The 144,179-nt window shown below is 31.5% G+C and overlaps 6 protein-coding genes and 1 long non-coding RNA gene across 19 annotated transcripts; 4 read left to right on the top strand and 3 right to left on the bottom strand.

The window, feature by feature from the left end:
- Nucleotides 1–6,448: 6,448 nt before the first annotated feature.
- LOC143059480 (uncharacterized) lies at nucleotides 6,449–15,356 on the bottom strand. The gene is made up of 4 exons (XM_076232984.1): nucleotides 15,160–15,356; nucleotides 10,589–10,737; nucleotides 10,010–10,086; nucleotides 6,449–6,767 (listed from the first exon to the last, which is right to left on the bottom strand). Exons 1-4 carry the CDS (start codon nucleotides 15,251–15,253, stop codon nucleotides 6,653–6,655), a joined length of 435 nt encoding a protein of 144 aa, XP_076089099.1. The 5' UTR covers nucleotides 15,254–15,356; the 3' UTR covers nucleotides 6,449–6,652.
- Nucleotides 15,357–15,363: 7 nt separating this feature from the next.
- On the top strand, nucleotides 15,364–27,989 carry LOC143059479 (FAST kinase domain-containing protein 1, mitochondrial-like). Its single transcript, XM_076232983.1, has 7 exons — nucleotides 15,364–15,503; nucleotides 19,977–22,294; nucleotides 22,926–23,045; nucleotides 23,813–23,944; nucleotides 24,916–24,997; nucleotides 26,668–26,782; nucleotides 27,829–27,989. The coding sequence occupies exons 2-7, from the start codon at nucleotides 20,050–20,052 to the stop codon at nucleotides 27,913–27,915; spliced, it is 2,781 nt and encodes a 926-aa protein (XP_076089098.1). The 5' UTR covers nucleotides 15,364–15,503; nucleotides 19,977–20,049; the 3' UTR covers nucleotides 27,916–27,989.
- Nucleotides 27,990–39,703: 11,714 nt separating this feature from the next.
- LOC143059694 (solute carrier family 15 member 1-like) lies at nucleotides 39,704–75,233 on the bottom strand. 7 transcript variants are annotated; one of them, XM_076233240.1, is made up of 25 exons: nucleotides 75,045–75,135; nucleotides 72,342–72,356; nucleotides 70,640–70,697; nucleotides 68,545–68,597; nucleotides 67,759–67,843; nucleotides 67,144–67,285; nucleotides 64,559–64,636; nucleotides 62,742–62,841; nucleotides 61,801–61,891; nucleotides 61,306–61,383; nucleotides 60,001–60,083; nucleotides 58,256–58,330; nucleotides 57,324–57,413; nucleotides 56,429–56,473; nucleotides 55,600–55,635; nucleotides 54,740–54,828; nucleotides 54,211–54,292; nucleotides 51,410–51,526; nucleotides 50,931–51,089; nucleotides 50,097–50,143; nucleotides 48,953–49,084; nucleotides 48,096–48,216; nucleotides 45,970–46,101; nucleotides 44,104–44,211; nucleotides 39,704–43,748 (listed from the first exon to the last, which is right to left on the bottom strand). In XM_076233240.1, the coding sequence occupies exons 1-25, from the start codon at nucleotides 75,045–75,047 to the stop codon at nucleotides 43,575–43,577; spliced, it is 2,193 nt and encodes a 730-aa protein (XP_076089355.1). In that variant the 5' UTR covers nucleotides 75,048–75,135; the 3' UTR covers nucleotides 39,704–43,574. The 7 variants fall into 7 exon arrangements, with proteins under 7 accessions (XP_076089355.1, XP_076089357.1, XP_076089356.1 ...); XM_076233242.1 differs by lacking the exon at nucleotides 72,342–72,356 and having other exon boundaries at nucleotides 75,045–75,198; XM_076233241.1 differs by lacking the exons at nucleotides 70,640–70,697; nucleotides 72,342–72,356 and having other exon boundaries at nucleotides 75,045–75,233.
- A 202-nt stretch (nucleotides 75,234–75,435) lies between these two features.
- Nucleotides 75,436–86,112, top strand: LOC143059696 (EF-hand domain-containing family member B-like). The gene is made up of 9 exons (XM_076233248.1): nucleotides 75,436–75,701; nucleotides 76,848–76,910; nucleotides 77,181–77,511; nucleotides 77,989–78,313; nucleotides 79,330–79,552; nucleotides 80,209–80,404; nucleotides 81,707–81,886; nucleotides 82,502–82,683; nucleotides 83,077–86,112. The coding sequence occupies exons 1-9, from the start codon at nucleotides 75,612–75,614 to the stop codon at nucleotides 83,254–83,256; spliced, it is 1,770 nt and encodes a 589-aa protein (XP_076089363.1). The 5' UTR covers nucleotides 75,436–75,611; the 3' UTR covers nucleotides 83,257–86,112.
- Nucleotides 86,113–91,062: 4,950 nt separating this feature from the next.
- On the bottom strand, nucleotides 91,063–103,163 carry LOC143059697 (protein phosphatase 2C-like domain-containing protein 1). Of its 7 annotated transcripts, none has more exons than XM_076233250.1 (8): nucleotides 103,056–103,163; nucleotides 99,605–99,739; nucleotides 98,301–98,321; nucleotides 97,913–97,930; nucleotides 94,226–95,422; nucleotides 93,735–93,836; nucleotides 92,398–92,621; nucleotides 91,063–91,837 (listed from the first exon to the last, which is right to left on the bottom strand). In XM_076233250.1, exons 2-8 carry the CDS (start codon nucleotides 99,735–99,737, stop codon nucleotides 91,337–91,339), a joined length of 2,196 nt encoding a protein of 731 aa, XP_076089365.1. In that variant the 5' UTR covers nucleotides 99,738–99,739; nucleotides 103,056–103,163; the 3' UTR covers nucleotides 91,063–91,336. The 7 variants fall into 7 exon arrangements, with proteins under 7 accessions (XP_076089365.1, XP_076089364.1, XP_076089368.1 ...); XM_076233249.1 differs by having other exon boundaries at nucleotides 99,605–99,742; XM_076233253.1 differs by lacking the exon at nucleotides 103,056–103,163 and adding an exon at nucleotides 103,020–103,038.
- An 11,659-nt stretch (nucleotides 103,164–114,822) lies between these two features.
- Nucleotides 114,823–132,384, top strand: LOC143058111 (peroxisome proliferator-activated receptor gamma-like). Its single transcript, XM_076231574.1, has 8 exons — nucleotides 114,823–114,982; nucleotides 124,081–124,301; nucleotides 124,844–124,954; nucleotides 125,443–125,587; nucleotides 126,321–126,508; nucleotides 128,899–129,105; nucleotides 129,916–130,114; nucleotides 132,074–132,384. The coding sequence occupies exons 1-8, from the start codon at nucleotides 114,877–114,879 to the stop codon at nucleotides 132,382–132,384; spliced, it is 1,488 nt and encodes a 495-aa protein (XP_076087689.1). The 5' UTR covers nucleotides 114,823–114,876.
- A 7,019-nt stretch (nucleotides 132,385–139,403) lies between these two features.
- LOC143059702 (uncharacterized) lies at nucleotides 139,404–140,536 on the top strand. Its single transcript, XR_012973562.1, has 2 exons — nucleotides 139,404–139,763; nucleotides 140,041–140,536. It is a non-coding gene; the product is annotated as an uncharacterized LOC143059702 (long non-coding RNA).
- Nucleotides 140,537–144,179: the final 3,643 nt, after the last annotated feature.

Below are 144,179 nucleotides of genomic sequence, written 5' to 3' on the forward strand. Positions count from 1 at the left end.
AAGTGGGTGCGAATGTAAATGAGTGCGAATGGACCCAGATTCAAACGGTCACACTGATTAGTGACAAGAAGAATTAATTTAGCAACAATAGCGACAAGAAAACAAAAAAATATGATTATCAAAATTAATATACATGATATACAATGTATTAAAAAATATGCAAATTTAGAAAGGGGAGGGGAAAGCATAAAATTGATCATGGATCTGTTTTTCTATTGTGCCTGTGTCAGTTTTCTATGATGAGCTCCATCAATTGATAACAATAACAAAACTATTGATATTTCATTTTTGGGTTATAATTAAAGGTATAATATATATTTTCTGAAAAAGAAATACATTTTGTATATGCGACTAGAGAAGTAGTTGATTTTTTCTCCAGTTTCTCCATAGAAGCAATGAGTTCTTTCATTGTAAATCTTATCTTTTTTTTTTACAAAATAATTAATAGAATTTATATTAGAGATCATCATTATTAGTCTTTAGGTTTGCACTCTGTCCTTCTGTCTTTCTCTCAGCTGTTTGTCTGCCTGTCCACCCCATCAGTCTGACAAATCAGTTTTTCAGATTTTTTTTCTTCATGCTTGAAGATATTGATTTGATATTTTGTGTATTGTTTAATCATGACAAGTTACAGGTCAAGTTTGATTTTTAAGATTTTATTTTTTCTCCTTCTTTAGTTAAAGCCCTTTCCCTAGATTTTATTGATGAAAGACTTATTAATTACTAGATTTCTGTTCAAAGGACAATAACTCCATTTTTATAAAGATTTGTAAAATTGATTGTTGTAAGATAAATTTGACATTAAAATTGATTGTTTTAAGATAAATTTGACATTTTGTTTTTTTTTTCCCTTTTCTTTAATCAATTGTTTGAAGAATTTAGTAGTAGGTGTGTTTGTTATTTTATGTTGTTTACACCATGACAAGTTAATGATCAAGTTAGAATTTCATTCTATTACAATGATATTTTAACTGGTAGGGGACTATCTACATGGTGTATTACCATGCAATACTCACAGAATGCTTGTTCATGTTATTATGGTTTTATTACTCTTTTTTCTTTTGTCTGTCTAGTTCCCTAATCAAATCATGACCAACTATGATATATTCAAGGCTCTGTTGACCATGTTGATTAAAATAATCATTGGCGGATCCAAGGGGGGGGGGGGGTCCGGGACTTGGAACCCTCTCTTTTTTTTGGCCGATCAATGCATTTGAATGGGGACATATAATTGGAACCCCCCTTTGTCCTGGGTTGGGAACCCCCCTTTTTTAAATGACTGGATCCGCCCCTGATAATTTATTATACTGTATATGGATTTTCAGCATTTTCAACAGAAATCTTAACTAAAGTGAACATCAAATACACCTGTTGAAATTTATTAGCACTATTATTTATATTATCACGATTATTGTGAAACCAGTTATAACAACAACATGTGAGTTATTGCTGCAACAATTTAATGAGATCCACCTGTCATCAGCAGAAAATCAATTAAATACAGTATATCACAAAAAAATACAAAATTAGGATGTGATAAATTACTTCACAATGTTTTTATTATTATTTTAGGGTTACAATGTTTATTGTTGGACCAATAGGATTTCTTGGTGTTGTACAGAACGTTAATGGTCAACGAAAAGAAAGAATGTACTATAAAAGAGTGTTACAACAAGAAGAAAGACAAAAAGAATTGGAAGGACAGAGATGAAGTTATGACTGACAATGTATAATATGTATTTTATGACTGGAAGTCAGTGGAAGGATGTATGAATGGAAATAATTTATTGTGAAAAAACATGACACATTTCAACTTGAATCACTTTATAGTGTATATATATATGTTATTGTATGTCTTTTATAGTATGAATAATAATAAAAGAAGTTAAACATTTACATCAAAATTTGTTTGTTTTAATTCAGGTAAATGTAGAAATTCTTTTCAGTTTACTTGCCCCAAGACTGTATAAGCTAATAATGTCACTTGGCAACTGCAATCCATGGGTCAGTTATGTGTGTAAAAAAAATCTACAATGTATTTACTGGCACTAAATTTAGAACAAAAATATCTGGTGTTTAGCTTCAAAGGATTATAATTTCAGTAAGAGCCAAATAAAACTTGAGTGCTTTGAAGGATTTCAATGTTATTTGTGTATCCACCACCAGAGAGTGACTGTCCCATATAGTATTCGAGTTTGAATATTTAAGGTCAATGCTGTCATTTTGTGAGCTCTGCTTGCAGTACCTCAGTTTGAAAAGGGAAGTAATTCCAGAAAATAATGTCTATCCTTCAGGGATATTAATTCCATTTTGAAATATTAATGCACCAAGAGATAATTTAGTTAGGTACTGTTTGTGAGTCAGTAATCCAATGACACAAACAACTTTTGACAAAGTTCCCTAGTTTGAAAAGCTTTACCTTTGTCAATTTAATTTTTGACATTGAACTCTCTAATTTAAAGAATACAATAGGTATTGTTCTTAGCAGATTTAATTCACTTGGACCTTTAAATTTCTCCTAAAAGATTTTTCACTCATGTATTAATTTACCAGAAGAAAATGATTTTCTACAAAATAGATAAAAAAAATATATGTATCTACAAAATTGCATGTGATGTTGTTTTTTTAATCTGTTCAATATACATACTGATTAATCATAAACACTTATTTTCTGAGAAAATATTTAACATTGTTCCTATTGAAATGTGTTTGTTCACTCATTGAATTTTAAACATTGTCATTTTCTAGTTATTATATGTCAAACACGTTCAGAAAACCAAATTTCAATAGAAACAATGCTGAAAATTTTATCAAAAATCAACTTCTAATCAGTGTTTATATTTAACAGATTGATAATATATTATTGATATAAAATAAATACAACATCAATAGCATGCAGTTTTGTGAGTTGATTAATACATGTATAATTGATAATTTTTATTCTGCAAGTAAATTTATAATTGATGAGTAATGGCTTTCTAAGGGTTCCAGTGAATAAAAATCCAAAGAGAACAATAGCTATTATAAAAATGAAGATGAGATGTGATTGCCAATGAGTCAATTTCTAAACAAAAGATCAAATGACATAGAAATTAACAACTTTTAAGTTACAGTATGGCCTTCAACAATGAAGAAAAAAAATTTGATCAATGGTTTGCCATCTACATCAAATTTTCAAATGACGCAAAAATAACAAGTGAAACTGAGCTACTGCTCACTGATGATACCCCCGCCGCAAGTGGATAATATTAATAGTGTAAAAATATGCAAGTGTTCGGTAAACAGGAAGTTGTCGAGTGATGAATCTGAAAACGCATCACACGGTATAGCTGACTTATATAAATCCTGAAACCAAATTTCAGAAATCCTTGTATTGTAGTTCCTGAGAAAAATGTGACGAAAATTTTCAACTTGGCTATCATGTGTAAAATCAGACAAGTGTTCGGTAAACAGGAAGTTGTCAAGTGATGAATCTGAAAACGCATCACACGGTATGGCTGACATATATAAATGTTGATACCAAATTACAGAAAGGGTGGATGTGTAGTTCCTGAGAAAAATGTGACGAAAGTTTCATGGGACGGACTGACTGACTGACTGACTGACGGACGGACTGACGGACGGACTGACAGACAGAGGTAAAACAGTATACCCCCCCTTTTTTAAAGCGGGGGTATAAAAATTTTAAATGCCTTATAAACCAAGCATATAGCTACCATTTATATAGAAATGTTGTTCTTTTAAAAAGGGAAGTAATTTTCCAACATTATTGTATTTTCTTAATATTTTCCTGCATGGGTTAAATCAAACAAGTTATCAATGAAATTCGAAAAAAAAAACCTTACATAACAAAAAACTTGAGTATGAACAAGTGGTTATTATTAATCTAGTCACAACATCTGGAAAACATAATTTTGCTGCAAGGGAGCACCTGCTTTTCTTTTCCATTATTGAATTTATGTTGAAAATGTGGTAAATGAAGGTTTTACTATAATTTTCATTGAGGTCGAGGTCAGATGAACCCTGCTCGATAGACATGTACAAGTTACAATTATACTATACATGAAATATATTTAACCTAATGTTTTTTGGTATCAGAGAAAGGTTCTTAATTACGAAAATTGAAAATTAACCAAAAAAAACATGAAAAAAAGGTCGTGGTAAGATGAACCATGCCAGACAACATGAACACCATGCAATCGCTCAATACATCTAATGTATTTTACTTATTGCTTACAGTATCTGAAAACTTTAAATTGACAAATGAACCATTAAAATGAGGTTGTGGTCAGTTGAAACCTGCAAGATGGACATGTACATTTCTTACACCAAATATAGTTGACCCCTTGCTTTTTGGTTGCACTTATAAATACGATAAAATTCCACCATAGGAATTACTTATATGGCTAAAACTATGAAGCTTCACAAATTTATTATATCTTGGAATGAATAGTTCATATACACAACTGTTTTATTAGCCAAGTACAAAACATTAAGATATGTGGCGTAATTTTCAATATTTATATGCCTTGAACTTCTAGGAGTTTAAAACTATGCTGATATTCTGTACTACCCCTCTCTTTACTTTCAGTCTTCCTGAGAATGTCTGCTGTCCAACAGTGTTTATAATGGTCAAATTCCCAAGTCTCTATGGGTGGAACAAAGAGATCATATCTGGGAAAAAATAATATCTATGAATATTCATCATCTCACATAAAAAGCTGTGGTTGGGTAAATCGGTTGTATTTACAAGGTGTAACCTATAGTATTTGATAAACAGACAAAACCATGAAAAATTAGTGTTGACCAATGAATCATAAAAAAGAAATAAAGGTCTGATGAATCCTGCGAGACCATTGTACAGCACTAAAATCATTCCATACACCATATATAGTTTACATGTGCTCATAGCATCTGAGATACAGACTTGGCCATGTGTAACCAGAGAGGATAATTCTAATCACTGTCTCCACTGGGACCCCTCTGTTACAAGGCAGCATTTTTACTGACTGAGCTAAAGAAGTACTCCCTTAGCTCAACTGCTGACAGCTGATTAAGTATCTACTAATGAAGGAAAGCAACTGGCCACACTTTCTTCCCTCTAAGAGTTGTCATACCATTATGACTCTGGCACACATACCCTAACTAAAAGTCCTCTTAAACAGTGGCGGATGCAGGAATTTTCGAAAGGGGGGGTGCTAGCCCAGGGCAAAGGGGGGGTGCAGGGGGGGTGCAAACATATGTCCCGATTCAAATGCATTGATCGGCCAAAATAAAGGGGGGGTGCGGACCCCCGGAACCCCCCCTCTGGATCCGCCACTGTCTTAAACCACCATAGTTTTTTAGATTGACACCAAATATAACCAGAGAGTATTATTCTACATACAAAATCATTTTAACCCAAACCTGTGATCTCTGTGTTACAAGGCAGCACTTTGTGACTGGGCTAAAGAAGTAAAGGGAAGCAATCCTGTCACCCATGAAATGAGATTGAGTTCAGATGGACATGTAGAAATTCACATGACAAAAAAGAACAATCATTTTTCAAGTAGTTTCTAAACCAGGAAAATGAGGTAAAAGACAATTTGAGGGACATCTTCCAGATGGAATCTTCATAACATAAGGCATCTGCATACAAGGTATGAAGCATCCAGATTTTCTACATTCTAAAATATAAAACTTTAAACAAATAGTTAAATGCCAATGCTGCCAGATTGTTATCCTTGTATCTCACATTCTGCAACTTTCTTGGTAGGCAAGACAAAAACCATGTTACAAAATTTAAAATGAAAAAATTGTAGATTGTCAAAGGGAGATAATTTATGTTTTCATAAGGTATATAGTATACAAAAACAGGATACAATTAAAATGTCAAAATGATGTCTTTCCTTTTGATAATGTAAAATAAAAAGTAACCAACTGGTCAGAAAAATTATAAATCAGCTAAGAATAAGAGAAATTTTCATATAAGGTGTCAAAACTTTATATATTCTGTCATAACATATTGTTTATGGTTATTTTATCAATTTATGAGTTATTTGATTTAAGTTCTACAATGGTCAAAATATGATTATGATGTCAAATTTTATTGCTTTCCTCTGAATTTCCTATTGTGATATCAGGAAAAAAGGCTACCATGCCTGGCCCTAAAGATGTTACATTGAAAGAAGATAGCTTTCTGCAGATCATTGAAAAAGAAGTATTAAGATGGTTTGCACATTAGGGAAACAGATTCAATCACCAAATCTCTTCAATACGATATTACTCCGCTCTTGACTTTAAAATTTAAAAAATCTAAAGCAACCTGAGCCTCATCTTTTGAATTTGAAAACTGAACTGTTTCAGGTAGAGATGAAGTGGTAGAGTCTATTTGTATAAATAACATCACAGTCATCACAGTACAAAGAGGTATTTTGTTATGACATCATTAGGTATTAGCAGAAACCCAAACAGCCAAATGTTTTATTCTTTCTTTTATCAATTTATTTCTTCAAACAAAGATAAAAACATATCCGTACCACAAACAATCACAATATTTTGCATTTTTATACAAAAATCCACAAACTTTCAAATCTTTATAGAAGTACACAATTTAATGTTATAATGTATTGGTATATAATGATAAATTAAATATATTATATTGAATTGCTGTTTAAGTCAAATTTTCTTTTGTTTCTGTATCTGCATGTAGTTTACTTTTGCCAACATAAAATGTCCACTGTTTTGAATTATCAGCTCTTCTGAAGTCCAAACTATCAACTTCCCAACTGAAAAGATAAAATAAGTCAACTCATTAAAATATTTTTGTATTTTTGAAATTTTAGTTATGCTAAATAACCTACTCCATAGAAATCTAGAAAATCTATTATAAATTTATATATTTTTACCACAAAATATTTAAAGGGGCACTGCACAAATGTAATATAAAGAATTGAAATATATTAAAATTCTCATTTCCTGCATATTCGTGCATTAATGAGACAAGTTGTTCAGTCAAAATTGGAAAAACATTGTCATTTAAAGGGCAATAACTTCAAGAAGGAATCATTTAATGATTTCCACAATGTTAATCTCGTCTTGCTGATCATTTTTACTGTCCGCAGTTTCTCCCTATCTATTTTAGTTTTCAAGAGATAGGCAACAAATTTTTTTAAATGGAAAAAATTGTCATTTTGGGATAATAACTTTTCTTATTGCGAACCAAATGATACCGGTACCTTTCCACAGATTTACCTGCAAGTTAGCTGTCGATTTAAACTTTTGTAAGTTCTATTGTTCCATCTAACAAATACAATAGCTCTTGTTCTCTGTTTAGTTTATTCAATGGGACCTTTAAATTTCTTCCAAAAGAAATCGATCACTCACTGATTAATTTACCTGAACAAAAAATTGAACTGTCAATAATGAAAATACATGTACAAATAAGGAATCACAGAACTGCATGTGATGTTGTATTTATTCAATATCAATATTTAATTTGTTTAATATAAACACTGATAAAACATTAAAAGTTGATTTCTGATCAAATTTCAATATTTAACTTATTAAAATTTGCTTTTTTGGTGTGTTCACAAATAAAAACATGATGTTTAAATTAAGGTCTTCATAAATGTATTCATTATAACTGAACGACCACAAAAAACACGCAAATTATTTGAAATAGTAGTAAAAAAAATTAGGAAAATAAACTTTTTAAAATTGAATTAGTGTTTATATTGAAACGATTGAAAATATATTATTGTTATAGAATACTAGAGGCTCTAAAGAGCCTGTGTCGCTCACCTTGGTCTATGTGAATATTAAACAAAGGAAGCAGATGGATTCATGACAAAATTGTGTTTTGGTGATGGTGATATGTTTGTACATCTTACTTTACTGAACATTCCTGCTGCTTACAATTATCACTATCTATAATGAACTTGGCCCAGTAGTTTCTGTGGAAAATGTTACCGGTAGTAAAAATTTACAAATTTTATGAAAATTGTTTAAAATTGACTATAAAGGACAATTACTCCTTAGGGGGTCAATTGACCATTTTGGTCATGCTGACTTATTTGTAAATCTTACTTTGCTGAACATTATTGCTGTTTACAGTTTATCTCTATCTATAATAATATTCAAGATAATAACCAAAAACAGCAAAATTTCCTTAAAATTACCAATTCAGGAACAGCAACCCAACAACGGGTTCTCTGATTCATCTGAAAATTTCAGGGCAGATAGATCTTGACCTGATAAACAAGTTTACCCCCGTGTCAGATTTGCTCTAAATGCTTTGGTTTTTGAGATATAAGTAAAAAACTGTGTTTAACCTCTATGTTCTATTTTTAGCCATGGTGGCCATCTTGGTTGGTCTGGGGGGTCATGCCACACATTTTTTAAACTAAATACCCCAAAGATGATTGTAGCCAAGTTTGGATTAATTTGGCCCAGCAGTTTCAGAGGAGATTATTTTTGTAAATGATATATAAAATTTACGAAAAATGGTTAAAAATTGACTTAAAAGGGCAATAACTCCTAAAGGGGTCAACTGACCATTTTGGTTATGTTGACTTATTTGTTAATCTTACTTTGCTTAACATTATTGCTGTTTACAGTTTATCTCTATCTATAATAATATTCAAGATAATAACCAAAAACAGCAAAATTTCCCTAAAATTACCAATTCAGTGGCAGCAACCCAACAACGGGTTGTCCAATTCATAGGAAAATTTCAGGGCAGATAGATCTTGACCTGATAAACAATTTTACCCCATGTCAGATTTGCTCTAAATGCTTTAGTTTTTGAGTTATAAGCCAAAAACTGCATTTTACCCCTATGTTCTATTTTTAGCCATGGCGGTCATCTTGGTTTGTTTGGCGGGTCACGCCACACATTTTTTAAACTAGATACCCCAATGATGATTGTGGCCAAGTTTGGTTTGATTTGGCTCAGTAGTTTCAGAGGAGAAGATTTTTGTAAAAGTTAACGACGACTGTATCACATGCAGTTTAAGGGAGTTTAAACATGTATTTCAATCAACAAACAAGATATTTTTTTGGTCAGGCAAATTAATCAATGAGTGATAGATTTCTCCTAGAAGAAATTTAAAGGTCCCAAGTGAATAAACTACATAGAGAACAATAGCTATTGTATTGTTTCAATGGGACAGGTAAACTTGCAAAAGTTTAAATACCTTGGTCAAGAGCAGACGACTCTGTGGTAAACTTTCATTTGGTTTCGCAATAAAAGTCATCTAACAGTTTTGGTGTAAATAGACAGTAGGTAGATGTCAACATTCTGAACATTTCTGCTTCATCACATTTTTTCTATAAATAGTGTTGATAAAACATGCATTTTACCTGTTTGTTCCACAGGCACTTGTCTCAGAAAAAAATTTCCCATATACCTTAATATAACACAAGGTACTTAACTGGCATTTTAGAAAAATGTCAGGTGGTAACGAAGTTCTGTTATATGCCGCTTTATAGGCTGTCAACCCCACTAAAACTTGTTATATCGTAAATCTAAATTGATTTATCTTTACAATGGTGTATAACATGCCTACATTTGTTGTCGGAATCATCCATGGTAATCCTGTAGCAACAACAGTAGGCGTGTTATACACCATTGTGAAGATAAATCAATTTAGATTTACGGCACAACAAGTTTTAGTGTGACAGCCGACACACTGCATTTTTAATGGAATTTCGTCACCGTATGACATTTTTCAAAATCGCGAGTTGGGTACCTTGTGTTATATAAAGGTATATAGGGGGAAAAAAATTCTGAGACGAGTGCCTGTGGTTTGTTCAGTTTATGCCTTGTCCTGCTAAGCTGGTTGCCAAGCCGGGTCATCTGACACATTTTATAAACTAGATACCCATATTGGCCTTGTATGGTTTAATTTAGCCCATAAGTTACAGAGGAGAAGAATTTGTAAAATCTAAGGGACCACAGAAGATGTAGGCAAAGCTGAAACAGTAGCAGAGTGTATTTACCCTGGTACCAAGTAATAATTACACTTACTCATCATCTATTGTTGGTCTGCTACATTTTGTTAATAGGATGCCATTCTTTTTCGTACCATGAAGTGGAATTGAGAGCTGAAAAAAAGAAAAATAGAGATGAGAAAATGAAATAACAATAATATTTGTAGTCATTTTTTGTTTTTGCAAAGGTGCTATATATATAGTTTTCAGAATAATAACATAACTCTTACAACATGTACAGGTAAATTTTTGATGGTTGCAGTCATTTCTGCATTTTGAGAAAGATCTTGAAAATCTTATCATTTTTGCTGTAAAAGTTCTGCCCATCTATCATATTTTGACTCAAAAACATAAAAATTAGTTAAATTTCATCATTTACAGATAATAACTCTTATGTACCTTTGCGTTCTATCTTTAGACACTGCCTCCAAATTGGTTGATTGGCAGGAATAAGAAACACAAACTTTATACTAGATTCCCCTAAAGATCATTCATCCCATGTTTGATTGAAGTTGTCATGGTGGTTTCAGAGGAGTACAATTGTTGAAAACTTAATTTCACTTGTTGCTGCATGGATTTATACATATGTATCATTGTCTTGTCAAAATTTACTTACCTGAGCAGAAAAATCATCCACTTGTGTATATGGGTCATTAAGTTCCACTGTGTCAGCTGTGATGGGATCTCCTAACAAATCAACAACAGGCTGGTATCCTTGCAGAAGATTTACAGACTTTTTAAAATGTTCTGAATTTACCATAAATACTGTAATTATAAAATATATTTTGTGAAAATTCTTCTTCAAAGTAGCAACCATCTGATTTGTAGAGATGGAAAAGAATATCAGGATTCTGAATTAATATTGTATTCATTGCAATTTTATACCGCTACACTGACAACAACACTTAAGTAAACTGCATCTTTGCAATTTTAGGAATATTTTATTTTCTTGGGTGGTACAACCTAGAATTCTATTCTATACAAGACATAAATACAAATGAACATTTTAAGGAACATGTATGTAAAACAGATCGAAGACTGTTAATTTTTGTGTCATTTGGTCTCTTGTGGAGAGTAATTTGTCTCATTGGCAATCATACCACATCTTCTTTTTTATACTAAGCATTGAAAATTAATAGAAAAATCCTAATTTTTCTAATGTTGACAATGTTTTAATATGTTTACCCTTGAGTCTAGTCTAAAATAATTCTGTAAATTCAGAAATTATTGCATGCATTTATTATTGCGATTTTGTCATTTCAGACTTAAATTTGATTTAATTTTTACGATTTTGAGAAAAGTCCTGTTTAATTCATATACAAAATATTTCAAAATGCAAGTTTAAATTATTACTTTTACAACTCGGTTGCATTTTTCGCAATATTAAAAACCTCGATATAATTTCTGAATTTACAGTAATTATAATTTGCCAATTTTATTTGAAATTTTATTGGCCAAGTATAAAAATTGTTTATACAATTTTTCAAAATAAAATAAGCCCCAGAAATGGAACAATTAACATGATAACAAAACATGATGATAAAAAAGAATATCTTTTCGTGTGAGGATTAAATAAAAGGTAACAATTAACCGTGTAGGTCTCATCACGATTCACGATTGATTTTTTTTGTCAATCAGGATTCACAGAAAATAAATTTTCATGATCACGGATCACGAAAATATTAATAACTAGAGGCTCTCAAGAGCCTGTGTCGCTCACCTTGGCCTATGTGCATATTAACAATAGACACAGATAAATTCATGACAAAATTGTGTTTTGGTGATGGTGATGTGTTTGTAGATCTTTCTTTACTGAACATTCTTGTTGCTACAATTATCTCTATCTATAATGAACTTGGCCCAGTAATTACAGTGGAAAATATTTTCTAAAAATTTACAAAAATTTACAAAAATTTACAAAAATTTATGAAAATTGTCAACAATTGACTATAAAGGGTAATAACTCCTTAAGGGGTCAATTGACAATTTTGGTCATGTTGACTTATTTGTAAATCTTACTTTGCTGAACATTATTGCTGTTTACAGTTTATTTTTATCTATAATAATATTGAAGATGATAACCAAAAACAGCAAAATTTCCTTAAAATTACCAATTCAGGGGCAGCAACCCAACAACAGGTTGTCCGATTCGTCTGAAAATTTCAGGGCAGATAGATCTTGACCTGATAAACAATTTTACCCCCATGTCAGATTTGCTCTAAATGCTTTGGTTTTTGAGTTGTAAGCCAAAAACTGCATTTTACCCCTATGTTCTATTTTTAGCCATGGTGGCCATCTTGGTTGGTTGGCCGGGTCACCGGACACATTTTTAAACTAGATACCCCAAAGATGATTGTGGCCAAGTTTGGATTAATTTGGCCCAGTAGTTACAGAGGAGAAGATTTTTGTAATAGATTACTAAGATTTACGAAAAATGGTTAAAAATTGACTACAAAGGACAATAACTCTTAAAGGGGTCAACTGACCATTTCAGTCATGTTGACTTATTTGTAAATCTTACTTTGCTGAACATTATTGCTGTTTACAGTTTATCTCTATCTATAATAATATTGAAGATAATAACCAAAAAACAGCAAAATTTCCTTAAAATTACCAATTCAGGGGCAGCAACCCAACAACAGGTTGTTCGATTCATCTGAAAATTTCCGGGCAGATAATTCTTGACCTGATAAACAATTTACCCCTGTCAGATTTGCTATAAATGCTTTGGTTTTTGAGTTATAAGCCAAAAACTGCATTTTACCCCTATGGTCTATTTTTAGCCATGGTGGCCATCTTGGTTGGTTGGTCGGGTCACGCCACACATTTTTAAAACTAGATACCCCAATGATGATTGTGGCCAAGTTTGGTTAAATTTGACCAAGTAGTTTCAGAGGAGAAGATTTTTGTAAAAGTTAACGACGACGGACGACGACGACGGTGGCCAAGTGATGGGAAAAGAAAAAAAAAAATCTGTAGAATAAACGGATCAAGATAGCAAAATTGCGCCATCACGAAGAACGAAAAATAACCCATCAGGCCCCTCATAATTTGTGTATTTAAATATTTCTCCACATCCTTAACCAGACAATTAAATCTAAATTATTTAAAAAGCTCAGCAGGCTTCATGTTTTCAATATCAAAATCTAACTTTCTCTATCATTTGCACTATTTTCACATTTCTTGATCAGTTTGAGAAAAATATTTCTCTTCACTAGTGACAAATCTGTTCTCTGCAAAAGATTCGTCGATGTTAAGTTGTCTTGGTTTCTTCTCAGTTTTTCCTACATGTATTGTGTAACGTCATGAAAAAAGTCAACCATGCCTCACTCAGAGGTCGTCATTTAGAAAGTGCACAACTTTCTTCAAATCTTGGGAAAGGAAGGATATATATCATTGGAGAAAAGATTCCACCACTATAACTTGTGATTTGGGATATTTCTCTTGTCTCGAAAGTTAAATTTTAATTTTTTAAAAAGCTCTGAAAGCCTCACACTTTAAAAATTTAAATTTAACTGTCTAGAGTGGAGAAATATCGTATCACACTTGCTGCAGTTGTGGAATATATATATAAAAGTCTAAAAAGGATTCTACACGTACCACTACAGATATGTCTCCGGTGAAGAAATAGCATAACACTGGAAGATCATGTATATTACAATTACTTGATGTCATGGAAGACTGGTCATTATATATGGATAATAATATATCCTGGGACACATTATATCTCGATTTTGCCAAAGCTTTCGATAAAGTGCCACATAAAAGATTACTAAAGAAACTGTATTCATACGGTATTCGTGGATCTATATTAGAATGGATAACTGACTTTTTAACTGGACGTCGACAACAAGTTGCGGTGAAAGGGGAAAAATCTGAATGGCAAAATGTAATTAGTGGAGTGCCCCAAAGCAGTGTACTTGGACCTGTTCTTTTCATTATATTCATAAATGATTTACCAGATGTTGTGGAGTCTATAGTAAAAATTTTCGCAGACGATACTAAAATTTATGCACCTACTTCTAAGTCTGATGTCTTACAGAATGATCTAGATGCCCTCTACGATTGGTCCAAGTTATGGGACATGAAATTTAATGTGAACAAATGTAAACAAATCCATTATGGAAGAAATAATCCTGAAAATGTTTATACCATGAACAATATTGATATCATTAAAGATGAACAAGAAAAGGATCTTGGAATTATTTTTCAAAATGATCTTAAATTTTCTCAACATATATCAAGTAAAATAAATAAAGCCAATAGTATACTTGGGCTAATTAACCGAACTTTTATCTTTAAAGATCAATATACATTTTTAAGACTATACGTTGCGTTGGTACGACCACACGTGGAATATGGAAATACAATATGGTATCCGCATTTAAAGAAAGATATTAATGCTGTAGAAAAAGTGCAGATGAGAGCAACTAAATTAATTCCTGATATACGACATTTAAGCTATGAAGACAGATTAAAAGTACTTAAACTACCTTCCCTAACTCACAGAAGGCGAAGAGGTGATATGATACAAGCTTTCAAAATATTAAAAGGATTCGAAGATATATCTTATGAAAGATTTTTTACTGTCATCAGTACAAATACCCGTGGGCATAATTGGAAATTAGCAAAACCTAGATGTAACACTTCTTTTCGATTAAGACATTTCTCACAACGAATTATTAATGATTGGAATAACCTACCAGTTGAAGTTATTTCATCAAAAACTGTGGAAGCCTTTAAAATTAGTATAGACCGTCATTGGGAGTCAGTCATGTATCAGTTAAGAAATTGATGAGGACACAAATAGTTTTCTATATAACTTTTTAATTGTGTGAAATATTGCACCAAATCATGCAGGATTGATGATTGTATCAGTTTTGAAAGTGTACCAAAATAGGGTGGGCTAAAAAGGATAGGATCCTTCCATATGAGCCCCACAACGATCTTACAGGTATCTTACACTTGTTGCAGTGGTGGAAACTATAACATAGTGGTAATGTGACATCATTTGAATAGTGAATACTGAAAATTTGGTGTTTGTAGCATTAACTGGTAGAAATTACACTTCAGGACATATATTCATTTTAAAATATAAGAAACAGAATTAGCAATACAAAATTAAAAGGTTTGAGAGGTTATCATAATAAAGTCTAAAAATCTACACTTTAAAACACCGTCTAATACCTCGATACTTGTCTCGAGCTGAAATTTGAGCGTATGTGTATGCAGCACCAATCGATAGTCCTAGAGCTGCGAAATGCTTAAGATAGTTCTTCATTTTGCAATATGCGCTATTATTTAAACTTGATTAAAAGACTTCTTGTCGAAAGTACGACCTCATGACTTTCAGAATTAATCAACACTTTACACAATATTTTCAAGGGACATGCTAAAATACAGCACGCTGTATTAAATAAATCCAGAAAACGATGACGAAGACTGCAAACTGCATGAAAACTGATCATCTTTGAAAGACAATGCTGAATTTCAAGTTCAAAATTGAATCTGACTAGCAACAAAATCTAAAGGTTAACATGTTTTATCAAATAAGGCATACATGTGAAACAAGCACATGTGAATTGGAGCCAAAACATACAACATTAGTTTTTATATAACTGATTATTGATTATACCATTTATCTTATATAAGATGTCAAACATTATTTGAAAAAATACATGAATATATAAATAGTTAGATTCCTCCATTCATATGGACCTGGAGAGCATCATTCGTATAAATTTACAAAAGTTGGGTCCTACTAAAAAGCGCCAGGGAGTGCCTGGGTGAAGAAAAAGCGCCTGCGGAAAAGAAAAATTGCCCGCGGAAGAAAAAAAAAGATGCATGAGGAAGATATATAGATTTTGTATTGGCACGAGAGAACTTTGTGTCGATGAAAGTTTAAAGCACATTGTTGTTTTTTTTAATTTTATACAAGTATTTTGCAAATTCAGATAATAGACAATTGTAAGGGAGCTACCATTTGATTTTTAGGGGGGGGGAGCTAGGATGAAAAATTTTGTCCTGCATTTTTTTTTAGCTGTAATCTCTGTCCTGCCTTTTTATTTTTCACTCTGTTCGGTCCTGCCTTTTTGTTTTTAGTTTATCCTGACTTTTTTTTACCTAAATTGTCGTCCTGACTTTTTTTTTTGCAAGCGTCTCATCCTGCCTTTTTTTTTACTCAAAAGTCCTGTCCTGCCTATTTTTTCAAATTTCATCCTAGCCCCCCATAAAAATCAAATGGTAGCTCCCTAATAAAGCACAAAAACAAGTACAAATTTTTCAATTTTTAACAATAATATATATGAAAACTCTTTCGAAAGTGTTTTCTAAAACGATATCAAAATGAAAAATGCAAAAACAACTTATTTTTCACAGATAGATATTTTTGACATCAGAAATTATTTTTCTTGAACAAATTAATTTGTTTAAAAGTCAATGTGTAATAACAGAATCAAATTGGTAATTGGCAAAATGGACTTCAAGTGTGTTTAATAAAATACAAAACTTTAAAAAGTGTTCACCATCCAGTTGCAAATATTAGACCTCTACGGGCACAGCTGATTTTTTAGCTCACCTGGCCTGAAGGGCTAAGTGGTTATTACCTTGAATACTATAATAGATAGAGATAAACTGTAAACAGCAATAATGTACAGCAAAGTTAGACCTAAAAATAAGTCAACACGACCAAAATGGTCAATTGACCCCCTAAGGAGTTATTGCCCTTCATAGTCAATTTTTAACAATTTTCATAAAATTAGTAGATTTTCACTAACATTTTCCACTGAAACTACTGGGTCAAGTACATTATAGATAGAGATAATTGTAAGCAGCAAGAATGTTGAGTAAAGTAAGATCTAAAAAGCACATCATCATCACCAAACCACAATTTTGTCATGAATCCATCTGTGTCCTTTGTTGACCAAGGTGAGCGACACAGGCTCTTTAGAGCCTCTAGTTCGTGAATCTTAGCAATCTATTACAAAAATCTTCTCCTCTGAAACTACTGGGCCAAATTAATCCAAACTTGGCCACAATACTCTTTGGGGTATCTAGTTTAAAAAATGTGTTCGGTGACCCAGCCAACCAACCAAGATGGCTGCCATGGCTAAAAATAGAACATAGGGGTAAAATGCAGTTTTTGGCTTATAACTCAAAATCCAAAGCATTTAGAGCAAATCTGACATGGGGTAAAATTGTTTATCAGGTCAACACCTATCTACCCTGAAATTTTTAGATGAATCGGACAACCTGTTGTTGGGTTGCGGCCCTTGAACTGGTAATTTTAAGGAAATTTTGCAGATTTTGGTTATTATCTTGAATATTATTATAGATAAAGATAAACTGTAAACAGCAATAATGTTCAGCAAAATAAGATCTACAAATAAGTCAACATGATCAAAATTGTCAATTGACCCCTTGAGGAGTTATTGCCCTTTATAGTCGATTGTTAACAATTTTCATAAATTTTAGTAAATTTTTGTAAATTTTTAGGAAATAATTTTCACTGTAATTACTGGGCCAAGTTCATTATAGATAGAGATAATTGTAGCAACAAGAATGTTCAGTAAAGAAAGATCTACAAACACATCACCATCACCAAAACACAATTTTGTCATGAATTTATCTGTGTCCATTGTTAATATGCACATAGACCAAGGTGAACGAGCATTGAGAGCCTCTAGTTTTTAAAATAACCATGATAACGAAATATACATTTTCATGGAGAAAAATATCCTTTATGATTCTTCTATATACTCTTGTTTATATTTACTTACTTAAATGTAAAAGTGCAACAACACTATCTAACCACTTTATTTAGATATAGCATCGTAAATATCCTGTTTTATATTAAGGACAAAACAAGCAATGATTATTTTTTTTATTAAGGAAAACATGAATTATTAAAAATTGTATTTATTCTCCCCGCGCTTTTTTTCTTCCCAGGGCGCTTTTTAGTAGGACCGCAAAAATTAGTATAAAAGTCTTTGGATAATTATACCTTAACTTAATGCTTTGTTAATTGGCAATTACCTGGAACCTGTATAAATTTATAAAAAAAAAAAATGAGATAGGAAATTGGGAATATGTCAAAGAGCAAAAAATAACACAAGGCCACCAATGGGTCTTCAACACTGACAACACAGAGAAAATCCCGCATACAAAGGCAGGATTTAAACAGCCTGACCCCTTAACAAAAATGTTTACAAGTTCAGGAAAATGAAAAATTGAAATGAACCAAAATTTAAATAAATATATACAAAACTAACAAACATGACAAAGGCCAGAGGCCTCTGACTTGGGAGTTCGGTGTTCAATAATGCATTACCATAGAAGATAATTCATTTGCTAATCTGACTGACAATGACAAAGTTATATATACTTAACCCATCAACACCAACACAAGGGAATAAACTAGGATCCTTTATTAAAAAGTCAATGGAACTGAAGACAGGGGACCCTTTAATATTTACCTGAATTTCAATTTGTATATATATATTGAGTTACTTAGTTATTGTCTTCATTAGTTTTTGTTGTTGTTATATGTCACAAACTGTAAAGTTTATATGACAATAAAACTTTGAATTGAATTGATTTGAATTTAATAATGATGAAACATGTGTTGTTAGATCTTAACCCTCCTCTATACCTCAAACCAGTGTATGGAATAAACATGTGTTGTTAGATGTTAACCCTCCCCTATACCTCAAACCAGTGTATGGAATAAACATGTGTTGTTAGATCTTAACCCTCCCTATACCTCAAACCAGTGTATGGAATAAACATGTGTTGTTAGATCTTAACCCTCCCCTATACCTCAAACCAGTGTATGGAATAAACATGTGTTGTTAGATCTTAACCCTCCCCTATACCTCAAACCAGTGTATGGAATAAACATGTGTTGTTAGATCTTAACCCTCCCCTATACCTCAAACCAGTGTATGGAATAAACATGTGTTGTTAGATCTTAACCCTCCCTATACCTCAAACCAGTGTATGGAATAAACATGTGTTGTTAGATCTTAACCCTCCTCTATACCTCAAACCAGTGTATGGAATAAACATGTATTGTTAGATCTTAACCCTCCCCTATACCTCAAACCAGTGTATGGAATAAACATGTGTTGTTAGATCTTAACCCTCCTCTATACCTCAAACCAGTGTATGGAATAAACATGTATTGTTAGATCTTAACCCTCCCCTATACCTCAAACCAGTGTATGGAATAAACATGTGTTGTTAGATCTTAAACCTCCTCTATACCTCAAACCAGTGTATGGAATAAACATGTATTGTTAGATCTTAACCCTCCCCTATACCTCAAACCAGTGTATGGAATAAACGTGTTGTTAGATCTTAACCCTCCTCTATACCTCAAACCAGTGTATGGAATAAACATGTATTGTTAGATCTTAACCCTCCCCTATACCTCAAACCAGTGTATGGAATAAACATGTGTTGTTAGATCTTAACCCTCCTCTATACCTCAAACCAGTGTATGGAATAAACAAAACAACATCAATATGCACAGTAAATCTCAGTTTAAAGAAGTTGAAGTTGGATGTCAGAATATGTAACAGAAAAAAATAGGCAAAATGAGGAATCAGGATGATCGATACATAAAGTAACAAAGGACTACTAGCATTTACTAACATGACAGCTTAACTATATTGAGAAAATGAAAGCAATCTTTACCCTACACTGCTTACATGTACATTTTGTACTATGATAACTTAATGTTATGAACAGTTTTACATACATGACATATCAGATGTATTGGAAAATGCTGTAAACCAACTAATTTTCTAAGGCCATTTATTTTAACAACTTACATGATTAAAAAATATAACTGGGATTCAAATCGACAGGAAAACGTAAAATTTGGATCTTACATACTAAAAAAATGAAAATTTTCAGCTTTTCCTTCTGTTTCATATATGAAAAACAAGACCTAAGTTTGCTCCCTGACTCTGTAATGAATGGTATGCTATTTCTCTTTGCAGATGTGATCATCATGGGGTACAAAGATGCTGTAAAATTGTGCTGGTAAAAATTAAACAGGATACCTCTGTAAGAATGGCACTGAATCGATTATGTATTCCTTGGTCTAAGGTGCCTCGATGTTCGGCGATATATAACTGTTTACTTACAAATCAAACTTGTCTGCAATATCAAACATGTGAAAAATCAGGTTACAGATTTTTAACAAAATCATCTAAAGTATTCTCTAATACTAATTCAGAGAATGTTGTTGAAAATAAAATTGCTGATAACTCAAGTGTTTTAGGACGTCAGTTACTTCATCCAACTGGAATGACAGAAATTCTAGCATGTGAAAGCAGTAAAGCTCTTCTATCACTTGCTTCAAGAAAAACACAAGATTGGAATTTCAATCCCACTGACCTTGTTCCTATTTTCAGTCACCTTGAAGATATTGTTTATGAAAAAGAATTAACTCACCTGTCTTGGCTATATGGAGAAAGGAAAATTGCATTTCAACAACTTGTTTATAATAAGAGATTACAGACTGATGTAAATACTCCACTGCAGGGACCAGAGTTCACACAACTATTACATTCTCTCTCAACAAGTATAGATGACTTAGAAACAGAACATTTAACAGAAATTTTATCTGCAGTTGCTCATCTTGGAGTGCCTTTGTCAAATGTTACATGTGTTGACATTCTTAACCAAATTTTAGACAAGTCTGCATCATTTTGTTGGTCAGATTTCAGACATATTGTTCCCTTAGCAATGGAAGGTGCTTTAGGAAATAGAGAAATCATATTTAACATGCTTATTTATCCAAAATTTCATGAACTGATAAAAAATAGTGGTTTAGAAGGACAGAGTCGAGATATGCTTCTTTCTTTTCATCCTTTACTCCTTCGAGCTGCAGACAGGTATCCAGTAGATATTATAATCAAATGCATGAGAAAAATTGCATCTTTAACTTCAGAGGAAGTTTTCAATGATCATGAGGTAGCTGTAGATATGTTTGATTTGATGGTTAATTTTGCAAAGGATGATGGTCATAAGAGTCTTCATTCCTCTGATGTGATGTTTCAGCTTTTTATCAAGATCTGTTTGAGGTCTGCTGAAACAATTGTAGAAAATATTGATGACGTAGAACCATATAACTACAGAACAATCAGAAAAGGCGTTTGGATTATCAATCAGTGCATTTTCTTTTACCCAAAACAGTTAACTGACATATTTAATTTACTTGAAAGCGCATTAACCAAAAAATGTACTGAATTACTTGATAAAGAAAATTTAACTTCAGCAGAAGTCAGCTATGCAATTCCTCATGTTCAGAATTTAAGAGAATCTGTACATGGTGAGAAAATAGAACAGACTTTAAGGAAATGTTTGAAAGATGCTGATGGTTATATTATTAGCCATTTGGCGTATAATATTCATAGAGAAAATGTCAGCATGGATTTCATTTACGACCTAAACAATATTTGTTTAGAAAGGTTAACTGAAAAATATGACAAAAAAATTGTACGGTATTTAGGTTTCAGTACGAGGAATGATATAGAACCAATCAGAAATCAACTTGTATCCAAACTACTGCACATGTTCAAACACAAAACTTACAGTACCACAATGACTTGTCGACTCGGGGCTTCACTTATACTGCTTTCACCAGAGATAGACCCTCCTAAGTTTGTAATCAATGACCTTATACAAGCTATTCCAAGGGCAGAGGTCAAGGACATATTTTTCATAGCAGTATGTTTCAGAAAAATGTTTAGACAACGAAAAAAGGAGTTTTATCGATATTATGGAGATTTAATGATGGCAATAAATAAATCTGTTTCAGCCAAAATCCACCAAGATCGACAACTTGATACATTAACCCGACATATAAACATGATGATCTCTTGTGACATACCTTTGTTGAGAATGGACAATGAAGCCATTATACAATTCTCTAGAATGCTTCCTGATGTGGCCAGAAACATGACCATGCTTGAGTTTGGACATCTTCTACGGAGGATTTCAGTAACGGCCTACTATAATGAGGAGCTACTTCATATACTAGAAAACTATGTTATTAAGAACAAAGACAACATATTGATAAAACACTTGATCTATGTTCTTGGTTATATGGAGGAAACAGGATATGAAATCAAAGAGCACAATTTTGAATCTGTATGTTTGGAAATTCTGGACCGGAGTTTTGATGAATTATCTCAATATGAACAGATTGATATAGTCTTAGACCTGTGTACACTACAAATATACCCAGAGAAATACATTCATCATATATTCTCTTTGGAATTCTTTAAGCGGTTAGGCGATTTTATTAATGGTATGTACAATGTATATATTAAGAGATATTGGATACATGTTAGTTGGAAAGCCACCAACAACCAATTATATTTAGAGGTTACTGCTAGTGGTCTCTAACAGTAAGATTGAAGTGACCAGTCAACTTCAAATGGCCTAAAAAGTAAAAAGTAATAAACAATTTGCTTTTTTAGCTATAAATTTTATAAATGTTAACGCTGTCTTTATGGAAAGTGGCACTATGATATTGTCAATAAATAGGAATATTATGTTATATTATATAGGACAAGGATATTTTGTAAGTCATGACACTATAGACACTATACAAGATTCCATTTTTCAATTCTGTAATTTGATCTTGAAATAGTTTGATCCTATGTTACGAGAATCAAACAATCTTATATTCAACAACAAAAAATACAAGAAGATTTGGTATGATTAGCAATGAGACAATTCTCCACCAGAAACCAAATGGCATATATCTTAAAACTACCAGTAAGTCAGGTGACATACAATATTTTAATCGATAAATTGCCAACAGTTAAACACTTAGCATTCAATCCAGATAATTGTTCAATGGGAGAATTTATTTTCAAGAACTAAATGTTTATTTATCTTATCTGAAATAATCCCCAATTGTACTTGTATTTCAGGTCTAAAAGATGAGCAAGAAGTGTTAAGGATAAGGTTAGCCTTGGCCAATCTAAACAGAACAGTGGTTATTGATTGTCCACAGTTTAATATTCCCTGGATCATGAAAAAGTTTCCACCAGGTAAGACAGAGTTAGGAAGATTCTACCATTGCATCAATTGTGATATGATATATATATATATTGGAAGATGTGGTACATGTGGTATAAGTGTCTTCACTTGTCAGAGACAGCTAAATTTTCAAATTTCTAACGAGAAACTCTCCAAAGGTTTTCAGTATTTTAAAAATTTTAACTGTCAAGATTTGGTAGTGAAATCTGTTCTTCTAATGATTTTAAGACAATATGTTGACAAACTTAACTTTTCTTTTTCAATTTGTTTTCAATTGCCTGCAAAATGTTGTGGTCTTACTATGAACCGTCATCACGTATAGTCACCTTTTTTTGGTGAATTCATTAAAGATATTTAGAGGAAAGCAAGAAAATTAAATGTCATGATTGAATCAAATCAATGAACCATAAAAGTTACCATATCATACCTTCTTCTTTTTGGTACATGTACATAGAAATTATTTTCTTGAATTCATAAACCTGATAAAACCTTATGAACACAATTTGAATTTGTTTAAAGGATAGCAAATTAAGTAAGAGAATAGAGACAAATCGGTTATTAGTTATGTTAGGCAGGCAATTTTGTCTGTTGCTGGAAGAAAGATTTTTGATCACATGCCTACATGTTTCAAATAGGTGGCTTCAAGTTTTATCTTTCTCAAATTCATTCTATACTATAGAATTTGTCTGGAACTACTTATAATTTTCTGTAATATTTATATACTAGTTAACACTTTTTAGTAGATGTATTTATAGTATTTGCATTTCTCTCTCTCTAGAATTTAAAGTTGAAAGTACAAAGACATTTAGACGAAGAAGATTTGAAGATTTAGAATCAGTGATTCATTCAGTATTAGGGAGTGAAGTGTTTTACAACAGAGCAGATTTTTTGCCATACAACTACATTGGTGGTAAGATTCATAGTTATGTTTTTGATGCCCACTGACTCTTTTGACAGAGACATATATTGTTATCTTTGTCTGTTATTTCATCATTCCCAATTCAACAGTTATGAGATATAAGAAGAAGAGTTATTAGTGCCAATGAGACAACTCTCCATCCAAGACACAGTTTGTTAAAGTAAACCATAATAGGTACTGTCTTCAACTTATAGCCTAAGCTTTCACTGAACAGCAAACTATAAAGGGCCTAAAAATGACTAGTGTAAAACAATTTAAATAGGAAAACCAACTGTCTTATTGATATAAAAAGCAAGAAACAAAAATTAGTTATGAACCACAGCAACAGACATCAACCACTGAACAACAGGTTCCTGACTTTGGTCAGGTGCAAACAAATGCAACAAGTTTAAATGTTTTAGCAGGCGCCAACCTTCACCCTAACCTAAACCAGTAGTATAACATTACAACATAGAAAGACACACTGTAAAATATCAATTGAAATTTTTTAAGTCGATCAAAAAGAAATATTAACAAAACAAGTAAACATACAGTACAAATAAATTTGATCTATGACACAATATGATTACAATATGTAAAACAATGTATCCATAACAATGTCAGAAAGACAACTATAAATTTAAATAAAATGGCATTAAATGAAATAAAGTACACATGCACTAGCATGACATATTTTAAATTTAGGGCCAGTTTATTTACCTTTTCCTTTTAATATGTTATAAATATTTTGCCAATATTCATTTATTTCCAGCAGTAGATATGACTAGTATTTACTAATTTAGTGTTGACATTGTTGTACTTAGATTCTATAATTACATGCAAGATAAAAAAGATTATATGTTTGATTTCATATTTTTGCCTGTTTGAATAGAAAATATAACAAAAAATAAAAAATCATTTATTTATCAATTCATGCTTCATGTATCATAATCAAATAACTTTTTCAATTTCTTCCTCCAAAGATTTTGTGTTTTATTTGGATAAAGACAGAAAACCTGTGGAATACAGAAAAGGAAAATATTCAAGGGATCCATCTATACAAAGGTTTGTTAAAATATTGCAGCTTACCTGAATAAAAAACACTTTGTGAGCTATTGCCATTACTTGCTGTTTGTTGTACTATACCTTTAAGCTTACAACACTAAAGGGTCAAGTATGCTATTTTCTTCACTTGGTGTCCATTATCTTTGGTAGCCCATTATTATTTACAAAAATACTCTTCTTTGAAACTACCAGGTCAAATGAAATCACACTCGGCCACAATCATCATTGGGGTATCTAGTTTAGAAATTGTGTCTGATGACCTTGCCTGCAATCCAACATTGCCAATATGAGGTAATATGAAAGTTATCTATTATGATAAAAACCATGATAGATATTAAAAAAATCTGATTGATGAGATCTACCAACTGCCGATTTACATCAAATCTGTCAGGCAACTTCTTATTGTCCTTAAATGATGAATTTTACCAATTGTTTTCTCTTTAGTCTATTATGTTGAAAATGGTAATAGATAAAGAGAAACATTAATAGCAAAAAATGATCTACAAGGAAAGATCTTCAAATAATTTAGCATGAACATGGCTGAAATGTCTCTCCTGAAATTGGTTTCCATTCTCTATCTTATGTTTGCCTCAACCAAATGTTATAAAACTTGTACACAATGCTTATTACTACACAATAAAATTCAATTTTGAATTTGGATAGCATCACCTTCACCGTTCTAGAGGCATTGGCGGATCCAGGGAGGGGGGGGTTCCGGGGGTTGGAACCCCCCTTTTTTTTTGGCCGATCAATGCATTTGAATGGGAGCATACAGCTGGAACCCCCCCTTTTTAAAATGGCTGGATTCGCCCCTGGGAGTTTTGTCCTCTACAAATGGAAAAATTGATATTTTTTTCGTTTCTGTTCTCTAATTTAAGTTTGCCTCAACCAAATGTTATGTTATCTCAAATAAGCAAAGATGACAAGTGTTAGTGTGGGCAATATTTCATATAACACAATTTTTATCAACCTTTAATTATTACAGTCCGAGAAAACTTGGAAAGCAAAAATCATTCACAAGACAACATCTACAACTAAGTCAACAAGGGGCGAAATCATTGGTCATCTCTTGGTAAAAAAAGTAAAAATACCAAACTGCAAGTAACAGACAGTACTTAGTTATTGCCTTAAAAAGACAATTTTAGCAATAGTTGGATATTTTTTGCATACTATCTTGAAAATTTAATAGATTGATAGAGATTGAAAAATGACCAACAAGACAAGATTGAAAGATAAATTATTCATGTATGTCCAAAATTGCCTGTCAACTCCTTACAGCAGTAAATGTCCTTAAGGGGTTATTGCTCTTAAATGACACTTTTTGACTATTTTCATGTTTCTTTTGCAATTGTATTTTGGTAGAAGAACCTGTCAACTACCAAGCTTATCAGAAAATCTACAAAATAATATGTAACCATGTGCTTTTACTTTCTGGGAGACATGTACAAGGAACCTTAATTTTGATGAAATGTCTTAAATTTCAACCCCATCTATCTCTTAAAAAAGAATATTTTTATTACATATTTGAACTGGCTATGTGAAAAATAATTAGTATCAATATTGTTTTGTATGTCCTTAATATACATGTTAAGTACAGGGAGAAAGGAATTTCTTTCCAGAAAAGAAACTTTGCATTATGTAGGTAACCAAATAATGTTTTCAAATTATAGGGTAGTTGTATTATATATGGATCAAAGACATTTCTGCCTGAACAGTCGACGATTAGTTGGTTCATTTAAAGCAAAGATCCGTCATATACAGATGTCAGGATCTCATGTTGTAGAGGTAAAAAGAAATTTATCCTTACAAATTGTGACTTGGATGGAAAGTTGTCTCATTGCCACTCATACCACATCTTCTTATATCTATTTAAACAGATATAATTATTTTACTTGTGATAATAGGATGGTAAAACACCATTGACATTGACAAAATATCTAATGTTTTCTAGGGGTGAACAAGATAAAATGCTTTACATGTTTTGTAACCCTGCTATATTTTTCTTTGCTTGTCGGAAGCCAAGTTCCTAATTCACTGGTTGATATTTGTTTTTATCTGATATAAATGTTATTTATGGCCCTTTACTTGTTGGCATTATTGTCATTTGCTGTTTTTTAAAACATTTGCTTTATATACCACATCTCCTGAACGCTATATTTATAGTTGTTAATTATTGATTGATTGTATTAGGCCAAATAAAAAAGTATGTGTGGTTCCAGATACATCTGTAAAAAAGTTAGGGTAGTTAGGTAGGGATTATTTTTTATTTTATGTTTTTTTTTTTACATTGAGTCTATGGGAGCAACATTCTGACTTTAACAGTGCTTAATGAAAAATGACAATAAAATCTTTAGGGTATGCTATTTTTAAGCCGAAAAAGTAGGGACGGTAAGGTTACTGGAACCACACATATATTTTTATTTGGCCTTAAAGAGAGTTTTAACCTTAAGAGAAAAAATACTATTTGTAATACACAATGTACTTTCAATTATAGAAAATTGAAATTATATGCGCACTACCATAAAGGTTCAGACCCTGTCTTTTCACCAATCACCATAGCAAGTTTTTTAAAAAACCTTTTTCTTTGAGTGTCCTGCTTTAATTTTGTTCAGTAGCTCTTGTTTCATCTGGAAGGATAGGGGTCTGTTTAAAGGAATAATGTTATACATGTGTTTATCTGTTTCATAAGTTACATTTTCTAAACTAGTTATTTCTTGAAAGTTTAAGATAATCATGATAATCTTAGTAATTAATAACATTATTCATCAAATAGTTTAAAGGGCATTACAGGAAAGTTTTGGTGACTATATGATATGATTTGTTTTCTTCAGATTCCTGTATTTGAATGGAATTCCATGGCACTCTCATCAAAAGAATCTAAAGAAAAGTATCTTAGGACTAAAATGTTATCATTCTGAGGGGAACAAAGTTCATGCCAGACAAAACAAAGATTTTTATAAAAAAATAAATAAAAAGCATCAATTATTTTAAAGATTTTTAACTTTTTTAGTTTAGGTATCACCAGAGTTACTTCCCATTTATTGCCTGTCATCTTGCTATTGTCCATTTTCTGACATTTCAGGCACTACAGATATTAAAAAATCTACTGATAATTGTGAGTCACAATTCCCTCAAATAGCAGTTTTGTAAGAGCGTTAACATAAATGTTGGGACTGCATTTATGTTCTGACTTTGTTCTAAAACAAAAGGAGTAATACTTAAAATAAAATAAATTAACACTCATGTAATTTTGTCATCAGTATTTGTGCTAATGTCATTTTCATGCATTGATTAACACAATATACATGCTGATGACAAAAAATTACTTGAAAAGATTTGAAACCTGTTTAAAAATTCATCATTTGTGGATCAATACACATGACTCCTTACAATTCACATCTTGTTTGTTGTAAGTACTGCAATTAATTCTGGTATCATAGAATATATTTTAAAACCAACAAACTTGAGGCAAGTACATGTTGCAGGTTCAATTTCTATTGGTCAAAACATTATTTAAGAAGTTATCATCTTCTGACATCAGACTCGGACTTCTCTTTAACTGAATTTTAATGTGCGTATTGTTATGCGTTTACTTTTCTGGATTGGCTAGAGGTATAGGGGGAGGGTTGAGATCTCACAAACATGTTTAACCCTGCCGCATTTTTGCGCCTGTCCCAAGTCAGGAGCCTCTGGCCTTTGTTAGTCTTGTATTATTTTAACTTTTAGTTTCTTGTGTACAATTTGGAGTTTAGTATGGTGTTCATTATCACTGAACCAGTATATATTTGTTTAGGGGCCAGCTGAAGGACCCCTCCGGGTGCGAGAATTTCTCGTTGCATTGAAGACCTGTTGGAGACCTTCTGCTGTTGTCTGCTCTATGGTCGGGTTGTTGTCTCTTTGGCACATTCCCCATTTCCATTCCCAATTTTATCAGTATTATTCCATGTTATTGCACGAAGATGTCTAAGATCAACTAAACGATTGACCATGATCATCAACAAACAGTTATCTCCCATGTTCAGTACACACTCCACTGGTAAATAATCTTATAAATCCTAGGGGTAATGGATCAAAGGACTAATTTGAACAAAGTTTTTGACCATCATTTCAATTCACTTTTTCGTCTTGAATGTGCTACAGCTTGATTTGTTTGTGAAATATTTATTCTTCAAGGTTTATCACCAGCCCAATAGTCAGCACTTATGTGTTGACATGAACTCTCATTGCTTTGGTCATAATTATAAATTAACTGTTTACAAAACTTTCAGTGTTTGAAAAAGTAAGGCTTTTCTACCTGCCTGTTTAACTTATTTTGATTCGAGCGTCACTGGTGAGTCTTTAGTAGACAAAACATGCATCTGGTGTGAATACAAAATTTTAAACCTGGTATCTATGATAAGCTTATTTTGTTGTGGATAATCATGCCAAGTTTTCATTACTAAACTCCAATGGGTATGAAAGAAATGACATAATTTTAGTGCATATGCACAGATGGGTAATGGTTGAGGTAAACCTTCTTGTAGTGGAGAATAATCACTTAACTCTGAGAGGTTTTAATGTTAGAGAGCAGAAATAGTGTGTGATTGATACACACAAATAAGCACTGAAAGACAAGCTGTTCACTTAAGACTCCCGTGATGCTTCAGTTTTTCACTTTCACAAAAGTGTTTCGTTATTTGCCATGGTGTTGTCAATTTCTGTCAAGTTTTGAATGTCCGTTTGATATCTACTGCCTCATTTGTTTTTACATGTGTCTGAAATCTGTGCTAACAATTTAGCTGAGAAATGGATTTGAAAATATTGGGCAACCACATATACTTATGCCAGCTCACATGTGTTTAATATTGTCTAAGTCAACAGCATCAGGTTGAGAAATCATATCAAAACTTATCATAAAATAGAAATTTTACTATTGTTTGGTTAGATATTTATTTTTTTTAAACACTGAACTTAATAATTTGTTTGTATTTGGTTGAAGACTTATTATCATATAATGACCAATGTTTTCACTAAGGTCAATTTTGAGAGGCTTACTTTGACCTTGACTTTTCAAGAAGATAATTTTTTGATTCCTGTTCATAGTGTAGGCTCTTTATAACATTGGCAGGCATTATACTTGTCAATATCTTTACACTGAGTGTTGTGTTAACATGAATTTTCATTGATATGGTATTAATTATAAATTAACTGTTAACAAATAGTTATCAAAGGTACCATGATTATAATTTAGTATGCCATACGCGCGTTTCGTCTACATAAGACTCATCAGAGACGCTCATAAAAAAATATTTATAAAGCCAAACAAGTACAAAACTTTGATATTTTGAAATACTCAGGCTTTTCTACCTCAGGAATAGATTACCTCAGCTGTATTTGGCAATACTTTTAGGAATTTTTGATCCTCAATCTTCTTCAAATTCGTACTTTTTTTTGTCTTTTTAACTTTTTTAGATTCGAGCGTTTCTGATGAGTCTTTTGTAGATTAATTTGACGCTAAAAGTAGCAGAAAATGACCGTTTGACGCCTGGTGGTAAAGGGCATTACCACTCTCTTATATGACATGTCATTTGTAATGAATTTTATACTAAGAAGTGGAATTAATTTGAACGGTTTCATTAAACATGGATGAAGGATTAATAAAGCTATTCTCCGGAAATCAAATTTCACAAATATTTCATTAAGTACATCTGACCTCTACCTTTGACCTACTGAACCGAAAATCATTAGGTGTCTTCATTACCCTAATGCCTTTACCTTCATAAGTGTCATTTAAATCCAGATGGCTAACTGAAGTTTACTCCAGAAACCGAATTTCAACTAAAACATTTTCATTAAGTACATATGTGATATGACTTTGATCTACTGACCCTAAAATCTATAGGTGTCCTCCTAGCCTCTAAAACCTTCAGGGGACCTCAGTGGCCGAGAGGTTTAAGTAGTTTCTACAGTAATCACTAGCCAGCCAACACTGAGGTTGTGAGTTCGAACCCTGCACTTGCGAGTGCACTAGACGCAACTCTTAATTGACTAGAATTGTCAGTTTAGCTATCGAAGGTTGGTGGTTTTCTCTAAGTACTCCGGTAAATATCCATGGCTGAAATTAGTTTGAATTATCACCTACGCCATACAGCCTCGATGTATTTGAGCTTTTGGTTTCACCATTTGATTAAGGACTTTCTGTTTTGAATTGTCTTCGAAATTCAGTATTTTTGTTATTTTACTTTATTATATCAACAGCAATAACAGTCCTGGCAGATGCTTCAGTTTTACACCAGAAGGGATGATTTTATTCTATCTAATGTTAATTCAATAATTGGAAATGTATGGAAACATGACTTCTTCATTTAAGAACTTATAAATTTTTATTTTACTGATCCCTACACCATATTTTATATAAACAAATAAAATATAACAAGAGTGCACACGCTGAAATGTCTCCCATTCTTTACTAATCATTGATATTAAGTTGATAGTCCTAGATATAAAGCTTTATTACAGCTTTCACATAAACTTAAATTTAGCCAAGAAAACTAAACATTGACCAATAAACCATAAAAATGAGGTGAGGGTCAGATGAACCATGCCAGGCAGACATGTACAGCTTACAATTCTTCCATACAACAAATATAGTTGACCTATTGCTTATAGTTTAAGAAAAACAGACCAAAACACAAAAACTTAACACTGAGCAAAATGAGAAATGTGAAAATAAGGTCAAGGTCAAATAAAACCTGCATGACTGACATATAGATCATAACATATTTCCATACACCAAATATAGTTGACCTATTGCATATAGTATTAGAAAAAAAAACAAAATTCAAAAACTTAACGTTGACCACTGAACCATAAAAATGAGGTCAAGGTCAGATGACACCTGCCAGCTACACATGTACACCTTACAACACCAAAAATAGTAGACCTATTACATAAACTATAAGAAAATCAGACCAAAACACCAAAACTTAACTTTGACCATTGAACCATGAAAATGAGGTCAAGGATGACTCCTGTCAGTTGGACATGTACACCTTACAGTCCTTCCATACACCAAATATACTAGACCTTTTGCTTATATTATCTGAGATATGGACTTGACCACTAAGACCTAACCATGTTTACTGATCCATGAAATGAGGTCGAAGTCAAGTGAAAACTGGCTGACGGTTATGAGGACCGGCAAGGTACGCATATACCAACTATAGTTATCCTATTACTTATAATAAGAGGGAATCTAACATTACAAAAATTCTCAACTTTTTTTCAAGTAGTCACTGAACCATGAAAATGAGGTCAAGGGCATTGGTCATGTGACTGACGGAAACTTCGTAACATGAGGCATCTACATACAAATTATGAAGCATCAAAGTCTTCCACCTTCTAAAATATAAAGCTTTTAAGAAGTTAGCTAACTCCGCCGCCGCTGGATCGCCATCCCTATGTCGAGTTTCTGCGACAAAAGTCGCAGGCTCGACAATAGTAACAAACTGTAATGCATTTCCCATTTGTGGTTAAACTGATTTAAACTCAATATGTTATCAAAGCATATGACAATAGGATAGAAACATACAACTAAATAGTTCCTACCACACATTGGAAGACCAATGAATTTTCATATTCTAATTTCTTTGGTGAGAAAATTAGTTATAAAAAAATTGCTCGATGTTATAATGTGCTGGTATGATTGTCATTTTTCTTTTTCCCATTTTGTTGACGATTAATAAAATAATTATAAGTCATTTTTAATTCAAAGCAGTACTGAAAGCATTGAAAATGTTTTAGCGACCCATAACATGAAGTGAGTCTTAATATCACATTTTTTAAGCAAAGATTTCCAAAACACCTTATTGTAATAATCAAGTATTTTATATGTTTATCAGTTACCATTTTTACAATTTTGTGATGTGGTTCTACCTGTCACATTTTTTTTCTATTCTGTATCCATTAATTTGTTTGTCCCTTAATATGTTTACATGGTGAAAATAAAATGTATTTGGTCATTATTCTGAATTACTTAAGGTTGTTGTCCTATTTATACTGTAAATTCAGAAATTATTGTGTGCATTTTTTTAAAAGATTGTCGTTGAAAAGACAAGAAATCGATTTCTAGAAAATCTGATTGTTCTCGTTTTTCATATGGATTAGACCGTTGATTTTCATGTTTGGTTTTATACTAGTCATTTTTGGGCCCTTTATCTTTATAACTTGCTGTTTGGTATGAACCAAGGCTCTATATTAATCTATAATGGTTTACTTATTAATTTTTTTTTACAAATTATGACTTGAATAGAGAGGCACTCATACCACACATTCTTATATCTATGTAGATATATGTATAACTAGGTATATGTATAAGTGATATCAGAAAGCAAGTTGTTATCATTGCAATAATCACCAAGTCACATTATTAGCTTTTTTTGGGAGGTCAGCTATTTAAAATAAGCATGATATGTAATGCTCACAAATAATTACAATATTCTTCAAATATGTCAAAAAGAAAGAAACATAGGGACACAAAAACAAGAAAGACATCTTTTATGGTAAAACGAAACATGAAAACATTAGGTAGATTTATTTCATAAACAATTGAAGATTTGTAATTATCAAATAATAACTAATACAAACTATAGATAAATCTCTTTATCAAAATCTACCATGCACAAGCTTTGTAATTTATTGATAACAATATACATCATCATTATGTTGGGCAGTGTAGTATTATTCAGTGGGGGATCCAGAAATTTTCATAAGAGGGTTCCACTGACTGCCTAGGGGGGGGGGGGGGGGATTCCGTCACGCTTCAGTGATTCCCTATATCACCAACCAAAATTTTTCTGAAAAGGGGGTACCCGGACCCCCTGCCCCCACTCCCTAAATCCGCCTCTGTTATTGGCACTAAATTTAAAAACACATTAAAAAATGAACAGTTTAAACAATAACGCAGTGGCGGATGCAGGAATTTTCGAAAGGGGGGGTGCTAGCCCAGGGCAAAGGGGGGGTGCAGGGGGGGTGCAAACATATGTCCCGATTCAAATGCATTGATCGGCCAAAATAAAGGGGGGGTGCGGACCCCCGGAACCCCCCCTCTGGATCCGCCACTGTAACGTATTGATTAAATTAACTCTTAAACAAAGAAAACATGAAATAAATTTGCAGTAGCACATATGAAAAAATAAAACACCAGAGAAACCAATAAAAACATAAAAAGAATAACCAAAAACATTAATTTTATATCATGATCTGGTTCTTTTTTTTTGTTCATAACTTATAAGTGTATTCTCATACACTTGTAGTAAAAAGGGACAGAACACTATTCCAGGAAATTATTCTTAAAACATGTGGTTGGATTATGTCATTACTTATTTTTATAATTTTCTTCCATTTCTAAATGGTCTATAAGTCCTGATGTATCTTCTGTATGTATGGTAGCTTCTTCTGTCACCCGGATGTACTCATAGAAATATGCAATGACCATAAATATCATAATGTCTACTAACATGATCACTGCAAAGAAGAAAAATTCTACAGCCTGCAAAATACAGTAAACTGATGTCAGTAAAGAAACTAATAATGACGAAAGGAACTAAACTGTAATTTTTCATATCTTAAGAGTTTTGTTATGCTTCATTTTTCATATCCTAAAAGTTTAGTTATGCTTCATTTTTCATATCCTAAAAGTTTTGTTATGCTTCATTTTTCATATCCTAAAAGTTTTGTTATGCTTCATTTTTCATATCCTAAAAGTTTTCTTAAGCTTCATTTTTCGTATCCTAAAAGATAATGCTTCAGTTTTCATATTTTAAAAGTTTCGTTATGCTTCATTTTCCATTGGCTTAAAGTTTCGTTATGCTTCATTTTTCATATCCTAAAAGTTTTCTTAAGCTTCATTTTTCGTATCCTAAAAGATAATGCTTCAGTTTTCATATTTTAAAAGTTTAGTTATGCTTCATTTTTCATATCCTAAAAGTTTTGTTATGCTTCATTTTTCATATCCTAAAAGTTTAGTTATGCTTCATTTTTCATATCCTAAAAGTTTTCTTAAGCTTCATTTTTCGTATCCTAAAAGATAATGCTTCAGTTTTCATATTTTAAAAGTTTCGTTATGCTTCATTTTCCATTGGCTTAAAGTTTCGTTATGCTATGTTTTTCATATCCTAAAAGTTTTGTAATGCATCATTTTTCGTATCCTAAAATTTGTTATGCTTCATTTTCCGTATCCTTAAATTAAGTTTTGTAATGCTTCATTTTTCATATCCTTAAAGTTTTGTAATGCTTCATTTTTTAAATAACTTATAAACCCTGTGATATTTGTGTGGCAATCATAATTTTATATCACCATAGAATCAAAATAAAAAAATGTAATCTTGATTTCATATAAAACAGAGGTAAAACATATCACTTTTCTAAGATGGACAACCCAAGCTAAAAATACATTTTCAGTTTTCTGTTTGATGTATAAATATTTTTGTCAAACAGTTTGTTATGTGCAATTTTAAGAGTATTATCTCACCTGACTAGAAAATAATTGCATTTCAAATATTATTGCAACAATCAAATTACCAAAGGCTTGGTTCATTAGAAAGACTGCCTGGATAAAAGATTTCATGGACTTTGGTGCCTGTAAACAAAAGAAAAACTACATTCAAATTGACCCAGTTTAGGCAGAGTATATGTGTTGTTTCGAAAATTTAAAGAAACCATTTAGAAAAGTTAAGTGTTGTTTCTGTGGTAACTCAGCCTCATAGACGATATAGATACATTTAGATATATATTTTGGTGCTGTTGGTTTATTGGTTCATTTGTCACTTCTCCATATAACATTTTATTATAGTCTTCTTAAAAAAATGTTACCGTAATCTATTCAAATAGAGAGAGCATTGATCTCATACAATGTAGGTAAACGTATTAATGATCTAATTAGTCATAAATAGAAAAATTAGATAACTCTATATCCAAGTACCGGTGTCTTCCCGATTGTCCCACTTTTTGAAATTACAGGTAAAAAAGTAATGAAATTTTGTGGGACAATTGGGAAGTTTAAATGTGGGACAATTGGGAACCGTTTTTATGGTGATTAATTTGTTTTTATAGCTTGTTGTAGTTAATCAAAGGTTATTAATCAACATGATCAATGTAACTTACAAAATATGAAAAAAATAAGAACAAATAATATTTAGATATTTTATTTTACTCATAGTACATGTAGTAGGAACAATTGAAGTATCATATAATATAATATGAAGTCTTTAAAAAACAAATATTCTTAGATGCATATTTTTCTATTTAGTTTTTATTTGCGTTGAACTAGAGGTCAGTAACTGTGAGTACTCTCAGATCTGTACTTAGTGTCTTTGTTGTGGTGATGTCCCAAGTCAGGAGTCTTTAGTTCAGTGTAGGTCGTTTGTTGCTGTGTAACATATTGTTTTTCTTTCATTATTTTGTACATAAATCATGCCATTAGTTTTCTTGTTTGAATTTTTTACATTTGTCATTTTGGGGCTTTTTTTGTAGCTATGTGGTATGGGATTTGCTCATTGTTGAAGGCTGTATGGTGACCTATAGTTGTTTTAATTTCTGTGTAATTTGGTCTGTTTGGGAGAGTTGTCTCTTTTGGAATCATATTACATCTTATTTTTTATGGAAGTCTTGCTCTTCTTTATAGTTGGTGAAGAGTCCTGTTGACTGCAAAATCTACCTTTAATAGTGCTTCTTGGAAAGTCTGATCTGGCAAAATTCTAGCTAGACAGCAGCAAATTTACAGAAAATTTGGTGCCGGTACAAGAAATGATTGTACCAAAAGTATGTTGTGCATCCCATATATTTTTTTTTCTTTACAAATATCTCTAATATGTATTTTGTCAATCATTTATAACAAAGAAGTTGTCTGAAATAAAAAGATTTTTGTTCTAAAATTTTTTTTTAAAAGTGGGACAATCAGAAATAAACCCAAGTAACAATGTGAAAAGGGTACCGGGGTAATTAATTACAACCTTCAACATGGAGCATTGGCTCACATCGAACAGCAAGCTATAAAGGGCCCCAAAATGACTAGTGTATAAACAATGCAAATGTAATCTATATAATAAAGACAACAGTAGTATACTGGTGTTCAAAAGTCGATTTTCAAAAATTGATTAAAAGAAAACAAATCCGGGTTACAAACCAAAAACCGAGGGATACACAATTTTATCTAGTAAAACAAATGAACAACAGGAACACCGAAGTGCAACAACAACAAACGCCACCACACATAGAAACGGATTATTTGATAACAACTGTCAAATTCCTGACATAGTACAGGACATTTTAAGAAAAAATGATGGCTTGTACCTGGTTTAATTGCTAGCCAAACCTCAAGCTTTATGATAATGTTGAAAAATATCGCTGAAATGACAACCCTTAATAAACGAGCAACACTTATGTACAACAGCAATCGACAATCATTAAACAACAGGTTTCTGGTTTAAGTATTGTTAATTTTACCTTATCTTCAACAGATGTTTAAAAAAAGAGGCACGTGAAATCACAAATCTAGAAGTCGCACAACGAATATTAGACAATGCCAGTCTGGTAAAATTCCAGACTCAGTTGGAATACTGTACAAACAAGAAGAGACTGTCAACATAATAAAGTTCAAATAATAATAATTCTGAAATATAGGTCAAAAGCGCTTTTCTATTCTGATTTGTCAAAGCAAATGTTACAATAACGTTTCCTAATTAAACTAGATGCTCTAAAGATCATGTGTCACTCACCATGGTCTATGTGCATATTCAACAAAGGATACTCTTCAAAATTGTAGACAAGAATAGAATTCATGACAAACCGTCAGTCTGGCAAATCAGTTTTCCACACTTTTTTCTTCATGCTTGAAGATAATGATTTGATATTTGGTGTATTGTGCTTTATATTGACATGTTACAGACCAAGTTCAATTTTTTTCCGGATCTGATGATTTTGTGCAGAGTTATGTTACTTTGACTAAAATTCACTAAAACATAGTTTTCCGCTCCTTTTTTGTCCTTCTTGAAGATATAGATTTGATAATTGGTATATAGTTTTATCACAAGTTACAGATCAAGTTCGATTTGTGATCCGTACTGATGATTGTGTGCAGAGTTATGGTCCTTGGACTTAAAAAAATCACTAAAATAATCCACACTTTTTTTGTCATGCTTGAAGATATTGACTTGATATTTGTAGTAAAGTTATAGATTAAAATATAATTTTGTTTTAATACAATGAATTTTTAACCTGTTTTATTACTTTCATGCAATTTGTACCCAAATAATCTTCATTTAAGGCCAATCACTCCTACTAACTTTAACCGCAAAATTGACCGCCTTGTCATATTTTCTCTATTTATAACAATTTCAAATAGACAAAAATTGCATATTAACCCTATGTTCTATATTTAACCATGTCAGCCATCTTGGTTGGCTGGCTTAGTCATCAAACACAGATACCCTTAATTGATGATTGTTGTCAAGTTTGATAAAGTTGGCCCAGTAGTTTCAGATGAGAAAATTTTTGTATAATTTAACAGACGACGACAGATGCAATGTCATGAGAAAAGCTTCATTGGACCTTTGGGCCAGGTGAGCTAAAAATTAACAGAAACATGATGTTTTTAATCAGTTAATTTTACGTTCTAGAGGTGTTAAACCAACAAAAAACATCCATTTTGATCTCGTACATTGTACAAAATACATCTGACATTGTAATTTTAATTGTGTACCCATGTTCTTATAAAAATAATAAATATTAACAAAAAAACATTCAATCCAGCATGTTAATGATTCAGACCTTGATCAATAACCTCAGTATGTCCCTAAAAATCAAATAGATCATCCTTTCATTGAATAAATAATTAAGTCATCACTGTTTTGACATCATTTCAGGATGGCATTTGATTTCTGAACAGAAGTTTACTAAAGGAAAACATATTATCTTCAACACCACATGACAGAGGTCAAGCCACAAGTCTGATAATAACATTAACGGTACCAATTTTCCTGCACCAGATGCGCATTTCGACAATACATGTCTCTTCAGTGATGCTCGTGGCCAAAATATTTGAAATCCAAAGCTTATATAAAAGATGAAGAGCTATAATCCAAAAGGTCCAAAAAGTATAGCCAAATCTGTGAAAGGAATCAGAGCTTTGCATGAGGGAGATACATTCCTTAATTTATAATAATTTCTAACATTTTGTAACAGCAAATTTTAATAACACAAAAAAATCGTATTTTCATGCCAGTACCGAAGTACTGGCTACTGGGCTGGTGATACCCTCGGGGACTAACAGTCCACCAGCAGAGGCATCGACCCAGTGGTAGTAATAACATTAACGGTACCAATTTTCCAGTGAATGCAAGATATAATATTACTGAACCCAATTTCATAATTGGGAGCCAGGATATTTAAGATTAAATATTTGAGCTCTAACATGTCCCCTTTTGTCACCTTCAACAAGCTTTGTGCTACACTATGTTCAACGGATTCTTTTATAAAGTTTAATGATGATTGTCATAAAGAGATATATCAATTGGAAGGATTAAATGCTTGATATATTGTATTGGAACCTGCATGTTATTGAAGACATTTGCCATCTAAAGGATTTTTTGTTAATGTTGTTGTTTGGTTGCTGTCTCATTTGCCTTTACCAAACTTTTACTTTTATTTATAAATGAATAACAACACAGCTTCACTTAAATTTTTTTAATTATGAAGATCAAGTATTGACATCAGTGTGGTACAGATTTCATTTCTCGTAGGATTTCAAGATCTGAACAAAAATAACTCATGATGAAAAAAAGTAATACAATAAAAACATAATTTTCTAAGAAGGAACCAGATCACCTGGAAAAATTGAATCCCTAACTAAACTAAATATAAATAAAATATGTAAATTTCTACCATGATAACAAGCTTGAAATAACATACATACTCAAAATAGAAAAATATAAAATAATTAACATGAAATTATATTTAAAAAAAAACTTAACACATAACAAATATAATATCAACTAACTTTATATAAAAATATATTTACTCTTTCAGACAAAAGTATTAGATCTCATAAATTAATATCTACATATGTAGTACTCATGGCAAAACCATTCACCTATAGGAATGATTTAATTTTGTTCTAAACCTACAATAAAAGATCATGTTCTAGAAGAACTTGTGACTATTTTTTTTTATCAATCAATTTTAAAATTACTAGTTATTCAAAAAGAAACAAAATAATATCCAAATGGAATTTTTAAACAAAATATCAAATGTAAATTTTACAACTATCTAGGTTTAATTAATAATTTTCTGGAACTGATATAGATGTCTTAAAATATGTTAAAGTTTCAGTTATTCATTCTTTAATTTTGACAAGTCATCACTTAATTTAATGTTTAATTAAAAAATAGGATACATTTGATCTTATCCTTCTTTGGATTGTTTCATCATCTGATCACCTTATTTATAGGATTTCGAGATTACAAGAAAAAAAAATCAGCATGAGAAAATAAAAAAGAACCATGAAAAATGTGAATAATTTTGTACAATAAAAAGATATTTTATATTAACAAATGGCTAAAAAAAAGTCTTTTTCTTCTTGCTGTAACAGCTTTTCATAAAAATACAAGTATTGCATAAAAAGATCAACAAATAAAAAAACAGATGAGTTCAGTTTTTAATAAACATATTATGCAGCAATAAATTTTATCTAATACCCTGTCATTTTGATAATGTATTTATAAATTGTCTTTTTCACTTAATATTCTGTAACATTTAAACCTTATGTCAAACAAATCATTGTAGGAAATAATGTAGACATTATAAAGTAGCATTATTAAAAAATTACATTAACACTTTACAATGAGGTTTACTATATCAACATATCAACTATATCTGACACAAAATTTGCAAACTTCAAAAAAAAAAACAGGAATGTAATGAAAAAAAAACAAAAAAAAAAACATTCACAACCTTATCTATTTCCTCAAAAGAGTAAAAAGCTAAATCTTCTTATTCAGATTCATTAAGATTCAAGTAGATTCGATATTCTTTAGATTCATTTTTACATATAGTAGTTGAACTAATGCAGCATTTCAAGAGAAATAATCTTTTTTATATTTTTATACAATTGATACTTATAACATAAATTTTAAATTGCTCTCTCTTTAGTATGAAGATATTTGCAGATTGATTTTGATGACATGCATTTGACAGTTTCAATTTTCATGGTTTCATTTTAAAGTTTAATCTCTCATGTAGAAAAATGAAATCTTCATTTGCACACTGATACATATATATTTTACTGATCCCTACACCATATTTTACATATACAAATAAAATATAAAATAATATATAAAAATAACAAACTTTATTGCATTTTCCAATTTGTGGTAAAACTTATTTTTAACTAAATATGTTATCAAAGCATATGACAGGAGAACATATATATGTGTAACCAAGGAGGTTATATTAGAAGGAGAGAGAACGAAAGACGATAATTACACATAAAATGTTACCGACTTTTCTGTAAGTGGGTGTTAATAAGTTGAGATCGACTCTGTCACAGAGGGTGATTTTGTCCTAATTACATGTATTTTAATTTTAATTATACCCGAGTAAGAACAGAAACACCCGAGGTGTCATAAACTGACCGGATATACAATTATTGAAATGTTAATCAGATTTTTTGTGATATTTTTTATTATGTAATTAAAAATTAAAATTTAATGTTAAAAGTAAACTTATTACCAAGAGAAATTAAACGAATATCCGTCTCATTGCCGTCAATGTTAATATCAACAGTCATAACAGAAATTAAGTCACTTTTACGATGTTCCCGATAAATTTCTCTATGTTTCAATTGCAAATATTCCTTCCGGTCGTTACCGGTCACCGTAACTAAAGTACTTTGCATATTCGTATATTTTCTATGATTATTACCTGCCAATTCTCATAAGCAGAAATTGACAGGTGAAGCGAAAATCTTTGTTTAAACCAATGTAGTGTTGAATAAAAATCGCTCACTAACTTTCCTTTAAACCCTCATAACTTTGTCATTTCTTTATCTTTTTTCACCGTAGACAGACGGTTGATTTTGAAATTGAGCATCAAATCTTTTTCCAAATCATAAACACCTATCCACTGCACTGTAACTAAAAATACACCTGAACTTTAATGACCCAGTCACTGATAACAATCACGTGACATATGCAATTTATCTAATAGCCCAAACTACCCGCGGTAACAGCCAGGTACATCAGAGGGCCATGTCAAGTGGGTGATAAACATGTCGGTTTCTTTATAATTTTATCAGTTTTCTCTGATCGAACTGCTATCCTGGGGATGCTAATTTTGTATCAAGCAGAGTGTTCACTCTCCTTCTAATATAACCTCCTTGGTGTAACTAAATACATGGTATTTCCTACCACAAATTGGAAGATACATGAATTTTCATATTATGATTTCTTTGGTGGGAGATTTGGGTTATCAAAAACTGCTATATGTTATAATGTCCGATACGTTTATCTTTAATTTTTTTCCCCATTTTTCACAATCTATGAAGATAATTATAAGTCATTTTCACATTCAACAGTATGGACAACATTGTAAATGTTTTGGCAATCCGTGTCATTACATTGATGATTCTTAAAATACTGAAATGGAATGATTTAAAAGTATCGTCTATGTTTATCAGATACTATTTTGCAATGTGGATCAAGCTGGCATACTTTTCTATTCTGGATTCATTAATTTTTTTTTTACCAATTACTTCATGATAAAGTTTGTAGTCATTATTCTGAATTATCTTATGTAGTGTCCCTGTTTTTACTCAATCTGACAATATATGCTCTGTAATTTTCTACTCTATTTTTGACCAGCTGATTTCAAATAAGGAGGATATATATCATCATATAATCCAATGCTCATATCATTCATCACAAGATGTGGGGTATATGTCAATGAGACAGAAAACCAAATGACACAAAAAACAAAAAGACATCTGTAAAGGTAAATCGAAACCTCAGGTTGATGTAGTCATAAACAATTTAAGATTAGAACTCAGTCATAAAATATTAACTAATAAAACAAATATAAATAATTTCTGAATGCAAGTTTAAATTATCAGATTTAACCCTGTCACATATTTTGAAATAATAAAAAAGATTGCAATTATTTCTAAATTTACAGTAATAAAACACTAAATAATCTCATAATTAAAACCTGCCATGCACAAATATATTGGTAACAAATAAACATTATAATCACGTTTGGCATTGTGGTAGTATTAATTTTGCAATCCGCCTGGCTTAGCACCAAATCTGAACACACATTACTTTTGAACAAAGAAAAATTGAATTCAATTTGCAGTAGCATTCTAAAAAATCACAAAATATATCAGAGAACTTGATTAACAGCATATAAGAATAATCCAAAACATAAACTTTGAATTATAATGTTTTTTCTTCTTCATTAAAATGACATTACTATACTATACTCTTTTAAAGGGACAAAAGACATACACCAGGAAATTATTCTTTTAACAAGTTGTCCAATTATTGCATTACTTATTTTTATAACTATCTTCCATTTCTAAATTATCTATAAGTCCTGATGTATCTTCTGTATGTATGGTAGCCTCTTCTGTTACCCTGACATACTCATAGAAATAAGCAATGACCATGAATATCAGAATGTCTATTAACATAATCACTGCATAGAAGAAAAACTCCACAGCCTGCAAAATACAATAAACTAATGTCATAAACATAATACAATAAAAAAAATCTCATTAACAAATTACAATAAACAAATATGAAAGGCACCACTGATTAGGAAAGGAAATATATTCTTTAAATCCTCAAAATTTTGTTTTGTGTATAAAAAATATTATTGGCCGACATCACCATAAAATCAAAATTCAAAATCAGAACTTGATGTCATTAAAATGATTACAAAAATATCATTTTTCTAAAATGGTTAAATCAAGGATCATCATTGCCAAAACTATTTGTCCATTTTCAGTTACACAGTTTGTTATGTAAAATTGTACAAATATTATCTTCATACCACATCTTCCTTTTATATCTTACCTGATTAGAAAATAATCGGATTTCAGATATTATTGCAACAATTAAATTGCCAAAGGCAGTGTTCATTAGAAAGGCTGCCTGAATAAAGGATTTCATGGACTTTGGTGCCTGTAAACAAAAGAAAAACTACATTAAAACAATTAACCAGTTTTAACAGAATATAAGAGTTTTTTTGATAATTTAAACAGAAACCATTTTTAGAAAAAAGTGGTTTCTGTGGGTACCCAGCATCAAAGGTAAAATAGATACATGTAAATATTTATTTTGGATGCTGTTGACTTACTGATTCAAATATATCTACTTCATATCAAATCATTTTTATGTGATTCCGAATTCATAGATAAACATTAATATAATCATATTGCACCTGTCCTAAGTCAGAATACTGATGTTCATTGGTTGTTTTCTGTTTATGTGGTTCATAAGTGTTTCACGTTTCCTGTTTTTTATATAAATTAGACTGTTGGTTTTCCCCTTTGTATGGTTTTACACTAGTAATCTTTGGGGCCCTTTTTAGCTTGCTGTTCAGTGTGAGACTTGGCTCTGTGTTGAAGATCGTACCTTGACCTATAATGGTTAACTTTTATAAATTGTGACTTGGATCGAGAGTTGTCTATTTGGCTCTCATACCAAATCTTCCTATATTAAAATAATATTGATCTTATACATCGAAGGCAGACAAATTAATGATGTCATTAGTTATAAGTATTGCTGTATACAGTATCTTCTACTGAAGTTTAAGAAAAGTGGCATAAAATCTCAAATCAAGAAAAATAACAATGAATGTTTAGACATTAATAAAATTCTGACTCAGTTGGTATATAATAATAATAATGTAATCTTAAAGTCTTTAAGTATCATCAAGCACCATGTGTCTCATCTTGTAGATTTATAAATGGCATATAAGACAAAGTTTAAATATCAACCAACCTAAATAATATGTAACAAAAAATCTATGCACATAACATATAGCTAAAATTCAAGACATCTTCAAGCAGGAAGTGACTGCACAACAGAAAATAAACTTTGTTTAAAGATACAACTCATCATGATTAGTTCCTAACCAAATAACATATCATTCCTCAATACAGAAGTTGGAAAAAATGTAACAAAAATCATCTTACCTCCTATATATTTCTAGGACTATCATTGGTTAAAAGCGACCGTGTGGAGACCATGTATATTTAATATGGGCATGGTTTAATGTGAGACACAGTTAGTATTGGTATATATCTCTTTAAGAAAAAAACACGACGTTGAGGAAAAATCTGAAAACACGGACAACAGACAAAGAAATTGATGATGAATGATTGAAAAAAATGCAGAAAACACATGAAAAGGTGATAAATCATTATTGTTGGCATTTGTTTTCATATTGACCAAGAGTTTGTTATATTGAAGACTTGTTCACCTTGATAGAACACCAATCAAAAGGTTCCTAAATGACACATATTAAGATAGTCTGCAAGATATATTTGTTACACAAAGTGCTATTGGAATTTACTGACCCTATACATGTATATAACATATAAGGTCAGTCACTTATATTATTCCACTGCTTATACATAATGGTAGTTCAATCAATATTTGATTGGTTGAGACTATCCCAAGTCATTGAACAAATCTTTATATTCCCCTCTGAAATGTCAGGACTAAATCAAGGGAGGTAATCTGCAGTTATTGTAAATAAGTAAACAAGTAAACAATGCATAGGCAGTGGAATAACACATTCATTTCCCTTGGCCTTGGTAGATATGAAGATTTAATCACCCTTATTTTTGGGTGAACAAATCTTCATATCTTCCTCTGGCAAGGGAAATAACTGTATCATATTGAATGCCAAATGGTTTATAAAATAATAATCACCTGTGAATATCCAAACGAGAGACCAGTAATTGAGAAAAGAATTTCCCCCACAGTTATAACTATATACTGTGGTACCATGACCAACATAGACAAGGAGTTCTGTTCTACACTGGTGAATAACATTAGGTTTGTCTGAAATAAACAACAGTTATAACTATACACTGTGGTACCATGACAAACATAGACAAGGAGTTCTGTTCTACACTGGTGAATAACATTAGGTTTGTCTGAAATAAACAACAGTTATAACTATATACTGTGGTACCATGACAAACATGGACAAGGAGTTCTGTTCTACACTGGTGAATAACATCAGGTTTGTCTGAAATAAACAACAGTTATAACTATATACTGTGGTACCATCACAAACATGGACAAGGAGTTCTGTTCTACACTTGTGAATAACATAAAGTTTGTCTGAAATAAAGACAACAGTTATAACTATATACTGTGGTACCATCACAAACATAGACAAGGAGTTCTGTTCCACACTGGTGAATAACATTAGGTTTGTCTGAAATAAACAACAGTTATAACTATATACTGTGGTACCATCACAAACATGGATAAGGTTCTACACTGGTGAATAACATTAGGTTTGTCTGAAATAAACAACAGTTATAACTATATACTGTGGTACCATGACAAACATGGACAAGGAGTTCTGTTCTACACTGGTGAATAACATCAGGTTTGTCTGAAATAAAGAACAGTTATAACTATATACTGTGGTACCATGACAAACATAGACAAGGAGTTCTGTTCTACACTGGTGAATAACATTAGGTTTGTCTGAAATAAAGAACAGTTATAACTATATACTGTGGTACCATGACAAACATGGACAAGGAGTTCTGTTCTACACTGGTGAATAACATCAGGTTTGTCTGAAATAAACAACAGTTATAACTATATACTGTGGTACCATCACAAACATGGACAAGGAGTTCTGTTCTACACTGGTGAATAACATTAGGTTTGTCTGAAATAAACAACAGTTATAACTATATACTGTGGTACCATGACAAACATAGACAAGGAGTTCTGTTCTACACTGGTGAATAACATCAGGTTTGTCTGAAATAAAGAACAGTTATAACTATATACTGTGGTACCATGACAAACATGGACAAGGAGTTCTGTTCTACACTGGTGAATAACATCAGGTTTGTCTGAAATAAAGAACAGTTATAACTATATACTGTGGTACCATGACAAACATAGACAAGGAGTTCTGTTCTACACTGGTGAATAACATCAGGTTTGTCTGAAATAAACAACAGTTATAACTATATACTGTGGTACCATCACAAACATGGACAAGGAGTTCTGTTCTACACTGGTGAATAACATTACATTTGTCTGAAATAAAGAACAGTTATAACTATATACTGTGGTACCATCACAAACATGGACAAGGAGTTCTGTTCTACACTGGTGAATAACATCAGGTTTGTCTGAAATAAAGAACAGTTATAACTATATACTGTGGTACCATGACAAACATAGACAAGGAGTTCTGTTCTACACTGGTGAATAACATCAGGTTTGTCTGAAATAAATAACAAGTTATAACTATATACTGTGGTACCATGACAAACATAGACAAGGAGTTCTGTTCTACACTAGTGAATAACATCAGGTTTGTCTGAAATAAAGAACATGAAAATAAAACAATAATACTTGTCTGATAAATAACAGTAAAACTTGTACAACTGAAAATAATCTAAAATGTTTTTATCCAAAAAAAAAACCACCTGATAATGTATTAATGTTGCAGGTTATCAATAATTGGTTATAGTGTATTGTTTGCAATACCTTGTCATCAAGTTAACAAAACATTTTTTGGTCATTTGCATGTGTTCACAACGATAAAGGTTGAACACATATAATGAATTAAGAGTGCATTTAGTGTTTTACACAGCTTCTGGGTTTTTTTTTTAACACATATTACTTTTGACTTCTAGGTGTTTAAACAAATGATGAAAATTAATCTTCCACCAGAATTTCTGTTGTAAAGACAGGCTGCATATGACACATTTGTCTTTTTATGATTACTTTATATCCAAGGATAAATTTGAAAGGACATTTCTATGTAATAAAAGCTTTGATATACCAGTACTTACTTTGCTATTTTCATTATATAACAGAAGTGTATATATTCCACCTATACCCAACTTGACAGTAGACACCAGACTCCAATCTGTTGCATTATCACCATTCTTCGGTAACTTATAAACTTCATAACTGTTAAATTAATTGTTATTAGGTAAACAGATAGTAAATTTTCATTACAGCAAAATGATTCAATACATCATCTCTAAACATCAGGCCTAAGTCATGAACAGACCCTTCATATTAAGAATGTTCTATTGAAGTAACAGTAGATATAATGATGTTGTTTTACAGCATAACTTATAATTCTTAAGGTGGTACCCAACACCTTAACTAAAATTAATTTGGCTCGTTTAATTTTCATAAAATTTTGACTAAGTATTTACTTTAACCCTTTGACAAAAATATAAAAATTTCAAAAAATTTTAACCAACCGTTTTATCAGAAAAATTACACTGGTTATATAGCAGTTTGACAAACACTTATTTTGATCATCGAGAAGCTTAATATTCCCTAAACAACACAACGTAATTAAAACGTTTAGCTGATTTTACAGAGTTATCTCCCTGTAGTGTTAGGTACCAAATGATTATTTTATCTATATTTGGTAGCTATTGATTTGTTTAATTTCTCCTAGATTTTCCATTTCCAGTAACTGTGATGACAATGTTATTATTATTCATAACAAAAGAAAATAATGTTCATCTGTTTTATGTAAAACTTTCCTCTTTAATCCTTCATACAGATTCACACAACAGGAGATTAAAGAAATATTATTTTGCACAAAAAAGAGAATTTACACAGGGAAAACCATGCCAAAGTTTAAAAATTACAGCTTATTAATTTACAAATAGAAATATCATCTTACCTTTCAGGTTCTAAAGACAGGTGGGTGTGGTTTTTGATATCAAATGTGATCCCTGTTTTCTCTGTAACAGTACCAGTATAAGTAGTTGGTACCAGTTTCACACTCCCTATAGAATTATCCATATTCATAACACTGAAAAAAGTGTGCAGTTTTATAGAAGTTGTATACAATAGTTGTACATGAGTCTTTGCTGTTACTCCTAAATTCTGCATACTTCGTAGAGAAGCAGCAAATACCAATTTTAAAGTCTTTGTTTTGACCTAGCCAAGGTTCAAACAAACACCCTCTGATGACCAAGCTGAACATGCTACCACTTGTGACCAGACCACAACACCACTGATACAATATAGAGATGTGGTAGGATTGCCAATTTTCAAATGAAGTTGATGTAAGCAATTATTGGCAACAGTATGGCCTTCAACAATGAATAAACCCATACATTATAATTGACTATAAACTGCCATGAAATTATCAAATAACTTCACTGAGAAATTTAACGTCATAATTTATAACAAAACAAAAATTGTAAAACAAATGATCAACTGACAACCACTGAATTATAGGTTCCTGACTTGGGACAAGCACATACAGATTGTAGTAGTTACCAAAGATTAACCTTCATCACCAAGGACCACAGATTGACCCTAATAACTTAAGACAACAGGTTGACCCTGATAACCAAGAACCAAAGTTCTCAAAACAAATTATTCTTTCTACTTGATTTCCAATCCATTAGGCATAGATTTGGTGATGCCAATTACAAAAAGTAGGTATAAATAACCCATTATTGGATTTCTGAAGTTACAATTTACCTTCTCCTTTAGAAGAAGATACCACAAGGGTTTAAAAGAGAGGCTATACCATGACATTTTTGTGCAAAAAAAAAAACCTATTCTGATGTTTCCATTTTCTGTTGATCATGATTTATGGGAACATATCACAAAAGGTAAAACAGGTAAGATTTTTAAGAGATATATTGGAATCTTCCAAACATTATAAAAGATATATTGGAATCTTCCAAAGATTATAAAAGATATATTGGAATCCTCCAAAGATTAATAACAGATATATTGGAATCTTCCAAAGATTAATAAAAGATATATTGGAATCTTCCAAACATTAATAAGAGACATATTTGATTTACCTTATTAAAGCATTTCCTTCTCCTGATTTCTTTCTTTGATCCTTTATCTGAATAAAATAGGAAATATTATTGTACAATTTAATAAACATAGGATTCACTTCTTGATATTTCTGTGAATTTGTGTCGTGCACCCTGTATACCATCTCTATATGTATGATTAAATTTGCCTTACTCGTCTATTATATAAATTGAATATTTCCAAGCAGGCAATAAAAAGAATTAAAATAGCATGTATACATTTATTTACTGAATCAAAGCCGTTAAGAGATTCATTAGATCCTCTTGAACTTAAAAAACATTTTAATAGTAAATTTACATTATTATTTGTTTGTATTGTAAAAGTTCTATTGGTTATCAATTTTGTTTTGAGCAGTGTACATGTTGTAATCAAATTAATCTGAGGATAAATAAGTTACTATTGTGAACTTTTACAAAAGGAACTTTTTTCTTAGGACTCATATAATACCGTTAAAAGAAATAAAGCTGGATGATACACACTTAAAGGTACCTAAATTATCTCCCTTTATACTACCCCTGGACAACAAAGAACAGAAAGAGTGGTTCCATCATCTTTCAATATTAAACAAATGCCCCTGTTTGCATGCAACATCATAAAGGACATAATTTTAGAACGGTAAAAGCAATGCGACTCAATTTTAAACTTGATCTGTATTTTGTTGTAATAAGCATTATGTATAAGTTTCATAACATTTGGCTGTCAGAAGCAAAGTAAAGTTTGATTGCGGAAACCAGTTTTGGGATCAATTTTGGTATTGTGGCAATAGAGCAGGCATAAAAATGAAACCGTTCAATACAGACACAAAGTATACCCACCTTAATGAGATCCAGTGACGAACTATTGTTTTGTAAAATAACAAGTCTATATGAGTGACTTCCTATGAAACTAAATGTTTTAGAGATATTTTCTGTAGAACAATCTGCTGATATATTCCATGTGATATTGCCAGGTGAGAATTTCTGAAATTCACCTAACTGAAAAAAATTAACAGTAGTACAATGTATTATACTAATGGTATTGTTAAAAAGCAATACTTCATTCCTCAATAAAATAAAGTTAAGATCTAAGCATAAAATAAAGAAGTTTTCATATCCAAGTTATTCTTTTTTTAAAACTAGGGTTCTTGATAATGAAATTTTTCAACAATCAGTTTAAGCTTATACATATGTATGTGACATCTATTATCTATATATCATAGAGTCATGCTTTGACACATGGAACTCAATCTTTATTAAATTCACCATAACAAAACCAATAAATATTCTTCAGAAAAGATATACAGCAATATATATACCTGAAGACTGTGTATACTCTGACTGTAGTGGGCTGAAGAAACAGATGCAGTACATGGTAACACATTGTAATGAGTTATACCTATTTCTGTAGTAGTTAAAGGAGATTCAAACTGACTCTGAAAATAAAACAAATTGGTCATTTAGAATAACTGTTTACTATGTTAAAATATTCAAGAATAAAATTAAACTGACCTATTGTACGTGATAATGATCCACCAAAATTACATAAACTAACCCAGCAAAATAATTTAAATGATATCATATGATACTGATGTTTTTTTCTGGAGTTTCATTGAGTTCATAAGATTGAGAAGTCATACATGTAAAATATTAAGGAGCATCAATCAAGAATATTGGCAGGAACACAAAAACAAGGAAGGCTTGATAAGCAGGGTTATCACTATTATACGAAATTTTCAATTGAGTAAACTACCTGATAATTTCCACAGTAGAGTAATATGAAAAATTATCGCTAGAAACTAAGGGTGTAAATGCCGGTCACTGAAATCAACATTGTCATAGGTGAAATAGAGATAAACAGATTCTTATTTGTCATCTCAACTTGATTGCTTCCTCACTTTCGCCGTACAGGCTCAAGCAGTATAAAATCGATATTGTTGAGATGACCAATGATATCTATAATAAATAAATGACTATATATTTTCTGTTTTTTCATTGGCTAAAAACATAGGATATCCTCTTTGATAAAACATTTTATTACATTGGTTGCAATGAATTACATTGATTTCCCAGTTCAATAAAAACCGATAATTTCACTTGTGAAATAAACGTGGTTATTTCACTCTCAGACGTCATACAACAATAGGTGTTGTCAAGACGTCGATAATGGTGGATCAAAACAAATTGTGAATGTGTAGAAAAAAGATATAGTTCTACATTAATTTCTTAAAAAAAGCCATTTGCCAATGTAATAAAAAGAATAACTAATTAAATAATTCAAATATTGAAAAATATTCAACTCGTGACCGAAAAACACTGATAATTAACTCATGCGCTTCGCACATTTGTGAATTGATGTGTTGTTCATTCACTCGTTGAATATTTTTTCTCTATTTGAATTTTTCGATTAGTTATCCTATAAATATTCACCGCGTAAAAAAATCATTATTGGTTACCTAAATATAGATATTCCAAGGCAATATCAATGATGTATGTTTATGACATCATGAAAATTCTGTTTTTTTTCTTTTTCTTCTTGTTTTCAGTGTATTTTTTTCTCCTAGCTCTTGTTGTTTTTCGATGTTTTTTAAATAGAAACTTTATTGATTAGGCCTAAAAAAAAAAGATATGTGTTTCCGGTAACATCATTTTGAAAAATAGGGTCGGTAGGTCGGAATTCTTTTTTTTTTTTTTTTTTTTTTTTTTTTTTTTGACATCGTAAATGAAATCCGGAAAATTATCATGGTTTTTCCAAGTCCGGATCCGTAATTAGTTTCAAAAACCGGAAGTGTGCCATTTGCAATGTTTTTGAAGCACCTGCTGTGCAAATTTCTTGGATTTTAACCTATTTGGAATACCTTTTGACATTAATAAAATGTTTTACTGGCTTTATATGCAAGTAGAAGCAAGAGAGAAAAAATATTATGTCATCTATCAGAAGCCTGTGTCAAAAACGGGGTTGGTTGATACAATTTTTTTTTTTTTTTTTTGAAGATCCAATAAAAAAGTTAGGGTCGGGGCTAAAAAACAGGGTCGGTCGGGTTACCGGAAACATCGATCTTTTTTTTCTCGGCCTTATTTCAACTTTTGAAAATTAACATTCAAAATCAGATAATATATCGAGTATACCTGTTTTAAATTTGTACAAATTCAAGAAAGAGAAAAAAGTCATAAAATAAAACAATTGTTGACTTTTGATTTCCATTGATGCAATGATTTATCAACCCCAGTCTGCACGGTTAACAACTACTCCAATGCCCCAGACTAGTAAAATTTCATTCAGACTAGTAAATTTTTGCAAAACTTTATTTGGCCCAATAAGAAAAATGACAGAATATTGGTCTTCAGACTAGTAGTTGAAAAAGTTTTTGGCGCAGACTGCAACCCCAGAGATATAACATTCACCCTTGGCCATTGACCCTTATGGTTTATAAATCATTGTTTCAACCTCATCAAAAGTCAAAAATTGTACAACATAGAGTTTGTTCAACTTTGTCTAGAGAAAGTAGCAAACCTTGATTTAAGCCCATACATTTATATTTCATATGAATATTTGTGTTGTAGATTGCTGTCTTATTCCAATTGCAAATAACTAGATGAAATATTAAAAGAACTTCAGAGGAAAATTTATTCTTTTATAAAAATGGTTACTTCCCTTTCATTGGATACTAATACTGTTTTCTTGTGTTAACATTTTATTTGCCCTTACATCAATTTCTGTGACATTTGTATTTGTATGTAGCACATGTAATTAAAGAACAACAAATTAATTACCATTTTTCATAAAAGATTCAACATTATTTGTTTAATTCAATATGACATAGGATATACAAGATATGCATCATTTACATGGCATCCCAATATACCCCAAATAAAAACTCTCAAGACATCAAAATTATTCACATTATAAAAATCTAAATTACACTGTTTAAAATATATAGAAACTTTCACTTTATATGCATAGGACAAAATGCTTAAAATGTTCTATTATATAAATATATAAGGTTATTTCATTTAACTAAATTTACCCCTTCTAGCAGGTGTGATTCTTTATTTTTGCTGTGACACACTTGCATCTATTAAGAAGTGGTAGATTTCCATGTTTAATTAATTTACTCACATTTATTTTAAGTTGCACAAAGCCTGCCATAACAAAAGCTATTACCGACAAAAACATTCCTGCAACCATTCTCTGTAGAGGTCTGAAAAATACAAAATACCAGGGTGGATTTAAATCCTGAAATTATTCTAAAATGTATAGAACCTTTATCAAACTTTTCTGCAAAAATTAGAAATAGTTTCCATATATATATGTTAATAATCATGATCTATCATTCAATTTTAAACAGACATTTGTGGGCTGTAGCTCTGTAATAAAAAAAATCTGAATAAAAACTAAAATGTTGAATCAAATGTCTTCCAAAATATAACTGGTACTCTACATCAGCTTCAATGCTCAGAGTGAGGTGAGGTACTCTGAAGTGAGGTCAGCTTTTTGTATTTATGTTGAAGACTTTCTGTTTTGAATTTTCCTCAGGGTTTAGTATTTTTTGTGATTTCACTTTTCATTGTGACTTTGGGTGTTTGTGTTTTTTTAACTGTTATTTTGTGTCATGGATGGATACCCCATATCTTTTGTTCATACTCACCTATTAGGAACTTTACATTTATCCAAACACGGATAAATCAATTTTTCAAACAGTGGTATAAGTCCTAATATCAGGATAGGATTAAGTGCCTACAAAGAAATCATTTAAATTTCATTACAATACAGATTACTTGGAAGAATAAGGGTCCTATAAACAGGTTGGTTAAAAAGCTTTTATGCAGCTACATATAGTATATGTATGAACGTTTTACATGTTCTGTTCCTAATGTTGTCTAGGTTGGGGTTCTACTCTTTTTCAAAATCATTTTAGGAATGACTGTAATATTTTTTCTGTCTATGAAGAAATAACATAAAAAATGTGGTGCACACTGAATAACGCGCGTAGCGGGTTATTTAACAGTGTGCACCACATTTTTTATGTTATTTCGAATAGACAGAAAAAATATTACAGTTATTTCTTATAATTTAATTCTAAATTCCATTTTAAACCATAGAAAACCATGAAAAAACATTGATGACGTCACGGTCACATGACTAAATTATGTCTATGGGCTCATAACAAAATAACGTCAGCCAATCAGAAGACATGTTACATCCAAAATTAAATCATATCTGTATACAAATACTGTGGATTCATTTATTTTAGTGGGTATCATTTTTCCTGGATTGAGGAAAATTTGCAGTTACATGGATATTTGATTTCATGGTTTTGTAAATCTATGCATGCAAAGCCTATAGAAAATTTGTAATTCGTAGAACATTTAAAATTGTGGTTCGGCTGTACCCAAAAATTGATATCCAACGATTAATAATAATGAATTACAGTAACTAATATTTCATTTTTTTCTTTGTAAAACCTTTGTTGTAGCACATATTTATAACATAGTTTTTGTATCTTACCTGCAATTGGTCTGGCTTGATTCTTCCAAGAGGACCCTGCAAAGGAAATAAAATTGAACAATGCCTAATTAAAAAGCAGTTATATGTTGAAAATGTTTGTATTAAATCTCATTCAGACAAGGTTTCAACATCAATGTTTGTATTAGGTCTCATTCAGACAAGGTTTCAACATCAATGTTTGTATAAGGTCTCATTCAGACAAGGTTTCAACATCAATGTTTGTATTAGGTCTCATTCAGACAAGGTTTCAACATCAATGCTTGTATTAGGTCTCCTTCAGACAAGGTTTCAACATCAATGCTTGTATTAGGTCTCATTCAGACAAGGTTTCAACATCAATGCTTGTATTAGGTCTCATTCAGACAAGGTTTCAACATCAATGCTTGTATTAGGTCTCATTCAGACAAGGTTTCAACATCAATGTTTGTATTAGGTCTCATTCAGATAAGGTTTCAACATCAATATTTGAAAGTCATAGAGATACTCCTCTTCTTAACTCCCAACAGTTGTGTGTATAAAATTTTATGCTTAACAACCAAGACACGTTTTTGGTTTTGCACCAAGAATATCACCTGTTAACCTAATAGCTTGAAACTTGGGAGGGGTCTATACTATATCCTGAAGTAATTATGTGTATAAACGTCAATAAGAATTGACTGTGTAAATAAGTCTGGCTCTATTTTGACAAGGTGTGTTAGCTTCCCATTTAACAAATATATGCACAATCCATGTAGACAAAATACTATAACCATATCTCTTAAAGCTTTTGTTCCAAGGGAATATGAATACATTGTACTTTAATGGTATAGAAGTTAAAACAATAACATACCATGCTGCCATCTAACTGTTCTGCTTGTAAAGTCCATCTGGATCCCTATAGAAAAATGGAAGGTAAATAAGTACTGTTCTAATATGTTTTTAAATGTGATAGTTGATAAACAGCTGACTATGCAGTATGGGCTTTGCTCATTGTTGAAAGTAATACAGTGAACTATAGCTGTTAATTTCTGTGTCATTTGGTCTCTTGTGAAGAGGTGTGTCATTGGCAGTCATACCACATCTTCTTTTTGATATAAATTCTGACTTTTTTTATAGAACACAAATTTCCTTAAGTGCTTTAGAAACCACAAATATCCATGTATCCTTGAAAGTTGTTAACAATGAAAACAAATAAATCCCTGTTATCTAAAATGCTTAAAACATTGAACAAGAGCTGTGTCGCTCACCTTGGTCTATGTGCATATTAAACAAAGGACACAGATGGATTCATGACAAAATTGTGTTTTGGTGATGGTGATGTGTTTGTAGATCTTACTTTTACTAAACATTCTTGTTCCTAACAATTTTCTCGTTCTATATAGACTTGGCCCTTTAGATACAGAGGAAAATATTTTGTAAAAATTTACAAAAATTTACCAAATTTATGAAAATTGTTAAAAATTGACTATAAAGGGCAATAAATCCTTAAGGTGTCAACTGACCATTGTGGTCATGTTGACTTATTATTAGATCTTACTTTGCTGAACATTATTGCTGTTTACAGTTTGTCTGTATCTATAATAGTATTCAAAATAATAACCAAAACAATTCCAATTGGGGGGCAGCAACCCAACAACCAGTTGTCCAATTCATCTCAAAATTTCAGGGCAGATAGATATTGACTTGATAAATGATAACAAACATTTCCTGAACTTTGGTCTTGTAATACATTAAGCTATACAAACCTGTTGATCACCAAGAGCCCAGTATAATGGCAAGGGTACACATATGATTAACACTTTTAACAGACGTTTTACTTCTTCCACAAAATCAGCCTGAAAATGCAATGAAAATATTTAACAAGTGAATCTGTAAGCTACTGCTTACTAATGATACAGGAAGTTGTTGAGTGATGAATCTGAAAAAGCATCACACAGTTGCTGACTCACATAAACCCTGAAACCAACTTTCAGAAATCCTTGTAATGTAGATCCTGAGAAAGATTTGACCGAAATATTCATGGGACAAAGGATGGACTGACAAATAGCCTGAAGGATGAAATGACAGACATACATATCTTCTTTTTTTATATATATAGTGTATTAGGTCACTAGCACACTGTGTTACAAATTGATCTTACAGACTATCTTCACATGTGGTATTTAGGCTAGTGGACTATCAAAGTGATTAAGTCTTCAATTTTCAGTATTAAGAACCTACTTTTATTTGTCATACAAAAAACAAATGCCAACTATAACAACTTGCATTTCAATCATTTTAAATTTGTTTCCTGAATTTATTTCAATCGTACATTATTAATTCCTTCTTCTGTTGAAACCTTTCAGATTTATTTTATTTTGTTTTGAAAGGGAAGTACTTATACCACTTTCAACACCGGAAAGTAAGTTTTTGTGGAGGAAAGTCTAAAAACACAGACTTGGGCAGGAAAACTGGCAAACCTAGTCTTCTTAAATCAGAGTCAAAAACACATTGCAATTAAAGTGATTACAGGCTAATTAGAGTGTAAATTAACTACTTAGAACATTTGGTCTACAAGACTCCTGAAAAAATTTGAAGCAGCTAGTATAAATTTGTAAAAACTGATTTATCATATATCAAATATGTGTCCATATGTGTAAATGTCAACTGCCTGCTACAGAGTCTTTGCACTCATTACCTCAAAAAGTCCAATAGAATGATCTAACCAATGTGGTCTTTTATCTGGATGTGAAATCTTCCCTTTTATACCATACTACAATTATAAAAGAAAAAAATGGTAAAATATATAAAATGTCCTTGGATAGCATATATACACAAACATAACAGTTTTGTAAAAAATGTTTAAATTTCTAAAATCTAAAATCAAGTTTATGGTTGAATACTCAAATATTTGACAACAGCAACTGCATATTTTAGTATTTAAAGATAAAACTTTTTTGAAACATAAATTACTGTAAAATATAAATCTCAGACAACAAAAGAAAACATTGAAATATAATAAATAATCAATTTATTGTCATGAATGATGCAATCATAGTTAGAAACTTAGATCAAGGCATTATAATTTGACAATAATTAAACAATAAAGTATAAAATACTTTTTTTGACTTCATTAGAATTTCTTTGAAAATTTTGGACACCACATATAAAATCCCCAACTAAATAACAATGGTAACTAGGACGGTTCATTATTGTGGGAGAGATCCGTTTGCGCCAAAAATGCTTCCTTTTGCGCCACAACTTTTTTTCTCTAATGCTACGTTTGCGCCACCTGTTTAAAAATTACATGGTATCAATTGCGCCAAAAATAAAATATACGATTGCGCCAATTTAAAGAAAAACATTCCTTAAACACAGAAAATTTTTTCTATTAGTTTCCTGATTTAGAAGGCAAAAGGCAATCTAAAAGTGGAATATAAATTAAATGTCCATTCCTGAATCCATGTATTGTATGCAAAAACATCTTCTGCCCCGCATACAAAGAAATTTAAAGTTAGCTTCACAACCGAGAATAACAATGCCACTGTCATATCATTTACTAAAACAAACTCTTCTTCTTTATTTGTGATCACTATACCTCACTTAACTTTTTTGAAATTCTACTGAACTTTTTGGTTGGGCAGGGAACAGTTATCTTCTCTCTCTGTACATAGACTGTCTTATGCACTTCAAGTCATTTTTCTGTAGATGTTCCTCTTCATGATGGAATAGCTCCGCACATATGATCTTAGCTGATCTTTCGGATATATTTTCTGTAGCTTTTCTTTTGCATGCTGTTCGTAGTATTTGACGCTCTAACTTTTGTGGGTCTGTCTCATGTGTATGTGCAAGACTTCCCCTCAGACAAAAATGATACTAAATATATATTAATCTTTAATATGTACGATCAATATGTGTTCAGGTGAATTGGCGCAAATGAGTTCCGAAAACTGGCGCAATTGATACATTTGAAGAAAAAAAAATTGGCGCAAATGATACCCCTGAAAAACAGTAATTGGCGCAAAAGGAGTGTTGCCATTATTGTGGACCAAAAATACTTGTCAGATATTAGTTCAATCAATGTTTACTACCTACATGTACTTATTGAGCTGAAACTTAATTAAAGCATACAAGAACACCCCAATAAAGTAACAAAAAGAAGAATCCATTTTCTTGACTAACACAACACCATAACTGACAGTGCCATGAATTTATCAGTTGAAATTTGCAGTCAAATAAAAAACGCATAAGATATTAAATTGGCAGCTAAATTGTTAACATACATTAAATTAATTATAAAAATACATTTAAATACCCTATCATTGAGGAAACCAGTAGTGGGGGGGGGAATCATTATATTACTTTATTACTTACAAAAAAAAAACCCCATTTAAACACTCTGACAATGAGGTTACAAGTGAGGGGAATTGTTATATTACTTACAAAAATACATTTAAATACCCTGCCAATGAGGTTACCAGTGGGGGGAATCTTCTTATATAATCTCCCACCTGCTATAAATATCACTGAAAACATTCAAGTAAAAGTAATTATTTATATAATATTTGTTAAGGTAAACCAAAGTTATTCATGATAATCAACTAGATAAATGTGATGGAAGTGATACAAAAATCACATTTACCAGGTAATGTGTTATTGTGTACTATCAGCTGTAAATGCATACAGAACATCCAACTGTAACTATGCAGATATCTTTTTTTTATTTGAAAATATGGTGTTGATGACACATATTTGATTGTTTCAGTTTAATTAATGCACATTGTTCATTGACTAAAAACACCTAATAACTTGACATATATATCAGACTGCATCTTATGCACTAGATGTCTTTTGTTTATTTTCGTCATTAAATTTCTGTCTCATTAATGTATCCTGCACGTTTTCACTGATAAGCAGCCAAAATAACTTCTTAAAAAAGGTTGAAAATAGTTTTTATCAAGTTAATTTTAAATAAAAATAAAATTGAGAATGGAAATGGGGAATGTGTCAAAGAGACAACAACCCGACCAAATAAAAAACAACAGCAGAGGGTCACCAACAGGTCTTCAATGTAGCGAGAAATTCCCGCACCCGGAGGCGTCCTTCAGCTGGCCCCTGAACAAATATATACTAGTCCAGTGATAATGAACGCCATACTAATTTCCAAATTGTACACAAGAAGTTTGTTTGATTGTTGGTGTTAAATTCCATTCATTGGATATATCATGGCCGATTATTTATTTTATTGTTGGAAGAAGCCTGAGTGACCTGGAAAGAAGGACGACCTTCAGTAGGAAAAATGGCAATTCTTGTCAGATAAGATTAGATTCAAAAACACCACTATCAGTGTCAAAAAATGACCAGGATTCATAGCCACATCCTCAGTGCTGACAGGGAAGTAATTTCTGTTGACAAACTACTGAGAATGCCAGTGGCTGCAAGTTTTTATTGAATAATTCACTTTCAATTCAAAATTTCATTTTGTATATAAAAGTAAGAAGATGTGGTAATACAAATTAAAGTACATGTTTTTACAGATTTTGAATCTGTTTGACTCCCTCATCCATTTGAACAATAAACATAACAACCCATGATTATTTCCAATCACAGAAATAAGCAGTCACAAAACTGCAATATTCTCGAGTATGGTAGAGACAAATATGACTATTGTTTAAATGTTTATAATAATTACTTAATGTGACATGTTAAGAGCAATTTAGCATTGCTAAGTCATGTCATGTAACTTACCAGCAGAAGAAATCATCAGAATAGCTGGAATACCAAAAGCTAATGGGTAACATTCTGCTCCATAACAATGAACATCAGCTGTTGGAAAAAAACAAATAAACAGCAATATTAAATAAAATTTAATTTATAGATTTCAAGCTGACCAAAGTGGTTTATTCAGGTTCTTTCCTTCTTCTTCTTCTTCTTCTTCTTCTTCCGAATACAGGAGTAGACTCCTAGGTAGGAGTGTAAAACTTCCCAGAACTTAATTTAAAATTAATATATCAATGAAAAATAGTTCATTTTATTTTAATGTTCTTACAGTAGCACAAATGTATAAATTTATAATATTTTTTTTCTCCAGTGAACTGTGCAAAACTCTGATCATATGCATACTGTGTGTTGTCTCATGTAAAGCCAAGTGCCTTCTTCAATTATAATTATTCTTTTCATGTTCTTACATTTAAAATAATTCTAAATTAAAATTACTAGAAGAAATTTCCTGTAAATACTCACCTCTGAGGATTGGAGTCAGTATAATTGAAAACATACTTCCTAAGTTTATCATGAAGTAAAACACAGAGAAGAAGGTTTCACGTTGTTTTTCCTAAAATATACAAATTAAACAATTTAATTATTCACATGAAAGCAGTTTTGACATTCCTATTTTTGTTTGTTTTGATTTTTAGTTCAGTTTAATACTTATTTATATATTATAGATATAGGAAGAAGTGGTGTGAGTGCCAATGAGACAACTCTCCATCCAAATAACAATTTAAAAAAAAAGTAAACCATTATAGGTCAATGTATGGCCTTCAAATATTCTTTCAATTAATGGACTTTATTTAGAGGATGAAAAGTTGTTTTCTTCATAGTGTACTTGCTATTTCTGTACCTCTAAATGAGAAACACAAATATGTGTGCAAATTAAATATGTCTGTGCACCAATCTTGGACACAGAGCTATTTTTTGATAATTCACTAAAACTTATGTGCTTTTTGAATGACCAGAGAACTATGCAGTAAATTAAACAGTATACTATCATCTATTTCTGTCATTTCACATCTTTTATCACAACATGTATACAATATAATTGTTTCTGGATTAGTTAATTTAGATTGAAGTGATAAAATAAATAAAAATTTACCCAAGCAAAATGAGTAATTGCCAAACTGACTTAAAATCAGACAGAGGTATTTGAAGATGTAATTTGGTTCATATGCAAACAAAATTAACATTTAAGGGGAGATAACTTTGTAATTTACTATCATTCTAACCAAAGTTTATTAAGTGATTTTTCGAATTACTAGACTTGCAGAAAAACAGGACTACAATTTCTAATTTAGGGTGAGGGTAACATAAAAGAAGAATGCCGGATTCTTACAAAGACTGGTACTCAAAGAGACAGTAGGATGAATGATAAATAGAGTAATATCAAAATTAGGAAAATTCCTTACTTGTTCTGGTCTGAACTGGTCAGCACCAAAGGCTGCTACACAAGGTTTTATTCCTCCAGTACCAATTCCAATCAGGATTAATGCAATCATTGGCCCAATCCTACATAGTGAAATAAGAGGTTTCATACAGTACTGTAGCTGTTTTACAACATTTTCTTACTATGATAATTGATTGTTTTTACACTGAAATTTTCATGATATTTTAATTTTATAATATATATATATATTATTATATATAAGGTCCAAATCCACCATTGAGTACAGTCAACTGACTTCAAAATTTCTATTTTTAGAGATCTTGGGTTATTGGGTAGTGAACTTTAGAAACAGGGGATTAATGATGAATGTAACAAATGCATCACACTGAAAATCATGCTCACATAAAGGATTAACACCATATATCAGATAGTCTTGATTTATAGCTCTAACATGGACATTAAGTATTGGGTAAACATTAAGTTAATGAGGGATGAATACAATAATGCATTGCACAGAATTCCATGTAATGATGATGTCCAAAATTAAGAAAGCCTGATTTGTAATTCCTCAGAAAAATGTGCTGAAAATTTCAAACATGACTATAGTGTCACAGATTATTCAGTAAACAGGTAGTTTAAGTATTTATACACGAGACAGCAAGCAGTAAAATATCAACATAAAGGACAAACCCATGGTAAAATTGGTATAAATTCAAGCCCCCAAAAATTATTTCTATACTAATAGGACAAATATGGCAATTCTTTTTAATTGAAGCGCTTTAGGTGAAGGCAATATTTGCCATAATTAATAAATAAATGCACAATTACATTGACATAACAGAATGGAGCAACCTGAATTAGTGACATACTTAAACTAACTACAATAACATATTTAGATTGTTTTTTTTTATGATTCCTTGTGTTTATGACTTTCGGTTTCACAAACATTTATTTTATAGTACAACACTTATATTTTTAGGTCTTCTTTCAATGACGTCGAGTAGCTCATTCATTAAAAAAAAATATATGACATAAGAGTATGATCAGAACAGCCCAACCAATGTATTCATATTTTACTACCACAGGTATGTACTCAACGAGTTTGAAGAATGTCATATTAAAATCAGTTTTTATTTAAATTCAAAGGTTGAAAACTATAATTTATCATATACTTAGCATTGATATGATAGCTTTTGCATATGTGTAATGAGGGGAAGTACACAAGTCATAATTTCCCACCCAGGCTGATAACCCATATCAGGGGCATCTTGTGCACAAAACCCATAATAGTGCCTCTCGTGCAAGTTACTTCCGGTGTTTCCGGTATAGGTTGTTTACTTTTCCATTGTGACGTCAGATATTTTTTATGACGACGTCAAAATTTACAGGAACTTTTGTGGGGATAGTTAAGTACTTGGCTGCTAACAAATGCCATTGACAATTATGAATCATTTTATAGTACAACAAACATGGAGTAATAATGATCATAAAATTCTTCTGAATTGTCAATGTTTCAAAATGCCTCTTTAGGAAATGTTACCATAAATATATATGGAGGTAGTAATGCTGTTGTTGGACAATTATAATATATTTGATTCATAATTCAACTTCTTTATAAAGTTTTTGACTGTTTAAGTTATTGCATTTGTTTATTTGCCTTACATAAAACTATTGTCGGAAGTATATGATAAAGCAATTAATACATGGCCTTTTCCATATCAGCCTGGGTATCATCCCTCGACCCATATCAGCAACTCGACTCTGTCTCGGGCTGATATGGGGGTCTCAGGATGATACCCAGGCTGTACATAATACATGTATTCATAAAAGATAATTTACCATTCTGGTGGTGGTACTGCTGTTGCTGACATTATAACATTTCCTATACCATAAATAATACTCAGATATAGTATTGTCCTGAAAAATTAATGTCAGACATTATAAAGTTTCCAAAACCATAAATAACACTTAAAAATCATTTCACCCCTACTATCATGACTATAAAATGGAAAAGTTTTTAGTGATCTCATGTCATAGTGCTTTTTTTTAAGTTTTCTATTTTGATTTTTTCTTGAAAAAAGAAAGACATTCATAATCTTTTCAAATTATCTTATCAATAACCTTATAGATATTAAAATGCAAATCTATTTAAAAAAAAAGTATTCACTTATACAGCTTTACAATAAATTCTTCTTTGATAAATATGGATTATACACAGCTATTTCTGGAATATTATTATAATGCACTGTTACACCATGTAGATCACTTTATATATGTCACATGATTTTATCTGTATCAGGTAACCATCAGCAATGATAGCTCTAAACAGAGGACTAAGGTAGCAGAGGAACACATAACTTACCTGTATCTACACAGGTAACCATCGACAATGATAGTACCAAATAGAGGACTAAAGTAACAGAGGAACATATAACTTACCTGTATCTACCAGGTAATCATCGGCAATGATAACACCAAATAGAGGACTAAAGTAACAGAGGAACATATAGCTTACCTGTATCTACCCAGGTAACAATTGGCAATGATAGCTCCAAACAGAAGACTAAAGTAACAGAGGTACATATAGCTTACCTGTATCTACACAGGTAACCATCGACAATGATAGCACCAAATAGAGGACTAAAGTAACAGAGGAACATATAACTTACCTGTATCTACCAGGTAACCATCGGCAATGATAACACCAAATAGAGGACTAAAGTAACAGAGGAACATATAGCTTACCTGTATCTACCCAGGTAACAATTGGCAATGATAGCTCCAAACAGAAGACTAAAGTAACAGAGGAACACATAACTTACCTGTATCTACCCAGGTAACCATGGGCAATGATAGCTCCAAACAGAGGACTAAAGTAGCAGAGGAACACATAGCTTACCTGTATCTACCCAGGTAACCATTGGCAATGATCGCTCCAAACAGAGGACTAAAGTAACGGAGGAACAGATAGCTTACCTGTATCTACCCAGGTAACCATCGGCAATCACAGCTCCAAACAGAGGACTAAAGTAACAGAGGAACACATAACTTACCTGTATCTATCCAGGTAACCATTGGCAATGATCGCTCCAAACAGAGGACTTAAGTAACAGAGGAACACATAACTTACCTGTGTCTACCAAGGTAACCATTGGCAATGATTGCTCCAAACAGTGGACCAAAGTAATAGAGGAACACATAACTTACCTGTATCTACCCAGGTAACCATCAAAATGATAGCTCTAAACAAAGGACTAAGGTAGCAGAGAAACGCATAACTTACCTGTATCTACCCAGGTAACCATCGGCAATGATAGCACCAAATAGAGGACTAAATTAACAGAGGAACATATAGCTTACCTGTATCTACCCAGGTAACAATTGGCAATGATGACTAAAGTAACAGAGGAACACATAACTTACCTGTATCTACCCAGGTAACAATTGGCAATGATAGCTCCAAACAGAAGACTAAAGTAACAGAGGAACACATAACTTACCTGTATCTACACAGGTAACCATCGGCAATGATAGCTCCAAACAGAGGACTAAAATAGCAGAGGAACACATAGCTTACCTGTATCTACCCAGGTAATCATTGGCAATGATAGCTCCAAACAGAAGACTAAAGTAACAGAGGAACATATAGCTTACCTGTATCTACACAGGTAACCATCGGCAATGATAGCTCCAAACAGAGGACTAAAATAGCAGATGAACACATAACTTACCTGTATCTACCCAGGTAACCATTGGCAATGATCGCTCCAAACAGAGGACTAAAGTAACAGAGGAACACATAACTTACCTGTATCTACCCAGGTAACCATCGGCAATGATAGCACCAAATAGAGGACTAAAGTAACAGAGGAACACATAACTTACCTGTATCTACCCAGGTAACCATCGGCAATGATAGCTCCAAACAGAGGACTAAAGTAGCAGAGGAACACATAGCTTACCTGTATCTACCCAGGTAACCATTGGCAATGATCGCTCCAAACAGAGGACTAAAGTAACGGAGGAACACATAGCTTACCTGTATCTACCCAGGTAACCATCGGCAATGATAGCACCAAATAGAGGACTAAAGAAACAGATGAACACATAACTTACCTGTATCTACCCAGGTAACCATTGGCAATGATCGCTCCAAACACAGGACTAAAGTAACAGAGGAACACATAACTTACCTGTATCTACCCAGGTAACCATCAGCAATGATAGCACCAAGCAGAGGACTAAAGTAGAAGAGGAACACATAGCTTACCTGTATATACACAGGTAAGAATCGGCAATGATAGCTCCAAACAGAGGACTAAAGTAGCAGAGGAACACATAGCTTACCTGTATCTACCCATGGAACCATCAGCAATGATCGCTCCAAACAGAGGACTAAAGTAACAGAGGAACACATAACTTACCTGTATCTACCCAGGTAACCATCGGCAATGATTGCTCCAAACAGAGGACTAAAGTAACAGAGGAACACAAATCCATGATAAACACCAGTGGCATTATCTGCATCAAACTTTAACCATTTTGTCAGGTACAAAATTAAAATGGCTGAAATTAAATAATATTACATCACTTTCAAAATGAACATTTATATCTAAAATCTTTAATATCATGAGGAAAGTAATACACAATTTAAAGTTTTTCCAGCTTGTCCCTCAACATAAATGGTCAAAGCCAAAGTAAAAGTTATACATGTAGTGTGTGTCCTATTCAATCCATATTGTTTTAATATTCACTATGATTTTGGAATATATATCAATTTAAATGATAAGTTTTTAAATTGGACCCAGACTATGTCAAATTTAACAGGGCAGTACTGTGAGTACTTCGAGCTGCTTAGCTAGGGAGAGAGAGGATAACTTATATATGCACATTATTTTTTCTATATATTCTGATACAAAATCCGACCAAAAATACAGTTGCCTGTTGGTTGTAATTGCTAGTTAATCATTTGCCTAATTAATGGAATCTAGAGACAACTTGCATTATTATGACTACTGAAAACTCAATTTAACACATACCTCGCATGCCATAGTAAGAAAATCTTTCACAAAACTCTGTCCCCAGGATAAAGAAAACACTTTTAGGATAACCTCCATTGGATTCCTGTAAGAGAATAAAAATACAGTCATGGTTAAAATTAATATTAATTAATTGTAACTTCTAAAAAAAAAAATTACAACTAATCATCTCAAGAAAATCATCATTTCTTTTTTCTTATTACCTCCCTTACACTGCTTTTAAATTGTCTAAATTGCCTTTTACCAGAAAAACCTGTTTCCACCTTTTTTGCCCCTATTTGCTAAATTATTTCAGCCATAAGCCCCCATAACCATCCCTTTGTAGTATGGAAACTTGTGGTATAATTTCAGAGAGATTTATACACTTAAACACAAGTTATTCACTGGAAACTACAAAAATGCTTATTTAGGCCCCTTTTTGGCCCTAACTTATTAAAACCCCCTTAGAGCAAGAACCCCAAAACTCAATTCCAGCCTTTCCTTTGTAGTCAGAAACCTTGTAGTATAATTTTAGAGATATCCATACACTTAAACGCAAGTTATTGTCTGTAAACTAGAAAGATGCTTCTTTTTGGCCCCTTATTCCTACATGTTCGGGGAAATTAACCCAAAACTGAATCCCAGCCTTCCCTTTGTTATATGGAATAAGCATGCAAATTAATTATATTGATTTTTCAATGGTATTTCTAAATACATAGTAAGTGGCAAAGACACAAATTAAAGATAAAAACATAAACATAAAAAACATAAAACAAAAAACCCTAAAAAATCCCAATTAGAATATACCTTTGACCTTGCTGTTCCACTACTGCCATTTTGATTGTTCAGTAAGTTATCATCTGAAAAAGAAGTAACAAATGTTTCTATATTGTTCATTCCAATTGCAATCTTAACAAACATACTAAATATTAAAATCAAACATTATTGAGTCAAACACTGGTTGTAAGCTGACTCTTAAGCTTTAATTTGTTCTTCTGTTAATTAGTATAAAAAAGAAGATGTGGTATGATTGCCAATGAGACAACTATCCACAAAAGACCAAAATGACACAGACATTAACAACTATAGGTCACCGTACGGCCTTCAACAATGAGCAAAGCCCATACCGCATAGTCAGCTATAAAAGGCCCCGATAAGATAATGTAAAACAATTCAAACGAGAAAACTAGCGGCCTTATTTATGTAACAAAAAATTGAACGAAAAACAAATATGTAACACATAAACAAACGACAACCACTGAATTACAGGCTACTAGCCATTTCCAAATTTAAGGAGTTACAGATAATTTCATTGTTTATACTAATTTCAAACTTTTTTCAGCTGGACCAAAACATTACTTAACTTTCATGACACACCTTTTTTACTTGCTTTTTGAGGCATGAAGAAATAAATTTGCAAAGGGTATGAAAAAAAAATGCAACTAATACACTGTCCACAGTAAGGACTATATTTGTAGACAAGTAAAATTAAGGAATGATAACCAGACCAATTATAGATGCTTCACATCCAGTGGCAAAATATACACAAAGATTGAGTATTATATTATTAAATTAGAATCAAACCTATGATTTCGTCCTCATGAGAAGTGTATGTTACCATATATAAGTCCATTGAGGTGAGAAAATAAAATGACAATTTCTCAATATTTTTTATAATGCTACTGCTAGATTAGAAATCTAGTTACCTGTCTAGCATAATCAAGAATGCTGATTATCAAATAAACAAGGTTCTGTCTGTACTTTAAATTGTTACAAATCATATATAGTCCTGCTAATGCATGCATTAAAACAGCAAACTTTATACACCAATTATATTATAATAATAAAGTTTCTAATTATTTATAATAAAAAATATAGCAAACAAGAATGTGTCCATAGTACAGTACACAGATGCCGTACTCATAAATGGGGCATAAAAAAAGTTCACATATAAATGTATTCAATCTGCACATACAATCATTTCCATACACGCATGCATATATAGATACATGTACACATAAAAAAATCTTCTTCAAAATCATGCAAAACAAATTGCCAAAATCCTACAGCAACTCCCATAACAACAACAAATAGCATGGGTTATTTAGAGCTAATTGCATAATGCATGTAGAGTAAGAGTTTGGTTAGCTTGCTTCCTTTGTTTGTATATTGTACAATTGTAATTGGGATAACATTCAATTAAATTTTAATATAATGATATCTATCTTTATTGTTTGCAGATATCAGTCTTAATAACAATGCTTGAGCTAAAGTAGTTATCAAAGGTATCAGGATTATAATTTAATACGCCAGACGCACGTTTCATCTACATAAGACTCATCAGTGATGCTCAGATCAAAATAGTTGTAAAGCCAAACAAGTACAAAGTTGAAGAGCATTGAGGACCCAAAATTCCAAAAAGTTGTGTCAAATACGGGTAAGGTAATCTATTCCTGGGATAAGAAAATCCTTAGTTTTTTGGAAAAATTCAAAGTTTTGTAACAGGAAATTTATAAAAATGATCACATAATTGATATTCATGTCAACACTGAAGTGCTGACTACTAGGCTGGTGATACCCTCGGGGGTGAAACGTCCACCAGCAGTGGTATCGACCAAGTTATGTACATAGTTATCATAGGATTATAATTTAATGTGTTTATACAAACAAAGCAAGTAATCAAACCGAAGACTTATTCTACAATTCAAGCATTAGGAAATTAGCTCTAAAACATAATATTAAGTGTTTATAAAACTCTCAACTTTAGCTTGTAGAGTTACCACTAGCATTAAGGGAATACAAGACAAACATAGGGTAAAAACCCCTCTAGGATTACAAAACAAAAGTGATAACTTGAAAGAAAACAAGAACAGTATTGTTGATATTAAGGATGAAATCAGACCTTCTTTAGAGAATAGAGTATATTCTTCCTCCTCATCAGAACTCCATGACGACATGATCTAGAATAGAAGATGTAACTCCATATATTTCAAGCCTTGCATTATTATAAGAGTGACATCACCTCATAACAGTTCAATAACAATTTTTTAAAATTTCTGTAACTATTCTTTCACTTCAGAATTCTAATTTTAAATAACATCAATTTAGTTTAAAATTTATCTGAATATTATGTATGAGAATCAGCAATTTCCAATTTTCTCAAATAATATATCTGAGAGTATACACCTTCAGCTAAAAGGTAAAATAACAAAAGAAAATTATCTCCAAGAAAAACACATATCATGCCTATCAGAAAGTTCCTTATCAAATGGCAAAATTATTAACCCAAACAAATCAACTGACTTGGTACAGGCATTTCTTTATGTAGGAAATGGTAGATTAAGCCAGTGTTATAGCTACCTAATTTAACCTCTAAAAAACTTTCTACCACCTTAACACAGCAATGAACTCTGCAAGATGGACCAGGAAAGGTTGTCACATACGAATGGATGAATGGATGACTGCTTAATTTCCCAATTAAAAGCATATTTAGAACATGAATATGATGATGTGATATGAGTATAAATGCTGAGCTGGAGTTTTTACGATTGTTCAAATGGTAACAATCCACATGTCATCTTCCCAGGACACATTTTTCAGACTCCAAGTCAATCAGTCTTTGCTAATTACTCATTAATTCCACCTGCTTAGTGAAGAAGCAGAAAATACAAAATGTCAAATGTAACAATAAACAATGAACAATAAATCATAAAAATGAGGTCAAGGTCAGACCTGTACACCATACAATCATTATACATGCACCTAATATAATGACATTTTCCTTATACAATTTAATATCCAAAGTATATGTGTATAATGGCCCAAACCACAAAAACATAACATTGATAATAAAACCATGATCAGGTGAACCCTATCTGACTGGCATATAAAAAAGAAGATGTGGTATGATTACCAATGAGACAACTCTCTACAAGAGAAAAAATGACACACAAATTAACAACTATTGGTCACACTTACGGCTTTCAACACTGAGAAAAGCCCTTTACGCATAGTCAGCTATAAAAGCCCCAAAAATGACAAATGTAAAATGATTCAAACGAGAAAACTTGTAACGCATACCAACTTCTCAAGGTTCCCGTATACCAAACATAGTTATCAAAGTTCTTAAAAGTACAGTTGAGCTCATAACCAAATACATTTTGTAAGTTGCATGTTGAGACTTCCCCCTAGAGAAAATTAGTTTGACACAAAAGTTAACATTCTTTTCACTAGCCTTTAAATTTGACAAATATAAATAGTTTACAGTCAAATCTCAGTCATAGCTGTTGTGAAATTTACTTACCTACATGCATACAAGTAACAATGGTAAAACAAAAATTGGGCTATTTCATAGGACATGCACATTCTTAATTTCTATGTCAAGCTATCAAATAAGATTGCAAAAATAGTGTTTACAGAGAATTCATTAATGAGTAAAAAATATAAAAATCAACCCTAAAAATGTAAAAACATGCATAAAAAAATTTATTGACCTATAAAATTGAAAAATTATCAAACAGAGGATCATTTGAACTTTAGGCCATGCACACAATGTTTATACCAATTCAAGCACCCTGATGATAATTCAAAACAAAATAGCTCACAAAGAACCACTGCATCTGTAAAAAACATAAACGTTTACCTAAAATAAACAGATAATCACTGTTGGACTTATCAAAGAGGTATATTTTTTGTACACAAATAACACACATTTTCCCTTTAAAACTGGGAACCAGCTGATGCTCCACATGGTTTCAGCTTTATAAATTTGTATGACAGCAGAGGTGGAACCCTGACCAGTTAGGGCAAGTATGAACACAACACTCAAGCTTAATACAGCTCTGAATTTGGATTGTGATTAAATAGCTAACACAGCATTGGTTTCTGACACAGAATGCATACAGTGGTCTAAGAACTTAAATTTTGAAAATGGACATTTACCTTTTATGGTCCAATATCCAAAATCTAAATACATGGTTAGATTCAGCACATCAAAGAACCCCAAGAATTCAATTTTTTATGAAATAAAAAAAAGTTCAATTTTGGACCCTTTAGACCTCTGCAATGTGGACCAATTTGATAACAGGGTTCAAATATGATTCAAAGAGCAGATTGCTCTGAGGGATACGATTGCCATTGTTTTCATTGATACATGTATTAGTATTATTTTTAAAAATAATTCAACTGCATGAGTAAAATACTCGTAAAATGTAATTTACATAATCTGAATAGCTATTCAACTTTAAAAATAGCCAATCCTCGATACAAGTCTATGAACAATGTACTTATTGTCTTTTATTTTTGTACTATTAATTCCAAGTTAACTTTCCACAGCAGTCACTTAGAGTGAGAGAAGGTATTTCACTTCATTCCTTATCACCTATTTTCCTATGTGAATTCTAGGTGGAACCCCTATTCCTAACTCTTTAAATATTTAATTTCCTTTGGGTCAGTGGGCATGACTCCTTTCCGTACACATTCCTCTGTTTAAATTGCGATGGGTTTTAATATAATATAACGTCTATTGACAGAACGAGTCAATTTTTCTCGACGTATCGTCGTTTGACGAAAGTTACTTACAGAAAGGAGACAACTCAAAGCGATAATATGGAAGACTCCATTTTGGCTGAAGGGGTGTTCTAGTTACACCTTTACGTTGTGGACTACATTAATTTTAGTTTAAATGATGCAAATGATTTAAAATTATGCAAATACAATAACCCTCAACAGCAGACAGACATAGAAAGGATCTCGTGAGTTTCAAATTAATCAATGGAGTGGGGAATCCAGAGCAACCATTCAATCTGATACGCCTTCAAGTCAAGAAAACAAGACTTGTGATTTGTAGCAAGGACGTATATTAAATGTTAATTAAATGACCTCCATTTCTTTATGGAAGTACAATATCAAATATCAGTTTCATAACGGTGACATATGAAATCTCCACTTCAGTTCTTATATGACAGAAATTGATTTATCGATTGGAATTCAGAGAACTCTTACATCTTCTGACATCAGACTCGGACTTCTCTTGAACTGAATTTTAATGTGCGTATTGTTATGCGTTTACTTTTCTGCAATGGCTAGAGGTATAGGGGGAGGGTTGAGATCTCACAAACATGTTTAACCCCGCCACATTTTTGCGCCTGTCCCAAGTCAGGAGCCTCTGGCCTTTGTTAGTCTTGTATTATTTTAACTTTTAGTTTCTTGTGTACAATTTGGAGTTTAGTATGGCGTTCATTATCACTGATCTAGTATATATTTGTTTAGGGGCCAGCTAAAAGACGCCTCCGGGTGCGGGAATTTCTCGTTGTATTGAAGACCTGTTGGTGACCTTCTGCTGTTGTCTGCTCTATGGTCGGGTTGTTGTCTCTTGGGCACATTCCCCATTTCCATTCTCAATTTTAACTCTTGCATGTTATCAAAACTGGGGAATTCCCTCTGGCATGTTTCTAAATTTATAAAACACTAAATATAAAAACTGCTTAATTCTGATTTTCCGTGTTGTTAAAAACATGCATACAAGTCAAGGGAAATATCGACACATGAAGATTATGAGAAGAACATTATAGGACAGTTGTTTAAATTCAATCCTTTTGTTTTTATACCATTTAAAGCAAGACAATCTCAAGAATCCGAAATGTTCCTTGATGTTTAGAATAAAACAGTTGACGTGAGGGCATGGCCCTGAGACAATGGTATAATTCTACAGATTGCTTAAAAGCAATTGTATCCCAAAAAATCTAAATACATGGTTAGATTCAGCATATCAAAGAACCCCATATATTCAACCTTTGATGGAAATAAACAAAGTCAAATTTTACATCACAAAACAAATATTTTTCTGTCACAGTGTTCTATGATGCATTTTCCTTGTCAATGACCTTGTAGGTCAAAATGGCAGTTTAATTATAATATGGAAATGTGTCTGTTGTCCCTAACTAAGTCATGTCAGTAACTGGTTCGATGTTGTTAGTGGACCAGACTTAGCCTGGGGTAGTCCAAATAATTTTGACATATTGAAAGGCTATTATATTTTTTTCTTTGATGCCTTACATTGATGCAGGAAGGTGTCAAAGTAAAAATTTAAAATTTAAATCGGATTTACGCAAATCAAATCAAATCAAATAATTTTATTGGTGTAAATTCCTATACAGAAATGATACCAGCTGACATTTACAAAATACAAATACAAAAATAAACAAACAAACAAACAAACAAAAACTTATTTTCTCAATGATAAGAGATACATATGTTATGCATGAAAAAGCACAGCTGGTAAAATTACAGTTGGCTAACAACTTTACCATTAGTTTTCAAAGCATCTGAAAACTGTGAATTGTCAGCCCGTGTCTCTGTAGCACCATAAGATTCCATGCATTGGCAGAGAAATTTATCATTTATAACTATGACAAGAATTTCTGGTATTGTTTATAGTTTTTGCCACTTGTCAAATTAATTTTCCAGAATCTGACTCAAAAGAACGTTTGACAATATTCTAAATCCCAAAACGTACACGAATTCGAAAAATTATGGACTGGCTTTTTTGTTTTTCCTGAAAGAAAAAATAATCCCAGTCAATTTGAAAACACCATAAAATATAATTCCCTGTTATTTCTACTGAATTCTTCAAAAAGACCATCGATTTTTGTATTCGAAACTGTTAGTCTCAACCACTTCAGCATGTGGAATTGACCTTGTGACCTTTGTTGCCAGGGCATTGTCAACAAAAGAGGACTTGGAGCAAAGTGGTCGTATCTTTTTGTATATATTGTAGCATTTATGCTACAGGTAGTTTCATAGATGCTACAAAATCATTCTTGAAATAGGAGTTACAAATTTCGCGCAAAAAGAATACAAAACCACAGAATACAATGTCTTCTGAAACTCAAGTAAGGCTACCCAGTCTCAATGGGGGCATATACACTGGCAAATTTAAGGACTGGTCACCATCTCTTCGTCCAGTAAGTAATCCATAATTTGTATTTTAAATTAAATCTTCTTATAAGCAAAACAATCATGCAACTGTCTATATTTGTAACAATATAGAATTAATTTAAGACATATTACTATTAGTCACAAATAATACACGATTACCATCAGATCATATGTTTTCGTACCTCACATGAATTTGTACCATGCATGCTTTTTTAATGGAAATTTTGACCTCACAATGCATTCATAATAGCATGAAAACCCAAGAGATGAGGATATTCAATTTGTCTGCAGTTTCTTTGGTCAGCCAGGATTAGCGATAATTAAGGTGTATTGTTTACGTCACAATAAAAAATATCTGACACCACAATGGAAAAGTGACCTGTATGATGTCAAAAATTCAACAGCCGCAGATTCTTTGGTCAAGGGGCACAGATTTCCAAATAGCAATAAGATCTATTTCAAAACTTTGTTAAACTGTACATGACATAGTCATAATATTATACATTTTGTAGTAATCTGGCTGTAGTGTCATGTACATGCATGCTGTTAAGGGTACAAGACAAATTATATTTAGCACCTGGTCAAATCGTCACTTATGGAAAAAGTCAAATTGCCATCCAATAATATTTGAAATATTATACATTTTTGTATATAAATAATTCTAAAAATGTATAAATGATCTATTTATTTTTATTTATTAAAAAAATTATTGGATTTTGATTTTAATTTATCATGCATTACATCGTTAAAAATCATCCAGCAGATAGAATACATTCATTAAGTTAATTATTTGAAATTTTTTTTACATTCTATGACTGATGAATGATGTATTGATAAGTTTTTTTTCAATTAAATTATCAACAAGTTTGTTGTTTAAACACTATACAGGTACATTTGTAGTTATTGATGTTTTATTCCTCAAAAACTTAAATAAAAAACAATGAAGCCAAAGCTGTTAGAATTAGAAGCAAAACTAGCACTACAGTTGTTGAATGTTACAACCACCACGACTACACAGTTTCCTTGTTTAACTTGATTTTAAATATACAATGTAAATGCATAGTTTACAACACAAAAAACTATTTGCTCATATATCAGTGAGCATATCTGAAGATAACGCTGATTTTTGTATGAAGTCTAAATTGTATAAATGTATTTATTGTTTATTTCAGGCTGGGAAGCTGACAGTATCAGGAGATACTGCTGAACTATGTATGAAACCTAAAAATGATAGGGTGGGTAAAAAATTATAAAAGTTAATTTGAAAACAATGACGAATCAATTCAAAGGCGTTGACTTTTAAATTCATTATGCAAATCTTTTGTTGTCATTATTTTATGTTGGTTGGTATGTTGATTATAAATGTTTATGAAAAATTTCTGTAAGAAGGTTTATCTGAAGAAGAAAAAATAATCATTCAACTCAGCCACTACATTTATTTGTTGCTCAAATATAAAATTTTTGAGACAATTATATTAAATTTTTAAAAATTTATTTACATTTAGTCTCCATCAGCTGACATAATTCGTAGATTTCGAGCCACTGTTCGTCCTGATGCTGGCCAAATGAGGGTGTTTTATGGAAGAGCTCAGGACCCTCACCAACAATGGGCAGCTGAAATGACACATGGCATCAACACAACATCATCAAACACAGCTGGAGAACTTGCCAATCCACCTCCTAAAACACTTTTTAATCAAAGAAAATTAGACAGAAAAGAAAATATCTATGCCAGTCATATAAGAGCTCCTCTTGGTATTTCACATGAGCAGTCACATGGTTTACCTAGAGGACTCAACAGGGACCAATTCACATTTGGAATTCCTACAGAGCTAGGTATGTTAGAAATAAATTTTCTGTATAATTACATTATTCCTCTAAATTTTTTTGGCATTTTCTATTTCTCAAAGTTATGGTTAATCTCTTATCATACAAATTTTTGTTTTCAATGAAACATATTATCAAACAAATTTGTAAAGAGGAAATACATCCTACACAATAATTCTTGAAAGTATGGTAAATATTTTTAATTATGATTAAAATGCACTGAAAATTGGAACATCAGCTTTTACTTGCAGCATGATTATAAAAAAGATAGATTCAAAAGAATGCAAACATTTGTTATTTATTCCATTTTTCTTCTCATATTACCATGGTAGTTGAACACTTTTATTTACATTCTTGTACAAAGAATAAGGGAAAATCAGGGTTTAAAAAAGTCCTCATTTTCCAAGATTTTACTTTTTAGGCTTTAGCAATAAACAAAATAAATGTGATACTCAAATGAAATAATGTTCAATGCTTTTTCAATAGATATTGGTGCTGGTGGTTTGATAAATCCTAACAAGACATATGCTGAAGTCGAGGCAGAATCTGCAGTTGGAATGGAATTATACAGAGAAACACACAAAAACTTTGATGTTGGCGAAAAACTTCATCGTGGATATACTCAACCTAGTTTCTTCCCAGACAAAAAATTTGGCATTCCAACACCTCACAATAATGAAGGAATCAAAGTCAAGAAAACTCTTAAATGGATGCACGAAACAGAACAAGAAAAGGCAACTAAAATTGTATCCAAACGTGTTGATGACTTCAGAGAAAGATCACAACCCATACTTGGACAAGTGCATGATCCGTAAGGTTTTCTTAGATATTTGATGATTCTTTCACATTCATCTTTTTCATTTCATATTTTTTATTGCTACTTAGAGTGTTAGTCTCTTTAAAATTTTGATATTTCAAATCTTTCTAATTTTACATTTTGGTTGACCATTACAAAATTTCAATTTTCAGAGAACATAAAAGTTACATTTAGTTGTTTTAAAAAAAATTTGTTATGAATTTCACATTCAAATTGTTTATATCTAGTATTTATCCCTTTGAGATAATATTAATATTCTTGCTATAATGAATAAACTCATCATAGATACCAGGACTAAATTTTGTATATACACCAGACGCACGTTTCGTCTACAAAAGACTCATCAGTGACGCTCGAATGTAAAAAAATTTAAAAGGGCCAAATAAAGTACGAAGTTGAAGAGCATTGAGGACCATTTATTATCTCCTTGAGCAATGAATTATCTCCCTTTGAGATAATATTGATGGTCTTGCTTAAATAAAATATCTCCCTTTTGAGATAATATCAATTATCTTGCTATAGAAGCTAAATGGGTTTATAATATTTAAGTTGCCTCCCATTTAAATAATATTGATGATCTTGCTATATAAGCTAGATGGGTCTTAGTCTTACATAATGAACTATCTCCCTTTGATTAAAAAAAAAAAAATTCTCACTTTTGTTTTGGAAATGCATTCTAAAACTGTTGGTTATAATTTTCCAGTAAATATGTACTTTTTCATTAAAAATATTCCCAAGAACTCATGTTAAAAGAATTTGTTATGCAGAAATATTCAACTATATTTTTATAAGAATTTTGCACTGCGAAAAAAAAATCAAATTTCACGAAATTTTTTCATTAGGAGATATTATTTTAACCTAATTCAGCTTATAAATGTACCTTGCTAAGGGACAAAGCTTTATTAGCTTGAACTGTAGATTATGTTTCAATCATAAGCATCAGATATACAAAATATTATTGGAAGTAGTTTGAATAATATAATTATTCATATTTGTATTGTTTGTTGTAGAATTAAAGATACTCTCAAAGTTGGACCTGATCACACCTATGGTATATTAGCCAAACCTGATGAGTATGGCGCTGGTGACCTCATGCATGGTCGTGCTCCATCTAATTACCTTAGAGGAAAGGACAGACAGAGGGGAGTCCTAGCTGCTATTAGACAACATCTAAAGAAAGCAAATTTTCATAATTTTACCGATCTTGTGCATGCATTTAGATATTATGATAAGGTAAAGATAAAGGATTTAGATTGGTTTGATATTTTTTCTGTCTTAATTTGAGAGAGAGGTTTTTTCCTTGATTTCAGTGGCTTCCTATCATATCAGTTTTGGCATCATAGTTGAGAGGCAAAATAATTATAACCTTAAAATTTGATTCAAGAATTACAAAGTGTACTTTCCAGTAATATATTGTATTTGAGTCATTCCACAATAGTGGTTTCAAAAAGTTGGACAGTGTTTTTTTTTTTTAAAAGTGCTAGTTTCATGCAATTACTGGATATAACAGATAGTTTGAACATTTAACACATGATTTGTAAAAATTTGTAAAAAATGTAACGATCATTACAATGGACACCAAAAATTGTGTCAAAAACTAATATCCTAATAAAAAAAATTACCGTCAAGTTTTCTTAAAAAAAATTTTCCAAAAATTTGTGTTTATCTATTAAAAGAGCATGAACTTTTTTTCTTGCTACTCTTTTATTTTAAAACTTTGGGCTTTTTTTTCTTCTCATTTTGCCAGATTTTAATGGTAACTAATACAATTTTTTTTTATTTGAAATAATTGAGCAAGGTTAGCATATTTACACCCAATATGATGCAGTACCTATGATAAGTAATAATTGTGCTGATTAAATATTAACTTACATTTTTGTGTTTTCCAGGATGGTAAAGGTGTGATAGATATCAATGATTTACGTGAAGTTTGTATACAGTATCATTTACCACTGGAACCAGAATTATTGGAACAATTACTGGATAGTTGTGATGCCAACAGGGATGGAGCAATAGATTATGTAGAATTCTCTAACTTCCTTAACTGGAAAGATAAAATGAAGTCAGGATTACCAGACAAACCAGGTATAATCAATCTTTAATGTAGAATTCTCTAACTTACTTACCTGGAAAGATAAAATGAAGTCAGGATTACCAGACAAACCAGGTATAATACATCTTTCATTTAGAATTTCTTTCTTCCTTAACTGGAAATATAAAATGAAGTCAGGATTACCCGATATACCAGGTATAATCAATCTTTAATTTAGAATTCTCTAACTTCCTTAACTGGAAAGATAAAATGATGTTAGGACTACCAGACAAACCAGGTATAATACATCTTTAATGTAGAATTCTCTGACTTCCTTTAACTGGAAAGATAAAATGAAGTCAGGATTACCAGACAGACCAGGTATAATACATCTTTCATTTTTGCTACAGTAATAAAAACTATTTTTTGGACTTTCAAGCAAATGTCAAATTCAGATTTTTTATTTTAGAATTATAAATAAAAAGATAAAAAAATGTGTGGTATGATTGCCAATGACTTAACTGTTTTTTGAAGACCAAATGATGTATAAATTAATAAATAAAGCATCATTATGCTTGTTAAGGGTAATTTTTAAACATTTTTTTAAACTTCTGCCTTTTTTCAGTAATGTATATATATATATATATATATATATATATATATATATATATAACTCGTCTAAACATCAACCCAACAATGTTAGATCTGTAAATTTGCTTTCGCAAATTTTTGGTTCTTCCCTCGCCGGGATTCGAACCCATGCTACTGTGATATCGTGACACCAAATCGCCTGCACTTCAGCCGTCCCGCTAGACCACACGACCACCTGGGCTATCCCGGCGAGGGAAGAACCAAAAATTTGCGAAAGCAAATTTACAGATCTAACATTGTTGGGTTGATGTTTAGACGAGTTGTATATACATTATGTACACAGCCATGTATCACCATCATTGATGGCGATCCGATGGATACATCCGTTGTAGAGTTGTCACTGACTCAGACGTATATATATATATATAGATAACATTTCATGATGAAGGAAACCTCTCGGACCATTTAGATTATCTAGTTTGAATGAATAAAATCTATAAGTTATTCATGTTACCACTTCTATTAAGTAATGAGCTAAAAAATCATTGATTGTCACTCATTTTAGTTAAAAATTAGTTGAATCTGCAAAAATGTAAAGAAACCCTACATTTTACTTCAAATTGGAATTTAGCTTTCCATAATAAGAAGAAATGTTTAAATCATAAGCGTATAATGAATTGAATGCTAACTTGTTTATGTATTTAACATTGAAGACATTTTATATTAATTCTTTTTTTATTATGTATCTTCTTTTTTACCCATAGATACACCACTTAATTCTTCAAGAAGTAAAAGTGCAGTTTCAGATGATTTAGTAAGAAAATCTGTACACAGTGCAGAAAGTACTCCCCGCCGATTGAAGTTACAGATTGATAAAGCCATTGGAGATCATAGAACAAGTGCTAATATGATAAACGCTGTTGTTGGAGGAATCTCTACCAGAGGTCAGTTAGGCAACATGAAAATAGGCAAAATTTATAATTTCTAGTTATGGATTGTGCAGACTGAAAATCAAGCCAATTAAGTCTATTTTGCTACAAAAATCATGATGACAAGACAGTTATCTTTCTTATACAGTTAAAAACTTGTTTACTGTCTTCACATCAAGAAATAGTTGATGTCTTGGGTAACAACAAACTTGATGTTGTACACATAACCAGTTCATAATTTATACTATTAAGCTGGTACCATACACCTTGAATACAATTATTTTGGCTTGTTTAATTTTCATATAATTTTGATAAAATGTTTACCTTGACCCCTAGACAAAAATATAAAAATAAATTAAAACTTGAACAACACAATTTATCGAAATAATTTCATTGCATGTATAGCAATTTGACAAAACCATTTGATCATTGAGAAGCTTAGTTTTTCCTAAACAGTAGAACATGATTCAAATGTTCAGTTGATTTTTACAGAGTTATCTCCCTGTAGTGTTATGTACCACCTTAAAGCCACCAAATTTTTCATTTGTTAATAGCCTTTTAAATTTTTGAAGTGCTTTTGTTGAAGATTTACGCTATTGTATTAATGAGAGCAAATATTTAATTTTTCAGATTACAGGACCTACGGTGTACCTACAATAAGAACAGATATCCATGCTCCTAGGATACGACGTGTGGATGATAATAAGAACTACGGCGATGAATCTGATGCATATGGCCTTGTTAATCCATCTATCTTTAGCAGACGTCATGTTTATGAAAAAGATTTCCTACTACCCAGAACTAAAGAAGAGGTATTTAGTATTTGAAAAAAATTTATGCAACATATTTTTTTAAGGAGGGGGGGGAAAGATAGATATGGTTAAATTTTTCATGGATTTCATGGGGACAGATTAACCATGAAATTAAATGTTCAATGAATCACAAATTTCCTAAAGGCTTGTCAGCAAACTTCATCAAAACCAACGTAATTAAATATTAACAAACATGCAAGTTTTCCTAAAACATTGAATATTGGTAACCACGAAAAATAAATGAATCCACAGTACCTTTGTTCAGTAAAACTTAATCATCTGTAGATGTTCCTTCTACTTTAATAATCACAATCAAAAATATTTCTGGAAGTATTCATTTTTTTAAGGCAGAAAACATGCAGACAGATAGTAAATAGTTTCTTATATTTTCAGCTTAAATCCATTTTCCACAATATTGGTGTACAGATGACTGGTGAAATGTTTGAGCAGGTTTATAACACGGCTGCTAAACAGAATCCCAAAGGTCATGTGAGTGTCGAGTCAATCAGAGGAGTAATTGACGATATCCAAGCTCATCAAGTTATGACTGGACAGCATCCTATGGCTGTCTAATTTAAAACAAAGACTCAAAACGTATACTTGCATTAAAGACACTTATTTATTTAATGCAAGTATTTGGTTGATAAGGAAGAAATTTATTATTTGATAAGAAATATGTTAATCTAAAGGCAAACTTATTTTGTCAGCATGATACCATAACCTTGAGATTTCTATTGAGTCTTGGCAATAGGAGTAAATAAAGATTTTTTTTTATATCTTGTGACACTCATTGTTCTGATTGGTCAGCTAGATGTACAAACAATTCATTTTCCATTATGACTATATTTAAGACTTTTTTTTTTGAATTGCATAAAATTGTATAAAAAACTGCCCTACATGCATGTGTAGATGTCATAGATACACATTTACTTGTTCCTCAAATGTGGCGTTTTGAAATGTTTTCTTTTTTTCATTCATACATGTCATTCATAATTTTACATTACATAACTACACTAAAAGAATTGTTGGAGGGTAAAACTATTTTGTCCTTAGCATTAGCCTGATTGCAAGGTGCAGTATTATCTCATTGTAACTTATATAATTTTTTTTCTATGCAGAATTTTTATGTTCAAATTCACAACAATCAAAAGCTTTAAAATGAATATGCAAATAATTGTTGATTATTATCCAGTATTCAAACAGCATTACACAAATGAGTATTATAGAAATACCCCATGTATTTTATATCTTGTTACTATTGTAAATCGTTATATCAAAATGGCCTGTTGAAAATTGTTAAGCCTAATACCTTTGAGGGTCATATATTTTGATTTTAAATTTTGTAAAAATAAATTTTCGTGACTTTTACACAATTTTGATTTTCCAGACTTGACATTTCGGTTATTTAGATGTAATTAGTATCGTGAGTTTATGAACATTTTATTTATCATTCTTTTAAAGAGGTTGCATCATGTTGCATGAATTTCATAGTTGACCAATAATTTAAATGCGAACTTTGTTATCACATATGTTTTCATAGAATTTTAACAGCATAGCACAATAGTAATATAGAATTATCACTGACTTAGACATATTTTGTAATTGTGAAGCTTACACCTGTTAGTATTTTTTACCAATTTTATGAGACCACAGACACTAAGCATTAATACATGTATATAATGCCCATGTATGTATGATATATGTAGGACACAACAGCATGTGTTAAGCTTTACACTTGAGCATTATTAAACAATGTATGGTAACTTTTTACAAAGTAGATTAACTCCCAAACACAGCATTTAATCTCAGCATTGCCACCACATAGTATTAACCAATTATTTTTGTATCAAAATTTACTGAATATTAGCTGCTGGATGCATTGTGCTTTTCTAGGCAGAGGTTAAATAGTTTCTCAGAAAATTGATATGTAGATTCACCAATATGTTGTTTTTTTTATTTTCCCTTACAGTGATGCAGTTATTTTAAAGAAATTACTTGGAAAATGTTTATACATTAAGTGCCAAAATAATTTTACCCAGAAACATAATATTTTTTGCAGCATTTTATGATACAGTATACAATCAATTTTGGTAAATTATTTTTACCAGTATCTTTTGATATATGGTCAACAATGGAACAGTTGTATAAAGTCAGATATAAAACTTTTATATTAAACTTTTTGATGAACTTGTGTTATATTTCCTATTGAAAATGGTTGATGAAAAGTAATGTAGCTTTAGATCAAAAGCTCTTTCATATATCTTTAACATATATATTTTTATACCAATTTTACAAAATTTCAGCATTCTTTATTAATTTATTGAAGCAACAATTATGAATATTAAGGTGCAGTGAGATTATTTTTATTAGGTGACAGAGTTGCAAGTTCACATATGCGAGATAAGTACATGGAGGGTAATATCAAATTTGTTTACCGTTGTATGTAAATTATACCAATGAGCATTAACTTGCTAAAAGTAATAAGACAGATTCAGATTAGTATGAGTAGAATTTAAAATATTCTAGTTGTATGATTTGTATTTTTCATTATACATTTCTGTTTCTTACTTCAATATATATATATTTAATGAGCTATAGAGACTATATCTTTCAGTTTTACTGTAGTGTAGTCTACTCAGTGACCTTTATAAGTGTCTTCTATGTATTAATCCTAAACATAGAGAGTAGGGTACTTTTCAGGATAATTTTGGTTTTTTTTATTTATTGGAGGTCTCATTGGGGGGTTCTGATCCCGGATCCGGCTTACTGTTTTTTTCAGATTCCTGTATCCCGCTTACACTATGTACTTCAGAAATTCTCATTTTTTTGTAATTTCCCGTGTCCCGCTAGACTCCATTTCCCGCTTTCACAGCACAATTATTAGTATTTCATGTGTCACGCTTACAAAAAATCTGCAATCTCGCTTCACGCTTAGACCCCAATGAGACCCACTTTATTGTTAGACTTTTAGATATTTGCTCATACTTTTTTTATATCATTTTTACTGTAGTTTATTTCATCAATTATAAGTACAAGTACAGACCCATCCTTTAAACCTTTTCAGTCACACTGTTTGAAAATCTGATTAAATAAAGGGAATCTCTTACTGAATTTCTGTTCTAAAAAAAAAGATTCAGATTTAAAGTTTATGGTTGTACTAAATGATATATAATTGGATATTTTGGAAGTAAATTTATTATCCTATTTGCAGCCACAAAAAGTGCTGCTTTTTTAAAGCTATATTTTGACTAAGTTAACTAATATTTATAAATCAAGCATTGTAGAAAATGCAACTCTACATGCATTTTTGTATATTTCATTACTGACAATAACATTTGTTATCCTTTATCTGTGATTTCTCCTTGTTGATTGTGAAGTTTGTTGATGTATGTATGGTATGATAACTATTAAAGAATTATAAAATATAAATTTTTTTTTCTCTAGAAAATGCATTGCATTATGGATAGCATATTTTATGGGATGCCATACTTGTATTTGTAGTATTTGTATTTTTATCCATCTGATGAGTTAAGCCTTTTTCAACTGATTTTCATAGTTTGTTCTTTTGTTGTACTGTTACTCCACTGTCCAAGGTTAGGATCCTGATAACAATTTCAACCCTGCCACTATGTATGTGCCTGACTATGGTCATTGTTGAAGGCCGTACGGTGACCTATAGTTGTTAATTTCTGTGTCATTTGTGTCTCTTGTGGAGAGTTGTCTCATGTTTATACCACATCTTTCTTTTTATATGAAAGTACTATTGTAAAGTTATCAATCAAATGAATTGAAATTCTACTTTAGACCAAATTTCCAGGACCTTTGGGACTTTTGTGACATTTTCACTCCTTTATTTTTGCAATATTTTGTTCAAATAAATGCAGATTGTTGTCATGGTAACACCAAACAGAGATTATATCTCACCATTTTCAATGTTGAAATCAAATTTATGGAAGATGTCATTTCCCTATATACCTGAAACAAACAGTAAGTATAACAAGAATGCACACGCTGAAATGTCTCGCCTTCTTTACTAATCATTGATATTATGTTGATAGTCCTAAGTATAAAGCTAAGCTTTATTACAACTATCACACAAACAGAACATTAACTAAGATAACTAAACAAAGACCAATGAACCTTGAAAATGAGGTCAAGGTCAGATGAACCATGCCAGGCAGACATGTACAGCTAACAATGAACACACTGTGCAATCATCTGTGAAAATGAGGTCACGGTCAAATAAAACCTGCGCGACTGACATAAAGATCATAAAATATTTCCATACACCAAATATAGTTGACCTATGGCATATAGAATAAGATAAAAAGACCAAAACTCAAAAATTTAACTTTGACCACTGAACCATGAAAATGAGGTCAAGGTCACATGACATCTGCACGCTAGACATGTACACCTTACAATCATTCCATACAACAAATATAGTAGACCTATTGCATATAGTATGAGAAAAACAGACCAAAACACAAAAATTTAACTATAACCACTGAACCATGAAAATGAGATCAAGGTCAAATGACACCTGCCAGTTGGACATGTACACCTTACAGTCCTTCCATACACCGAATATACTAGCCCTATTGCTTATAGTATCTGAGATATGGACTTGACCACCAAAACTTAACCTTGTTCACTGATCCATGAAATTAGGTCGAGGTCAAGTGAAAACTGTCTGACAGACATGAGGACCTTGCAAGGTACACACATATCAAATATAGTTATCCTATTATAATAATAGAGAATTCAACATTACAAAAAATCTGAACTTTTTTTTCAAGTGGTCACTGAACCATGAAAATGAGGTCAAGGACATTGGACATGTGACTGACGGAAACTTCGTAACATGAGGCATCTATATACAAAGTATGAAGCATCCAGGTCTTCCACCTTCTAAAATATAAAGCTTTTAAGAAGTTAGCTAACGCCGCCGCCGCCGGATCACTATCCCTATGTCGAGCTTTCTGCAACAAAAGTTGCAGGCTCGACAAAAATTAGAAGATGTGGTATGATTGCCAATGAGACAACTCTCCACAAGAGAACCATTGACACATAAATTCACCCAAATTCACCATTACAATAATCAAAACCCATACCACATAGTCAGCTATTTAAAAGCCCTGAAATGACAAATATAAAACAATTCAAAGGAGAAAACTAATGGCCTAATTTATGAACAAAATATTGAATGAAAAACTAATTTGAAATGACAACCACTGAATTAGAGACTCCTGACTTAGAACAGGCATAAAAAGAACTGATAAACAGTTAAATAATGAAAAAACATTAATGCATCCAAAACTAAAATATCAATCAGTTCACATCCAACATCCATCATTAATTGGAGCCTTATTTGTTAGAAAGCAAGGGATAAGAGGATGATTAAAACTTATGAGTACCGATTAAAGTTGAATCTTTCCAAGTTCTGTATGGGTATGTTCCAACGCAAGAGTCAGTGGATGTTGTTTTTTGGTGTTGGTCCCGTTTATTTTTTTCTTGCTTTGTCATAAGTCAGTTTTTGATTTGAATCAATATTGTCATGTTTGGACCTTCATTTATAAGTAACTAAGTCATTAGCCTGTTTAGTGGTTGATATTTGTTTATGTGGTTCATTAGTGTTTCTCATTTTATATATATTGAGTAATAGGATAACTCTATATTTTGTATGTGGGTACTTGCATCGTCCTCATGTCTGTCAGACATTTTCACTTGACCTCAACCTCATTTCATGGATAAGTTAAAAAGGTTAAGGTTTCCTGGTCAGTTTCATATATCAGATATATAACCAATAGGTCTACTTTATTTGGTGTAGGTTATAATTGTAAGGCATAAATGTCCAACATTACCTTAACCTCATTTTCACGGTTCATTGGACAATGTTAAGTTTTTGTCGAGCCTGCAACTTTTGTCGCAGAAAGCTCGACATAGGGATAGTGATCTGGCGGCGGCGGCGTTAGCTAACTTCTTAAAAGCTTTATATTTTAGAAGGTGGAAAACCTGGATGCTTCATACTTTGTATATAGATGCCTCATGTTACGAAGTTTCCGTCAGTCACATGTCCAATATCCTTGACCTCATTTTCATGGTTCAGTGACTACTTGAAAAAAAAGTAAAATGCAAATGGGGGAAATCGGAAACAAAAGCTGTAAATATGGAAATATTTCAGCATTTCTATGGCGAAACTAACAACAAGGATTAGTTAAATGGTTTCTTGTTATCTCAATGTGTTTATTACATTCAATTCGTGAGGGAAATATGATTTGATCGATCATTACGAGACGTAGAAAAGGGGGAAAACGGAGGTTTACTGAAAATTTTGAGGACGGAGCCACTAATTTGTGCCACGATTACATAATACGTTGTGTATAGTGCAATACGCTACGGAATCGAGCAATTGGTGTCTTCTTTATTATATGGCAGATAAAACAACAAAATAGATGACGACTAAAAGTAGTTTTTATTCAAAATTCAACACAAATGTAATAAATTATACCTTTTACCTATTAATTACCTGAAAATGCAGGTAACCTGATAATAATTTTACTGAAATAACTGCCTAACATTACAGTTCATACTACTTGAGCATTTTTCATGCAATAACTTTCTCTGTATCTCTTATAATAAAAAAGAGCAGTCTGGAAAGGAATATACTGTTCTAATGAATGAACACAAAAAAAAATGCAGGAGCAGCAGCCATTTTTCTATTTTTATGTGAAGCGTTGAAAGGGTTAAGTTTTTGAGTTTTGGTCTTTTTTTCTAATACTATATGCAATAGGTCAACTGTATTTGGTGTATGGAAATATTTTATGATCTATATATCAGTCGCACAGGTTTTTTTTTACCTTGACCTCATTTTCACGGTTCATTGTTCAGTGTTAAGTTTTCGTTTTGGTCTGTTTTTCTTATCCTGTATGCAATACAACTACTATATTTGGTATATGGAATGATTTTAAGGTGTACATGTCTAGTTGGCAGGTGTCATCTGACCTTAACCTCATTTTCATGTTTCAGTGGTCAAAGTTAAGTTTTTGAGTTTTGGTCTTTTTTTCTAATACTATATGCCATAGCCTCTATATTTGGTGTATGGAAATATTTTATGATTGTTATATCAGTCGCGCAGGTTTTATTTGAGCTTGACCTCATTTTCATGGTTCATGGAACAGTGTTAAGTTTTTGTGTTTTGGTCTGTTTTTCTTAAACTATAAGCAACAGATCAACTATATTTTTTGTATGGAAGAATTGTTAGCTGTACATGTCTGCCTGGCATGGTTCATCTGCCCTTACCTCATTTTTATGGTTCATTGGTCAATGTTTAGTTTTCTTGATTAATGTTAAGTTTACGTGACAGTGTAATAAAGCTTTACATTTAGGACTATCAACATACATTGTAATATCAATGATTAGTAAAGAAGGCGAGACATTTCAGTGTGTGCACTCTTGTAATGGTTTGTTCCTTTTCTCAGATATTTCAAGCAATGTGTCAAATATAGTTAGAGTATGGAACGATTGTAGGGTTTCGATGTCTATCTGGCGGGGTTCATATGACCATTTTATTTGGTGTAAGGAATGATTATAAGGATAAAATGTCTGTCTGGCATGGTTCATCAAACCATGACCTAATTTTCCAAGAACATTGCTAATGTTAAGTTTATATGATACTTGTAAAATAAACATTCATATTACTGGTACATAAACATAATCTTTATTAGAATTACACCCATAAGAGGGTCAAAGGCAATTACATGTAATAACAACAATATAATGATGACATTAACATTTACATCAAAACAAAACAAAACATAAAACTCATACAACAAATGACCTCAAGTGCCAAGTGTCCTCAGTTCCATAGACTGTTTAATAAAGGAGCTTAAAGATTTTACTTGCTGACTAGTGGTTGGATTTAGGATATATTTCAGTTGATTATCAGAAAAATCTTTGCATTGAGTTATATTAAATTGTTTAAATGACATGCCTTAAATCATAATTTATTTTACAAAATAAAAAGAAATGGGATTCATCATCCAGAACTTTGCACTTATTACAAAGTCTTTGAGAGCATGGAATATTTTTTTTATATCTTCCAGTTTCAATAGCCAGGGAATGGTCACTTATTCTAAATTTGCATATAAGTTTTCTTGTATGACCCTCTTGTATCAATATAATTCAATATATCAATATTACAGACTTTCTACTGTGCACTCATGTGTAAAACAAATATAGTTGTCCTATCACTCATATGTGAGAAAATCATGTGATAAAAAACTAAACTCCATAAGAGTGGTAAATATAAAAGTTAAGTCAAAGACCTAGTTTTTCAATGAATTTTTACTAACTTATATCTTACATATTATGCGAATTTTTGACTTGTTTTTACATCTGGACCAACTGTCAATAGTGATAGTGATGCAACTTTCACTAAGGCAAATTTGAAAACTGATTGGTCTTTAAATGTTTAGGCACAACTGATGAGTCTTTTGTAGACAAAACACACTACTGGCATACACAATTTTAAGGCTGATATCTATGATGAGTTTACTGATAAAGTTTCACATTATTTTCCTTTTCACAGCAACAAGAACTGTCTTAAATGATCAGCAAGAAGATTAACCTTTGTTCATCATAAATCTGTAGATTATAAACCACATCCAGGCAACAAGGCAATAGTAACTGTTATATTATCCTTAGCTCCTGCTTGCAAGGCAGCCTGTACTAAATGTTCGGCCATAACTTTGGCAAACTCACGATGATATGTGTCCCTGGTGTGATTGGGATTTATAATTGACATTCTAGAGAATGCTGGGATTGATAAGTAATCTCCATATGTTTCTATATCAGCCTCATTTCCAGATTCTCCATCTGAGTCACCCATGTGACTACCAATTTCAGTTTTCAGGTCTGCTTCAGTGTTTGGACTCTTAGTTTCAATTTTTCTAAGACGTTCATCAACGAGTGGTGATAACTGTCTTTCCTCCTCTTTTTCATCTATTGTGTTGTCATGGTGATGTTGCTTAGCAACAGATGGTGAGAAATTTGAATGTGGTGTAGTAATATGTTGACTATTTATGTCTTCCATTAAAGGTTGGAGAGTAGTACTTATTTTACTTGGTACTGGAACAAAGTTGCTAGGCAACAACTAAAAAATAGAAGTAGAGAATACTGATATGAGAATTATATGTCCTTAGTGTGTTTACAATGTATTACCAACAATTCAAATAAAAAAACGTTTTTCATATTTCAAAACCTAAGTTTCAACTAAAAAGAACAAATAATTTTTTTTTCACATTATTAAAGGAAGTTGTATTTTAATCATAACATCTAGGAACACATAAATAAATTGTGGTCATTAAGATCCACATCAAAATTTATTATTTATAAAGAACTTTGTTTTTTCACTTGTTTTTCCTTTTCACATATTTTCCCCATCTTGTCAAAAGTGACAACATTTTAGGTTTGTGTGCTTACCTGCTTATTGCTGAAGCCTGAAAACTTAGTGGTGACTTCATTATTCTTTTCACCTTACTTTATCTAACGTTATATATGTAGACAATTTATGATTAAAAAGACACTTTTAAATTCATTTTACTTTCCACAGAGTTTCACTGCAAGAGTTAGGAATTTATCTCAGACACTTCCTATTGTTTTAAACATTCTTCAATAAACATACTTTATGGTTATAGTTTGATTTCATTATACCTTCAACAATAGAGATGTGGCCTCTTGTGGGGTGAACACTTCCCAGACTCCATGTGAAGCTAAAATAAGAAACTGTGCATACTGGTCTATCGGTACTGATGTGGTGTAGGGCTCTACTAGAACACATTTCTTTAACTTTACATCACCATGGTTACCAAGTCCTCTTGTGGTACTTAAAACCCCATTTACTCTCTTTTCTTTTTTACTTTCACTTATATCGCCACCTGTCAATTATATAAAAATGTACAATGCACTACAAATATAACAATAGATCACTCTGAAAAGTGCTGTATACTGTAATTGGTAAAATAAAGCAAAGATCCGGAAAACTTAAAAACCTATTTCAGTAAGAATGCATGCACATACAAATAGGGGAATTTAGTCCACATCAAAGACAATTTCTGGTGCAAGTGTCCTTATACGACATCCTTTTCTGATTGACAGGGGGTGTGTTTGGATATACGCCTGAGGCAGCCTATGGTTACCCATGGGTACCTATGGTTTAATATTTTGTGTATAAAATATCAAACCATAGGCTGCCTCAGGCGTATATCCAAACACCCCCAGGGCTTAATTAAGCTATAACAGTCATTTTATTGAGTTTTGTACTTTTTGGATGAATTTTGGTTGTGTGATTTTATCATTTCAATAATATGGACATGTGATCCACTGGAGACCACCCAAGGTCAATGATGTAAACAGATATAAGTCAGTCTATGACCTTCAACAGTGAGAAAAACTGATACTGTATATATGACTATTGTAAGCCCTGGCATGACAAAATGTGAAACAAATGAAATTGGAAAACCAATAGCCTGATCAATTCTAAAACATTAAACAAAAAACAAATATGACAGACAGCAACCAACAACAACCAAACAGTAACAAATTCCATACTTGGGACAAGCACATAAAGAATGTAGCAGGGTTAATGATGTTTGTGAGTGCTCAGCCCTCCCCTAAATATAGAACAGTGGTGAAAGAGCACAACATAGTATAAGGTGTTACATATTTTTTAACCAACAAGTAAATAATCTCATCAGAAGTTTTGGCATTAAATCTCAATCTTATACTAAATTGGGATGATACTACAGTACATTGCTCTTTTGTATGTACTTTTCTTGTGTCCATGACAGAATAACTGTTAATTTCATTATACAATCCTATCTTTCTCCAAAAATAATTCTGTGACATATCATTAAACCATGGAAAAAGTGAAATCAAATTCTTCGTTGTAGCATTGCCATGATCTTGTGTTCATGTAAGTATAGTTATATATCTCTCATATCTATTTCTCTTTTGTTGATACAAGGAAAGTAAGACTGTTATATACAAACCTGCTTTGATGACTCTTTTTAATTCCTTTTCATTATTTGGTGTATGTTCTCTTGTTATCCTGTAAGGCTGATTACCTCTTACTAAAACACAATGGACATTCCCTGAAAAATAGTGGAGAATACAAATGATTTATACTAATTATTGTAACATTTAGAAATCCACAAAATCATATTACTAGACCTTTGCAATGTTTGGTTGCAGACCTGTTTGTTTTTGATGATCATAAATGTTTTTATGTAATTGGATTCCTAACATTTTGGTTTTGAGACTTTAGTTATACCTGATGAAGGTCATTCTTAAAAATGTGCATGCACACTATTCCATATAAAAAGTTATTTTTGCAGTTGTAAAATTCTGCAGTTGAGGTTGAAAATATTGAAAAAAAAGGATATGAAATAAATACTTCAACATTTGATTTGCAAACTTCATGCACATATTTGTTACATAAAAAGTTTTTACGTACAGACAAAAGTGACAGTAAACCACAAACCTGCATTAGCTAAATGTAAGAGACCAAGGGTCCTTGGTTCCTCATATCCTGAAGGTTTATGTGATGTATCACCTTCTTCCTGACTTTCACCATCTTCCTCTTTCACAGGGGAGATAACCCAATCTCTATCTACTTTATTTGGGTCCATACGGTGCAGTATCAAGGTCGTAGCAGAACATCCACTCCATCTCACCCTGGAACACTCATCCTTTCCATATGACAGCAAAATGTCTAAAAGTTGGTAGGATTTTTTAAAAGCTTCTTCCATTTTAATAGACATTGGTGGTTTAGGTTGTTTTTTGTTCCTTGGAGTTTTCTCCCCACCAAGTGACTTCTCATAATCAGATTTTTCTTCTTCTATTGGTATCAGCTGCTCTTTGCTCCTCTCAGATTCTAAAGCTTTAGATGAACGGCCAGATCGTGGTGTCATCATATCATCATATTTTGTTTCACAAAGTTTGATAATTTGATCAACAATGTTCATACTTCCCTCATATAGTACTTCCCTCTCACTTTCTTTTGTTGTTGGTCTATCAAATTTATAGTTAGATAAATCCTCCATATTGTCGGCCATATTTTCTGCCTTGGTTGAAGTAGTTTTGGGGTCAAATTTCTTCATTTCATTTAACAGCATATGATGGAGTTCAGAGGCAGCAACATCTGATGCAAATCTTCCATGATATCCGTCATAGACGGCCATGAAACATTTATCGTTATCATCACCAAACGAATCTTGATAGACTTTTGTATCCTCCATCTGGTTCTTCCAGCGACTGTTTCCATGGGAGCAAAAGCCAACAGCATAAACACAATCCGGACTACAGTTCAATGCTGAACCGTTTACATGTACATCCAGGTCCTCTCTCATCTGCTGTAACTGTGCTAAAGTTCCATCCATGTCATTTTTTAAATATTCATAAGCTTCGTTTATCTTCTGAATTTCTCTAGGTTCAATGTGGTTTCCTAAACTAGCTGCAGTCTGCTTCATTTTTCTCAATATTACATTTCTTCTTTTCAGCAGCATTTCTATATTTTGTGGCCTTGGCAACTTTTTGCCATATTTCATGGTTGCTAGGGCTTTATGGTACTTCCTGTGTTCTTGGAGATGTAGGAGGTGGACATAGTCCTGACATTTTTCACAAAGAATTGTAATATCAGGAGTTGTCTCCCCATCTGGAAGATTTGTCTGTGGTGTATCTATCAAAAGAAATAATATCAATTTTAGGTTATATACATTTTTATTTTAATACTTTTTTAAATAAATGAATGTTGCATATATATAAAAAAAAATGTATAAATCATATCCTTAGAAGGAATATGAGACAAATTAAAAAATGAAAACTTTCATAGATAGAACCAATCTTAAATACAATCACATCATTTGTCTTTAGAAAAATAAAACTATTTAATTTGGTTATAAAATAATTGTTTGATGAAAGAAATGGAGCCATTTAGCACTTTATAGATAAAACGCAGAATTTATTGATAATCTCCCAGTAAAATGTAGAAGGATATAGCTTTTGAATTTTGCATAACCTATTTATTCATTTGGAAATCTTTTAGATTAAATAATGGGAGATAATCCATTATTTCCTAATATATATTTTTGAAAAGCAAATGTGGACTTTTTCTCTTGGAGTCAAGAATTTAAAAAAAAACCTTTATAACCACAGCATGAAATGCATCAGACATGAAATTAAAATATGATCGACAAATTAACTGGTGCCTACAGATATTACAAATGTAATAAAATCAACAACAACAATGTATTTGAATTTCATCATAGTCAATAATATGACTATTCAACCAGGAAAAGTATAAAATTAAAAATTAAATGATTGAACAAATATACCTAAAAAAAAAAAAAACAACATGCGTTTCTCGGATAATGATATATTTATTGTATTAAAGTTTTAATCAACAAATTATAAGTTCAATATCTAAAAACTTCAAACTATATGTAACATGCATATTTGTAGCTGCTTGTGTTTTATTGATCAGACTAAGTACATTCACAATGACATGCACCACATGCAGTTATTCAGTTTAATGCAGTCTATATGTTTATGAAAACCAAATCTCATTTAGTAAATGTCCATACTTTATACTGACACCAACATTAGTCAGAAATCTACAGTAGTTATCTCTCTTTGACTTAAGAACCACATTGAAATGGATGAACTCAAATAAATCATCGCCACCTTGTAATCAATGTATTCAACAAAAATTATGGACACCTTAAAACTAACTTTTCAGGTGTAGCCATAATATTTTTCATAATTAACATTCAGCAACATAGTCATGAAATGAACTTGTAGTCATGTTATTGAATAAAGGCTTTTCCAGAAGTAATTGTATGAGGTGGAAAGAAGGCACTTTTATTAAAATTTGATGGGTGGTGGTTATTTAAGAAAGATTGCTTTAACATTTAAATGACCCCCCCCCCCCCCCCCCCCATACATTTATTTTTGGTACAGCCCTAATTACAACATCTAATTTGCTTAAACGCTAAAATAATTAATCCACTTACTAATTTTACAATGATTCATAAAGTAATAGTTCTTTATGACATTGTTAAGCATATTCTGTCAGGGTATTCATATAACATTCTTGTAATGATTTTCATTATAAAATGTGACAATTCAGAAAATGTGAGTATATTGTTTTCACTTAAAAGCTTTCTTTTGTAAAACAAATTCCATTTAAAAAATTCTAAATGGTGAAAAATCCTTATCAAATATGATGATATGGGGCAAATAAACTAAAATTAAACATAAAATAAGGAAATTTTCTTTTTCAAACATGAATAAAACATTTGCAATACTATTTACTATTAAAGCAAGTCTAACATTCCATTGCTTGGTTACTCTTAGTGTGTTATTCTATTTCCTGCAACTATAATTTTAGATAAAAGCATTTCATGAATACATAGATCATTTTTAGTCAAACATAATACCTTCAACTTAATAATATCTCTTCCTTTCACACTGAGCTGTTGTATTATTATAGACAAAATCAATCCCAAACAAATTCTGTTTCATTTAATTTTTTTCAGCAATTGATGCAATTTTTCTTTTATCACAATGTGTTTTCTCAAAATCTAAATATCTTTTATTGTGCTGCCTTTCTTTTAAATAAAAGAAATTTAAGAATATTTAATATATTTTCAAAGGTCTGATTCAGAGTTCCAATCCTTATAAATGGTTTATATTATATCTTTGCAGTCTCTTATTTTACAAGACCAAGACAGGACATCAGTGCAAAACAATCATTGTTAACTTTTACATTTACTGACTGCACATACTAAGAAATATATATATCGAATAAGGATGACCTCTTTTATACAACAGCTCAGACTTGACACCTATAAGCCTCTTCAGTCAATCCATGTTTACAGCAACCAATATTTAAACAGCACTTCTAACTTTTTTTATATATATTCTTTTCTAAATAAATCTTTTTTATCATTTATACATTTTGAGTACCTCATTAAAATTATATATTTTTCAGCCATTTAGACAGAATTATAACTGTCTATGACTGCACAAAATTCAAGCAGAACAAATTTGTGTAAAGCAATGCAAATATCTATCCATTGACATCAAACTTTTTTCAGTAATCAAGTTTCTCCCCTTTTCTATTGGTTGCTATGGATATCTTAAGATGCCTTTCATTGTAAAAACTTACTCTTGTGCTGTTTAACCACTGGATGTTTGCCCATAAAATTAAGTGAAATAAAATCTTAAACCATAAAATATTTTGCTTTTTTCCTTTTTTAATATCATATATCAAAGACAAAATTGTATTATGACAACACATACACAACATTGTCACTTTTGAAGAACAATGATAATATTTCAATATTTTTTATCTCAATATTATTTTCTTTCTTAATATATCTCTTATTTCAAGAATTAACACTATAAAACAAAGTTCTTTTTCTCAGTAAATATCACAAATGTGCATATTTAACAATCTTTGAGCCAATGATTGCTCTATACCATTACCAAAATAAGAATGTAACTCAGTGTCCACTAAGCTATTTGAGTAAACCATAAATTAACAAAAATGTTACCTCCTGATACAATGGCCACAGCTGCATGTTGTAAAGATAAATGAGTTTAGTTTAACTAATTATAAGGTTGTGTTGATCAATATCAAATTCCTTTATAATTTTACATATGGGAAATAACTCTATTATTATTATTATTGTCATCCTCCCTAATGTTATTTTATTTGTTACAAAACTTTCTTTTTTAAAATTTCAAATTGACTAGACGAAAATGAGACACTTTTTCAGATATATATATATAACATTTCATGAACAGTCTTTGTATCTTCATGTTTGGTTCCAATGAATAATGATTTATTTAATAGCAAATAACTTTTGAAGATGAAAAAATAGCTGTCCATCTGGAACAGCAGGAAAAAAGTACCAACATAATAATTATAATACTCATAAAATAATAAGCTTAGTAAGATTAATATACTTTGTAAGTATAAGCACCTAAATTTATTTAGTTGTTAGTTTTAAAATGATACCTTGATGTCTGTAGGCTAAGAAGAGAGTTTCCAATTCATGATTTATTTTAATACAAATTTCATAAACATATGAAATAATTTTAAACATTATTTTTTTATCAAAATTATCAGTTTTAAATAATATTTTGATAAAAAGTAACTTTTTTGGGGAGATTGATACCACAAGAAAAATTCTGCCATCTTTTTTCAAACAATTTACCAAAAATAGAAATTCAATACCAATATCAATGACAAATCTATATAAACCACAGGTTGCACTAAATTATTCAAATTTCAATGGAAAAAGCATATGATAAAGATTAATATTGCATTTACAAATATGTTCAGACAAAGTAAAATACAAAAATACTGAACTCCTAAGGGAAATTCTACAGGAAAGTCCCTAAAGAAATGACAGATCATAACAGCATATTCCTATCTGTATAAAGCAGAAAACATCATAAACAAATATGACATTTTTGTGCACAAAATGTATTGTGACCTGATTAGCTTTTTCTTCATCCTTTTCTCTGTCCCCAATGGGACTTTCTCTCATTTTCTTTACATATTTTAGCATGGAACATACCACACAGCAAACACAGGAATCATATACAATTAACAATAAAATATATCCTTATTTAGTTTTCATATGTTCCATTTATGAACATACATGTACCATATGTGTCTTAATACAGCAGATCTAGTTATCATAGATAGAACCAAAGTCCTACTAACAAGGAGGTTAGTGTGTGGTATGTTAATAGCATCATGTTGGCCCTAAATTGATCTGTATGACTGCTTTTTTATCATTTCACAAAATTCTTGTCTCCCTATAAAGTTACATCATTTTATGATTACCTGATCTGTTGACATTATGTCCCTGAAGACCCTGTGTTGGTCCATCTAAAATGTCTATAGACTCCTCTTCCTCTTCTTCCTCATCAGCTTGTGTGGCCTGATGATATTCTACTGACCCAGATTCAGATGTCATTTCTACTAAAACAAAAAGTTGTAACATGAACAAATGTAAACATTGTAGGGATAATTGTCTTCATCTGTATTTAACATTGATTTTATTTTCAAAACACTATTGGGTCCACAATCCTATACATCCAGTGGATAATTATAATATTATTGCATTACACAAGGTCCTGGTTTTCTCTTACTGGTCATAAATCTGTTGGAGGTGAATAGTCAAACTGATTGATATTTTTTTGTCTGGAAAAACATGGTTGGTTTATCTCTTAGAAGAAATTAGTCTTTGAACTATGATTCTCTATAATTTTGTCAATGCAAACTAGGTTTTTATTTCAAACTCGTATTGACAATTTCAAACGCCTTTATGACGTCATTTACCAGATAGATTAGGCGTGCCAGTATCTCTGCTCTTTCAAAGTTTCAAGCACTTTCAGAATCATCATTCTGCAGGGTAGTTTAGAAATAATTCATGTTATGTTAATATGTTATCTTAATTCCCTTACCACTTAAGGGTGACCAACTTATTAGATTTTAATTTTCCAAATATTTTGTGCACTACAAGACCAAACATGTGTTGGAAGTAAGGATGCCTACATTTTAGTCATATGGTGATCAAAGTCAGATGATAGTTTCAACTAACTACTATATGATGCCGTATCCCAAAACTGCCCTATACTATAGACTAGTTTGAATGCGCCATACACCAGTGACTTTATCGCTATTTGTCCACCATTACTGGACATCACACAGGTTCCCGTAAAATTTTGACGTCATAATACAAAATATCTGACGCCACAATGAAAAAGTGATTGTTGTATGACATCAATAGTTCAAAAGGGACCGATTCTCGGGTCAGCATGAATAGTGATAAGGTGCATGTATTCTTACTGCTAATGTAACAATATAGGCAGTGTCTGCACGTACCCGCTTTCTGGTACGAATAGTCAAATTGCAATACATAGGCTACGCGTACGCATATCCCGTTTTATAATGAACATCGGATCGGGAATGAAACGTGAAAAATGTACGAAATTTGTCACAATTAATGAATAATTAATTAAAACTACTGGGAAGTTTTATAAATATTTATATATAGGTAAGTGAACAGTTTTTCTCAGTTAATAAATATTCTTAAATTGGAAGAGAGTGATCATGATATACATGAAGGGAAGACATTTCAAAGTTATCTATCATGAATTGGAACAATTTGTTCAAAACTATCAGTCGAGAACTAGAAACACAAAAATTAAAGAGGAATTAAAGTTTGACAGAAAATAAATTGAAATATGTGCCAACACAATCCTTTTGGATATGTATGAATCTTTTAAAATTGGTTTAATTTTACATTATTACTTGATTCTTTAATTTTTGTATAGACATCAAAGCTTTAATTTTAGTAGTTGAAGATGTTTAAATTTTCAGTTTCTGTTTTACATTTTACTAAGAAGATTATTTTTAAATCTCATATGGGTACTTTCAAATTCAGTAAAATTTAATTCTTTAAATTTGCATTTATATTTTATAATAGTATCATGTTATTCTTTTACAGGAACTGTACAGTTTCATGTTCCATCAGTGTCTGTGCATTTAATTCAGGGGCGGATCCAGGATTTTCAGTTAGAGGGGGCGCAAATTTAAATTAAAAATCGAAATTATTGAAATATTCTTTATGAGAGGGTGCAATGTAGATATCTTGCCAAGCGTAGTGAGAGATAAATATTTTGTGGTAAAATTAGCGAGAAATTAAAGTTTCAAGCTAAACCCGCATAAATCCACCCCTTACAATCTTCAATCACCTAATTAACAAGAAATCTGCGAGCTTCTATTGATTGACTCAATAATAGCTCACCAACCAATATAAGATTTCGAAAAAAAAAAATTCTACTTTTGCCAGCGATTTTTAATTGCCTTTTCTTAATTTTTCTCTTTTTTTTCCGGAGGTCGTGTCAAAATTTTTATATACATTTTTACCGCAAAACAGTAAAATCAGATTGAGGTCCTTGCGAAGATATGTTTATTTTCGTGGGATCCTATGTAATACGGTAGTACGGGTTGGGGCCTTTACCGTGTATGTATGCTTCAGCAAACTTTACAGGTTGAAAGTAAGAAACATATTGATATCATACAGAGATATTAAATAATGATACAAATTAATAAACTGACTTTCGCTTGAACCAGTATTCCTATATTTCATTAAGAAAGAATTTAAACAGGACTGTTTTATTGGCCGTGCCATGATGAAATAACCAACCCAACCGCGGGTAGGACACTTTCGCCTTCTTCGTGGGAAAGTGAGGTACGGATGTTTTTGAACTTCGATTATCCAAGAAATTGTTTATAAAATCCGCAACTAACCTGTCACAATTGTTTTATTTGAACTGCTAAAAGCCTATGATATTTTTTCACCAAACACAGTACCGCGTTTGACACCTTTCTTTGAAGTATAATATATTTATAGAACTTATAAATAAACCGTAAGTCAGTTTATTAGTAAATCACGTTGATTCTGTTAAACTTATTGTTTTATATATAGTTCTTTGAATGTTAAATAGATGCAATGCGACGACATTAATATTCGTCGTCTGTTCAGATACTTTATTCAGCTGAGGACAACCCATGCTTTGCAAATTTTAGGGGGCGCACGCCCGCCACGCCCCCGCCTAAATCCGCCCCTGTAATTTGCAATGTTTATTATGTATTATTATCTATTAAATACAATTTGAAAATTGTATTTTTCATACTCTTCACTCGTTCTACACGAAATCCCCAAATTATCGATAATTTCCGTTTATATTTCACGTTTCATTCCTGATCCGATGGCATTTTATTAGAAACCCGGATGCTGAGTCTGGCCACCCGCTGATTGATACTTCGACACAAACAGCAGGGGTCTAGTTTAACCCAGGTTTGGGTACGCCTAGCCTATGAATGGCAATTTGACTATTTGTACCCGCATGGGGGTACGTGCAGACACTGCCAACAATATATCTTGTCTATCTACATCAGCAGGAAGAGTGATAAGGTGCATGTATTCTTACTGCTAATGTAACAATATATCTTGTCTATCTACATGACTTAAATTGCCAGATTTGTTTACAAACAAAAATTCAGAACAATATGTTGATTTATAAAATATGTGGTTTCGACTTATGAAGCCGAACACTCACTTCCGAACAGTCGAAGGTGATTCACAGCCACAGGCATGACAGGCACAGCTAGGTGCTTGGCAAAATCATGCATGCAGATTTGTGTTGCACATTAATTTAATCATTTGAATGAGATAAAGACAACAAACGTTTGAATATACATAGATAGTTATTGCGTTATTTACTGGGAAATCTAGATGTAAGATTTGATGAAAAAGTGTTCAGCTTCTCGTCGTCAGTGTAAACAAAGCAAAGTAAGTATTTCTAATTTAAGAACCATCCCGGTGCATAATCGGTCTATTTTCCGGAGTTCAGCTTTCAGGTGTAACACCACTAATTCGAAGTTCCGGGAACCAGTTCTTTCTTATATGCCATTAAATGTATGTTGATTTTTTCAGTACAAGACACCATAAAGTGTTGCTTTGAAATGCAATGATTGCCACTTTATTTGAACTTAAAACAAGAGAGGTGTGCCTGCTTGAAATGGAGGAATTTAACATAGAAAGCAATGGGACCATGAATTAGTGGTGTACTTCCTATTACAGACAATCATCAGAAATCCATTTTTTAGAAGTTGTACCTATTCAAATGAAAATAAGTCAAATTTGATGTTAGTAATCATGTTTAATCATCTTTTTTTGGTGAAACATCCTGTTTATGGGAAATTTAAGCTCTTAAATTGGTATACTCAAGTATTTTAGCCTTTTATGGTCATACAACATGCATGCAGTTAAGACTTGACTCCAAGCTATGGCACGCCGTTATTATATTTATTCAATTTCGAGATATCTTATTTAGTTAAATAAGATATCTTATAAACTAATTGAGATATCTTAATAACAAAATGAGATATCTTATATATTAATTGAGATATTTGATTTATTAAATAAGATATCTTATATATTAAATAATATCAGATTATTACATGGCATTTTTCATATCGCATGTATTATCAGCCCTAGGTTCAATATCAGCCCAAGAGCCGCATGGCTCGAGGGCTGATATTGACCGAGGGCTGATAATACATGCGATATGAAAAATGACATGTTATGATCTTTTTATCATATGCTTCAACAGTAGAGAAAAATAACAGATTCATATATTGATCCTTCTACGTGGTTCCCGAAAAGATCTTGGAAGAGTAAAAAGTTCACGGACGTCGGACCCAAAATTTGATACATTCAATAAGAAATCTTTCTATCATATGCCTCAACAGAGAGAAAAAAAAACATTTTAGGATGGACGAATCGACAAAAAAACAATTCAACAATATACATAATGAAAATTGTTTGGAAAAGTCAACTTTTTTTAAAGTAACTTTCTAAATTATGTTTCAGAAAAACTTAAAAAATGCATTTATTTAATAATTTTTTTTTAATTTAATTTAATTATTTTACACAATATACTTTCCAGTATTCATATAATTGTTTTGTACACTACTTTGTAATGTTTTTCACTGAAAACGTAGCATTAAGGTGTATTTTCCGGAATTTGCCGAGTATCACCGGAATGCCATGTGATAACGTTACGGAAAGGCATGTGATAACAATCGAAGCATGTGATAAACTTTTCATATCAGCCCGCTAAGCACCAATTCGAAAAATATAGAAAATACTTTAATTTAATGCTATTATCATACGGTAAAAATCATATGTTATTAAGTCTAAGTATATGATAAGATATCTTATATATTAAATAAGATATCTTATTAAAATGTTTATAAAGATATCTTATTAAATATATAAGATATCTTATTCAAAATATAAGATATCTCTATTAATTTATAAGATATCTTATTACTATACTATATATAAAAATATTAATTTTCGCGAACCATTTAGGTCACGGAAATTCCAAAATATGGCATCAGTAAGGAGAGTTGTACAAACAATGCAAATACACAGAACCCCATCCAAACTTGCTTTAACTAATAGTATTCATCTTTTTCTATTTTATATGTACTAACAACATTCCATTTTTCTATAATTTCGTTAACTATATAAGATATCTTTTATATAGTTAATAATAGAGATATCTTATTTACTTAATAAGATATCTCCATAAGTTAATAAGATATCTCTATTAGTTTATAAAATATATACTTTATAAGATATCTTATTAAATAATAGAGATATCTTATTAACTTATAGAGATATCTTATAAACTAATAGAGATATCTTATAAACTTTTAGAGATATCTTATTAACTTATAGAGATATCTTATTAACTTATAGAGATATCTTATAAACTAATAGAGATATCTTATAAACTAATAGAGATATCTTATAAACTTTTAGAGATATCTTATTAACTTATAGAGATATCTTATTTAATTGGTTATAAAGATATCTTATTTAATATATAAGATATCTCCATAAGTTAATAAGATATCTCTATTAGTTTATAAGATATCTCTATTAATTAATAAGATATCTTATAAAGTATGTATTTAAAAGATATCTTTATAAAGAAGTAAGATATCTTATATACTTTATAAGATATCTTATTAATTAATAGAGATATCTTATTAACTTATAGAGATATCTTATAAAGTATGTATTTAAAAGATATCTTTATAAAGAAGTAAGATATCTTATATACTTTATAAGATATCTTATTAATTAATAGAGATATCTTATTAACTTATAGAGATATCTTATAAACTAATATAGATATCTTATAAACTAATAGAGATATCTTATTTACTTTCAAATTAAATAAGATATCTTATAAAAATTAAAGATATCTTAATACTTAATAAGATATCTTATAAAAATTAAAGATACCTTAATACTTAATAAGATATCTTGTTAAATAAATAAGATATCTTCAAATTTGAATAAATATAAAAACGGCGTGCCATACCAAGCTCTTATTTTTGCATTTTTGTGATTGAAATGACTTGTATATGGTACAACATAGCTCTTGGTCAAAATAATCTTATGATTTTTCAAGTTTTATTGTGTTTCATATGGTAGCCTTTTACAATCTAGGGAAATGGTATACACTAATAAGAATTCGAAAATCTCACTGTACATGCAAATTTGAACCAGTTTAGCAAGTTATCTAGCTGAGGGATATATAAATTCTTCTTAATAATCTATGTTTTACCACAGAATTATGGTTTATATACAAAACAAAAGCCCGCTTCCAATTTGAGAAAAAAAGGGGGGACAATTTTCTCATTTATGTCTTAAGTTTGGACTAATATATTTTATTTGATGAAGAACCTCTGATAAAAATATCACTATTGGTAAGTACATAGCTTTCCTAATAGAAATTAATAAATAAAACAATGATATTGGGAATAAAAAAAGTATATTGGCCATTGATAATATCCATATATGCAGTTTTCTTTGAATAACCCATATGTTGCTACCAGTCCAATTTGAGCTTAAAATTAGTAAAATAGTATTTTGATTAAAGCTTTATGTGTTTTTTATTGCTTGAAATAGATCATAGAATGAAATAAATTAATGTTCAACAGTGGCGGATCCAGCCATTTTAAAAAGGGGGGTTCCCAACCCAGAGTAAAGGGGGTTTCCAACTATATGCTCCCATTCAAATGCATTGATCGTCCAAAAAAAAGGGGGGTTCCAACCCACGGACCCCCCCCCCTGGATCGGCCACTGTTAAAGTCAATATAGCAAGTTTGGTTCTGTTATAGGTGTAACACCACTAATTTGGGCCCGGCCAGAAAGCACATACCAGAAAGTAGTACATATTTAACACAAAATAGTTCCTACACATGAGTGTAACTTTCAAAATATGTAGAATATTTAGGTATTTTTGGTATCATTTTAATGAAAGCTGAAGGACTGGTGATCATTGTAGAACACTTTTGGACTTTTGATTTTGAATATTAAAAAAAAGGCACCAAATTTTAAAAAGAGGGCCGGTACATTTTGTCTGTTTGTCAGATCTGAAGTACCTGTTTTGGTACATCTGAAGTTCCGGAAACAAGTTTTTTCTTATATGCCATTAAATGTATGTTGATTTTTTCAGAATAAGACACCATAAAGTGTTGCTTTGAAATGCAATGATTGCCACTTTATTTGAAATTAAAACAAGAGAGGTGTGCCTGCTTGAAATGAAGGAATTTAACATAGAAAGCAATGAGACCATGAATTAGTGGTGTACTTCCTTTATTTGTTTTCGATGATTATCATACTACTGTACATACTACTGTATATAATAGAACTATCCTTTTGGCTAGACATCAACCATCAATCTTTTGAATCTTAAACCTTCACCAACACATACAGACATAGTCGATGCCTAACAAAATTCAAGAAATTCGTATTTCTTTATATCCTCGATCTACCTTAAAATTCCTACCTGCTTAGGAATTTTGAATAATAGTTGCCATTACACGCAAATTTGAGAGTACTCAAAATTACTGGAAGCCAGTTGATTGATTGATTTTTTTTACATCCAGTGTCAAATATTTATGCAAGTTCAGGACCGTTGAAATTTTATTTTTACAATAAATACAACTTGGAGTTAGGTCCTGTAATAGGTGTCGTCCAGGACGAAGGTCTGGAAATCTAAAAATGCCATGCATTGGAAAGTGAGGGGTTATTGGATAGGAGCAGAAATTTTGCCTTTCAGTAGACCAACTACGATCTCCTCAAAGAGTTGCATTCTCTCTACAACTAGGCATCGGATTTAATGTCCCCATTCTTACCAGACGTGACTGCGTGCCGTACATCCTGCACAGCCAAACCGACGACCAACATTGGCAAGTCGGGTGAAGAGTTTACAAAGTGGAAAGCTAGTTGAAAACTTACAACAACTAATTAAAAAACTCATGTGTCTAAGTTGAGGTTGTTGAAGTGAAATGATCTGAACCAAAGTTCTAGTTTATAGTTTCTATATAAGGTAAAATCGTAAAAACATTCAGTTCTATCCAATATTCCATTCACTTAGGACGAGAGACTTGTGTACACATGACATTCGATAATTGAAGAGTTTTGACAACTTCACCGGCTTTCATCTACAGATAAATTGTTTATCATTTTTAATAAAAAAAAAGAATATTTGAGAAAAAAAATTGTGTAGGCTACGCCCCTGGACTATAATTTTTTTGTACATCAATATTATTATGTAAAAATTGGCATAATCTAATGTAAGGAAATAATTGATACTAAATTTTTTCTGAAAATATATGCATGAGCAGCTGATTTGTTTTCTAATTTGTGGTCCTAAAAATTATCTCAGGAACTCTGAATGTTTTACTTTCTTTTCCCTGTTGATAATAAAGCTGCACTTTCACCAAATGTTAGTGTGACCTTCGATAGATTGTCATGCATAAAATCATTAATTTACGGCTTTGATGTTATAACACTCAGGGGCGGATCCAGCCATTTTAAAAAGGGGGATCCACCAATGAGTCACTCTTTGATGTCAAAGATTGTTTTAAGTTTTTTAATCTGAAATCTTACAAAGAAATAAATCGGTAGCAATTTTTCTGATGGCAAAATACAAAAACATGTTATGTATTACATATAAGTGATTGATCTGACCACAAAATGTGTTCATGTCAAATGCATCTGATATGGCCATATCTTCTACATATATATACAAGTTGACAAGCTCAACTGTTTCATTACAGGATATTCTGGTTAGGATTAGAGAGCTCTAGAACAAAAACACCATCAAAACATATAGATCAGTAACATCAGAGACATATTATAATTGTATTATATGTCTCTGGTAACATTAAAGGGGCACTAGCTATGAGATACATGAAAAAAGTATGATTTTTTTTGTTCAATCACTAATGAAAGTGAAATAGTGAAATAATAATCTGCTTTTATCAGCTAAAATGGTTCAATTTTGTCAAATTAAGCTAATAAACATTGATAATGAATTATTCACAAGTGAATAACTCGACCTCATTAAATCCGTATTCATGTAAACTCCAATTTAACCCCGTAGAAAGATATAGATTAGAATAACGCATGCATTGTCAGTGTACGGTTATTTAAAGGAAAAGAATGTCAACATTGGAAGTTAAACAAAGGTAAATAATTTGATTGACTGATACGATCCACCAAAAATCATTCTTATAAAGGTAAAAACGACGATAAACATAAATTTTTAATCCATAATACAAAATTTAACAGACCTATCAAAATCCAATTGCATGAGTTGCTTAATCTATTTATATCTATTTATATCTCTGTTTATGTTTACATCGCTTATATGGTCATAGAAGGTCGATAATTAATTAAATGCCAGGCGTCTTGGCTAAAATTCACACGAAACGAAGCTTCGTCTTATTGAGACCATGTCCTGTAAATTGTTTATTTTATACTTTTGATAGTTTGGAAAAATGTTTTACATTGTTATTAATAAAATATGAGAATTTTAGTCAAAGCGGTGTCTGAACATGAATTTGGCAGCTAGTGCCCCTGTAAGAGATTTTAAAATGTATGTATATTTTCATATATTACTAAAATGTATATGAATAGTCATCTTATACCGATGAAGGATATTAGTTTCCCAAAATATTTAATATTTGTTCATGATTTTACCATTTTTTCTCATTGTTGAAGGCTGTATGGTTGCATATAATTGCTAAATTCCACTTCATTTGAAATATTTGGTGGATAGTTCATATTGGCAATCATACCAAATCTCTTTATTTTTGTAGAGCCTTTCCACTTTAGTAAAAAAAGCAAGACATAGCTATCCTACAGTAAATACCGTCAGCGGCGACAGGGTCCACAAATATTCACTCTGTGGTTAAAGTTTATGAAACTTTCTTAAAAACTATCCTGGATTTATACGAAACTTGGACAGAAGCTTGTTTCTGATCATAAGATAGTAACCAGAAGTAAATTTTGTAAAAAAAAAATACATTTTTCCGTATTTTACTTATAAATGGACTTTTCTGCCAGGAAACAATACATTCACTCTGAGGTTAAAGTTCTAAAATTTTAATAACTTTCTTAAACTATCCTGGATTTTTACCAAACTTGGACAAAAGCTTTTTTATGATCAAAAGCTAGTATCTAGTAGGAAATTTTGTTAAAATTTGTACCTGTTTATTTGTATTTTACTTATAAATGGACTTAGTTTTTCTTCCTGTTAACTTTACATACAGTCTGTAGTTAAAGTTTTTAAAACATTTATTAGATTCATAAACTATTCTGGGTTTCTACCAGAGGTGGACAGAAGCTTCTTACAATCAAAAGATTGTATTGAGAGGAATATTTTTTTAAAAAAAATTTTCCTCATTATTGTTGAGTCTGCGATTAACAGCAAAAGAAGGCAAGACACTGGATTCCGTGGAACCCTTACGAATTTTTAGATTTGTAGGGAAATATTTTAGTTTTTAGCAGTAGAGAACAAAAAATCAGAATAAATCATTAGAGTTGGCATGACAATTTATTGGTGGGTGAGTGAGGTTCGAAATAATCTCTTTTTGTCACAGATAGTCAACAAGTACTAAAAAGTATGCTGTTTACAGCTTTAGAGGGATTACATGGATGGAAAATTACATTTTCGTGACAAAAGATAATGTAAAAAGTGATATTTATTGATATAAACATCCACTTGTATGCATTATTATGTTGTTAAAAATAAGTGATTATGCTTTAGATGTACAACTATCTATATCATTATTGAGAATATTAAAATAAATCACCCTGTTTTATCACGATTTTCATGAATCAAATTTTTTTTGTTACATATTTTTGACAACTTTGTTTATAATCTAACAATTACTGAATTTATGATCTTATTTTGATATTAACAAAATTCAAATTTTATTTTTCAGAAGCGTGTGAATTATAATGTACATGTATAACTAAGATGTGTTATTTATAGATATCATACAGACAATATAGGCAGACAGGAAGACAATAGTTATATTATTAAAAAGCAGGTTAATTATTACTGTCAAACAATACATAAATTAGTTAATACAGTTTAATTTGTTTGGCTTTAAGTGCAAGAAAGTGAGAAATTTTATCACAACAAGTGAGAGGTTAAGCTAGCTATAAACCTGGGTTTAATCTACTATTTTTTTACATATAAAATGCCTGTACCTAGCTAGGGATATGACAGTTAAGTGTTATCCATTCGATTGATGTGTTTGAGCTTTTGATTTTATCATTTGAAGGGACTTTCCGCTTTGAATTTACCACAGAGTTGGGATTTTTGTCATTTTACTTTTTTTGGCATAGGGACTTGAGTTATCTGTTTGGTGTAATTAAAAAAAGTTGTGGGTAAATTGTTTCTTTTGAAAGCATTGGGCAAATATTTAATGGATTCTTCTTTAGGTCTTGGAACTAATGGTCCACTCACATCAGGTTTTGAAACCAATTTAGCTTGGATTTTTAAATGACCCTCCCACTATTGGTTTGAGTGTTCTATTGTACTTTTATAATCTGTGTGACACTGTAGAAACAATTAAGGTTTTTATAATCTGTGTGACACTGTAGAAACAATTAAGGTTTTCATAATCTGTGTGACACTGTAGAAACAATTAACGGTTTTATATTTTCTCAATTGAATTCAATTGAATAAAATCATTCCCAATGTTAATCATGTTAACACAGAGTTCCTGTTTGTCTGGTTTTAATTTGCAATTTTGAGGTCTGTTGTTATTTTGTGAATTGTGTCCAGCAGAGGTCTAAATTATGTTCAGCAGAGGTCTGTTGTTATTTTGTTAATTGTGTCCAGCAGAGGTCTGAATTATGTTCATCAGAGGTCTGAATTATGTTCATCAGAGGTCTGTTGTTATTTTGTGAATTATGTTCAGCAGAGGTCTGTTGTTATTTTGTGAATAATGTTCAGCAGAGGTCTGTTGTTATTTTGTGAATTATGTTCACCAGAGGTCTGTTGTTATTTTGTGAATTATGTTCTGCAGAGGTCTGTTGTTATTTTGTTAATTGTGTCCAGCAGAGGTCTGAATTATGTTCATCAGAGGTCTGTTGTTATTTTGTGAATTATGTTCAGCAGAGATCTGTTGTTGTTTTGTGAATAATGTTCAGCAGAGGTCTGTTGTTATTTTGTGAATTGTGTCCAGCAGAGGTCTAAACTATGTCCAGCAGAGGTCTGTTGTTATTTTGTGAATTGTGTCCAGCAGAGGTCTAAATTATGTTCAGCAGAGGTCTGTTGTTATTTTGTTAATTGTGTCCAGCAGAGGTCTGTTGTTATTTTGTGAATTATGTTCAGCAGAGGTCTGTTGTTATTTTGTGAATAATGTTCAGCAGAGGTCTGTTGTTTTTTTGTGAATTATGTTCAGCAGAGGTCTGTTGTTATTTTGTGAATTATGTTCAGCAGAGGTCTGTTGTTATTTTGTTAATTGTGTCCAGCAGAGGTCTGAATTATGTTCATCAGAGGTCTGTTGTTATTTTGTGAATTATATTCAACAGAGATCTGTTGTTGTTTTGTGAATAATGTTCAGCAGAGGTCTGTTGTTATTTTGTGAATTATGTTCAGCAGAGGTCTGTTGTTATTTTGTGAATTATGTTCAGCAGAGGTCTGTTGTTATTTTGTGAAAAATGTTCAGCAGAGGTCTGTTGTTATTTTGTAAATTATATCCAGCAAGGTTCTGTTGTCAATTTGTGAATTATGTTCAGCAGAGGTCTGTTGTTATTTTGTGAAATTTGTTCAGAAGAGGTCTGTTGTTATTTTGTTAATTATGTTCAGCAGCAGTCTGTTGTTATTTTGTGAATTATATCCAGCAGAGGTCTGTTGTTTTGTGAATTATGTCCAGCAAGGGCCTGTTGTCAATTTCTGAATTATGTCCAGCAGAGGTCTGTTGTTATTTTGTCAATTGTGTCCAGCAGAGGTCTGTTGTTATTTTGTAAATTGTGTCCAACAAGGGTCTGTTGTCATTTTGTGAATTGTGTCCAGCAAGGGTCTGTTGTCAATTTGTGAATTATGTCCAGCAGAGGTCTGTTGTTATTTTGTGAATTATGTTCAGCAGAGGTCTGTTGTTATTTTGTGAATTGTATTCAGCAGAGGTCTATTGTTATTTTGTGAATTATAGACAATAGACAATCCAGCGGAGGTCTGTTATTATTTTGTGAATTATATCCAGCAGAGATCTGTTGTTATTTTGTGAATTGTCCCCAGCAGAGGACTGTTGTTAATTTGTAAATTATGTCCAGCATGGATCTGTTGTAGTTTTGTGAATTGTGTCCAAAAGAGGTATGATGTAATTTTGTGAATTGTAACCAGAAGATGTCTGTTGTTATTTATAGATTTTGACTGGTATTCTTTTAAAAAATCTTATCTAAAATTGTCAACAAATTTGAGGCTGCATTTATGAGAAATTATCAAAAAATGTCAAGTGCTTTATTTTTATTTGATATTTCTGTTCTTTTTAATGACTTTTATGTTGCAGTTTTTATATTTAGATATCTGTGACAGTACTAACCGTTTCTGCTTTAAATCATTGATAAACCTAATATCATTTTATGATTTTATCTTTATAATTAGAAAATGGATAACCTGTTTGAATTGGAGTTACATGGAAAGGTTTGGAAATTTAAAAAGTATAAGAAGAATTAAGAAGAATAACTCCTGAAGGTGCTTTATTGTAAGTCATGGACTCATTGTGTTAGGAGCATGTTAAATGAAGATAACATCAATAGTTCAATAGATTTAAACTATATACTTAGTAAATAAAACGTAGAAATGATCATATTGATTGATCTCATAATATATGAACAATAAGGCAAGTAGGTCTTTGTGTATTGACTATTCTACTTTATGATGAGAAGTTGAATTCACAAAACAAGAAGAGTCAGGAACTTGATGATGTAATTCTCTTTTAAAAAAAGTAATGTCATCTTCTTAACATGGCTTATGACTCCCCTAGACCTGAACTAATGAAGCTCATTGAGCCTTGATCATCTTATTAATAAATTATTTAATTTTTAAATTGTTTTCTTTGAAAATTGGTTTCATCTCATAAAAGGTTTGTTTAAAGAAATTACAATAAAAATAAAATGAGACACAATTGTACACTTTAATATGATACAAAAGTTTTATTTAGATTTGGTATAATTATCAACTACAAGATATAAGCTCTAGAGAGCTTTTAATCTTACATATACAAACATAAACAACAACATAAAAACCACAATTAATAATTTATAACCTTAAATATATTTGAACTTAAGCAAGTAAAGAAACTATTGAAAACATAAGTACCAAACATAAGGACTAGGTGAGGGACTAGGTACTGGTTATATAACTTGGAATTTAAAAGCAACACTTTATTTATTAGCCTGATTGTTAATTGTTTTTTTTTTAAATGATAATATAATTCAAGACAGTTTGAGTGATTGTGTGAATCAAGAATTTTCTCCAAAATTGATATACTTTATCTACTGTTAGTATTTATAATTTTATTCCAGTGGTTAAACACTTGGTTAAACATTTAGTGTCGATAAATACCATACTGGTAGCTTGTAGTCAGCTGATAGAGGCATGAACATTCACTCAAGGATAATGACCCATAAAGTGATCTGGCCTTAAATGACCTGGACATTCACCTGATGTGACCTCTTTATCATGACCTAAATTTAACTATCAATGAGAAGTCTGAACTTCTGATAAGTCAATTAAAAAAAAAGGTAGATGATTGAATTATTGCCATTGTACAAATCTATTTGAGATTTATAATACATATCATTGTATTATGTATTTCTGCAGTCATTTAGAATATGAAGTACAGGTTACTGTCAAAAGGGAAAATATGTAACCCCCCCTTTTTTCGATTTAACTCACATAATAAGGCAGAGATTAGCTTTAATATTTATAGAAGTACAAATAAATATCTACTTGGAACTTAAATGATAATTGCTGATCGCTAGACATTATAATGACTGTAAACACCAATCAATGAATGTTTGTTCAGGTTAACAAACTAAAGAGATGTAGGTGGAGCTTAGTAAATATTTACTATAGTCTATTTCAGAAAAACACTAAATGTCAGTCTGTTCCTTTATTAAGTCACACTGACATAGACCAAGCTGGATGCGACATGATTTTGACCATAACCAGAAATACTCTACAATAATGGTTAGCTACATGTTACCAGTGGACTTTGGTCAGAATAGTTTATATAATTCAACTTCACCAGGTAAGCTTTTTAATATTTATCTGTTATTTGTTTTAAAATTACCTTTTTGATTTCTTGGGAATTTTTAATTTTAGTTGCTACTTATGTTGGTTTCTGTTAATGATTTGGTCCTATGACTTGAAAGCTGATTTGATATAATGAAATGTTTAATACAGCTTAAAACATTTAAATGTATTAGTACAGTGCATTGGGGTTTTAACAACTTGTGTCTTTTCTTATCAGTCCTCATTTGTAAATAAAATGATGAAACCTTTGATTATCATTTATGAATAAACAACATCAAAAACTTCTCAATGGTCAAACAACATGGACAAGTGTGGACATAGCACCAGGTGTTTCTTGCAATATATTTTGACAATTTTAGGATAAACATTGCTCAATATTGAGATTGTATTAAGACATGGTTTCATTGTCTGTATATAAAATACTATGTTAAGACAATAAAGTATAACAGGAACTATCAAGAATACTGGAAAGTACAACAATCCACAAAAACCTCTAACATGTGACTCCACACAGTACACCAATCCTCAAAAACCACCAACATGTGACTCCACACAGTACACCAATCCTAAAAAACCACCAACATGTGACTCCACACAGTACAACAATCCACAAAAAACCTTCCAACATGTTTCTCCACACAGTACAACAATCCACAAAAACCTCCCAACATGTTTCTCCACACAGTACACCAATCTACAAAAACCTCCCAACATGTGACTCCACACAAGACAACAATCCACAAAAACCTCCCAACAGGTGACTCCACACAGTACATCAATCCTCAAAAACCACCAACATGTGATTCCACACAGGACAATTCACAAAAAACCTCCCAACATGTGATGCCACACAGTACAACAATCCATAAAAACCTCTCACAACATGTGACTCCACATAGGACAACAATCCACAAAAACCACCAACATGTGACTCCATGCAGGACAACAATCCACAAAAACCTCTAACATGTGACTCTTCACAGTAAACCAGTCCACAAAAACCTCTAACATGTGACTGCACACAGTACAACAATCCACTAAAACCTCCACACAATACAACAATCCACAAAAACCTCCGACATGTGACTCCACACAGGACAACAATTAAAAAAAACCATCAAAATTGTAGTTCTCTTGTAATACAAATTGGGGAGGCAAAAAAAAACAAAGGGACATTTAAACTCGGTCCTACTAAAAAGCGCCCGGGAAAAGAAAAAGCGCCCGGGGAAAAGAAAGAGCGACCGGAGAAGGAAAATTAGCGCCCGGAGAAGAAAATTAGCGCCCGGGAGAAGAAAATAATAATATTTTATAACAATATCTTTTTTCCTTATAAATAACTAATCATTGCTTGTTTTGTCCTTAATATAAATGGGGATATGTATGATGCTACATATAAAGTGTTGTTGTACTTTTACATTTTAGATTTCAAAATTGTATATTAAAGTAAGTAAATAAATATAAATAAGAGTATATAGAAGAATCATGAAAGACATTGTCCTCGATCAAAATGTATATTTTGTTACTAAAAATAATCGGTGCCAGAGGTCTAATATTTTCGCAACGGCATGGTGAACACTTTTAATACAGATGCTGAGATAGATTTATTATATCTTTTTATAAAACTAAAACTGTTTCAATGGCTATGGTTTACGGGGGTTTTAATGCTTAGACTTAAATTTAAACCAAACTTCTGCTTTTTACCCCCTTGTTTTAACTACGGTACATATTGTTTTTGAAAAACATGTCTTTTGATGTCTTACATGTTATAAATCTTCCGCATAAACTGTGATCCATTATTATCAGTCTTTCGAAATAGTATTCATATATTATTGTTAAAATTGAAATATTCATACTTGTTTTTGTGCTTTATTACAAACTCATATATTATCTGAATTGGCAAATTACTAGTCTAAAATGAAAAAAAAATCAATTTTCATAACTTAACAAAGGTGTCTCATGCCAATAAAATATAAATATATTTTCCCCGGGCGCTTTTTCTGTTCCCCGGGCACTATATTTTCTTCTCCGGGCGCTTTTTCTTTTCCCCGGGCGCTTTTTCTTCACCCGGGCGCTCCCGGGCGCATTTTAGTAGGACCCTTAAAACTCAAAAACTAGTTAAGCCATGGCGAAAAAAGTAAGAAAACAACAGTATGCAAAACACAATATAGAGGACTGGGTGACACAAACCTCACATTAAACTAGGGGTGATCCCTACAATATAGAGGACTGGGTGACACAAACCTCACATTAAACTAGGGGTGATCCCTACAACATAGAGGACTGGGTGACACAAACCTCACATTAAACCAGGGGTGATCTCTACAACATAGAGGACTAGGTGACACAAACCTCACATTAAACCAGGGGTGATCCCTACAACATAGAGGACTGGGTGACACAAACCTCACATTAAACCAGGGGTGATCCCTACAACATAGAGGACTGGGTGACACAAACCTCACATTAAACCAGGGGTGATCCCTACAACATAGAGGACTGGGTGACACAAACCTCACATTAAACCAGGGGTGATCTCTACAACATAGAGGACTGGGTGACACAAACCTCACATTAATTTAAACCAGGGGTGATCCCTACAACATAGAGGACTGGGTGACACAAACCTCACATTAAACTAGGGGTGATCCCTACAACATAGAGGACTGGGTGACACAAACCTCACATTAAACTAGGGGTGATCCCTACAACATAGAGGACTGGGTGACACAAACCTCACATTAAACTAGGGGTGATCCCTACAACATAGAGGACTGAGTGACACAAACCTCACATTGAACCAGGGGTGATCCCTACAACATAGAGGACTGGGTGACACAAACCTCACATTAAACCAGGGATGATCCCTACAACATAGAGGACTAGGTGACACAAACCTCACAATAAACCAGGGGTGATCCCTACAACATAGAGGACTGGGTGACACAAACCTCACATTAAACCAGGGGTGATCTCTACAACATAGAGGACTGGGTGACACAAACCTCACATTAATTTAAACCAGGGGTGATCCCTACAACATAGAGGACTGGGTGACACAAACCTCACATTAAACCAGGGGTGATCTCTACAACATAGAGGACTGGGTGACACAAACCTCACATTAAACTAGGGGTGATCCCTACAACATAGAGGACTGGGTGACACAAACCTCACATTAATTTAAACCAGGGGTGATCCCTACAACATAGAGGACTGGGTGACACAAACCTCACATTAAACCAGGGGTGATCTCTACAACATAGAGGACTGGGTGACACAAACCTCACATTAATTTAAACCAGGGGTGATCCCTACAACATAGAGGACTGGGTGACACAAACCTCACATTAATTTAAACCAGGGGTGATCCCTACAACATAGAGGACTGGGTGACACAAACCTCACATTAAACCAGGGATGATCCCTACAACATAGAGGACTGGGTGACACAAACCTCACATTAAACCAGGGGTGATCTCTACAACATAGAGGACTGGGTGACACAAACCTCACATTAAACCAGGGGTGATCTCTACAACATAGAGGACTGGGTGACACAAACCTCACATTAATTTAAACCAGGGGTGATCCCTACAACATAGAGAGAGGACTGGTGACACAAACCTCACATTAATTTAAACCAGGGGTGATCTCTACAACATAGAGGACTGGGTGACACAAACCTCACATTAATTTAAACCAGGGGTGATCCCTACAACATAGAGAGAGGACTGGTGACACAAACCTCACATTAATTTAAACCAGGGGTGATCTCTACAACATAGAGGACTGGGTGACACAAACCTCACATTAATTTAAACCAGGGGTGATCCCTGATGAACAAACTAAGACAAAGGAGTGCACATGGTTAAAATTACCTGACTCAAAATTAGGTAGGCTTACAACTGTTATATGTTTATCATTTTCCTTTTCCACTCTTGGCCCTTATTAAAAGTAAAATTCTATATACAAAATCTTCTTTGGTGTTATGAACAAAATTATCACGAACTTGCGCAAAAAGAATTAAAGATGGCACTTGCTTTGGAAAATCAGGATCAAGATTTTTCTCTACTACTGGAAACTAGCAAAGGTAAGCCACAATTGATCAAGAATGAATCATGCTGAATGAGATGTAAACTTTGGATAATCTTGCTGATCAAAACACAATGAGACAGACTATATATGGTCTCTAACTGATTAAAATTGGTCTTTCTATAATATGTATACCTATTTCAATAGTTCAGTTATTTTTATATAAAAGGAGAAGACAATTTGTTTTTGCTTATTTTACTCAGTTTACTGATGGAAATAAACAAAATTGGATACTATTATTGGTGAAATTTTTAACCTGCTAGATAGAGGACTTTTCAAAATAGCAAATAGGTTAGTCTTTGACTTTTTAAATGATATGCCTATATTGCCAATGTACCCAATATTAGAAAAAGCTGATTTAAGAACATTCTACCCAAAACTGGTATAGAGCAGTAAAGCTAATTATTTTCCAGATTCTACCCTCTCCTTTAGCAAATAATTAATTGTGTTTAAAAAATTAAAAGACCCACTTATTTGATGTAGTTCATAGTATTTTATGTAAAAATCAATTTAGTGGTTCAGTGTTCCATGTGATAAGGAACGGCACAGTTTTTTATCAAGCCATTTCCTTGTGCTATACAAAATGTTAAATGGCACACTTTAAGAAAATGGTTAATACTTAGTGCAATGTACCTAGTTAAATGGTAGTTTTTTAAGAGCTAGCGCCTACTGCAGGATACCATGTTGAATGACACGTGTGGTGTACAAACACAGATAATATAATAAAAAAGTTGAAAATTTATGACTTTTTCTGAAAACATTTATGGTTCAAATTAAGAATTTGTATTCTCAATCCACATGTCCTTATTTTTAAAACACTTAAAATAGATAATAATCAGTTAATAAAGTTGATGTGAAGTGTTGTTTGATATAAATATGCGCCACATCTTCTTTTATTCATAACCTTTATTCCTGCCGTAGCTTTTTGTCTCATTGACATATAGCCTCACATCATCTTTTTTTTTTTATAACCTTTGCTCCTCCTTCAGCTTTTGTCTCATTAATATCTATGTTAAGGGTCATTTACTGAAGCTTCTGATATTATAACCCTGAAAAAGTCTGAATTGCTCAAAATGTAATACAACATTGAGAATATTGTGCTCATTGAAAATACTCATTTGGTTGATTTTGGTTTCCCATTTTTATATGTTATGTTATTGGACAATGGTCAAAGATGCAGCGGAGGATCCAGCCATTTTAAAAAGGGATGGTTCCCAATCCAGAGTAAAGGGGGGGGTTCCAACTATATGCTCCCATTCAAATGCATTGATCGTCCAAAAAAAGGGGGGGTTCCAACCCCCGGAACACCCCCCCCCCTGGATCCTCCAATGAAGATGTCATCTCAACATCTATAACTACTGTGGATTCATTTATTTTTTGTGGGTACCAATTTTTGTGGATTACGGAAAACTTGCATGTTCTTGGATATTTAATTTATTGGTTTTGCAAAAGTCTGATATAGCTGATGGAAAAATTTGTTATTGTTGAACATTGAATTTCCCATGAAAGCCAGAAAACTTAGTATCCAACGAATAATAACATGAATAAGGAGTCCACAGTATTGTAATTTATTGTATAGCAATATAATATTTCCCACAGAAAGTAACCAAAAGTTAGAGTGCAATAAATTCCAATATTGCACTAGTGCAATAAATTTTCAAATTCATGACGTCATCAACGTCAAATTCTTAGTATAAACCAATTTTTACTTCCAAATATTATATTGCTATACATTAAAAGGGTTATTGCATGAATATTGGGGAATATTGTCCCTCGTAGAACATATATTGCACTCACAAGCTCGTGCAATATAAAATTCTACTCAGGACAATATTCCCCAGTATTCATGCAATAACCCTATAATATAAGATATTCAAAAATTTATAGTAAAAAAATGGTTGTAATATCTGAAAGATAATGATTAGTTTAATAAGAGACATATATTTTATCATATATGTGTTTCTGGTTCAATAAATTCCTCCTTTTCATCAGCTCTGTCACTTAGGTCAGGATGACCTACTACTTGTGTCATGTCACCCTAACATCTCTACTTATATGAAACAAAACATAACTGTTCGCTAGTTTACCTTTTTGGCTAAAAATAATATTTGATGACATGAGGGAAGATCTCAAACATGTTTTTTACATGAGAAATGAGGTCAGTTATTGATTAATGGGACAAAGAAGTAAATAAGTGCTTATGTGTCCTTGTAATACCTTTACAGGTCAATTAGGGAGAAATGATTAAATAATACTTCAATAATAATAAAGTCACTTTATATGTTAGTAGTAAAAGGATTGTTGTAGGGATTAAAATGTAGACAGTAAAGGGGGGACAATATACAAGGAGGAAGTGACAGAAATGACCTTGAATTTGTATCATATCATTGGCTGAGACAAATAGTTAATATTTAATGAATGTTACCATGAAAATGGCTTTTTTGATGTGTATTTCTTTTCTCATAATAAATGCATTAAAGCCAAATAGCTGTTTTCTTTGATCTTTTCTTTGTTAAATGTAACTGTACTGATAAATATACAACAGATTATAGTACAATCAATCGCCAACGAGTTCATTAAAGACAAAAATTATAATGTAAAATCCATAAGTGAAATGAATCGAATTAAAGAGGGTGGTGATGGTAAAATTAATAAATCAATGAACCACTGGAGTGGACATGTAACCCATATAATCGTACAACCTTCTTGCACCATACATAGTAATAAACATTGAGTCAATGTGATCATGTCAGAAACATCAATTATTTTTACCCCTCACCTACCTTGAGTCACCTACTGTGATTTGAACTCTTTTTGATCATCACTTTTTTGCCCTTTAATTTGATAAATGTTGCATAACAAATCACTAATGTATACCTTTATATATAGGATATAGATTTAAATTCTCTGACATTATGTCTAGCCTGTTAATGACGTTAATTACTTTATCAGGAAAGTCTTTACTTTTGAATTTTCAATATTGCGAAATGTAGGAAATATGAATTCATCTAAGAATTTTTTTTTTAATGTCTCAAAATTTAAAAAGGTAATTTAACAATAAAGTAATTGTTAAATAATTGAATATAAGAACTAAAAACTACCACTGCAATTTTTTTTATAAAAAACACCTGTTATTTACAACTGAAATCTTTTAATTTAAAAACAATAATTACCACATTCCGAACTCTGAATTAAGTTAGATGCATGTAAATTTCAACTCATGCACAATACAATTTTTTTTTTAATACTAGAACCCAAACTTACAAACAGACTTCAAATTTTGGCAGTGAGTCTCTTTTATTACTGTTCTATAGAGTTATATCATGTAAATGCCCTGTTATAACTTGAAATTGCATTTTTTTTTAAATTTGCACATGCTAACTAATATTTTTCTCATCCAAATTTCATGAAACTATAATACACAATACCCTTCCCTAGATTTTCCATCAAACATGATGGAATTTTGTGATGGAACACTTAATGCCGCCAAATTCCATCAGTTGATGGAGTATTGGAACAACTTTCCATCAACTTTCCATCAATGCTGGAAAATGGTTGATGGAAATTGTTTGATGGAAAACTGATGACATAATTTCCAACTGATGGATAATTGATGGTATTTTTGCCATCTGATGGATAATTGAAAATTACATGTAAAATGATGGAAACTTGATGGAGAATCGACCATCAGATGGAAGCATATTCTGTGATTTAATAAAACATTGTATTTGTTCTCTGTCATCTATAGGTACACCTGTTACATGTGTGTATCGTTTAGTTCAGTGCATGCCCTATTGAACTTTCCTTAAAGTTGAATTTGTTGATGGGAAATTCTGCAAAATAAAAAAATATTAATAAAATAGATTTGGTATGATTGCCAATGAGACAACTCTCCACAAGAGACCAATTTTTTATGACACAAAAAATATTCATATAAATTATTATAGAATAATGTAGGACAGGAGTCATATTTTGTTTCATTTTAAAACATTATTTGTTTTATAAAATAGAACTTCTAATAAAGTAATCTTGCTATAAAATTAGAGATCTGTGGTATGACAGACAATAAGACATTTATATATTCACAAATGACAAAACAATATATCTTTATATATACATGTATAGTATGTACACTACCCACCAAAATTAATATCTAAACAGGGCCATTATGTTAATAGTACATTTTTGTACAATGATTATGAAAAAAACAAATATTGAACAAAAAAAGAAAGGACAACCTCTTTAGATATTGCCCCTGCAAGTGACACATTTATACAAATTTTTTGAAAAAGTGTTATTTTCATTTGACAATTTCAGAATTGAGTACGAATGTAACTGCAACTAACTTTATATCTTTATAATTTCAACTAATTCTTTTATATGCTTGATTCTTTTACTTTTATTTTGCAGAATTTCCCATTAAAAAATTCAACTTTAAGGACAGCAAGTTCAATAGGGCATGCATTGAACTAAACGATACAAACATGTAACAGGTGTACCTATAGATGACAGAGAACAAATACAATGTTTTATTAAATCACAGAATATGCTTCCATCTGATGGTCGATTCTCCATCAAGTTTCCATCATTTTACATGTAATGGAAAATATTCCATCAGTTAAAATGTTCCATCAATTATCCTTCAGATGGCAAAAATACCATCAATTATCCATCAGATGGAAATCATGCCATCAGTTTTCCATCAAACAATTTCCATCAACCATTTTCCAGCATTGATGGAAAGTTGATGGAAAGTTGTTCCAATACTCCATCAACTGATGGAATTTGGTGGCATTTGTTCCATCACAAAATTCCATCATGTTTGATGGAAAATCTAGGGAAGGGTCTAAGGAGTCATGAAATCATTTCTGAAAGAAAAAAGACTAAGACACTAGCTATAGGAGCCATGAAATAATCGACTGAGACACTAGTTCGTAGGAAAATATCACAAATTTGAGTATTGAATATAACAATATTGAATGGTCCCTTTTTATCTTGCAGATTTTCCGATGGATCAAGATTATTTTGAGAATATAATGATGGATTTTAATGGAAGACCACAGGAACCACAATCATTATCTGGAAGTGGAGATTCATTGTCATCATATCCATCACCAAACCAACCAGGTTCACCTGTTGCCATAGTTACATCTACAGAAGATATTCAGGTGTCGTCTGCTTCTGATGAACGAGTTCAAAAATCAAAACCATACAACAAAAGGGTAAGAGACAACAACCCAACCAAAGATTGAATGCTTAGTATTGATTGATTCATTGTTGGTATCTAAACTGCACTCTCTGCACAATTTGCAGGTCAGGTTATTTTTTGTTTGTTTGAGCTAGATTCCAAAAAGAAAAGAATCAAACTTAGGCAGGAAAACTGACAATCCTATAAAAAAAATGAAGATTTGGTATGATTGTCAATGAGACAGCTCTCCACAAGAGACCAAATAACACAAAAATTAACAACTGTTCTATAGGTCAATATAAGGCCTTCAACAATGAGTAAAACCCATTCTGCACAGTCGGCTATCAAAAAGCAGAGTAGGCTTTGCAGGGTACTTATACAACTAATAGACACTGAAGACAGATCTGAGAGGACTCAAAGATACATGCACTGACAACTAGTTGACTGGAGTCCAATACATGTGCAATAGACCACTCAACCACTGAGGCATACTGCTAAAATAAAATTTGTCATATATATTGATATATGACTAGATAGAATAACCTACATTTAAATGAATTTTATTTAATTTTTCAGTTACCACCTCCGAAACAACTATATACAACAGAGCTTGCTGTATTGTGTAGAATTTGTGGTGATAAAGCCTCAGGGTTCCATTATGGAGTACATTCATGTGAAGGTTGTAAGGTTAGTAGAACTTTTGATAGTAACAGACTGTAGGTCTCTTGTTTCTATAAATGCAGTATTAGTTCCTCGTATAGTGTAAAAATCTGTCTGAGTTAACTCAGAAATTGTTGCAAAAAGGTAGTAAAATACTTTTAAAAATATGCTTACGTCGTTTTTTTAATCTTTTAAGCTTTTTACATAATTGTCTATATTGATGTGATAATTTTATGGACATGAGTTACTTCCCTTTTGATTTATAGTACATTTTTCAAGCATGCTTTTCAACCATGTTTTTGCGTTAGAGCCATTTCAATATTTCGATTTCTAAGTTTCTCTTTTGTACCTGTTTTTATATGTCTTCTTGATTGCATTTTTCAAAAGAAAATAAATAATAAGTACAGGGTTTTCTTAAATTTTTTACAATGCTTTTAAGAGAGGAGTATGCTTTGTCTGCTTAAATATTTTCAAATGTATTGCAAGTATTTTTACATAGTTAAATGTATTTGCAGGGATTTTTTAGAAGGACCATAAAGAAAAACTTGGTGTATAAGCCATGTCGAGCACTGAAACAATGTAAGCTGTCATTAGGATCCAGAAATAAATGCCAGCACTGCAGATTTCAGAGATGTTTACGGGCAGGGATGTCTCAGGATGGTAAGTTTATATCTTAACCATGGTTGAATTAGACCTTGATATGGATGCAATGAAAATCTGGTAAAAATATGAGTGACAAGAAGCCATTTATCATATCTCTCATTACATGTTAATTTCTATCTTTCAGCCTCAAAGTCATATAAAGAATCCAAGCAAATTAATATGGTCAAAGCAAATTACTGAAATCCAAACAAATTACTATACTCCAAACAAATTACTTGTATCCAAGCAAATTACAATTACCCAAATAGATTACTATTATCAAAGTGAATTACAATTACCCAAATAGATTACTATTATCAAAGCGAACTACAATTATCCAAATAGATTACTATTATCAAAGTGAATTACAATTACCTAAATAGATTACTACTATCAAAGCGAATTACAATTATCCAAATAGATTACTATTATCAAAGCGAATTACAATTACTCAAATAGATTACTATTATCAAAGCAAATTACAATTACCCAAATAGATTACTATTATCAAAGCAAATTACAATTACCCAAATAGATTACTATTATCAAAGCGAATTACAATTACCCAAATAGATTACTATTATCAAAGCAAATTACAATTACCCAAATAGATTACTATTATCAAAGCGAATTACAATTACCCAAATAGATTACTATTATCAAAGCGAATTACAATTATCCTATTAATGTCATTTTGCTCATTACTTAATGACTTTTGAAGATTTAATTATTATCTTTCTTTTAATTGCAGCTGTAAGATTTGGAAGAATGCCAAAAGTTGAAAGAGAAAAGTTAATGGCTGACAAAGAAGAATTGGAAGAAAACAGCAGTGTGAGGATACTAGAGTTACGATCTATAACAGATATTATAAAACAATCATTTCATCAACATGTTGTGGAAATTCTACTCAAATTCAATGGCGGGGATGAAGATAAACAAGTGAGTATCTGATATCACAATTAGTTTACTAAATTATCATAAAACAAGTTAGTATCTGATATCACAATTAGTTTACTAAATTATCATAAAACAAGTTAGTATCTGATATCACAATTAGTTTACTAAATTATCGTAAAACAAGTTAGTATCTGATATCACAATTAGTTTACTAAATTATCATAAAAACAAGTTAGTGTCTGATAGCACAATTAGTTTACTAAATTATCATAAAAACAAGTTAGTATCTGATAGCACAATTAGTTTACTAAATTATCATAAAAACAAGTTAGTATCTGATATCACAATTAGTTTACTAAATTATCATAAAAACAAGTAAGTATCTGATAGCACAATTAGTTTACTAAATTATCATAAAAACAAGTTAGTATCTGATATCACAATTAGTTTACTAAATTATCATAAAAACAAGTTAGTATCTGATATCACAATTAGTTTACTAAATTATCATAAAAACAAGTAAGTATCTGATAGCACAATTAGTTTACTAAATTATCATAAAAACAAGTTAGTATCTGATATCACAATTAGTTTACTAAATTATCATAAAAACAAGTTAGTATCTTACTCATTGCTATTAGATACTTGCTTTGTTTTTCTTTGATAATTTGTCCGTCTGTCCGTCTGTCCGATAGCACAATTAGTTTACTAAATTATCATAAAAACAAGTTAGTATCTGATAGCACAATTAGTTTACTAAATTATCATAAAAACAAGTTAGTATCTGATAGCACAATTAGTTTACTAAATTATCAAAGAAAAACAAAGCAAGTATCTAATAGCACAAATGGTTTATCAAATCATCTTAAAATTTCTAGTTAGATCTGTTAAAAGATTAATTTCACTGCTATTAGAAGTTCTTCCGAAAATTCTGTGATGGTGATAAACAAATTTGTATAATGCTCCATAGAATACAAAACAGATTATTTCTACTACAGTAATAGTAAAAAACTGGTTTAGTTACTAGTCCTTTCAGATTGTTACGTTTGTCTTTCGATTTTTATACGCCCGTCGTCTTTTAGACGGGACATATTATGGTATACTGTTGTCCGTCCGTCTGTCCGTCCGTCCGTCTGTCTGTCCGTCTGTCCGTCCGTCCGTCCGTCCGTCATCCGTCGTCCACACTTCGGACAATAACTCAAAAACACTTTCACCAATTTCCATGAAACTTAAGTGAATTGTTTATATCTATTGACGTAAGCTCCCTTTCGTTTTTTTTTAATTTCAGATTTTAAGTTTTGGATTTATGGGGCTTTATTCATAAAAAAGGGGGGATTTTCAACACTTCGGACAATAACTCAAAAAGGCTTTCACCAATGTCCATGAAACTTAAGTAAATTGTTTATATCTATTGACGTAAGCTCCTTTTGTTTTTTTTTAATTTCAGATTTTAAGTTTTGGATTTATGGGGCTTTATTCATAAAAAAAGGGGGATTTTCAACACTTCAGACAATAACTCAAAAAGGCTTTCACCAATGTCCATGAAACTTAAGTAAATTGTTTATATCTATTGACGTAAGCTCCTTTTCGATTTTTTTTTATTTCAGATTTTAAGTTTTGGATTTATGGGGCTTTATTCATAAAAAAAGGGGGATTTTCAACACTTCGGACAATAACTCAAAAAGGCTTTCACCAATGTCCATGAAACTTTGTTGAATTGTTTATATCTATTGATGTAAGCTCCCTTTCAATTTTTATAAATTTCAGATTTTATGTTTTTGATTTATGGGGCTTTATTCATAAAAAAAAGGGGGATTTTCAACACTTCGGACAGTAACTCAAAAAGGCTTTCACCACTGTCCATGAAACTTAAGTGAATTGTTTATATCTATTGATGTAAGCTCCCTTTCAATTTTTATAAATTTCAGATTTTACATTTCCGTGTTATGAATTTTTATGCTTAAAAAATGGGTGATTTTCCAATTTTGGCCCAATAACTAACACTTTCACAAAATTTTATGCAACTTTGATAAATTGTTTATATCTATTGACATAAGCTCCCTTTCCATTTTTATAAATTTTAGATTTTACGTTTTCTTAAGTAATGAATTTTTATACTTAAAAAAGGGGGATTTTATGAAACTTTGGTGAATATATTAATGTAACATCCCTTTTGATTTGTATATATATTTCTAGTTGATCATATAAATTCATTTAAAGCATAAAAGACAAGTTAAAAGAGCAACGGGCGTATCATGCACTAAAGCGCAGCCCTTTATTTGTTAGTTGTTTGGTTTGCTTTGTTTCGATCTAATGAGTTTAGCCTTTTCATCTAAATTTCATTTTGATAAAAATATTAACAGAAACTAAATTATTGCAATGGATGAGACAGAGAACCTGGAAAAATATTTTAAACTAAGTTTCTTTTCTAGGAGAGCAAAGATATTTTGATAAACCGACTTGAATCGGAGGAAGATTTTGAGAATTGGAAGATTTATGTCAAATATCAGGAAGTAGTGCTGCCATTAATGGAGGGAGCTGTAAGATTTGCTAAACAACTACCTGGATTTTTGGAGCTATCAACCTATGATCAGATAACATTAATGAAGCAGGCATCTATGTCTGTTGCTATAGTAGCGGTAAGTCTGCTAAATGCAGATGCATTATGGGTTAAAATATTTAAGTGCTTAGGGAAATTGTATTGAAGCAAAAATATATATTTTTTTTTGGAAAAGCCCTAAAAACAAAAGGATAAATTGAATAAAGTCTCAGATAAACTGATCATAATTAGAAACTTCTCTAACATCAGCTCTTATAATCTTACTCAGAACAAAAATCATTGGCTTTATATTGGAAATGAAAGGTTATGTTTTATAAACTGAAACTTTTATTACTGTAAAGAATATTCTATCTACCTTATATTTGTAACATTTGGAGATTGATTAGATAAGCAAAGGTTTAAAGACCCATTATAATTTAACTTATTTACCAAAATTTGGAAAGATTTAAGGTGATATCTAACACTTTCACTAAAATCAATTTGGCTCATTTAATTTTCATAAAATTTTGACAAAGTAATTACTTTGGCCCTTTGACAAAAATATAAAAATTTCAAAAAATTTGAACCAACCATTTTATCAGAAAAATTACACTGGTTGTATAGCAGTTTGACAAACACTAATTTTGATCATTGAGAAGCTTAATATTCTCTTAACAACGCAACGTAGTTAAAACGTTCAGCTGATTTTACAGAGTTATCTCCCTGTAGTGTTAGGTACCACCTTAAGGTACACAATCAATAATACAATTCCCCCAAATTCAAAAAAGAATATTTTTTTTGTCACAATGTACAGAAACGTTACCCATAGTAACTGATAACTGTTTGTGCATGATATTAAATCCTTCTCAATCAATTATGTGAAAAATAAAAATTTCATTATTTTTTTTAGATGAGTCCATTAGTGGAAGATGTGAAATTTAAAATTCCTGGAATGGAGATGAATTTAATCCTCAACAAAAGTTTGCTAGAAGAATGTAGGATTGTCCGACAACTTTTTGGTCAGATTTGGAAGTTTTACGAAAAGTTGAAGAAATTTGAACTGCTACAATCCGAGATTTCCTTGTTTTGTGCCACACTTTGTTTCTCAGGTAAGTAACCATCTACAATTCAGGATAAATATAGATTGTTCACCTCACTATTGATATTGAAATTTTCAGTTGACAAAAGTGAGTTCCCATTAAAAAAATGTGCTATCATTTCAACTAAAATTGTTATTTTTCAAAAAAATATTACCAATTGACTTTTTGGGCGATTTTTAGAATTAAGATAACATAAGATGTAGAAATGTCTGAAATTTTATTGTTTGGCCATAATTTTTGTGTTTTCTGAATGGTTAAATGCATAAGCAAATTTTTAGGATTTTAATTTTGTTAGAATATTTTTCACAGAAAATCCTTTTCTTCAAACTTTCCCAGAAATATTTGTCTTTGTGTTAATTAAAATTAGTCTGAATAAATAATAAAGCTTTAAACATTTCTACATCTTTTGGTATATATTTCATAAGAATCAGTCATGTAGTGACTTGGAAATATTTTTTTCAAGTGAGAACTCACTTTTGTCCACTGACTGTATTATAGGTCTTTTTCAATTGAGTGAAAATAAATCAGAATCATGAGGCGGATCCAGGGGGGTTTCGGGGGTTGGAACCCCCCTTTTTTTGGCCGATCAATGCATTTGAATGGGAGCATATAGCTGGAACCCCCCCTTTACTCTGGGTTGGGACCCCCCCTTTTTAAAATGGCTGGATCCGCCCCTGAAGTTCATATGAAACTAGTTTATTGTAGCTACATGTATAATGTTATCCATATCATTGAACCAAGGGGGAATACTGTTTTACCCTGTTTATATTTCTGTTGTCCCATAAAATTCTTAGGCACTGCAAATCAGAGCTTCTGGAAATTTGATATCTGTCATCATGTAAACATGCTATAACATGTTATGCAGTGTTATTCATTTATTTTCATGTTTCGGTTTTTCAGAATACAAGTAACTGCCATATATATGATATTTTCCTTGCAATCTTCTGGTGAACTGTGATTAGTTTCCTTAAACATGTGTTAAATGTAATCAGACATCCTACAGAGGCATGCAATTCAGTATGATGCATTTTTAGTTCTATAATTTATCAACCTCCTGTTTACTGATTACTGATATATTCTATAATTTATCAACCTCCTGTTTACTGATTACTGATATATTCTATAATTTATCAACCTCCTGTTTACTGATTACTGATATATTCTATAATTTATCAACCTCCTGTTTACTGATTACTGATATATTCAAACATATGTAGCGGCCATGTATTGATGTTTTTTGTCACAATTTTGTAGAAGCTACAATTTAGAACATCCTGAAAGAAGTAGGGGCATTAAGGCCTAGTTTTGGCCCAAGAAAATAAAATGTTTGATAACTATTTCAAATTGGCACATAATGTTTAGAAATTCATAGGGTCAAGAAATATAAATAAAAAACATAAAGATTTTTATCTGATGACGTCACAATTACGTCATAATGTGTACTTTTTTCACAAAAACGATGAAAAATACAGAACTTATGCAGTTTTCTATCTGTATTTCCGTTGTGGAAACATCCTGCGCAGCCGAGAAACAACAAAATAATTTAACAGAAGCTTTATTATATCTATGGGCATAATCTCACCAAAAATAAAGTTGTTTCTTGGGTACACACATACTTTTTCAATCTAAAATATACTTAAAATTTGATGAAAAACAAGGAAAATCATGAGATTAAACAAAATATGCAAATTAAGTCATGATTTGTTGCCATGGTAACGTGTTCGATGTCAAATTTGTTTTGTTTTTCTTAGTACCTTAATACCTAAGTCAAGTTTTCAGTAATTTAAGAATATGTATGATAACTTCTAAATTTGCAGTAATTTTTGGGCCAAATAAGGGCCTTATTGCCCCTACTCCTTTGTTTTCATGCTTCATGTGATCATTATTTACTGTGTGATATACTAAACTACTGATAATAATTATAATGTTTGTAATTTCATAATAATAAGAAACAATTTTTTTTCACAGAAAATCCTTTTCTTCAAAGTCCAATAGAAATAGACAAAATACAACAAGATCTACTTCAAGCTTTGAGAATCGAATTGAAACACAATCATCCAAAACAACGCCACTTATTTCCCAATCTTGTTATGCTGGTCACAGATCTTCGCCAAGCTGTTGAGGCATTTGGACAAAACATCAGAATTGGGATCATTGACAAATCAAAGGATTTGTCTGTGATCCCAATTCTGATGTTTTGTCCAAATGCCTCAACAGCTTGGCGAAGATCTGTGACCAGCATAACAAGATTGGGAAATAAGTGGCGTTGTTTTGGATGATTGTGTTTCAAAGGATTTGTCTGACACTGCACCATTAATCAAAGAAATGTTTAATATATAGAAGGATCATATAGTAAGCATTCAATCTTTTTATGTTGACCTGCAACACTATATCTGGTCAAAGTGACAATGGAAATATTTAAGTTAAAATTTTATTGGTCTGAAGCCCAACAAATTATGTTACCTTTTACACTTACATGGCGTAAACTTTTTGTTGTGCTATTGGGAGATGGAAGGGGTCATTATCTAGCACAATGATGTTTTAACCGGTGAATTGTTGTACATATATGTTGTTTTTATAGCTCATCTGTTGGAAACTCATGTAATTGATCATCAATGACATTTTAACTTTTTGTTCCAATTTATTTTCTTTTACATGATGTAATTTTATCTACCATACTTTTCTTTTTGAGTCACACATATACCTTTTATAAGATGTTACACAGATATTCACAAATATATATATTAAGCAGAAAACAAATTATTTTTCTAAAACTTATCTCTTGATTTGATCTCATATTAAGCAGATGGCACCATGCATGTTTTTGTACTAAATGATCGAAAGACAATACTACCTCAGTATCTCTAATGCAATTTATTTTTTGTGCAAAATTGGTCTTTAGTTCTCAATATTTATTCTGTATAGGACAAAAATTGGTCTTTAGTTCTAGACATTTATTTTGTATTGGACTCAAGTTGGTCTTTTTTAACTGTTTATAAAATTTTGAATTTTTTGTAATACTAAGGATTTTCTACCTTAGGCATAGATTACCTTACCTGTATTTGGCAAAACTTTTAGGAAATTTGGTCCTCAATGCTCTTCAACTTCGTAGTTTATTTGGCCTTTTTAACTTTTTTGGATTTGAGCGTCACTGATGAGTCTTTTCGCGCGTCTGGCATATATATAAAATTTAGTCCTGGTAAATATGATGAGTTTATTTAGTTCTAGATACTGTGGACTCATTTATTTTGTGGTTATCAATTTTCGTCAATTGAGGAACACTTGCATTTCCGAGGATATTTTTTTTCATGGTTTTGCCAAACTCTGAATACCAAGCTTATAGAAAATTTGTTATTGGTTGAACATTTGAATTTGTTATTGACCTGTACCAACAAAACCCACATTAATTGGTTTACGACAATAATAGTGACTGAGTCCACAGTATTTATTCTGTATTAGATCAAAATTGGCCTTTAGTTCTAGATGTTTTATTCTGTATCAGTACAAAATTGGCCTTTAGTTCTAGATGTTTATTCTGTATCAGTACAAAATTGGTCTTTAGTTCTAGATGGTTTTTTTCTGTATTAGATAAAAATTGGCTTTAGTTTTAGATATTTATTCTGTATCAGTACAATTTTGTAATGGTTCTAGATATTTTTTTAAAGAGATCACTGTTATATTAGAGCTAATTTGTCTGACTGTATTGAGAGAACAATGAAATATCATTTGCTTGTTTGTTAAGATGAAACTTACACAGACCTTGTTACAGTTGTAAATACAACAGTTAATAATTATAAAACATTATAATGAACAGTAAAAAAAAGTTCTTGCCCAAGTTTATTGTTATTTTTTTTCCTTATAGACATGAGTCCTCAGTAATATTTGCGTGTGTTTGAAATTTTGTCTTTCATTTCTATTTAATTCATTTTTGTGACATAAAAAAAAAACACCTTTCAGTTTAAAAAGTTTGGAAAGTTATTTTGTTTAATTTTATGGAATGTATCTTATTAATTTTGTTTATTTATGTTTGTAAAAGTTTCATAATTTGTATATCATTCCAAATCAAGTAGTCCTCAAAATAATTATAAATATATTTATGTATGTATTAGTACAAATTATTTATTGAGTGTATTGGTTCTGACAATGAAGACTATCCAAGCTCAAAAGAAAACCGGTGTAAAGACAAAACAGGTTATTTAATTGTAATATAATGTTGATTTTGAAAGAGATATTAGAATTATAATTTAACAGACCCTTTTTAGCTCACCTGGCCCACAGGTCCAACTGAGCTTTTCCCATCACTTGGCGTCTGTCGTCCATCGTCATCTGTCGTTAACTTTTACAAAAATCTTCTCCTCTGAAACTACTGGGCCAAATTTTACCAAACTTGGCCACAATCATCATTGGGGAATCTAGTTTAAAAAATGTGTCCGGTGACCCGGCAAACCAACCAAGATGGCCACTATGGCTAAAAATAGAACATATGGGTAAAATGTATATTTTGGCTTATAACTCTGAAACCAAAGCATTTAGAGCCAATCTGGCATGGGGTAAAATTGTTTACTAAGTGAAGATCTATCTACTCTGAAATTTTCAGATGAATCGGAACAACCAGTTGTTGGGGTGCTGCCCCTGAATTGGTAATTTTAAAGAAATTTTGTTGTTTTTGGTTATTATCTTGAATACTATTATAGATAGAGATAAACTGAAAACAGCAATAATGTTCAGCAAAGTAAGATCTACAAATAAGTCATCATGATCAAAGTGGTCAGTTGTCCGTTAAGGAGTTATTGCCCTTTATAGTCATTTTTTACCAATTTTTCATAAATTTTTATAATCTTTTACAAAAATCTCCTCTGAAACTACAGGGCCAAATTTAACCAAACTTGGCCACAATCATCATTGGGGTATCTAGTTTAAAAAATGTGTGCAGTGACCCAACCAACCAACCAAGATGGCCACCATGGCTAAAAATAGAACATAGGGGTAAAATGTAGATTTTGGCTTATACCTTTGAAACTAAAACATTTAGAGCAAATATGACAGGGGTTAAATTGTTTATCAAGTCAATATCTATCTGCCCTGAAATTTTCAGATCAATTGGACAACCGGTTGTTGGGTTGCTGTTCATTATAGATACAGATAATTGTAAGTCAAAAGAACATTCAGTAAAGTAAGAATTTCAAACACATCACCATCACCAAAACACAATTTTGTCATGAATCCATCTGTGTCCTTTGTTTAATATGCACATAGACCAAGGTGAGTGACACAGGCTCTTAAGAGCCTCTAGTTTATTGATGTTTTTTAGACAAGTTGTAAACAGGATATTGTAGGCCACAAATACATAATGTATGTTTTTTCAGAGAATTTAAGTTTCAACGATTTTCTTTGAATAATTTTTCTGAAATCAACCAAATGTAAAATACATTGTACTAAGCATAAACATATTACTCATACCTGTCAACTGACCCATAATTTGTGGGTCACTCCCATGAATTTCCTATCATATCAAGTATTTTTAAACACCCATCATGGATTTTGGTTTTTAGTAGTGAAATATATATTCAGTTTTATCAACTTTGTTACCTTGATAAAAAAACTATGTTAAACCACTTAATTTAGTAAATATGAAAGCTTTGAGCCAGATATTGCACTGTAAGTAAACACACTAACTTCTTCTATCTTCCTTCTGTTTTATGGAGAACATTTAGCCATAACTGATTTGTAATTATAGCTAAGGCTTATGAACTGTATTTTTGAAAAGCAGTGTGAATAAAGCTATTAAAACCATTCTTAAGAAAGATAAATACTAAACTTCAATTTTGACCTGCATTTTCCTTTTTCAGAGGTTGACAGGTATGATTAATCATAACAAAATGTATTTTAATGTCACAATACTCATAAACTTGCACCTCTTCTTGCCTTGAATTCTCAGGTCAAACTCTGAAAATACCATACGTTAACATAATGTAGCCATATTTTGTGCCATATGTGTTATACTATTTTAATAGCAGAACACTATACATTATTTAAATATAGCCATATTATGTGCCATATATGTTATAATATTCAGGGAATCATTATATAAGTACTGCTTTTCATGTTGCTGGTTATTAACTTTTGCAGTTTACAGATATATAGGTAGGCATTTTCACTAATTGTTGTTGAATTTCTAATCACAGACGGACACATGACGTTTGTGCTTTTTTACCTGTAAAACGATAGGACATTTGTGCTTCAAATACTATGGACATTTGCGCTTTAAATTTTGAATCAACTGTATTAAATTGACCGGACATTTGCTCTTTTTACCTATAGTCGTCCACCTGTAATTTTAATGAGAAGTAATATCACATAGATGAATTTAACTTATATTTGTCATCATTACGACAAATGGTGCAGAATCCTTCCATGCACACTTTAATGAACAGTTCTATTCACTCATTCTGTTATTTTTTTACTTTTTGAAGAGTATCAATTAACAACAGTCTGTGAATTACATTAAGATTTGTTATATTGATGAACAGACACCTCAAAATTAAGGAACATGATTATTTATTTGAAATATGGGCGAAATACCAGACAGAACAGATAGCATGAGCTATTTTTTTTCAGTCCTTGGGCTTCAGATATCAAACGATAACTGACCTGAGATGACTGTACGTGTTTTCATGTCTTTAGAATGTTTTCATTTACTAGTTTTAGCTGTATGTAAACTTTTTAAATTATGTCAATGTGTTAAGAAATGTGCTATGCAATGATTTTTAAACTTTTAACGTCCCAAGCCCGAATAAAAGAGGAGGATAGTCATAAAAACCAAATATTACAAAAGCGCAAATGTCCTTTGTAAAAAGCACTAATGTCCATTTTTAAAAAGTGCATATGTTCTTTGATTTGAAGCGCAAGCGTCCAAAAATAAAAGTGCAAATATCCTATGAAAAAGGGCAAATGTCCCGCGCCGTCACAGACATACATGTGACCTCAGCTGGCCCTTAGGACTTGTATGAGCTGTAATTATCTCTTGATAGACCTTGGCAGATATAAGGTTTTTGTTTTTTCAAAATATTCTTTATATAGAATAAAATATATAGAGTGTCTAATTATTAGACTTGCAGAGCAAACCATAAGTTAAGTTATTCATTGTGTACTGTTATAACCAGTTATTAATTCATTGATGGCATTCATTTTTACTGGAATGTTCTCCATTATCCAGTATGAACTTAACTAAAAAGTGTATACTGCTGGTTTCCTGTCATTGATGAGCTAAGGAGTTGAGTACCATAATTTTGGTACAAACCAGTAGAAATTTTTAACTTGTTTCAAAAGTCAAATTTTAATTCCTATCATTCTATTGAAAACTCAGAACTTCATAATACTCTCAGGTATGAACTGGTTTGTAAGGTACCAAGGGAGGTACAAGTAAAGGTAGATACCAGTTTTCATAGATTTGTGAAAGGTTTTGTGAAATATCTTTTATTCATGGACATACTCATCTAAGAGGAGCAGGAGTATTTTGATAACTCAAGTAAATGAAAGTCCATACATTGCCAAATAATAAAAGGGGAGATTTTAATTGAAAGTCGATCAGTGAATGAATACAAACCTTTTTTTAATGACACGTCATGAATAAAAGTGATTTTACAACACTGATTTATGTCTGCTCAATTTTAGTTAGAAGAAAAACTCGTGTTTTGTATACAATGGGCATTTTAAAGTGGGGTGCAATTGATTGTAGATTTCTTTATTTTATATTTTTGGAAATAATTTGTGCCATATTAGAAAAGTTATATTTTTATTTGTTATTGTGAATATGAAATCAGGGTTGATTCCCATTAAAATGTTTTTGAGTTTTTGTAATTAGTTATTTTTAAAGTTATGATGGAATTGACTTTTTCAAGCTAACCAGAAATTTATTGATCAATTTTTACTGATCACCAGATTTAATTTGTAACCTAGTAATTTCATTTATGACAAAAAATCTTGCATATAAAACCTACTTTGTTTATGATCCAGGGGTATTAGGCTACTCTCCTAGAAGTATGCTTTTATCGATTGTTATATGTTCTATGTTCATGGTGAACAAGACTGTTTTATTCAATGAAGTAATGTGAATGTGAAAGTTATGTTTTCCTTTGATCTTTTTCTGTGATAATTCTTCATATCATGCTACTTGCTTGAGATGAAAAATTATCGCTAGAAACTAAGGAGGCATGTGGCGTTGGTAATGAAATTGACAACGTCTTATAGGTTATATAGAGATAAACAGATTATAATTGGTCATCTCAACTCGATTGCTTTGTGTTCGCTGTACCCGCTGAAGCTAGAAAATCAATCTTGTTGATATGATCAACGATAATCTATAATTATATTTTGGATTATAAGACAGCTTTTACAAATATTGAGGTATAGAAAGAAAACCATAGTTATTAGAATGTATTTGAAGTATATTTTACCCCACAGTGAGACTGTTAAATGGTTCATTTGTTAGACATAAAGGATACATATGATTAAGAGGGTGTCCATGGAAAAACCAGGCAGTGTATGGCACATAACATATTTTGTTTTCAAAATTTTTTCATCTGTTTCATATCACAAATTCATTCTTTCTCAAAGTTAGATTTTGTTTTTTTTAATTAACTGCAAGAGAAAAAAAATACATAGAAAGCACTGAAATTCATTGAAAAGGGGAGATATTTTGTACAAAATTTTGTTGCGTTGTTAGTGAACTTTTAAAACATTTTCTGAGTCATCCACTGTCGATTCAAAAATATCTTTGACATATATATCCTTTGTATGATATGAACATTGCATTGGAACCAAAAATTCAGTGGGAAAAAAAATTATGTTGTGCCACCCATATCATGGGATTTGCCTGATATTTACTTGGACAGCCTTTTAAGTTATAAAGTCTTAAAAGATAATCTTTATGTGACACATATGAAGATTATTAAACTTTAAATGTAAGATCCAGAACTGCAAATATAGGAAACTCAAGAAATAATCAACAGCGTAATTACTTTAATGGATAGTTATCTCATTGGCAGTCAAACCACGTCATTTTCTTTTCTTACCAATTACACATAATTAAAAAAAAAAAAATAGTGGGTCCCAAATCTGTTTTCATTGAATCATCATCAACCTAATTTAACAACAGGCCAGACATTTATTTTGTCCATACACATCTAGCTATTCGTTGTTTCAAAACTGTCTAAAAAATGACCACACTTGCAGAAAGGCATTTGATAAAAAATTTTAAGTTTAGTTATTTTTATTTGAGGCATTAGATGATTATAGTCAGTTTTGATACTTACACTTATCTTTTATTTTAGAAAGTACTTTTTCCAGAAATGTAACATGTACTACATTGAAGTTGGTATAATATTTATATAGACCTTACAGTACTTAATATCTCCTGATGCATGTAATTAAAATTAAACTCTCCTTTTAAAAAAGTTCCTTGATACATGTATAACATGTGTTTCCTTTCATTAACAGGTTTAGATAGCATTTGTCCATCATCAGATAAATAGTAACATGTTCTGTTAACATATTTTGATTAAAGCTGTTTTAAGTCTTTATTTATAGCAAGTTATGGAAATTATACATGTATAATGATGAATATTAAAGAAAAACTTTGTCCTGGATGTTATTTAAGGTGGTACCTAACACTACAGGGAGATAACTCTGTAAATTCAGCTAAACGTTTTAATTACATTGTGTTGATTAGGGAATATTAAGCTTCTTAAGGATCAAAATAAGTGTTTGTCAAACTGCTATATAACCAGTGTAATTTTTCTGTAAAACAGTTGGTTCAAATTTTTTTTATTTTATATATTTTTGTCAAAGGGTCAAAGTAAATACTTTGTCAAAATTTTATGAAAATTAATCGAACCAAATTAATTTTAGTGAAGGTGTTGGGTACCACCTTAAAGCAAACAACAATCATGCAATCAACATGTGTGCATACATTTAAAAAAAAAAAGACAAACTTAAGAAAATATAGGAAATATATGTGCTAATTGAATGAAAAAACATTTGGTGACAAAGATTTGGACTTGCAGCAAACAATTTATGAGTTGTTATTTTGAGTTATTTGAAGTGTGCACTTTTTATCAACACATGCTTTGGATTTCCAACATTTTCCCTTATGATATGGATTAATACTATTTAGTTTGTCAAACAAGCTGTCAGAAGTAATAAAGTAAACATGAAGTGGAATCAAATCCCGAAATCAGAATTTGTCATCCATTAATAAAAATATGTTCTGTGAAGGTAGATCCCATCTTTTTCAACATTAAAATACAATACTCATTAAAATTATTAGGGACTATCTCAGTTCCAGCTGTTCAATTTTGGTTTCAACACCTGGCTTTTTTTAACAGCTCTTGACAAAATAAAATAAGAATCAACTGCACATTTCGCTCGCCCCTACATATATTACAAAAAATATATAAAGTATGCTGTTATATTGCCTATTATTATTTTTTTTTTTGCTGACTTATGATCGAATTTTTGGTGACATTTTCTTGTTTACCGGTGACATGATCATATAATGACTTTACAATATGTAACAGATTTCAGTGATGCACATCCCTTGATATTATATTATATAATACTGGCATTCATCTTCCTACATCATAGACGATCATATCTTATTTTATTGCTGTATTTTATGCATTTATAATATATTGCTCATTCTAGTGTAAAGTGGGTTACAAGTTACTATGTAGTTATGCTAAAAACATACCTGCCAAGTTTTGAAAGTGCCCATGGGGGTTTTAGTGCGCAACAACAATTTCAAAGGTTACAATTCTTTGCGACAACTATTTTGCATGTGCTATTTTGTGGTATAGAAAAAGTGTCATATTTTAAAAAAGGTTGAAATACAAAGTGATTGCCAAATAATTTCAACTTAAAATGAAAAAAACTAAATATTACCATTTTTATACGACCGCAAAATTTGAAAAATTTTTCGTCGTATATTGCTATCACGTTGGCGTCGTCGTCGTCGTCGTCGTCATCGTCGTCGTCGTCGTCTGCGTCATCATCGTCCGAATACTTTTAGTTTTCGCACTCTAACTTTAGTAAAAGTGAATGGAAATCTATGAAATTTTAACACAAGGTTTATGACCACAAAAGGAAGGTTGGTATTGATTTTGGGAGTTTTGGTCCCAACATTTTAGGAATTAGGGGCCAAAAAGGGCCCAAATAAGCATTTTCTTGGTTTTCGCACTATAACTTTAGTTTAAGTTAATAGAAATCTATGAAATTTTGACACAAGGTTTATGACCACAAAAGAACGGTTGGGATTGATTTTGGGAGTTTTGGGTTCAACAGTTTAGGAATTAGGGGCCAAAAAAGGGCCCAAATAAGCATTATTCTTGGTTTTCGCACAATAACTTTTGTTTAAGTAAATAGAAATCAATGAAATTTAAACACAATGTTAATGACTACAAAAGGAAGGTTGGTATTGATTTTGGGAGTTTAGGTCTTAACAGTTTAGGAATTAGGGGCCAAAAAGGGACCCAAATAAGCATTTTTCTTGGTTTTCGCACCATAACGTTAGTATAAGTAAATAGAAATCTATGAAATTTAAATACAAGGTTTATGACCATAAAAGGAAGGTTGGTATTGATTTTGGGAGTTTTGGTCCCAACATAATAAGGGGCCCAAAGGGTCTATTGATTTTGGGAGTTTTGGTCCCAACAGAATAAGGGGCCCAAAGGGTCCAAAATTAAACTTTGTTTGATTTCATCAAAATTGAATAATTGGGGTTCTTTGATATGCCGAATCTAACTGTCATGACTGTGTATGTAGATTCTTAACTTTTGGTCCCGTTTTCAAATTGGTCTACATTAAGGTCCAAAGGGTCCAAAATTAAACTTAGTTTGATTTTGACAAAAAATGAATCAGTTAGGTTCTTTGATATGCTGAATCTAAAAATGTACTTAGATTCTTGATTATTGGCCCAGTTTTCAAGTTGGTCCAAATCGGGGTCCAAAATTAAACTTTGTTTGATTTCATCAAAAATTGAATAAATGGGGTTCTTTGATATACCAAATCTAACTGTGTATGTAGATTCTTCATTTTTGGTCCTGTTTTCAAATTGGTCTACACTAAAGTCCAAAGGGTCCAAAATTAAACTTAGTCTGATTTTAACAAAAATTGAAATCTTGGGGTTCTTTGATATGCTAAATCCAAAAATGTACTTAGATTTTTTATTATGGGCCCAGTTTTCAAGTTGGTCCAAATCAGGATCTAAAATTATTATATTAAGTATTGTGCAGTAGCAAGTCTTTTCAATTGCACAGTATTGCGCAATGGCAAGAAATATCTAATTGCACAATATTGTGAAATAGCAAATTTTTTTTTAATTAGAGTTATCTTTCTTTGTCCAGAATAGTAAGCAAGAAATATCTAATTGCAAAATATTGTGCAATAGCAAGATTTTTTTTTAATTGGAGTTATCTTTCTTTGTCCAGAATCAACTTAAATCTTTGTTATATACAATATACAATGTATATTCACTTTTTACTACCAACTGATAAATTAAAATAATCTTTACCATTCAGTGATAACAAGCAGTTTTTTTACATCTTAATATTTTATGATGTATTTAAATGAGTAGTTATTGTTGCAAACTCCATTAGAAATTTTAATTGAGATTAGTTTTGGAATAAGGGAAAGGGGGATGTGATTAAAAAAATTGGGTTCAATTTTTCTCATTTGAAATTTCATAAATAAAAAAGAAAATTTCTTCAAACATTTTTTTGAGAGGATTAATATTCAACAGCATAGTGAATTGCTCTAAGAGAAAACAAAAATTTTAAGTTCATTAGAACACATTCATTCTGTGTCAGAAACCTATGCTGTGTCAACTATTTAATCACAATCCAAATTTAGAGCTGAATCCAGGTTGAATGTTGTGTCCATACTTGCCCCAACCGTTCAGGGTTCAACCTCTGCGGTCGTATAAAGCTACGCCCTGCGGAGCATCTGGTTGTTATCTTGTGCAATCAGAGGGAAAAAATTTTTGGGGTGATAAATAAATAGTTGTTTAATGCTGTAAATTTCATCAAACTGATCTCTACTTCAAAATTTCCCCATACAGATTATTATTGGATTTGTAGTTACTTTTACTGTAATGAAGAGCTGGAAATCTGTTGGAAACTGAAACCCATTTTTTTTTTTATTTCTATGAAAGCTCCCCGTCTTTTTCTTTGCACAAAAGCATTTACTTGTTGAGTATATCATGCTTGCTTTTAAGTAGAACATGTATTTTGACTGAAAAAGGTTGTGAGACTTATTGATTACCATGTAATATGTGTAGTGGTATTTTCATGAGAGTTGTGTTCTCAAATCAAAATATACAACTACTGCTTACCTCCATTAATTATATTGTCAAAATTATTACTGGTACTCATGTGTAACTACTCATATGTTATTACTCATATGTAATTACTCATATGTAACTTCACATATGTTAGATGTTTTTCATGATTTTGTTTAATTTGTGACTCTTGAGATGTTGTTGATTGATATGTTATAGATATTTTTCATATGTATATATATATATATAGAAACAACTGTAGGGAATTTATCTATAGTGATTTAGATTTATCCACAGTGGATTCATGGTTATCTGTAGTGATTTAGATTTATCCACAGTGGATTCATGATTATCTGTAGTGATTTAGATTTATCCACAGTGGATTCATGATTATCTGTAGGGTAAAAGGGAACCAGCAATTCTGATGTTTAAAGGAAGATGAATTTCCTGTATGAAAAATTTTTAAAAAAAAATCTTACAATATTCTTATATCCCTGAAAATTGTTACCATGAAATTATATGAACCCTTAGTATTTGTAATATAATTTCCTTAATTCCCAGAGATGAATCTTGGACAAATTAAAATACTGTAGATTCATTAATATTTGTTGAATACTAGCTAATTTTCGTGGGTAACAGGCAAACCACAATTTTTACAAATTTTCTAAAGGAATGTATGAAAACTTTGCCAAGAAATTTAATATCCTTGAATTTGCAAGATTTCCCCTATCCACCTAAATT

Source organism: Mytilus galloprovincialis, chromosome 14, assembly GCF_965363235.1.
Source record: "Mytilus galloprovincialis chromosome 14, xbMytGall1.hap1.1, whole genome shotgun sequence".
Classification (NCBI taxonomy): Eukaryota; Metazoa; Mollusca; class Bivalvia; order Mytilida; family Mytilidae; genus Mytilus; species Mytilus galloprovincialis.

What these genes read in the sequence shown, in the direction of transcription:
- LOC143058111 (XM_076231574.1), top strand. Translation starts at nt 114,877, where the DNA reads ATGCGACATGATTTTGACCATAACCAGAAATACTCTACAATAATGGTT. An exon ending in GCGGGGATGAAGATAAACAA is followed by an intron (nt 126,509 to 128,898) that starts GTGAGTATCTGA and finishes TTTCTTTTCTAG; the next exon opens with GAGAGCAAAGATATTTTGAT. An exon ending in TGTCTGTTGCTATAGTAGCG is followed by an intron (nt 129,106 to 129,915) that starts GTAAGTCTGCTA and finishes TATTTTTTTTAG; the next exon opens with ATGAGTCCATTAGTGGAAGA.
- LOC143059696 (XM_076233248.1), top strand. Translation starts at nt 75,612, where the DNA reads ATGTCTTCTGAAACTCAAGTAAGGCTACCCAGTCTCAATGGGGGCATA. An exon ending in TGAAACCTAAAAATGATAGG is followed by an intron (nt 76,911 to 77,180) that starts GTGGGTAAAAAA and finishes ATTTACATTTAG; the next exon opens with TCTCCATCAGCTGACATAAT. An exon ending in TGGAATTCCTACAGAGCTAG is followed by an intron (nt 77,512 to 77,988) that starts GTATGTTAGAAA and finishes CTTTTTCAATAG; the next exon opens with ATATTGGTGCTGGTGGTTTG.
- LOC143059480 (XM_076232984.1), bottom strand. Translation starts at nt 15,253, where the DNA reads ATGAAGAACTATCTTAAGCATTTCGCAGCTCTAGGACTATCGATTGGT. An exon ending in AGCTCGAGACAAGTATCGAG is followed by an intron (nt 10,738 to 15,159) that starts GTATTAGACGGT and finishes TTATAATTACAG; the next exon opens with TATTTATGGTAAATTCAGAA. An exon ending in AGACCAACAATAGATGATGA is followed by an intron (nt 6,768 to 10,009) that starts GTAAGTGTAATT and finishes TTATCTTTTCAG; the next exon opens with TTGGGAAGTTGATAGTTTGG.
- LOC143059479 (XM_076232983.1), top strand. Translation starts at nt 20,050, where the DNA reads ATGGCACTGAATCGATTATGTATTCCTTGGTCTAAGGTGCCTCGATGT. An exon ending in GTTAGGCGATTTTATTAATG is followed by an intron (nt 22,295 to 22,925) that starts GTATGTACAATG and finishes CTTGTATTTCAG; the next exon opens with GTCTAAAAGATGAGCAAGAA. An exon ending in CAGGATCTCATGTTGTAGAG is followed by an intron (nt 26,783 to 27,828) that starts GTAAAAAGAAAT and finishes TGTTTTCTTCAG; the next exon opens with ATTCCTGTATTTGAATGGAA.
- LOC143059694 (XM_076233240.1), bottom strand. An exon ending in CGTCACTGGATCTCATTAAG is followed by an intron (nt 50,144 to 50,930) that starts GTGGGTATACTT and finishes TATTTTATTCAG; the next exon opens with ATAAAGGATCAAAGAAAGAA. An exon ending in TATATAATGAAAATAGCAAA is followed by an intron (nt 46,102 to 48,095) that starts GTAAGTACTGGT and finishes TGTTTATTTCAG; the next exon opens with ACAAACCTAATGTTATTCAC.
- LOC143059697 (XM_076233250.1), bottom strand. Translation starts at nt 99,737, where the DNA reads ATGACATCTGAATCTGGGTCAGTAGAATATCATCAGGCCACACAAGCT. An exon ending in AAAAAGAGTCATCAAAGCAG is followed by an intron (nt 92,622 to 93,734) that starts GTTTGTATATAA and finishes TATAATTGACAG; the next exon opens with GTGGCGATATAAGTGAAAGT. An exon ending in CCACATCTCTATTGTTGAAG is followed by an intron (nt 91,838 to 92,397) that starts GTATAATGAAAT and finishes TCTATTTTTTAG; the next exon opens with TTGTTGCCTAGCAACTTTGT.